This window comes from Brachycentrus maculatus, unplaced genomic scaffold, assembly GCF_059751285.1.
Source record: "Brachycentrus maculatus isolate JH-2025_06_01 unplaced genomic scaffold, ASM5975128v1 h1tg000381l, whole genome shotgun sequence".
Taxonomy (NCBI): domain Eukaryota; kingdom Metazoa; phylum Arthropoda; class Insecta; order Trichoptera; family Brachycentridae; genus Brachycentrus; species Brachycentrus maculatus.
This window is the reverse complement of record NW_028281130.1, coordinates 133,128-251,324: the sequence shown is the minus strand read 5'-3', so window position 1 is coordinate 251,324 and position 118,197 is coordinate 133,128. Positions and strand designations below refer to the sequence as shown.

Sequence of the window (118,197 nt, the reverse complement as noted above, 5' to 3'; positions counted from 1 at the left end):
TATAGCAAAATAATTCCCAGTCATTCTTCCCAAGCTGGCGAGTGTATACAGACTACACCACTTTTACACTGAATTTTACAGGGCCATGGCGTACCCTGGATGGTCGGGGTGCACTTAACACCAAGCACAAGTTTTCATTTCGAGTTCTCGGAAACTCGGACATACAAATGAAAAAATGGTATTATTGATGATCCCCACCTTCTTCTGCTTGTGCCCCGTCAGGTTTTCCCAACGTTGGCAATTACGCTGGCAAAGGCTTCACGGTCTGATACCCATTTTAAGATATTGAATCAGAAGAGGTATTAGTCAGTTCTATATGCCTCCATAATGCAGTTGGTCAGCCCGTTTTGCTGGAGGTCCCGGGTTTGATTTCCAGGGGTCAAAAGAATTGTGGTTTTTCACTCTATTTATTTAATACTGCCCTGGACTGATACTCGTAGCCCAAGGCTGTTTACCTATCCTTCAAATATTAACCAATCAAGATAAGACTGTTTCCATATGATGCAGTTCCGTATGCACCATTGGGTGGATATAAGGGTTAGAAAAAATTGTTGATTGGATCTCTGTAAATAAGATTTCCATACAATTTAGTTAAGCTGGGATTATCCCAGTTTAGAGGTGTATCCTACGGTTCCAACCGGTTTACATGAAATGCAAAAAAACTAAAAGTTCACATTATGAACCGGTTGGAAGCATTCGAGATGTGGTTGTACAGGAGAATGCTTCGCTTACCTTGGACAAATTTACCCAGCAACTAAGAGGTTTTAAGGAAAGCTAATTGCAGTAGACAACTGCTAAAAGATATAAAGATCTGAAAAATTTCAAATCTGGGTCACATTCTATGGGGACAGTTTGCTTCAAACAATACTGATAGGGATAATTGAGAGGACGCATGGTCCTGGCAGAGGGCAAACTTCTTGGCTACGCACAATGAGACATTTGGGGGAGCTGTTCCGGGTCGTGCAAGATAGAGAAGCCTTCACCAGAGTGATGAGAATGGGAGTGAGTGAGTCAAACGTAAACAGTATCAAGTATGAGTAGGATGTACAGAAATGTCCTCGAAATATATGTTGTACCCTTGAACGGGTGGGACTTGTTTTAAGTGCATGTATTGACATGAATTCGGTATTGTGCGGAGTGCACGTGTACTTGGTGGGCGATGATGTGTACGTACTCACACTTCTTACTTTCATATTACAGTGAAGACTCTATCGTTCCTCGAATAATCGTTTTCCCGGAGTGTCGTTTATTTCTTCTATCCTGACTTAATTTCATACTAAACTAAACCGCATCGATCGTTTCTCTATCACCATTTACCGCATTTATTGTTCGAATTAAGATGCATATTTGATATATTTTGTCTGTTTTTTTTTTACATTATTTCCAATTTTCTTACATTCAACGGCAACGTATGGGATAGAAACTATCGAAAGCTTGTGTAACCGATAGCAGGAGAGGTCGATATTGATGAAAAGGAGCCGCTGCCTGTACCTACTAATACTATTAGCAAAGCTGAAAATATACTATTGACTTACAAAAATAAAACAGTGAAAAAACAAAAGAATTTTTTGAAATTCTATTCAGGATTGTGTTTATTTTTAATAAATACATTTGCATCTGAAACACGTATTCTTCTTAGAATTTTAGCCTACGAATGGTTATGCAGATTGGGAGGACGGTATTTTTACTCGGTCGTATCTATTTGCGTATTGACCTCTTAATCCCGCATTCATAGTTTATTTTAATAGGTCCCTTTAAAAACGATAGATAGAGGTTTCACTGTATATTAAGTTTATTTTTATATAACATTTGAAATGATTTTATTTCAATTTTTTTTTTACTTAGTGTCAATCGAAATAGACGAAAGATATTTGGTGACATCACTGACAAAGTCAATATTCCAGCAGGTAAAAAAAGGAGGTGAATCCCGATTACTTTTGTTTACGTTTTTATATGTAAGCAAAGTAATTTTTCATTGTGAATTAATCAATCATTTAATTATTTTAATAAAATACGTTATGCGGGCGTGAATGGTTCTTTATGAAAAAGTGCACACTCGTTGTATGTTGCGTACTTAAAAAAAGGACTTTCCCGGTTAACAGTAGTCTTTTGCCTTGGCGCTGTACAGCTGCCGGCCGAAGCTGCTCCATAAGTTTAAATAGATTCCCCCGGATATTTGCATCTAAAGTCCCCATTTTTTTGCACATATAGAAATACAATGATTGGTGATAAATTGAATTTTGGTTGAACCACAAATTCTGCACTGTTTTTCGAAATTTTAATTTTAATCTTCTATACAAAATCACCTGGGTGGCTATATCAGCCACCTTCAATTTATTTATTGACTTGGCGTTTAATTTGTAGAACTCCATTTTAATTTATGTACTAATTTTAAATCAAACACAGATTTTTTGAGTCTACTAAGTTGTATTTTATTAACAAAAAACACATAAAAAATTATATTGTGACAATTGTTTCGCCTTGTTAGGGCATTATCAAACGAATGTGAAGATCAAATCGACTACGGTCCTTATGTAACTATACAATTCTATGTGACAGTTTTAACATGTGCAGTAATAATTTATGGGAGACAACAGTCGCTAATGGGAGACTTTGGGATCACACCCTCCTTGAGGCACTTTTGGTTGAACCACAAAATACAACTTAGTAAACTCAAAAAATCTGTGTTTGATTTAAAATTAATACATAAATTAAAATGGAGTTCTACAAATTAAACGCCAAGTCAATAAATAAATTGAAGGTGGCTGACATAGCCACCCAGGTGATTTTGTATAGAAGATTAAAATTAAAATTTCGAAAAACAGTGCAGAATTTGTGGTTCAACCAAAAGTGCCTCAAGGAGGGTGTGATCCCAAAGTCTCCCATTAGCGACTGTTGTCTCCCATAAATTGAATTAGTTAAAAGTGAAAAAAATTCTCAAGTTTGGCTGTTTTTGAGAAAAATGCATTAATAATTCAATACAGTAATCCAACTCAAGTTAGCTTGTTCCGTGATGCGAGCATTTCTCGGAAATGGACTGTTTTCGAGAGCAGTTATTCTCGAAAAAACATGTGGTAAATGTATTCCTATGACCTTGTCAATATAGTGTATACTCGTCCAATAGACAATAGCAATCCAAAAAAATGTGCTACTCCAACTTCTATTTGTGCAATTTATTTTTAATGCTTCATGAAAAAATATCCTTACAATAAAAAATAATAAAATTATTCAACTTTGTAGTATACCGGAGCAATTTCAAACACATAAAACACGCCAGCTCGCATCTACTACGCTGAGAAAGTTCGGGCTTGTGCGCTCATATACATTACCGCCGCCATGGAGTACCTGGCATGTTGGAGATGGCCAGCAATGCCACCAGTGACAAGGAGACCAGCATCATCCCCCAACATCTGCAGATGACTTTCCAGTGACGGGAGCTCAACAAGCTGCTTTCCGGGGCTACCATCGCTCAGGGAGGCGTCCTGCCCAACATCTTGGCCATGCTGCAGCCCAAGAAGAAGGCGCAATAATATGGCGGCTCCACTTTCCCCCCTTCAGACTCAGCCGATTGACAACATTTTTCTTTAATATTTTTTTTATGGTTCATTATCATTTTTATATAATAATCCATATCTGTATAAGCGCCCTTGAGGTAGTATTTTACAAAATTGGCGCTGTATAAATCATCCAAAAATGTTATTATTATTATTAAAAAGTTAGTATAAACATGACTAGATCGAGAAATACAGATGTTTTCATCAACAAGTGAAAATACAATCTGAGCTTGTATTTTCACCTGTTGAGAATGTGTGTAGTTCTCGATACTAGTCATGTTTACATTAATAAACTAAAAAGTGGTTTTAAACTAGTTTTATTTTTTTTAAAGAAAAGTCAGTTAACTATTCAGTAAATATAATAAAATACCTATATAGATTTTTCCACATTTATTTTATTTGACCGGTGACTGGGTTACGTCGTTACCGACATCATCACACTGGGATTATCAGAATATTGTAAATTTATTTTTTTATCTACATTAACAGTTTTATTATGATTTATGATCACTGCACATGCGAAGCATTTGTATTGGAAATTTGGTTGTCTAAATCTTGTTGCAATTGTTTGGTCAATTCATTTTGTTGTTGTAGTATGTAAAGATTCTCTATTTTTCGTCGTTGTTGTCTCTCTACATCTCTTATGACACCTTCATGTAATTTATCCCTGTTGAAATGGAATAAACCGTTATTAAATTCATATACAAAATCATGACTTCCAAATAATGAGATATATAAGTTTATGAGTAGTGCAGAACGTATTAAATTAATAGTTTCAAAAAATATATACATGTATATACCTGTCAGACTTTTGCTTATAATGTACATAACCTACGATACCCGACGAAACTATGCATGAGGCTGCTAACGTTAGTTTAGAAGTTAAAGACATCTTAGTAAGATATTTGACTCATATTCATTCTCAAAACAATAAGTGAGAGAATGTATAGTGCAAAAGATTTTTATTTACTAATTTTACATAATGACCGCAATAACCAAAGACACAAGTCGACACAAATCTGTCAGCTGTCATGCTGGTCACTCACGACGAGGAAAATAGTAGATTTTGTTACATTTTCTCTGGTTTTGTAACGTTCAAGTACGAAATTTGGAAAGACGAAAGATTTCACTGCCAACCTGGCGATATGACGCGAAATCATTAGTATATAATGTTTGTATATAAGCTTCGTTCGAGTCTGGCCGGGCGGCCGTTATGAATTCATTGCACAAACTAATTTATATAATTCATTGTAAACAATAAATGACAAGCCGGGTGATCTCGTGTTGAAAATAACTATTATATATTGGAAATGTGAGTACTTCATTATTGGTAAGGCGTTTCCTCTCATTCCGCCGTTTGCTAAACAGCTGTCAAACAAATTACGCAAGAAATTTGTCTCGACTGCTGCTCAAATAAGCGCTAATTAGAAGAAATATGTATTCTATAACCTCCGGAATGACCCCATCAACAGCATTGCAGGTAATCAACTGTTTTTGTTGTTGTTTTTCATGCCTGAAAAACTGTGCAATCTTCTTTGTGTGAAATGTCATTTTGACAGTCCGTTGACAGCGAGTCTGTTTTTATTATTGTTTTTATGTTATATTTTAGGTAAAGTACGGACAACCGGCATAGTTACAAGCACATTTATTGTCATATAATGTTATTTATTGCACTATATGCATATAAAATAAGATTCAACAAACACAAAAGATGTCATTCAAAAAATAGCTACAGCACGTGGCGTATAGATTTTGAAATGGTTTTCCAGTTTTACTTATACAGTTACAAATGTCAATTTACTAGTGGGTGCAATGCTTGCCCATGTTTTGCTCACAAAGAAATAGGTATGGATGATAATTAATAAATAATATTGGATATATGATGTAAGAAGACCAGCCCGACGAAGCTTGCAATCGCAAAACCGGACTGGACTCTTTTGCTGACAAATTTCCAGCCCCCATCTGTGCTCCACGAGTAGTTTTATGATGAGGTTGGAACTCTTCATATCAACCCCTCCGAGAAGCCTGCCACTGTATACCTTATAAGACCATCTTAGTGTATACCGGTGTCTGATATCCTCATCATCGGAGATCGCTCAGTGGGTCGTAATGCTAGCAATTATTTTTCAAACATAAAAACTAATTCTGTAACTTTGTTACCTTTTCAGACTCTTGCAACTATTGGCAAATGACTTGTCGCGGCAGAAGGGTTCCATTTCCCCCATTGTGTTGGCGCTTTGGACAGTTTCATTTCCTAGCGCTGGATCAGAATATATAAACTACAGAGGACGATTCGGCATTGTTTTATTTGGATGTGTAGCCAGTAATTACTGTTTTAGTGTTTGCAGATATGTATAGGCAGATAGATGATATAACCATGAAACGTGTGTTATTGCACAATTTTCTTGGGAGTTATTCATCGTGACTAATATATATGTATACTCTCCCCCCTGAAAATAAACATATTATGCTCTTAAATATGTTTTTATTTTGTTCATTAATGACCGAGATCCTTGAAAAGTATCATCCTATCCCGCTCTCTGTGATCTTACAACATTGACCTTAATTTTTTACAGAAATGCAATCTAAAGTAACTAACTGACCATCACGCCGCTTCCGCAGGGATAGGCAGAGAGAATAGAACACCACACCACGCTACTCTTGTCTTTGTACACATTCTTCTTTACGCATCCCCTCACACATCCTCCTCCCAACCCTTCTCCGCACCCCAAAGGTGCATAGGGCACTGCATTATATAGAAGCAGTGTTATCTTGATCGTTAAATACACGAAGGAAAGGTGATCAGCCTTTCGCTTCAGGTACCAGTCCAGGGTCATATTAAATATATATTTGACTGAAAAATCAATAATATTTATTGCGACCCTCTTGGGAATCAAACCCGGGACCTCCAGCATGGTAGCCTAGAGCGCTAACCGCTACACTATGGAGGCGGACCTCATACATACCCGCCGATTATTCGGATTCCTGAATTGACCACTTTCAATTATTTTAAATACTTGATCATGCCAAGTTTTGCCCGGTCATCCTCTGCTCATGTTCCCAACAAGATTCGCCTCATAAATTTCTTTTACAATCCTTTCTTCGCTCGTTCGTTTAGATCTTTTATAACTAACTAACTAACCATCACGCCGCTTCAGGCAGAGAGAATAGAACGCCACACCACTCTGTCTTTGCAAACATTCTTCGCCTCTTCCACGTTCATGCATCTCCTCATACATACCCGCCGATTACTACGACTCCTAACCTGACCACTTTCAAGTATTTGGCATACCTGATCGTGCCATGTTTTTCTTGGTCTTTCTCGGCATAAATTTGTTTTACCGTTCTTTCCTCACTCATTCGTTCCACATGTCCAAACCATCTCAACGCACCTTTCTTAATTTTATTGATAATGGTTATCTCCGCTTTGCATTCCTTCCTTATTTCACTATTCGAACATCTATCATACATCGTTTTGTCGCACATTCTTCTGAGAGATTGCATTTCGACTGCACTCAGTCTACTTTCATCCTTCTTTTGCCAACTCCATGTTTTACTTCCATACATTAGAGTTGGAACCAGGACTCCGTTGTGCACTGCCAGTTTAGCTTCCGCTGATAGGCTTTTATTTGCCATAACTGATATTATTAGAGGGTATTTCTTTTTCATCGAGAATTTTAATGACTTCCTTTAATCTGACTCTATCGAATGCTTTAGTAAGACCTACAAAGCAGAGGTAAGCTGTCTTATTGAACTCTATTGCTTTTTTAACTAATTTGTCTAACAACAAATGTGTTGAACTTATTTACGTCCGAGTTCACTCGGTTTCTCAGCGTCACATATTTAGCATATTCTTCTGGTGACGGTGAGCTTCTGTATTTCAGATGGCTTTTCTTCGGCGAGTTCCTTGACTTCATCAGTAAACCATTTTATCAATAATGATTATCTCAGCCTTGCATTCTTTCCTTCTTTCACCATTCGAACATCTATCATACATCTTTTTGCCTCACATACAAATAAAACTAACTAACCATCACGCCGCTTCGCCGCAGGGGTAGGCAGAGAGAATCGAACGCCACACCACTCTGTCTTTGCAAACATTCTTTGCCTCTTCTACATTCATGCATCTCCTCATACATACCCGACGATTATTACGACTCTTGACCCGGCCGCTTTCAAGTATTTGACATACCTGATTGTGCCAAGTTTTCCTCGGTCGTCCTCTGCTTCTTTTTCCAACTACATTCGCTCCATAAATTTGTTTAACCGTTCTTTCTTCACTCATACGCTCCACATGTCCAAACCATCTCAACACACCTTTCTTAATTAATAATGTAATAAATAATAAATAATATATATAAATAATAAATAATGTATGTAAAAATAAAAATAATAGATCAACCTGGCTGAACGGTGATAATATGCGTGAATAGCCTATAAATAAAAAAAAGACATTCATAATAACAGCAATGGGGGCGCGAGATAGAGACAGGCATGAATATAGAAAGAGGTAGAAAGACATTCGCCGGAGCTAGCGGTTGAGTTCGGCTTCGTCCACAGAACCAAAGATCAATTAACGAACATCTATTTACTTATATTTCTTCTTTTTTTATGGCTATTCACCCTTCTAGCCAGTGCGAGTTATTTTTTATTTATATATTATTATTTTACACTTTTTACAATTTAAAAAAGATAAATGTTTGAGTTTTTATTATTTACAAAAAAAAACTTCAATTTCATACTATTTCTGTGAGCCTGAGCGGCTCATTATTAGAAAGTGGTATGAAATTGTGGTAAAGTCACTGACTCACAAAGCCGGCGAATTGCCGGCTTTGTGAGTCAGTGACAAATTGACATTCTGATTCTGGAGAAGGGTGATTGATGCAGGGGACAGAAGACGATTGAAAGCACGCGTGGAGAAGAATCATTAAAGATATCATGAAATACATTTAAAAAATAAAAAATATAAATTATACATTTGTGGGTTACAATAGTACATGTAGGAAGGCTCAATATATAAATACATAGAAATAGTATGAAATTGAAGTTTTTTTTTGTAAATAATAAAAACTCAAACATTTATCTTTTTTAAATTGTAAAAAGTGTAAAATAATAATATATAAATAAAAAATAACTCGCACTGGCTAGAAGGGTGAATAGCCATAAAAAAAGAAGAAATATAAGTAAATAGATGTTCGTTAATTGATCTTTGGTTCTGTGGACGAAGCCGAACTCAACCGCTAGCTCCGGCGAATGTCTTTCTACCTCTTTCTATATTCATGCCTGTCTCTATCTCGCGCCCCCATTGCTGTTATTATGAATGTCTTTTTTTTATTTATAGGCTATTCACGCATATTATCACCGTTCAGCCAGGTTGATCTATTATTTTTATTTTTACATACATTATTTATTATTTATATATATTATTTATTATTTATTACATTATTAATTAAGAAAGGTGTGTTGAGATGGTTTGGACATGTGGAGCGTATGAGTGAAGAAAGAACGGTTAAACAAATTTATGGAGCGAATGTAGTTGGAAAAAGAAGCAGAGGACGACCGAGGAAAACTTGGCACAATCAGGTATGTCAAATACTTGAAAGCGGCCGGGTCAAGAGTCGTAATAATCGTCGGGTATGTATGAGGAGATGCATGAATGTAGAAGAGGCAAAGAATGTTTGCAAAGACAGAGTGGTGTGGCGTTCGATTCTCTCTGCCTACCCCTGCGGCGAAGCGGCGTGATGGTTAGTTAGTTTTATTTGTATGTGAGGCAAAAAGATGTATGATAGATGTTCGAATGGTGAAAGAAGGAAAGAATGCAAGGCTGAGATAATCATTATTGATAAAATGGTTTACTGATGAAGTCAAGGAACTCGCCGAAGAAAAGCCATCTGAAATACAGAAGCTCACCGTCACCAGAAGAATATGCTAAATATGTGACGCTGAGAAACCGAGTGAACTCGGACGTAAATAAGTTCAACACATTTGTTGTTAGACAAATTAGTTAAAAAAGCAATAGAGTTCAATAAGACAGCTTACCTCTGCTTTGTAGGTCTTACTAAAGCATTCGATAGAGTCAGATTAAAGGAAGTCATTAAAATTCTCGATGAAAAAGAAATACCCTCTAATAATATCAGTTATGGCAAATAAAAGCCTATCAGCGGAAGCTAAACTGGCAGTGCACAACGGAGTCCTGGTTCCAACTCTAATGTATGGAAGTAAAACATGGAGTTGGCAAAAGAAGGATGAAAGTAGACTGAGTGCAGTCGAAATGCAATCTCTCAGAAGAATGTGCGACAAAACGATGTATGATAGATGTTCGAATAGTGAAATAAGGAAGGAATGCAAAGCGGAGATAACCATTATCAATAAAATTAAGAAAGGTGCGTTGAGATGGTTTGGACATGTGGAACGAATGAGTGAGGAAAGAACGGTAAAACAAATTTATGCCGAGAAAGACCAAGAAAAACATGGCACGATCAGGTATGCCAAATACTTGAAAGTGGTCAGGTTAGGAGTCGTAGTAATCGGCGGGTATGTATGAGGAGATGCATGAACGTGGAAGAGGCGAAGAATGTTTGCAAAGACAGAGTGGTGTGGCGTTCTATTCTCTCTGCCTGAAGCGGCGTGATGGTTAGTTAGTTAGTTATAAAAGATCTAAACGAACGAGCGAAGAAAGGATTGTAAAAGAAATTTATGAGGCGAATCTTGTTGGGAACATGAGCAGAGGATGACCGGGCAAAACTTGGCATGATCAAGTATTTAAAATAATTGAAAGTGGTCAATTCAGGAATCCGAATAATCGGCGGGTATGTATGAGGTCCGCCTCCATAGTGTAGCGGTTAGCGCTCTAGGCTACCATGCTGGAGGTCCCGGGTTTGATTCCCAAGAGGGTCGCAATAAATATTATTGATTTTTCAGTCAAATATATATTTAATATGACCCTGGACTGGTACCTGAAGCGAAAGGCTGATCACCTTTCCTTCGTGTATTTAACGATCAAGATAACACTGCTTCTATATAATGCAGTGCCCTATGCACCTTTGGGGTGCGGAGAAGGGTTGGGAGGAGGATGTGTGAGGGGATGCGTAAAGAAGAATGTGTACAAAGACAAGAGTAGCGTGGTGTGGTGTTCTATTCTCTCTGCCTATCCCTGCGGAAGCGGCGTGATGGTCAGTTAGTTACTTTAGATTGCATTTCTGTAAAAAATTAAGGTCAATGTTGTAAGATCACAGAGAGCGGGATAGGATGATACTTTTCAAGGATCTCGGTCATTAATGAACAAAATAAAAACATATTTAAGAGCATAATATGTTTATTTTCAGGGGGGAGAGTATACATATATATTAGTCACGATGAATAACTCCCAAGAAAATTGTGCAATAACACACGTTTCATGGTTATATCATCTATCTGCCTATACATATCTGCAAACACTAAAACAGTAATTACTGGCTACACATCCAAATAAAACAATGCCGAATCGTCCTCTGTAGTTTATATATTCTGATCCAGCGCTAGGAAATGAAACTGTCCAAAGCGCCAACACAATGGGGGAAATGGAACCCTTCTGCCGCGACAAGTCATTTGCCAATAGTTGCAAGAGTCTGAAAAGGTAACAAAGTTACAGAATTAGTTTTTATGTTTGAAAAATAATTGCTAGCATTACGACCCACTGAGCGATCTCCGATGATGAGGATATCAGACACCGGTATACACTAAGATGGTCTTATAAGGTATACAGTGGCAGGCTTCTCGGAGGGGTTGATATGAAGAGTTCCAACCTCATCATAAAACTACTCGTGGAGCACAGATGGGGGCTGGAAATTTGTCAGCAAAAGAGTCCAGTCCGGTTTTGCGATTGCAAGCTTCGTCGGGCTGGTCTTCTTACATCATATATCCAATATTATTTATTAATTATCATCCATACCTATTTCTTTGTGAACAAAACATGGGCAAGCATTGCACCCACTAGTAAATTGACATTTGTAACTGTATAAGTAAAACTGGAAAACCATTTCAAAATCTATACGCCACGTGCTGTAGCTATTTTTTGAATGACATCTTTTGTGTTTGTTGAATCTTATTTTATATGCATATAGTGCAATAAATAACATTATATGACAATAAATGTGCTTGTAACTATGCCGGTTGTCCGTACTTTACCTAAAATATAACATAAAAACAATAATAAAAACAGACTCGCTGTCAACGGACTGTCAAAATGACATTTCACACAAAGAAGATTGCACAGTTTTTCAGGCATGAAAAACAACAACAAAAACAGTTGATTACCTGCAATGCTGTTGATGGGGTCATTCCGGAGGTTATAGAATACATATTTCTTCTAATTAGCGCTTATTTGAGCAGCAGTCGAGACAAATTTCTTGCGTAATTTGTTTGACAGCTGTTTAGCAAACGGCGGAATGAGAGGAAACGCCTTACCAATAATGAAGTACTCACATTTCCAATATATAATAGTTATTTTCAACACGAGATCACCCGGCTTGTCATTTATTGTTTACAATGAATTATATAAATTAGTTTGTGCAATGAATTCATAACGGCCGCCCGGCCAGACTCGAACGAAGCTTATATACAAACATTATATACTAATGATTTCGCGTCATATCGCCAGGTTGGCAGTGAAATCTTTTGTCTTTCCAAATTTCGTACTTGAACGTTAAAAAACCAGAGAAAATGTAACAAAATCTACTATTTTCCTCGTCGTGAGTGACCAGCATCAGGGATATCTCGAATCAGAATAAGTCATAGAAAGTTACCACAGACTAATTGTGAAGCTACGAAAAAATAGAAGAATAATTTGTCGATGGCAAGGGTTACATCAGTGCCTCCTTGATTCCAAATCGATTGTGAAAACATACTGTCAAATGGGGTAAAATATTTATTTACCTGATACTGGGTGTGTCTACAGCAGATGGCTCTGAACATTTTTGAAGCCTGGGAGTACTTTTGATCATAAAGAAAATTCTTAGTATACCAAAACCAAGGATCCAAAAACATACAAACATAACTTTTATTAAAAATAAAACAGATTTATATTACAGATAAGTTAAAAATTCCAGTATTAAAAAAAATATTGACGAAATAAAATAAAATAACGCATTAACTGATTGTATTTTAGCCTATCGTGATGTGGTTATCACTACTTGTAGGCTATAAAATAGAGTAATCATGTGCTATATGGGTATAGACAGTGGCGTGCACATAGTTTTTAATCAGGGTAGGCAGTAGGGTTGGGTAAGGATAAAGTATAGTAGGCACTGGTCGTATTTCTATATTGAAAGCGAGTAATCCAGGGTAGGCACTGCTTTTCTGCCTGTATAGAATGCACGCCCTAGAGGCGCTAGGTACAGGGTATAGGTATCATGTAAAGACTGAGGATTGATTTTATTTAATTGAAACAATTTTTCATATTTTATAAAATATATTTATTTTAAATAACTTGAGTAGTCCTAAACGTAAATCAACAACCGATAAAAAAATATACTTGGCATAAAAAATGGCTTAAAGTACACTTCTTAGGGGTAAGCCTTTAACAGAATATACGTATAAAAATATATATATATATATATATATATATATATATATAAATATATATATATATATATATATATATATATATATATATATATATATATATATATATATATATATATATATATATATATATATATATATATATATATATATATATATAAATATATATAAATATATATATATATATATATATATATATATATATATATATATATATATATATATATATATATATATATACATATGTATACAACTTAAATACAATAAAATTAGTTTAAAATTTCCCTACACAGTAGGAATAGAGATCACAGTGATACAAATCTCGGTAAAATTCTTTGAATAATTATAAAAAGACTTTCCCATCATAGTAAGTATTATAATATATGGAATTTAATTTTTAAAAAAAATTGATAAATGCAGAATGGATCCGAAGACTAGTACAGATATATAAAAAAAGGAAATACATTATAATTAATATCATTTTAAAGAGATAATGTGAAAAGTGACTATAAAACTATGTATCCAGCTGCAACATTGCAATAACGCTTAACATTATCCAGAAGGTAATTTGTAAAATTAGTTATTATCTCGTACTACAAGAATCATAAAAGTTGGCTGATCCTCTATTAGGGATTTCTGCAAATTCCCGTTTGGGGGAACAGAGTTTGTTCTTATAATCAATGTTGCGCTTTCTGAAAAAAGATAATACAAAAATATTTTTAATAACGATGCATACTGAGGCATTGCTTTCAAAGTCATATTAAGGTTTAATGCTTTGTAAGATATAAGTAGAGAAAAGGAAATATTGTTTACCCTCTACTTGGTAATTCCATCTCATCGACGCCAACCGATTTTACGTACAGATGATCATTGCACCAGAAAAGACATAGAGACCTAGGTTCCAAAACATTCATATCATACTCCCATGAAAGTTCCACCTAGAATAAAAAAACTCTATTTAAAATTCTAAAGTAATCATATATGCTCCGCTATATATATATATATATATATATATATATATATATATATATATATATATATATATATATATATATATATATATATATATATATATATATGTATATATATATATATATATATATATATATATATATATATATATATATATATATATATATATATATATATATATATATATATATATATATATATATATATATATATATATATATATATATATATATCGATTTTTAAAGAAGATTAAATCTTCTACCGATTTGATTTTTTTTAGAGATTTTTTAATATGAACTGTCGATCGGCATAACGAGTTTGGCAAGAGTAATGATTTTTCTATTCCATTTTATTCCTAACTTAACGAGTTTTGGAAGATTACATAAAACATGGACGTTGATATTTATATTCTTTTACCGAACTGGCGCCATTGCAATGCTTTGGCTTAAAAACTGATTTTTTAAACATAACGTGGTTTGATGGTGAACTACTCATATGTCAGAGTTAGCGATAAATAATTTTATAATCATAATTAAGCACCCCGGAAGTAGTATTTTGCGAAAACGGCGCTGTGAACATTATCCAAAATTCTTATTATTATTATACATTTTTAGGTCCTTCAGATTTGCATATTTAGTTTAACTGGTTTGTCTGTTTTTGATCACTTCAGCTGTCTGGTTAATATAGCCGAACGAAATAAGCAAGGTCAGAATGTTTTGTGAATAATTTTTTCCTGAAAAATATCCTGTATAAAACGATAAAATCATTTTAAAAAAAGTACAGATTTTCAGTACCTTTCTTATTTTCCCTCCCATATCCATCGGATGAGTGACTACAACAGAATGTGTTGTTCCATGCTCCAATCTGCAGAATGAAATTTATATAAATACGATTTAATTATAAATTCAGTCCAATGCATAAATGATTTATTTTACATACTTAACGTAATTATTAGGGGTGAGATCAAGTCCTCTGATAACGCCCTTATCAGAGTGAAGTGTTGCCTTCAGGAAACCCTATAAAAATATTATTTTTATTACATGTATCCACATGAATATTTTTTTGTTGTTTCTTGCAAGGAACTTATGTTGTTGTGTTTTAAATATTTTTTTGCTTATCAAAACTTTAAAAGATCACCTGAACCCACTCTTCAGCTCCTTTGGGATGTGCGAGGTGGATAGTTATTCTATAATGCCTTTCTGGAAAATAACAATAAATTGAACATTGAAATTATTTTACATCTTCGAAAACTGTACTTTATAATATATCGTTTTAAATATATGAAATTAGGTTTCAAATTCGTAAATATTTTTAAACTTTCGCATATGATCTTAAAATATCAAAATGTAAGCGATTTTTTTAAAAAGTAAAAATTTGAATGTTGTTTTGGAAACTGGCTACTGAGCCAACATATTTATCCTTCAAAATCAAAAAGATGTTACGTTACTTACGTCAAAACATAGTCAGTAACATAGTAATAAGCTACATTGTAGACTACGAATACGTTTTAAAACCTTCAACAAATAACTTTAAAAAAGGAACGAGTAAAAATAATTACATTCTCAATATTATTAATATTTAAAGCATTTACTTTGTGGTTAGTCATTTTTGCTTATTTATTTTTTTAACAAAAATGTTAATAAAATTAGTATATAACCACTCACCGAGATTTTTACGTCTACCGGTTTCGAGACGTACCCGTCTCTTCGTCAGGATGGTCACTAACACAGCATGCAAACAATACTACCCTTCACCACCATAGCACCATTTACACACTCAAAACTACGCAAAATGTCTAACACATGCTTTTTTTGGTCGACCCGAAGACCAACATGCACTATAGTTTTCAAAACAGACATGCGTTACGAGCCGAGGTATTATATTGCACGTTTAACCTCGGCTCGTAACGCATGTCTGTATTGAAAACTATAGTGCATGTTGGTCTTCGGGTCGACCAAAAATCGCATGTGTTAGACATTTTGTGTAGTTTTGAGTGTGTAAATGGTGCTATGGTGGTGAAGGGTAGTATTGTTTGCATGCTGTGTTAGTGATTGTCCTGACGAAGAGACGGGTACGTCTCGAAACCGGTAGACGTAAAAATCTCGGTGAGTGGTTATATACTGATTTTATTAACATTTTTGTAAAAAAAAAAGTAAAAATAATAACATTCAATACAGTAAAACATGAAAATGTCATCATCTTGGACTTGACTTGGCACCCTTACTCGTTGAACGACCTCGATCTTCCCAAAGATAGATAATCGTTTATTTTTCTCAACCGTATTGTTTCTTAACATTTTTAAGAAGTGCCTAAAATTCAGAATTTGAATGATAGATAAGTTAATTTCGGTCGAATTATAATATATATTGATATTTTTAATTAAGTACTCACGGCAGTAAGGATAATCTTTTCCTGTTGACATGAAATATTTGGCCCCAACTGTTTCTCTATTAACAGGAGGTGCTACTTCATTTTCTGATTGATTCGTTTTTTGGGCTATAATTCCTGGAGAACTGTCGGAATGAAATCTATAAGAAAAATATGACTTCTAAATCACAACGCTAAAAACAAAATACACATACCATAGTAAACATATTGTAATTTTTATTTTTTTATTTTTTTAAACCCTTATCCGCACCCCAATGGTGCATAGGGCACTGCTTCATATGAACACAGTGTTATCTTGATCGTTTACACACGAAGGAAAGGTGATCAGCCCTCCGCTTCAGGTACCAGTCCAGGGTAATATTGAATAAATATTACAGTGAAAAAATCACTTATATTTATTTGACCCCCCTGGGAATCGAACCCGGGACCTCCAGAACGGTAGCCGAGCGTGCTGACCATTACACTACAGAGGCGGACAAATTGTAATTACATATGTAAAATATTGTAATTACATATGTAAAATAATAAATTTCTTATATTTTTTTACTAATTATCTAATTGGGTTATTTGAATATTTTTTATTATTATATGAATGTAAAATAAGTAAATATTGTATTTTAATGAGCTTTAAAAGGCTCGACATTGTATCACCGTAGAATATTTATTTGCCAAAATAATAAGAACAATCATTTCATGGCAGCTGAAATAATGTATGGTAATTGTTGTATTTACAGATAAATAAATTTTCTTACCCCATAATCGCACAGCCGTTGGCACAATTAAAACATTTTCCGGCCAAAAAATGCTGATACGAAGGACATTGATGACCTTAAATAAAATATAATAAAATTAATCATTTGGTATATAGTAAATTAAAATACAAGCTATATATGTACGTCTGCGTTTTGTCTGAATATATTGTCTGTTGGATATTTTATGGACAACAAAGTGGAAGGTTGATAACATTAAAACAAAACTCTTCTCATGAAAAAAAGTTTATTTTATTTTTATTTTGATCACTCTGTTATGAAATCTGTACTTTACATGTCGTTGTATTTGATTCAGTATATAATTTTAATATTTGTATCTTTAGAATTTATTCATCGTAAATCTGTTACTTTCAAATGAGAAAAAGCAATAAGGTTGGGAACCCCTGAGTGAATAGTTACATTGTATGTTACTTGATTATGATTTTTATCAGTGCTGTATTAGAATATAATATTTTGATTTAAGCAGAAGGTATAGGTCATTTACACGAATATAGAAGAAGGTATACTTATGAATAATGTATTTGGCTGTAAAATGAATTGCCTCCGCCTCCATGGTGTAATTAATGGTTAGCGTGTTTACCTATCGTGCTCGGGTCCTGGGTTCGATTTCCAGGGGGGGGGGGGGGGTGAAAATAAATATGAGTGATTTTACACTCTAATATTTATTTAATATTACCCTGGAATGGTCCCTGAAGCGCAACAGTGATCACCTTGCCTTCATGTAAATAATGATCAGGATAACACTGCGTCAATACGATGTAGTGCCCTATGCACAATTGGGGCGGGTAAAGGTAAGAAGAAAATGAAATGCGTGGAATTTGGATCTCGAGTAAGTGGGGAATAGTTACCAATATAGGGGCACTTCCCGTTGATGGAGTCCACGAAGAGCTTGATGGCGCGCACGTGGTTGCAGGCCACGAGCACGCGCGAGGCCTCCTCCAGCCCCTCGCGCACCAGCGTGAGCGGCACGAGCGGGCCGGCCGCCAGGTCGCAGCCGGGCTGCTCCTTGCCGTCGTTGGGGTAGAAGTCCAGGTGGCCCACCGGCTGAGACATCCCATAGCCTGACAGAGGAACAAAGTCTGTGCCTATGTCTATCAATATTATATATTCAGCTGCGCACTTTTGAGATTTGAGGAATGCGCTAATAACTGTTATAAGGACAGAGAAACAAAGTCTGTGCCTATGTCTATCAATATTATATATTCAGCTGCGCACTTTTGAGATTTGAGGAATGCGCTAATAACTGTTATAAGGACAGAGAAACAAAGTCTGTGCCTATGTCTATCAATATTATATATTCAGCTGCCCACTTTTGAGATTCGAGGAATGCGCTAATAACTATTACAAGGAGAGAGGTGATAATCGCTTTCAAAAGCCATACAATTAGAGCTCAAGATAACGGTTTTCATGAGGTTTTAAAAAATAACAGCCGAATATAACATGAATGTGTAACTGATACATCAAAAGTGAGCGAATTAATCGTTTTTTACTCGAAAACAAGTGTTGAACACCACTTAGTAAAAGAGATTTATTTGAGATTGGTAAAAATGTACAACAATAACGAATTAGTTTATATTTATATAAAATTCTTCTGGGATCAATCCTCATCCGGGTAGATATTTGATTATATTAAGGTCAATCTTGAGATCTTTTATATATATATATATATATATATATATATATATATATATATATATATATATATATATATATATATATATGTAATATGAATAACGATATTTGATTGTACCTCGGTATTTTTAGGATTTTATCATAAATTGAATAGAAAAGTGAATAGTAATTTACCCAACAAGAAGATGCTTTTCCCGTCCGTGTGAATAATGTCCACGAAGTTGGCGTCACTCGGGTCAAGTCTCACGAGGGGTCCCATGCCTTGGAAGTAAGGCTCTGCGGGATCCAATCCTGTTATTCTACCTAGACCCTGGGTACAATCAAATCAATAAAAATATGTATTTAATAAGGAATATTCGCGTATGCAAGAAAACAAATCTCAAATGGTCAATGCCAAAACCACAATAATGCAAATTAATTGTCCTAAGTAAAAATGACTAATAAGTAGGGGTACCAGATTTCTGAAATGTTCAACCAGGACACCGGAATGCCCCCTGCGTACAGTACAGTTAAATTAATGACAAAGTATTTAACATAAATAATCCTTCACAGTAAATAATTTTAAGATTTGTTATATCATCTATAATTAAAGTGATTTGTTAATGGGACGTGAAGTAAACCAGCTGGGACACCTCGATTTCGTCTGAAAATCGAGACTGTCTCGGTCAAACCGGGACGTCCGTGCAAGCCTACTTATAAGTATTGTATTATCATTTACTTGCACAAAGTTAATTGTACGTTTTTTTAACCTAACTGAGTAGAAATAACAGGTCAATATTGGATGTAGTACAATTATTTATTATGTGCATTTAACTTAAAGCCACCGTCAACTGTGACGCGTGTTCGTAGACTAAATTAATGTTTTATAATAATATGATTATTTACTTCAATTTTTTCGCCAGCATATCCAGCCGTGTGAGCTCCGAGTGAATGTCCTATTATATGAACATCGCCAGGGTTCAAATCATGATGTTTCTGAAATTTTTGTGTTGTTGATTAGTGTCATTTCATATTTTACTTTAACATATACACATACATTTGTAAACAGTTAAAAACCGTGTTTCAGGGGATGACCGCGAAAATTCAAAGAGAGTATTTTTCCAAAATAATCATACCATAGATGGATACTCCACAAGGCCGCTAGTAAACATTCTCCGCCAAAGCTGCTTACCTTTCTTTAGTGAGATGTGGTTCAAAAGTAAAGTTACATCTACGCGAAACATGCTTTTATTTAAGGAAAATCTACAAGAAATAGGATTTAAAGAAGATAATGAAAAGAGGAAATTCATTTCTCAATTCAAGTTTTGCAGTCTTCCCCTTAAATATTTATTTTAAAGAAAAAGGGAAACATTTGAGTAATTAAAAAAAAAAATATATATATTTTAATATCATACTATTTTATGAGCTTACGTGACCATATTTAAAAATAGGTATAAAATTGTGGTAGGGTGGGTTCGTAGAAACTTAGACTTCGCGCCTTAGTCCGTGACACTAACCACGGGACCCACAACACGTTTTTTTTTAATTAATTTATTTTTCGTGATTGCAATTATAATTAACTGAATTCTAATTTCTCAAAAGAGCAAATCTAAATTTTAATTACATACAATATTTATTAACAATCGCTCCTAAAGTATTGTACACATTCCCAGAAAACGGCATACAGTGAATTTACATACATATCATGAACGAGTGTAATATCGTTAACTTGCATATTGTATGTATGATTTCAGCACAATAATTCAAAAGGCTTTCAAACCACATGCATAAATATTGACGGTGGAATAAATGTACAAATATTTATTTAAATTATGACACCTTTTGCATCAAATTCTCCAGTTTTTTTTTGTAATTATTGCACATATAATGATTTTAGCGATATAAAACATACAAAATTTGGATGTTTTCGCACTTGTCATATTTTGTAAAAACCAACCATTCATTATCTATTTTCATAAACAAAACATAAATGTTTAATAAATCTTACACAATCTTGTTTTGATTTTGTAATTAACCTGTAGTCAATCGTTCATTTCTAAAATGCTTAAAATGGCATCCGAGGTTAAATGGCTTTCAGATCGCGTCGCCTGCCGGTTAGATTGTGATCGTGAAAATACAAGAAGCCATGAAGAGAACTTACTATTAGCTGCTTGAGAAAGTAGGCCAACTCGAGTCCCACTAGGCGAGTGTTGGCCGTTGCCTGCGTGTATAGGGGAAGACTTCCTCCTGCCCAATCCACTATAATTACATTATGGTCTCCATTCTTCACCAGTTCGTCTTTCATCTCACTTACCTAAAAAAATTAGAACATTAATTTAACTTCTTAAATTTTCCATCTTTAAAACCAATTAACTGAAAAGTTGAAAACTTTTTTATAAACGTACCAGCATGTTCTTTACATTGATTAAACTTATCTGTCAAAAAATATTTTTTAAATGCAAAAAGAGAGTATCCATGTAAATAATGGAGCTAAACCAGAGATTCCCTAACTTTTTTGTCTCGTAGACCTCTTGCCATGGTTTTCGATTTTGGGTACAACCCTGCTTTACCTGATATTGATTTTTAGCAAATCCATTAACTTCAAGTTTATTTTTGACAGCTGGTGTATAAAGTGCTGTTTACTTTGGAAAGTTTAAATTTATGACGGTAGTGAAGTGAAGTGAAAATTAAAAATCAATAGTATGAAGATGAAGCCAAAATTCACTACGATATCAATACTCAGTCCAGAGAATTTAAGGTCTGAATGTTAAGGACCGACAAGAGAATGAAAATAATATACAAACAATTATGGAAGAATGTGATCCCAATGGAGAACACATACCTCAAGTGCGTAGGGCTGTCCATAATAGTACTTCATGTTATAGAACTCTCTATGAAGAAATAAAAAAATAATAATAATACAAGTAACTCTTGACAAGTTTATTAAGAAAATATAATTTATATTCAGACGTACTGTGTAATTTTTGGCAAAAGTTTTAATTAAAGTACAATTTTTAGTGTTTTCATAATATTTTTTTACATCCCTCTATTTTCGAACATTTAACTTTCGCATACATTTTCAGGAACCAATCATGTGCGAAAGTTGAGGTGTAGAACACTTTGGGAATCACTGAGCTAATACACGCACGATATAATAATGAACAAGGAGAGGAGTTGAAGGTAATCATTCTACATGAGAAGTAATTGGACAGGTGAATAGTCCGGTTAATGCTTTAGATAGTTGTTATAGTATTAAAGGGAAAATCACCAACTTCGTGTCACAATTATTAATTAATTTCTTGTTTAAAATACATTTGCCATATAATAATACTCAATGCTGAGTTCAATGCTTAGATACAGAAAAATGCAATCTTATTATGCTATTGCACAATAATTATTAACATTCGAACATAATTTCTTTTAAAAGATAAGGTGAAATGATTGCACATAATTAAATTATATTCTAAATCAGGCATGGTCAACTGTTGAATAACTAATTGACGGATTACGTTAGTTTAGAATGACGTTAAAGGGATAGTCTTTATTTAAGATCATAACGTTTGAAAGTTTTGAAAAAGTCACCACGAAAAGGCTCCTATTTATAAGCAGAGGTAAACATTGTACAATACCTAGGCTTTTAGACACATGTCAATCGGCCTGGCAGGACGGACAAAAATCTCACGGGACCAAAGGTTGCCCTTGCCTGATTTATATCCATGTAATCGAACTTTCACATATAGGAATGTATGTATCTACATAATGCTGGTACATAATATAATATATACGTTGGTTAAAGTATTTCAACTTACCCAATTTGATAACGGCGTATCTATAAAACCATGAATGATTATTTTCGTCAACCTTTTAGCATTAAAATTCGATTTCACTATTGTTTTGTTGCTATTTGGATTCATTATTTGACCTTCCAATGGATTCTTTTGAGTATAAAGAATAAATCTGTAATGAAAAAAATTCAATCAATATTTTTTCTCTCAATGTTTGTACAAAAATACATGTACATATTGTTATAAGGTTATAAAAAACATACTTAAAATTATCTACAAACTTAAAAAATGAGTCAAGAACTATATTAAATAATATTTCTTTAAACCATCTATAAAAAACGGAGTTAAAATTTCTATAACTTTTGTAACAACTTTTTTTCACAATACAGTTGAGAGTTTTTCGTTAATATCCGGAAAACTACTACTAACTACCAACATGGGAATTATAAATAATGTGCTTGTATTAATTGATAATGAAAAGATATTATTATTATAAATGTATTTAAGACTTAAACATTATGTAAAATCATTATTTATTATTTATATTTTAAGCACAACAAAAGCAATAAAAAACACCAATACTTTAAAAGGTTACTCACGAGAAATAAATTATACGGGATATAATAATAAATGGTAAAATTCTACCTACCTCATCTAAAATAAAAGGTTATTTAATTTACCTGGTATTGATAACGGATCGTGGAAGTGGGAAGATATTGATAGGCCTGTTGATCAAGTGATACCAACTTCGAGTAATATTAAGACAGCCAATTTCATCGTAGCATCGTGATTCATTTTCAACTGAAAACATGTATTAAAAAAAAACAATGTTTACACAAAATACATGTATTTAAATTCATTTTTTTACTACACACATCAGATGTACATCAGCTCATTACACTTCAGAATCTCTGACCCCTATTCGCAGCCAATGGTAAATAAGATACCGTATCGGATCTATGTGGTGTTAACTTGATCATTGCTTTTGTGAAAGCAAGGTGATCAGACTTGTGCTCTGAAATTTTCGATCTAGCGGTGGAATAAATCATCAATAAGTGTATTATTACTTCAAACTAAGTGAGCTAAGCGGGCTTCAGCAAAATTGAACTTCTGATTTGCTCATGTCTCCGAAGCTTAAAATACACGGTTTTATCCATATTTGATGATTGTTTGATAAAAAAAGTTTTGTTTTTGAACTAGTATTTATATTAAATATATTTTTTTATCTAACTTACGACATCAGTTTGTCTATTAAACCCATAAAATATTATTGATATTTATGGCTTTTTTTTACATATGTACATACATATGTGATCGGGATATTGGTTTATCAGCAAGTCTGGTAAGTTTGTGTTGAAAGTACTTACAGGGAAGCCAGGGCAGATTGACGTCCAAGCGGTCAGCTCTTGCCCAGGTGAATGGATCCAAAATACCAGCAGAGGATAGTCTGCCAAGTAAAGCTGTCCAAGCCAAGAGAGTTCTCACGACACCCAACCTGAATTTGTAGCTCATTATTATGCCTGAAAACGAAAAATATGACTGTGAAACTTAGAAGAACGCGTTAGTATTTTATAATTAAATAAAAGTGGTAAATTTAAAAGAAAGATTTTTTTACATAAACATGGCATAACTACACAGATAATTAAATTATGAGGACTTCAGATCCTTCTTTTATTGAAAAAATGCAGTTTTAAGAAGTTGTATAAAATAAACTCGACTGATCACTAATCACAGAGAAATTTTTGTAACTTCAATTTTTAAAACGGTTAATTCGGCTTATTTTAATAAGTCGCCTTATACTCTGATTTACAGCATTAAACATTGAAAAAGATACACAAATTAAAGGGACCTGTAGTCTATTATTTTTCAGTATTTCAGCAGAGTTATCGAATCATAAATATCGAAATGAAAAAGTACCTATAATTACATCGAAGCATGACAAATACAAATGCCAAAACGAATTGTGGGAAAGTGTCACTGGTGCTTCAATCCGACTGTGTATATTGGAGATGTATATAAATACATATTCATTGTTCATCATTTTTACTTTCTATCTTACAATAAAATATTTTTTTAAGAATTTCATTTATTTGTTAAAAAAATACATTCGTTCACATGCATCCTTTAAATAAATATTATTTTTAACTTTAGATTTTATTTTATATTAATTTTATTTTAAACTCAATATTAGTATACAACACCGTTTATTTATATTTTATAGATTATGGTTGTAATACTTTTCAAACAAATTATGCGATGCACAATGATTTAAAAAAGAAATAATACAAAAAAATCTTTCACAATAACAAATATTTTATTTTGCACAATCAGTTGCAGAAAAAGGTCAAATAATTATTACTCGTGTGTTTTATGTTTATACAAACATAAAACACACGAGGAACACCGGAGATCGATTACCATACGCATTGGACAGCCCTCTCTTTAATTGAAATATATTGTATTAAACGGATTTATTTGTTAATATTTTGATGTATTCATAATAAGAATGACGTTCATATGAATGGCATTTAATTTAATATATCCATCGTGGTTAGTTGTTATTAAAATCATCTCCATCAAATCCCTGTCTGTTCATAAATAAATGCATTTTACCTAAAATTGAGAGAAAAAAAATGCATTTATGCTTTGAATAACAAGTATGTTATGAAAATCAATTCTATTTTATTGTACATTCCTTTTTAAATCTAAAATTTAACAATACAAACAAATAATCTTTTTAATAGTTTTAATTTATGTTTATTTTAATTGTGATCCTTAAGCGAAAAACATAATCAGTAAATCTGTTTTTCTATATATATTTTATATTAAACCATATCCTACTCCTTAGGTGGAGCATATGGAATCCACAAACTGTCTCCAGACTTTTCTGTCGGCTGCCAGCTCCCTTGCATCCTCCCAAGTCAGATCCGCGTCCCGAAGTTCTGACGAGAACTGCCGACGAATTGTCAGCAGTTCTCCAGTCCTGGGCGGCGCGAACCTGATGCCATGTAAAAGAGGCAAGCTTGATTAAGGCTCTCAGGAGGCATGCGGAAGAGGCGAGCTTGATTAAGGTTCTCAGGAGGCATGCGGTTTTTGTGTAAGTCAGATAATTTTATTTATGCTGGTAAAGAGTATAAATGATGGCATATTGATACGTAGGAACTACTTGCAGTAAGTACCTACTTTACAGGTGCAATATAAATTATATTAAAGATAATTTTATATACCCGTTACTCTTGTAGTGAGCAATACAGCTTTGTTTTTTTCTTATGCAGGAAACATTGCAGAGAGAATACTTGAAATTTCCCTTGAAAGTATTATAGCCGTAAGTATAACAACTGGTTTTATTTGGTTCCGATGTATTATGTAATCATTTCTTTAGCATTAAAAAGTACAGGGTGTTCGTAGTGTAAACTCATTTCGGTGAGAATTAAATACTTCATGTTTTTAAGAGAAAATATTTTCACTAATGAAAAATATCGATTTTAGTTAAACGCAATCTCCGTTTAAAAGGATTGTAAAAAACGGGAAATAAGTAATTGAAAGTGTTAGTTGTTAACTTAAAATCATCCATTTTAATCGAAAAATAATTGTCAATACCAAAATTAAGATGTATACCACTAATCGTTTACATAGAAGTTTAGAAAATAACCATCACGGGAAGGGTCTGTCATTATTCATAAAAAAACAAATAACCCACAAAACTTCCACATCTTTTGCATAGTTTGGTCCAATTTCATTTTAAACAAAAATTATTTTCATCGTCTTATTTTGTTTATTCATTGATTTATTAAAAGTGTTTAATTTAATCATGCGAATAGCAATAAAAAAATACCAGTGTCGTGTTAATTGAATTCTTAGAACAACATAATAGTAAGTCAAGTGATATTTAAAATACCTTATGTATATTTATTATTTTAATACAGATTTTATGAAATAGAGATCACGTCATTAACACGACATTCAGAATAATAAGGTCATTAAAAATAACAGACCCGATTCAAAACGTAGTCAAAATGTCAACAATATTTAATATTTAATATTGTTGATATTTTGTATTATTGGTTTAATATTAATACAGCATGTACTTTTTGAACTTGCGTATGATGACGTCCGCCTCCGTAGTGTAATGGTCAGCACGCTCGGTTGCCGTACTGGAGGTTCCGGGTTCGATTTCCAGGGGCGTTCAAATAAATATGAATGATTTTTTCACTGTAATATTTATTCAATATTAGCCTGGACTGGTACCTTAAGCGGAGGGCTGATCACCTTTCCTTCGTGTGTTAACGTTCAAGATAACACTGCGTTTATATGATGATGTGCCCTATGCACCATTGGGGTGAGGATAAGGGTTCGAAGGCATATAGTTTTTCAAGAATATCTCAGTAATTCCTTCACTGGATTATTGTCATAATGCTCCCAGCACGTATTATAGTTAAAATCCTGCGATTTACACATGTTTAGTATGGACGTAACGCGGCATGATCAAGTATTTCCCAAGTGGTCACAATTATCAGTGGTGCATTAATGTGGAAGAGGCGAACATTGTTTGAAAAGACATATTGGGGAGGCGTTCTGTTCTATCTGCCTACCCCTCCGGTGAAGCGGCGTGATGGTTAGTTAGTTTTTGGACGTACAGCATTGAATTACAGCGAGTCCCAACATTCAGTAATAAAGCCAAAAAAATGTAAATGATAAAAGCGACGATTACGAACGTTTTTTCTTTAAAAAAGATAATTATTTAAATATAATTTATATTTGAAGTACTAACTTTGTGATTTTCCATTTTATATTTAAAATATAACTTTGTTTTAAAATCACTATAAATTGATTTTAAAACATAGTTAAATTTTAATTATAACTATTTGTGTTTTTATTGTTTAAAAAAAGCTAAAATTTCGTACTATTTACGTGAGCGTAAGCGGCTCATTATTAAAAATATGAATTAAATTGTGGTAGAGTGGTTTCGAACCCACAAACTCTTACTCGAGAGTCCACGACACCAACCACGGGACCACAACCCGACACGTTGTGACGCCATGTGAGAGGAGCGCAACAGGAAGTTTACGGTGAGCTGGTAGGTGGTACGATCGGCAAGCGCGGTACAGCGGCCGCGCGCCGCGACCTAGCGCCGAGCGGCAAGGACGCGGCGCGGTGTCCCGAGGTGGCGGGAGGTGGCGGGAGGTGGCGCTACGCCGCAGATAATGGTCGGAATGTACATAATATGGTACTCATTGTGTAACGAATTACGAGAGCGCCAAAAGCGTTACATTAGAAAGAATGCGTTTTCGTTTCGACAATATGTGGCACAAGCCAAATTAATGTTTACTTAAAGCATTTTTTGCTGTCTCACACCCAAAATTATTTCATTATACTAATAATGTTATGCAGACTGAATTTCAGACCGAAATTAACATATATTTTTTTTGTATTTAATAAGAACACTAATATTACTCTTCATAACAAAAATTTTCAAAAGATTTGCAACATAGGTTAGAGCACTCGAAGATGCATGCCCCATGCCGGAATTAGTTCAAGATTGTGTGATTTTGTGATTTGGGGATAGTACTGAGTCCTTTGAGGACATATCGTGTATAACAAAAAAATATTTTATTTTAAATAGTATATATTTTAGGTGGTTAAAGTTGTCATTCTGATTAAGATATTGTATAAACACGTTGGTTTGATCATTCCATAACTGAATTGTTTGTATTATAAAAGGCGTATCAATATTATATTATATTTTATTATTATACATATTGTCCATACAAACTAATAAAGAAAAAAATAATCAATTCAAGTATCTAAGAACTGAGCACCATCACGTGATTGATGGGAAAATAAGAGAAAATTAAAGAGATTAACTACCAAATATCCAACTACCAAAGTCTGAGTCAAGAGATTGAAACCACACATGTATTCATATATAATTTATATATGTCTGGTCTTATTTTATCACAATTTAATGCGCTTTAATACATACTTTATTGTAATTTTATTAATTAAACGATTTGAGAGAAATAAACATGTTTTTTACAAAATGTTTTGAATATTTTTAAAACACATTATGTTTTATGTACCTGCTGTTTAAAACTAACGAATAAAGGTAATAAATATATATTTTTTTTTAATACAATTATTGTTAAGTTAATTTTCTATTTTTACTCGAAGTATTCAAAAATATAATAAATACAATTACTGCAGACTGTATACAAAATATTTGTTTAAACAATAAAATAAACTTGATATACTTATGTACGTACGAATTCTTTGATCAGGACGATAAAAAAACTGTAGGTTACCGATTGAATTTGGATATAGTATGAAATTGAATATTTTATGAAGCGAGTGGGATAATTTCGGGGAAATTACGTAATTATGTCGTACTCGTAGGAAATAATTCATGATTACGCACAACAAAAACATAACATCAAACTAGTTGATACCCACATTTTAGCAGCAGAGCTGGTAGATAGCCCGCCAATGTACTTATTTATTTTCTGTACGTGAAGTTTAAATAAATTTAATAAATAAATTGTGAAATAAGCGGTCCATTTCCAATTCACAAAAAGGCTTAGGCGTTCCTCGTGTTGAGACAATTTCTACGAAAGAGAGAGAAATGTCTCCCGGCATTTTAGTAAACGAGAAAGTATAATACATCGCTAACGAAATGTTACAGATTTAGTAGAAAGGAAATAAAAAAAATAATGTAGGTGCTCACGATTACTTATAAAGCGTTAGTGTGCGAAACTTCTGCATTATAAACACTATTTTAATACTTCTACACATGTTGTTACATATACAATACTATGATTTTGAGTTGTTGAGTCCCTACCCACCCAGTACTCAATTCCGTGAAAATAACACGAGCTTCAAAAATTTTAATGAAGTATTTTTAAACGTCATCACATTGAGCAGAGAAAAGGAGAATGAATTCTGTTTTAGAGTTTAAAATTTACTATTTTTTTCGTAACGCTTAAAGAACGAATATATAAAAATTGATCGCTTGAAAAAACTACTCATAGTAATGAGTCCGGCAATGAATTTAAATGTATACTATTTAATAAGCTTAAATAAATAAAAAAATATTGATGTCATGAAATAATAAAGAGTTGGTAGTTGCATGATTTAGAGGAGAAAGTTTGTAAGTATGTGTGTGTTGGAGGGGCTTGTATCTGTCCCCCATCCTCCCATTCTGTTTCCATCTGACATCCTGCACACCTCTCTCATTTATGAGAATTCATATGTTCACAAATAAAGACAAACATATTATTATATTATGTACGTAAACTATGTTCATGTAGAAACTTCCTTCATTGTAACAACGCCATTGTTTGTAAGACTGTATTTTCAGCGGAGTTTGCATGTAAATCGCAAAGTACTACGTGTTTTCTGAACAAAGATACATAGTTTACAACATAAGCAGATGGTTAGTTTGATTTAAACAAACCACAAAGATATCGCTCACTCCTTTCGAGAACGTCGTAAATCAAAAAACTCGATTTTTCAGGAGAACGTTTTTAAAGTTTAAAAATATAATACAATGGATAAAAAAATATCAAGCCACTTATTGAACTTTTCACTGTGCAACATATCTTTTTAGGTAAAACCTGAAGGTATTTTCTCCATTTGAAAAATATTTGGTTTATTAAAAAAAAATTAAACAATACCTTTTCTTCAAAATGCAAAAACAACATTTTCTACCCTGTAGCGGACAAATATTAAATTAAAAATATGCTGCTTTTGCTGGGATATAGTAAGTTTTTGGGCATTCCGAAAACATACATGTACAACTGAAAATTGTCGATTTTTGATCTATGACGTTCTTGAAAGGAGTGAGCGATATATCAGAATATAGCTGAGTAGTTGGGTGTTTGTTAATATTGTTATCATTAAATGAATTACGTTTATTATTTATATATATATATATATATATATATATATATATATATATATATATATATATATATATATATATATATATATATATATATATATATATATATATATATATATATATATATATATATATATATATATATATATATATATATATATATATATATATATATATATATATATATATATATATATATATATATATATATATATATATATATATATATTTATTTATATATATATTTTTTTATATAATAATCACATAAATATAGGAAAAAGGTTGGTAATATAGAAAAAAATTATATACAAAAAATCCACGGAATTGGGTGTCAACTTAATTTTTTTTTAAATATTAAACTACATACCTATAAAAGCATATCGATTCAGTAATTATAATATGAATAGTAGCAGATTATCTTACATAATTTTTTTTAACCATAATAAAAATAATCAAAGTAATTTGTTTTAAAAATGACTGATAGACATATAATATATAAATATAGTGTCATAAAATATCAATTAATTTGAAATAGTATAGGCACAATGAGCCTAAATTGTGACAAAGAAAATTGAAATAATTTTTAATCAGCAGTGGATTAAAAAAAAAACTTTAATTAGCAATGTTCATGGCACTTACTTAAAACTGAGTGGTCAAGTTTGTGATACGGCTGACGCTGTGCGCTCGGCGAATTTATACCACTGTCTGAGTTCATCCATGCATATTGTTAACATAAAAAACGTATATCCTTTATCCGTTGATTATCATCACCATTGAGTAATTATATGTATGAAGAGATGATACTGAATATAAAAATATGTGTTCAATTCGCGGCAGATGGAATAGGTGGATAGGAGTGGGTCTGTGTACATAATGTTAGAGTCAACGCTAGTAATAATTTGTGTGTTGGACAGTTAAATAATATAATTGGAGTCAAAGAGTACCAAATAACAAACATTTGCGATAGTCTAGTAATGTCATATAATAAAGCAACGGCTTTTATTAAATTTTTTGTTGTATCTCTGCTTAATCGAATATGTGTTTTTAATAAAATCGAAAATATTACTTTCATTATATTTTTGAAGCGTTTTGGAAATTTTGTTAAAAATTGATAAATAATGAAATTAATGTTCTCATTTATTTTCCTATCGTTTCAAAATTATTGCCTCTTAAAGTAACAAAAATAATTGTTAACCAAATTAATTTAACGACGACGTTTTAATTACAAATAATATTTTTAAATGTAATAAACGACATAAACGAGCTGTAAACATTTTTTCTAAATTTGTATTCGTCGGCATTGTCGGTTGTACTTTTAGTATGTACATGATCGTAAAGACGTTATCACTAAGACTAGACTAAAGAATCTAAGAAAAGACATTATTATTTTGATTCTGGTATAACGTTATTCTTGATACGTTACGTAATTTATCCGTCGAATACCGTTGAAGAACTTGTTATTCTTATATGCGTGTGTATGTATTTTGTGGATGTATGTATTTTATGGCTCAGCTGTGAATATTTGATAATAAAGGTCATGGTTTTTAATGTACGCGTTGATCAAGACCTACATAATATGTGTGCACAGTAATAGTACGCACCTATTGCCACGATCCAAAATATCATGTATCAATAGGGTTTTTTCACTTAGAGGGTGTAAGGGATTTACTTACTTTATATTGTTAAATAACAACTAACTTATATAGTTTTTTCCCCATTTATTTTATTTGAACAGTGAAAAAAATATGATATAATTACAAAGAGAACCAATCTGATGATGTCGGTAACGACAAAACTCGGTCACTAATAAAAAAAGGGTAAAATCAAAAATCTTATTTTGTAATATAAAATGCAGTTCCACCAAGAAACGTCAGTACAAAACTTACGTAAAATGATCTTCATATTTCAAATTCTATTTCTGTTTAATTTTATTTTTATTTCCTGAAAACTAATAATTTCAGTTGTCATTTTTATTTTCCGAATTCACTTATCGAAATACGGCATTGTGGTATTTTGGCGCATGATTTATAAATACTGCACGTTTACATATTTTTGGTAAGTTGTTACCAACACTGTTGTCTGAGTCGACCCTGGTGATTATGTATGCTCGATACCGAAGATTACTTGCGTATCATCAACCTGTGGTCATAAATGAGTATTTCCTTAATCATTTTATTTATTAAAATTTCAGCCGTTCAATTTTGAAGATTTAGGATTAGTCATATTATATTTTTGACATCTGAACATAGATGAAGAAGAATATGGAAGTCTGGGCTTACGGGGCTTACGACCGTCAAAGGCTAAGCCTATTTAGATTCGTAAGCAGGGCTGTGGAGTTGGAGTCGGAGTTGGAGTCGGAGTCGCGGTGTTTGGGCTCGAGTCGGAGTCGGAGTGGGAGTCGTAAAAAATGAGCGACTAGGACTTTTAAAAACGTTAAAATTTTAATACTTGAATTGTTATAATGAATGTATATCGTGCACGAATATTAAACTAGTAGGCGCAAGTCGCGCCAATATGGTGAGTCACCAAGATCTATTTAATGCATTAAGTCAACTAAGGTAGGAAACAACCTGATAAAATTTAGCATTTTTCAGTCGGAGTCACGGAGTCGGAGTCGTGTTGTTGGTAAATATAGGAATCGGAGTCGTGTTATTTTTCTGACTCCACAGCCCTCATCTTAAGCTCTGTAAATACCCAGACTTCCATATTCTTCTTCATCTATGTTGAGATATCAAAAAATAACATGAAAAGCAACTCCCAATAATTGGAGATAATCCAGATTTGTGATTTATTTGGACACACTAAAAATGTTTTATGCATTAGGTTAAATTGAAGTAAATTTCTTAGCCAGCGATTCGATAATCGATAATTGGATGAGAAGAGAGAGTGAAATTTTAATATCGGTTCACATTTTAGGCAGATTTCGTTACACGAGGTGAAAAGTAACTTGTCAACTCAGGGCGCACTTTTGAAAGCTTACTGGGAATGATTGTAGCGCCATCTGCACACGGCGAACGCAATTACCAATATTGATAACGTATCAGAACAGCACGTTAGCAGTTTTACTAACACAAATTTTGATACCAAATAATAAAAAAAACGCTCATACAACTTGTCGTTGGCTGCTTTAAGTGATCATTTTGTAAACTGTGTAACATGTATCATTTAAGCCGTTCTCACTTGAAAGTTTTTTTACTTTGTTTTTTTGTAAACATGTGTGCAAGGTATTTGACAAAACTCATATTTAAAAAAAAAACAAATTCATACGATCCTCTTTTCTCTTGGTCCTTTTTGATCCGGCTTTACGATTGTATTATTTTTATAAGTAAACACTATCGCCATAATGTTATCTTTTATACGTTATAAGGACGTAATGAGCATCATAGATATTTAAAAAAATATGTTCACACCTAGAAAAGCGTACAAGGGGGGCGAAGCCACTCAGGTTGGGAATCACTGCTCCATAGCTTTTACGTTAAAATGGAACTGATTCTAGTTATTTTTTCCCTTCACCTGATTTGCGTATGTGGTGCTTGTCACTCCGCTCGTCTCGTGAATCAGTAATATTAATTAATGTATTTATACATTGATTGGCAATTACTTTCACCAAAAGCATTCCCTCGCAATCTCTACATTCTTAGAGATTTAATTTATTATCAAGTAGAAGCAGGTACTTTATTTGGAGAAAAAATAAACCAGCCGTAGAAAATGTACATTAAAAAACTCGTAAAACATAACGGGATCCTCAAACTTTTTACTTATTCGTGAAAAATTTACTTAATTATCAAAAGCGAATATACATACATATTAATATAAGAGTTTCTGCTTAGTAAAAAGCTTCTTTACATCTCACCAATAGATGTCTCTAGTGAAGTTCTAGTGATTGAAGAACAAGGTTTCTAAATTGGTTCATGTATAAAGAACTTCCAAGAATTTGAGTAGTGTGGTTGTCAATAATGGGTAGAATTGGTGAATGTTACACGTGTGTAAAATGATCACTTAAACCAGCCGATGACGGTCGTCAGCCCCGTAAATGCCCAGACTTCCATATTCTTCTTCATCTTTGATGAGATGTCAAAAAATAATACATACATAATTTTAATTTCAATAATGCAGTTCTAATTTCATATATTTTTAACACTCTTCTTATTATTCATCGTTGGCTTTGTGTAATACCGCTCTTTGGTATTACACAAAGTGAACGATGAATGATAAGGAGAGTGTTATATTACAATACCACAAAGTTATCAATGCTTGTAGCTTACAAAAAATCATATATTTTTAGCTACCTCAAAATTTAGATAGAAATAATTTTAAAAACTACAAAAAATACACACATACTTATACAAAAAATGGTTTTATTTTTTATGCAGGTTGTGTTTTAAACATAAATAATCGTGCACCTACCATTAAGGCTTTCTATTGCTTGCACTCCACAAACATGTTAAGTTGACCTAACGAAATATGTGTACAAAAAAGGGATTAAGAAAATGCTTACAGGTCCGCATCCTACTCTTATCCATTTACAATTATCATTTCCTCTTGTAAAGTACTATCGCTCAATATCCATGTCCTAAAAAACAGAATCTAACATATTTTTAAGTTGGCGATTGATTTTATGAAAAGAAAATACTCAAAAATTAAGATAAAGAAATATGTTAATATACCACATAAAAACATATTTTACGTCATTACAAATTGTATTTTTGATAAACGTATAGGCATATATTTGTTTCTTCATATTCATTCATCATTCAAATTTCTGACCAATATTAGAAAGGAAAAATATTGCTTATAAAAATTGACAGGTGACAGTAGAAGGTGGGTTGTTTACAGATTAGTACGAGTATTTCGTTGTGTTATAAATTAATCGTTGTGTTTTTAAATAATTAGTATTTAAAACAATCACCATTCTACAGTTTTTAATTCTTGACTTCATTATTCATTGATCTACTTGAGCCTTTTACTTTTCAACTTCAATTTAGGTTTTGTGACTAGCAATTGTTTGGTTTGTCGAAAAGTCACTAGACACAGAAATAGGTTCACTCACGGTAAGCTTACGAGGTAATGAGATTGCATCGTCTATTTCCGTACACAAATACTACTTCCGGATCCACCAAGCCACGCACTGAATGCTTTGAAATGTCGTGACATATAAAAAAGGTTTATTTAAGAAATTAGATATTACGTTATGCTCTGGAATGTTTAAGTGAATGCTCGTGATGTAAATAGCTCGAAAGGAATGAAAAAAGAACGATGTAACCTACAATGAAATAAACACCATTATTTATGTCATGAAAGTATGTTTTTGCATAAGATGTTATCTTTTGAGGTACCTAATAAAATATTAAAGAAATCCACTTTCGTTACGTGTTGAAAGAGTACATAAAAAGTAATTTATATATTTATTACTAAAAGTTAATGAGGTGAATTTTGAAAGAACAACGCATCAACACAGGAAATTTTTTCGTTGTAAAATAATAATTGTTTCAAAAAACTTGAAGGAAAATATTAAAAAATCGTTTTGCTTGAAAATATTTCGTGTATTTGTTTTTATATATTTTTTTCAGAAAGAATGTAGATTTTTAACGGTCACAATTGATTATTATCGATACACTATCAGTATATAACAAATGTAAAAAAGGTACTTTGGACCTCAGTCTCCTCTACTTAATTTTCATACGGTTGATTGAAGTAGATAATGAGCGAGTTTCCCAATTACCTCTTCATTCGCCTTTTGGTACGTCCAAGATAAACGTAACATCCTTCGATACAAACGCATTCCCATGACCTCTTTTTTCACCTTCCTAGAGGGCTTAGGTTTCACATCTAAAGGAAACTATTAGCCAAGTACATACAATATTCTAGGACTTTCAATTCTAGCATATAATTCTCGATTGCAGAGAATTGATTTTATTTTATGAACACTAAGGTAAGTAATATCCATATACGTACATAAAATAAATGAGAATTGAGCTTCTAAAATAAATATCAAAAACTAAAATTATTTGGAAAATAAAAGATGACTAATGTATTTTTTAAACCCTTATCCGCACCTAATGGTGCACAGGGCACTGCATCGTACCGACGCAGTGTTATCTAGATCGTTAATTGCATGAAGGCAAGGTGATATTAAATAAATATAAGAGTAAAATAACCAATATTTATTTTCCCCCCTGAGAAAACTCGGGACCTCCAGCATGGTAGCTAAAAGCACTGACCACTACACTACGGGGGCAGAATGTATTATATTATACATTGTCTGCTTTTCCGGGGCGATTTCAAACTGACTGGATGATCTGCACATATCTATCCCTGAAAATGAAAATGGTTTACATATTGGAGAAAAGTACCAAAATTGAAGTGGTTAAAAACAATATTTTAGTTATAGTCAACAAAGTTTTTCAAAATTATTCTAATGATAATTTATTGTGACCGACGACATTATTTCTTCACGAGTTGAATAAAAAGGCGGAAGATATAATAAGCTAACGGAAGAATCAGTATTGCTGTAAACACTGATCATATTTGCATTAACTTCAATATTTTACAATATTTACCAAGTATACACATTGATGAATTAAAATATATCATCGACTTAATCCGTAAACCTTTTAACTCCATTTGGAAAAAATTTGCAGGAGAGAATATATACATTCTAATTTAACCACCAAGTGAAATTGTTGATTTAAAAAATCCATTTTTTCGTGTTCTATAAATATGAAGAAATACTAGAAAGCGTATTTTTAGAATTGATAAATTCCATTTGATGTTTAAAACAAAACGTTTTATACTTGCATCTCCAAAGTAAACTGAATGGAGTTAGACACTTCACGGATTGAGCCGACGATACGTCAATATATGACAACGTTGTAATAATTTATTCTCGTTCGCTTCAAGTAAAGGTCTAGAACAAGAAGACATGTAATGTAAATAGTCTTAAGAACACTTATTCGTTAGTTGTTTTTATGATCATTATTTAAAGATTAAAGTTGTATATGAGGTTGCAAAATATTTCGATAGTCTTGAAGTATAAATAAATATCTAAAATATCCTGTTTATCAGGAAAGTGATATTATTATAAGTGATATATTAAAAGTTGTTTAAAATTATAAGTTTTCTGGTAAATATGACACTTGTATATATTTTTTTGTTGCATTTAAAAATGTATTTAAGCCTGTCTGGATTTCATTAATCATAGTTTTAGTTTTACTGAAGTACAAATAAATAATGTAGTATTATTAAGTGTTTTTGTGTATTTGAAGTTCTGTAATTATTTGATTACTGACAGGATGCATCAATAGGTAAAGTATGTCTTTGGAACTTAATTATTATATTATGAAAATCTTTAAAAAAAATCAACATCAATAGTACTTATGTAAAAATCAACATAATAGTACTTATAGTAGCTTTTATTTTTTTTTACAAATATTGAAAATTTATTTGTGCGTAAATACTTTGTAATGTTAATTATATTATTATGAGTTTATTATTGCATGAAATTGTGTTTATTTAAAATGATATTTTGAATTCAGCCAGCCAAAGAATCAATGTAAATTCCAGATAACCTTGTGTATTAAATATTTAATTAAAGATGTCAAAATATAAAGTTTTATTATTAAATTGAGTATTTTTACGTGACGTTAATAGAAAATTTAATATGCGAGCTTACTATTGTATGTATTATACGTACTAATGTAGGTAAATATTATAATAAAGGCCTTGAACTAAATTTTAAGTTAAGTTAAAAAACAGTTAAAAATATACATTTAAAACCATTTAAATACTTGATGTGAATGTTTGTTTAAAGTTCAATAATTTCAAAGTATCAAAGCTCATATTATTCTCACCGATTATTTTTTGTATGTATGATCACAAGTACATTGAATTTATTAATGTTTTGTAATTTTTCCCTAAATGTTTACAATTTAATATCATCCGGATAATTAATCCGGGTATAATAAAAATTATGATTATTAATAAATCTCACCATCACATCTGATAATCATACATCGATTTAATAATATAAATTCAAATCAATCATTCAGCTCTTGATGAATTTATGATTTTTTAAAGATGTTGGTTAAGTAGGCGTATTTCAATTCGTATCAAATTCAATTCAGGATTACAGATATCATGATAACTTTAACGCAGAAAAAATCAAGTTTTACCGTTCGCGTTCAAATACGCGACATGCATTTAGTAATGACTGGTCTTTAGTAGTTTAAAGAATATTCATCTGTTAATAATAACTTAACTTTTTATTTTTGTTATTTTTTTATTATCACCTTTTTAATAAATTATCGGTACAAAAATAAAAGGGGCTTGTCGTAATGGAGTTTAAGAGATTTATTTTTATTAACGATTATGTAGGGAGACGATGGATTTTACATTATTTTATAGATATCCCAAATTTGATGGAGTTATTAAAATGGGAATATGAACATGAATATGTGCATAATATTTTTTCTGAAAAAAAAAATTGTAATGTAAAACTGAGAAATGTTCGAGTTCAGTGGTATTTTGACTGAAATTTCACAAGGCTTATCCACAGATAGTTTTAGTATTTTGGCTCAGTGCAAATGATATGGTTTGGAATATTTGTTGTAAGGTTAATGTAAATAATGATTGTGTTTCTTGAATATATGCATGGCGTGACTGCAGCAAGAAGTGAAGCGAAGACTTTTCTCTGAAACGAATATCATAACAATTTTGTCTTGCTCACATAACATAGATAATCTGCATATATTACGTAACCTTTTCTTGATATTTATGAGAGTCAAACTACTGCAATGAATCATAGAATCTTTGATTCCACAATACACATAGGTACGTTTATTTATATTTAGATACCTACAATAATTCTTGTTTAGTTAAGTCCATAAATTTTCGTTGTTTTGCTGGGTTTTCTATTAAGAAATACTGTTTTGAAAGGTTATTTGTCAGAAACTTCAAACCATATATATATATATATATATATATATATATATATATATATATATATATATATATACACATATATATATATATATATATATATATATATATATATATATATATATATATATATATATATTTATTTTTATATATATTTATTTGACAGCTGACAGTTGATTTGTAGTCAATACGTTTTGCCATTTTACTTTGAATAGACTGAATGACCATTATACGCGTCGTAGGTTCTGTGCACGGGGGAAAACAATATTCAGCTTGATCCTCTTTTTCAACGCAAAAATTTGTTTACCGATGAGACACATTTTTGGTGAAATAGCTGTCACTAAGTAGAATTGCCGAATTTGGAGTGGATAAAACCCAGAAGCCTTTATTATTATTAAAAGTCATTATTTGGTGTGCTTTATCGGCAGGTGGAATCATTGACCCATATTTTTAAAGACGATGCCGGCCTGAATGTTACGGTCAATGCAGAGGCTACAGGACCATGGTTATTGACTTCTTCGTACCTCAGTTGAATGGCATTGATGTGACAGAGCTGTGATTTCAACAATATAACACAACATGCCACACGGCGGGTGCCACCATCAATTTAATGCGGGAAATTTGAATTTGCATACCTCTAAAAAAACACCATAAACATATGCGCTAGTACATGCTTTACTCTTCGTATAATTTTTTAACTTTTCACGACTTTTTAAAAAAATTTTAAACTCAACTATTGTTCAAATTGACTATCTAATCGTTACGCCACTTCTTTGCAGGGGTAGACAAATGGGATAGAGAATGCCACACCATGCTATCTTTTGCAAACATCTTTGCTTCTATAACGTTCATGTATCTCCTCATATATACTCGCTGATTCACCGATAAGCCATCCAATTTAATCTTTTAATTTTAAGTTTCATACTTATTTTTAAGTTGTTTTGTTTTTTTTTTAAACAAAATTTAGCATATAAATAGTACTGTTAAAATCATTAGGGCCGTCAGTAAAATTACTTACGGTAAATTAATGCCCATAGGGCGTTTGTCCACTACACGGAATTACACGGAATTTTATCGTCCCGCACGTCAGTTAGCGTTTTAAAACGATGATTGGCTTGGATTGGCCTGTCCTTTTGTCCATCTTTCTTCGGATCGGTGCCCTTGATCAGTGCGTGAACACATTACACGTAAATTCGATCACGCTAAACTGTCGTAGTCGGTTTTATTTTTTAAGACTGGACTTCCGGACGGTGAAATTCCGTGCCGTGCACAAGCTCACATAGTATGAGTCAGCGATTCCCAAATTGAGTGATATTGTCTTCCTTGAAATAATAAAAAGGCGTAAATGCCCTGATGGCCAGAAAGGGGGTTTTGGAAAATTTATGTTGGGTAAGAAAAAAAAACTCAGAGTAAAAGATTTTAATTTTCTTCCCCCCCATTGCGTTCGATGAGAAATTTTCAACGATGTGAATTACAAATCTCATCAACAGTTTAGGATCCCCTGCTAGGTACCGGTACCAAGAGCGACATTTTCATTAATATCTGTGAATGTTAACAAAAATAAAATAGATTTTGCCGAAAGAAGAAAAACGCTGATGGTTCTATGTATAACAAATTGAACGAATTTCAGTTCATTGAAAGATAATTGATAATTTATTATTTCAGTCGGAACCAATGTGGAATGTTGTTTTCTCGATGAGCTTGAAAAAGTTAAACTAGAAAGCCCTTTCGAAATAAGCAGAAGGTACGAGTACGCCAAGTACCGCAGCAGTGTTTCCTTACTACTCCGTACTTACTGCAGCAACACGTACACGTACTTATGTTGCTATAGTAATGTGCTCTCAACCGGTAGTCTTGATTTCTTCCGACTTATTACATCAGATTCCCAATGCACAAGCGGAATAAAGGTATTATTTAACATCTCGGGCCGATGATTAATTCAGAAAAGTAGAGTAAATACTAGTTACCTATGTTATCTAAGGAAAATAAATATTTCGTACTAAGAAAATACGTATTCGTATTTTTATCAGTGTCGTACATTTTTATCAGATCAATTTTGGATTATATTTTATATATCACACGCAGTTTGGACTTTAAAAAAATCGTCGCCTGTTAAAATTTTATTTATGTTGTAAATTAGAAACTAGAGAATTATTATTATATATATACTTATATATATATATATATATATATATATATATATATATATATATAAATATATATATATATATATATATATATATATATATATATATATATATATATATATATATATATATAATATATATATATATATATATATATATATATATATATATATATATATATATATATATATATATATATATATATATATATATATATATATATATATATATATATATATATATATATATATATATATATATATATATATATATATATATATATATATATATATATATATATATATATATAGATATATATATATATATATATATATATATATATATATATATATATATATATATATATATATATATATATATATATATATATATATATATATATATATATATATATATAGTAAGTTTTGCAACAGTCACAGTTATATTCTTTTAAATTATTTTTTTATTCGTTCCATAATTTTCTAAAAAGAGAACAGAAAATGTCCAAAAATTTCAAAAGCATTTTAATAGCACACAATATTTTAACTTTATAAGACGATATTAAAAAGAAAGCTAGAAAGTTAGAAAGTAAAATACGATATTTTTACGATATCCGCACCGTATTATTTTCAATCAATAAACTTTAAGAATTAACAATGATAAAAAGCAATGCTAAATATTTTTACTTTTTTATTGAAAAACGTCTACTTTTATCTACTAATCTATGATTTAAAAAATAAATGAAAAAAAGCATTTAAGATATTGCAAATTACTCAAATGTCGCCTGTCGGTTTGAGAATTGTTGGCAAAGGTTTTTTTCAGTGGAATAAATTTCTGTAAATATTTTTCGAAACAAAAAATAACATAGTCTAACAATATATATATTTTTAAAATACAAAAGCAGCTTAATTAAGTATAAATATGCTTGAATATATTTTATAGTACGTAAGCACATTCTCTCCATATGGGCATAAGATAACAGCTTTACTGTGATAAATGTTTATGACTAGGTGTGTATAATTTGGGGCAAGTGTAATTATGTAATTTTGCTTACAGTGGTAAGCGTAAACAAAATGTTTTTTTTGTAATTAATGAAAGCTCGCTACGGATCAAGAATAAGTATGTTGATATTTTTTTGAAACCTCGGAATGCTGTTTTGCAAAATAACCGGAAGCGATTATCACGAAGAAGGGGTCATGGCGCCGGTTGGCTGGCCTATACGTAATATAAACACAACGATAAATATTTTTGTTTAAAAGTATAACGTCATGATACTTAATCAAAAAAATGTTGTTTCAAAATATTGAATTAGGTAAGATTTTTTTCTTAAAATGCCAATTATTATGAGATTCCGTTAGGTTAGAGTGTGAACGAGGAAGAACCGTACGAAGAACTGTTCCACATAACTCGCGTAGCGCGTACACTTTTATGTAAATGTTTTCTTTTTCTTCTTCTACAGACAATTATCCGCACTGAATGGTGTATATAGCAGAGGGTAACTTGATTGCTGATTACATAAAAGGAAGGTGGTCGATTCTGATTGATACGTCAGTCCACAGGAGATTATGCAGACAAGTGTTTAAGGTAATCTATAATTTTTAACACATTTCATATCTTTGTAATTTATTTCAATAATCCTAGGTACGAGTATCGAACCAGAGACGCTATGTTTAGTGTGAAAGCAATCTCAAGTAAAGTGTTACTTGAAATATTTCAGAAAGAAAATGAATTTTTCTTATATCGATAACAAAAACCCCACAACGAGAAAAAAGATGAATGTTTTCGTGAAAAAAGTTAAACCCTTTAAGTAATCTTTTATTACAATTATCTTTGACGTATTCGCGTAGGGGGTTGTTCGTTTTGATAGTACATATATTTATATATACCTATAAATATATATATATATATATATATATATATATATATATATATATATATATATATATATATATATATATATATATATATATATATACATATATATATATACATATACATATATATCTATATATATATATATATATAGATATAGATAAAATAAAATATACCTACACGACTTTCCCCGATTATGGTTGACCGAACAATGTAGGTTGGTACCTATTATGTAGGTAGCCGTTACTCATTACTAGTTGCATTCTACTGTACCGATAAACTGGTTAGCTATGTAACATTTACAACTCTACGTCATTAAAATTTCCGTTATTTTTTAATACCGCATCAACTATGTACATAAGATTTACATTAACTTAATTTAGATTTCAAACATGATTTTGGTAGAATCAGAATTCTAAAATACATGTTTATTACCAACAGTGAGAACAAGTGATGTTTTTAATAAATATTATTTTGAATTTGATAAAAAAATCAAGAATATTAAAAAATATACATTGATCGAAGTCTCTAAAAAAAATGACTGAATGTATTATTCTTTATATAAAAACATTGCAATAAACCACACAAAAACTGCTAATATTACGGAAAAAGAGTAACACTAATTAGTTATAATAGTTATAATAATACAAACATATAAAAATTTAAGGTAGCCCATAGCAAAATATTACTTTAAAAAAATACAGTTTTTGTTCGACAAGCTCCAGCACGTTGGATAAACAAGAGTGACGGACCAGCCGAAGGGCGGACAAAAGGGGTTCTAGTCTACGTTATTAATCTCGGCGCTTTCTGGTCCGTTAAAAATACTAACGTAAATATAGTTAACGTATTCACAAATCACATTGAAATTCAATATCATTACGAAAAGTCCATATTACAAAAAAATAACGGTCAGGCCGTCCTCACCCACTCACCTAATTGAAATCTGTATTCGCTATTGATTTTTGACACATATGTAGGTCTAGAGCGACGGTAATTTGATAAAGAAAATTATGATATTAAGTAGGATGTAAGAAGTGATTATGTGTGATATTTTCGCTGTAAGGTTAAATTTTAAAGGTAAATATGAATACGTGCTAAGCAGTAGTTAAAGGTCGGTAACTAATTGATTTAAATAGAGGTAAGTAGTCTGTACCTATTTATTGTAACTAAATTATTTACGGCAATGAACAAAGAAAACTGATGTGGAAGGCTCGAGTTTTTTTCAAAAACATTTATTCAAGGTTTTACCGTTACGTTATTTCGATAAAGAAAAATGACAAAAGTTACTCATTCTTCTAATTGCAGCAATGAAATCGGTTTGATTTAGAACATTACAGAATACACTGGAAAATATAAATATTCATACACACTCGGATTGTGCAGATTAATCCACTAATTAGCATCTGAATTTCACTATTTTTTATTGTTTATTTTTCTCACTAAACCGTATAATTTTAGTGATTTTTGACGCACCACAGGCTGATTACAAATTTAAGCAGGTCACATATTACCATTTCTGTTCCAAGGTTCTTTTCCGCACAAATAGCTCACTGTAAAAATCTTCAACGACAAATCTATTCATGTAACTTTATTTGATGTCCTATTGTTTTATTGTGGATGATTTAATAATAATGCATACTTAAACACTAATAGTTATGAGGTGTGATATTTTTCAGTAAAATATTACACCATGCCGATTTTAGAAAACTTGCTTATATTTTCTAATACATACATAAATATATACATATATATATATAGATATATATATAAATATATATATATATATATATATATATATATATATATATATATATATATATATATATATATATATATATATATATTTATATATATATATATATATATATATATATATATATATATATATATATATATATATATATATATATATATATATATATATATATATATATGTATATATATATATATATATATATATATATATATATATATATATATATATATATATACATATATATTTATATATATATATAATATATATATATATATATATATATATATATATATAAACATATATTTATTTATTTATATGTTATATTAACGTACATACATATATAATGTGTTGTAGATGGCATTCTGTATAATATTTTGAGCCTTTGATATTTAAATGGCAATTTAGTGATTCATTGTCTTTGAACAAATATTCGAATAGCAGGTGTAATGATCATATAATATATATATGTTCTACTTTCAGTTTGGTAATGAATTATTGCGAGAGGTAGTTTGGTTTCTAGTTTCTATTATTTTTTGTAACACAACAGGAATTTTGCTTTTGATTTAAGATAGATAATTAGTACATGTCACATCAATAATATCATTAATGTCATACAATAAAATCGCAGTTATAAATTCACAAACAATAAGATATTGTCAAAACCTTAAAATTTCTTATTCGGATATAAGCTTGTATTCGTATAGTGAAAATACTTAAAACGATACAGAATTATACTAAAATATCATATGAAATACAAATTATGTCAATAATATAGATTGTCAGTAACATCTGTTTGATTATGTGCGATTTTCTCCCGTGAATCACAATTATTTCATATGAAAAAGTACAATGGATAACTTGAACAGCCAGAAAATCGTTGTTGAAAGCTTTTACGTAATAAATAAAAAAAATGCACATTACATATCTTTAGGGAATAGTTAATGTCATTGCATTATAGTTATTGTCATGTCAATCTTTTCAAATTTTATAAATTGTAGATCAAATGATAACGTAAAATTTGTTGCTATCTGTTATAAACTATACATAAACTTTAGAATAACTAGGTATCTAGTAGAAACATGTTTAATACGTGTGTTGGAGTACATACTCCAGTTGCATAAGGATTCTAGAACCATTCTAGAATAGCTTTGTGTTTTTTAAATTTTTAAAATTTTTCTAAAATTACTTGTGTAATATTATGCTTGTGTGGTATTAAAATAAGATTTTTTCCATTGTTCTTCATATTAAATGCTTTAAATTAGAGCAAACAATAGTATTAAATGTTAGTAATAAGTTAAATATGATACCTTAAAAATTTTCAGGAGTAAAGGAAAATTCTTCTAGCGTTGATCAGCAAAATGAGAAAAGGCATAACCCAAGTCTCGGAAGTAATCCAAACCGCGGTAAGGCAAATCTAGAAAAAAACACCAATGGACAAAAGTTGTAATATATTAATATAACTACTTAGAACAACATATGATACATGGGTATAGATATTCCTGCAATTAAAAACGTCAAGCCTCATGTTATAATTCTTGGGACCTTGTTTTCGCAAAAATAAAAATTATGTCAATCCAACAATTAAAATGATTATTTTCTCTATTTCGTTAAAATCTTATTTAAGCTCTTCATTATTAAAAATGTAATTGAAGTTGTTGAAATATTTTGAGATTTTACAAATGTATATCATTTTATCCCCTGTCTTATTAAAATGGAGTAAAATATAAAGAAATATTAGACGTTTTTTTACTGAGCTATGAAATGATTTTTCCAATACAGTTTCTAACATGTAATTAATATTAAATTTTAGGTACACCGACTAACATATTCCATGTTTTTAATTGATACACGAGACTGGGACAGTGTGTATTTATGTACATGCGATCAAATTTGATTACGTAACAATAATGTAATAAATTGAAGGAATGTTGATTTTGTTGTTACAATTAGTACATTGTATATACTTGACTGCGCCAAAGCTGTATGTATCACCTGATTAAGAAAATGTTCGTAAAAAATAACCTTCTAGCTTCGCCACGTATAATTATTTAACAGAAATGTATTATATATGCAATTATAAATACGCCTATTTGTACTTTGGAATTTGACTTTTAAAGGCTTTTCACCGACGAAGATTACTATAAATTAGTACATTCTTTTGATTTCGCTCAATGTACTCGTATATAAGTAAGTAAAAACAATTTCGTATGTTTTAAAATAAACCAAACATCGGATAATAAAGTAGTTTTTTAAAAACAACGTAACTGTATCTACAAAATCATTTTTCATAACTCATTAGAATTCCCTATTTCCCTACAATATACGAATATAAATTGTAAAAAAAGTGTTATATAAAAAACGAAAATTATAATATAATTAAAATGTCACTTAATTTTAAAATCACTATAAATTTATAGTGATTTTAAAACAAAGTTACATTTAATTATAAAATGGTAAATCACGAAGTAAGTAATTATAAAAACAAAAAATATTAAGTCCACTTTGTAAGGGCATTCTATCGTTGACATGTAGATTACACTATATGATATTACTGCTGTCAACGTTTCTCAATATCCAATTTAATAAAAATATTTAATAATACGTTTTTTTAAAGAGGTAAAAATATTATTTCTTATTCCGAATTTTCTATAATTTGTATCTTTCTTCGCTATTAAATAATGTATTTGTGAAATTGTACCTCGATAGAAATTTTAAACATGGAGGGAACAGAAACTTTTAACTTTTTAGTATCGAGGCATTTATTGGCAACTTAGTCGACGTTTTCCTTTTATTAGGTGCTAGAGCGATGCACGGTGGTGTGAGCAGAATTTCAATAAGAATTTTTATACGGGTACTTCGATGTAATGCTGTACGATGTATTCAGCGTGTCAACTGGACAACTCGGAGCCTTGTACCATATTATCCTAAAACGATAATAATATATTGGGAAATAAATCATGAAACTTTAAGCAATAAAATTCTGAAAATGGGAAATAATTCGTGTCATATTTATTCACAACACATATCGGCAAGACATTATAGAAGAAACATGATCTTACATAATACGAACTGGGTTCTCTTCACAACACATCATTAGAATAAATAAATACGATTAAAATCCTATTGAGTTCAATATCCACACGTCTGAATCACAAATATGCAATTAACCTGGTAAAAATTATAAAAAATAAATAATATTAATCTTTGGATATGAGATTAATTTTTTGTCCGATTTATCGAAGAAATATAATTTAATTATGACCACTGAGCTCAATAAGATACGATATATATATATATATATATATATATATATATATATATATATATATATATATATATATATATATATATATATATATATATATATATATATATATATATATATATATATATATATATATATATATATATATATATATATATATATATATATATATATATATATATATATATATATAAATATATATATCCTTATAATGATAGATCATTTAATACCCTTTAAAAATCAGCTGTGAACTTGGATTTAAAAAAAAACTGTAATCGCCGAAATCAGTACGATACTTTCATAGTACATGAATTTCGATGGAAACGGATTTAAGATTTCAACAATATCCAGTCATTATAACACGATTATACGAGTCGGATATGCGGAATATACTAAAATGAATTATTTATAATACATCATACGAAATATTAAATAAAATTTATTTCTGACGAAAACTTACTGAACTGGTTACAAATATAATTTTTTTCAAATGTCAAAAGACCTGCCTTTCAAAAAAAGCAAATCAGCTCATTTGAAACGGTTTTACACATTTGTTCAAAGGAAATAAAGTATATAAATGTTGGCTAAAATTTATAGATAACGCTGATGATATGAAACTAACTTCAACCGTGTGAGCAGAAGTGTTTGTAGGTTGTAAATTATTTTCGCGCGAAAATTCGTAGTAAGATGCATAATGATTCACTTGATGCATTTTCCTTTATAACGTATTTTTGTTGTTGTTGTTTTAAAATAAGAAAAATGAAAAATATATCTTCATAATTACATAAATTAATATCTTTTCTACGTGACGTTTTTTTTCTTTTATTACAATATTTTGAATGCGATTTCTCTTAATTTCTGTAGTATTTGATTGTTAACAATAAAATATTTCTTGTTAGTAAATTACTTTTGCAAATTGTGAAGATTTTTAATTGAAAATTTACATCATTTTAATGAATTTTGCACATGTAATGTAGAAAAATAAAATGCATGCCTTTCTGACTGCATTCATTATATATTTACTATACAAAACCCCCTATAATATATTAATACTAAATTGCATTTTAAAATAAATAAAGATTACTAATATAAAACCAGATAACTGGTGATTGATACAAAAAAACAAAACCGTTTTTTGGGAAAGGTTTTATTGTTAATTTTTATAAACATAACAACAGAATCTCACATGCTTCTAATTAAATCCTGTGGTTTTGTATAGTGCATAATATGTAAAACATAAAAGTGAAATGTTTTATTTTAATACAAACAAGTTACTAATCCGACTACGTATGAGAAAGTTGGATTTGTGGCTGCAAACTGTATACAAGTTCATGTTTATAATGTCGGGAGTCGGGGACAATTTGTATTACCGATTGGATTATTGATATGTAAGCAGGCAATCCTACGATCATTTAAGCTTCAAGGCTAACAATACTAATGGCAACATTATTCACCGATTTGCCAAAATATTTGAAATTTGGTAAGGTGAATCACAGTCAATTGTTTCTCTTTACTCACCTATCGAGTTCAGTAAACTCATCAATGTCCAAATATGAGTTCGAGGTGACGATCGTTTAGTGGATTATATGTAATCCATTTTTATGTTGACTAATATATCAATAAATAAGCAGAAAGGAGTTTTTTCTTCTTCTGCGAATCTAGCGAGAAATGATTTTCTGTAGAGATGAACTTATTTTAGTACCGATGGATTTTTTGTAGTCTTGTGATTGTAGCAGTACCTCATTACCCGTGTATCTCGCTTACTTATGTCGGGGTAGTGTAGACTGACAACTCAAAGGTTCATAGCAGACAGATTAATCATAACCGATTTGAGTGAGGTTGCTTTAATTAAGTCGACAGTTTGTTGATGAGTAGCTTACTGTTGTCTTGACACAAGCCAGACATTAAATGACGAGTCAAACAGTGAACAAATACTCAGATTGAATGGTGTGTAATTCTTCTTGTTTTGGTCCTTATCCGAACCACTGGTGCATAGGATACTGTTTCAGATCGACGCAATTCTAACTTGATCTTTAATTATATACAGGCAAGATGATCGGTACTGCAATTCGTGTCAGTCAGGGGTACAATTAAATAAATACTTAAGTAAAAAATCTCTATAAAAACTCATCGTCCGTATGTCCACCCAAAACAAGTGATTACGAAACCATAATCAAATACATTCATAACGATTTTGAATATAGCAGGACGGAGTTGGGTTTGTTTGGTGAGGCCAGGGCTCACAACGAGCTGTTGCGCCATTGATGATGATGATCAGTAGAGTCTAACAAAAACGTTGATGTAATACTAAAAGACGTGGGTTGTTTAATAAATATGATATAAAGCATGTTAAATGACGTTCTTTGGATTTTTTCCACAACGTGATTAAAATTAAGAGCTCTACACTCGATTCACTGATATTCGTATTTTTATTTGAGACAAAAAAAAGTTATTATTAAAAGTACGCATTGACTACGGCGATTGTATTCTCATTCAATGATAATTTCTTTTCGGAAAACGATTTTTTTTATTTTAAAAGTAGGAAAAAGTCACACATAAAGGTGTTATGTAGTTTAGGGAGTAGGGTAGATCGAAAAAAAAATTAATAAGACTAATTTCTACATTTTTGCCATTGCATCCATTGATTTGTGAAACGGCGCCTTGTCTTGGTGATGGTGAAAAACTGCTACATTATATTGTTCAAATTTTAAAAAACCAGAATGATGGATCGCGTCAGCAAGCAATATTTACTGTCTGATTTATAGAATAAAGTTTTACACCTGTGACTACAAAATGAATAGTGGCAACATTTCGTAGACTTATTGAACGACCCTTATATATTTAGTAAGTATTTCTTAGAGTGATCGAATTTAATTTATAAATATTAAGCGATATTTAATTTCAAAATCAGAATTTTTATCTTTTACCTATGTTCATTTTTACAATTTTGTCTGTCTGTAAAAGTCGAATGTGACAGTAATTTCCTTTCCGGTGATTCTATTATAAAATAAAATGGTAAATTCTAATGTTCATATAATATTATGGATAAGAGCTTTTACAGGGGTAAAACACTATGATTATGTATGTATATAATATATTTGTCTTACTATAGACTCTAAGGTAAACGAATGTATATTTTTCGGGAACTACGTACAAAAGAGGTGCTTTCTTTAACTCGTAGAGGAAAAAACCGTACTTCGGATATGTTATTTGGGCCATTACACGGCATCTTATTCGAGTTGTATCGGTTGAAGTCTTTCTGACGAGGTGAATACTAATATAATATTTTAAACCATCGTTATGTATAAAATGTTTGTAAGATTTGTGCGGTTAAATAATATAATGACTGCTTTATTATAATTCCAGCTGCATTATGTTACTACACCTAAGAAGTGGTAACGCAATGAATCTTGGCAGCGGATCGAGAGGGAAGTTGAATAATCTTACAAACCCAAGCATGGATCTGATAATTACTGGTTTTATCACCACCGCGTGGTTAGATATATGGCAAAAGGTACCTACACAGGATAATATGCACACAACTCGAGTTGCCAACGAATGACCATGATGCAATATTTGTTTATGTAGGTGAATTGGCAACCTGACATGTCATGCATATTACACATTCTATTCGTTGAATGTATACTTTAATTATATTTTTAGCACGCATGAGGTCTTTACATGTTGACCTGGACCGGAATCTGAAGTGTCAAATTAAAAAACTTTACGATCAAAATAAACGTTGTTTTTTTTCTAATCAAGTGCCCTATCCGTCACAGGGTTCGCATAGAAAAAAACTTCAACATAAGGTACTTATTTACAAAATCCATCATAATCCTTTCATTACAATATACAATCAAGTACATCGGTAGATAATTTATATTATAAAAATACATATAAAATATTATTTCTTAAGTAAAATTATTATCTATATACAGATTGTTATATTGTGATTAAAACACAGAGAAATAAGTCTAATCCTATTTAGAAAATACAGTTGTTACCAAATTATTTAAGTCTTAAACATATTTTAAAAATAAAATATTATTGTTTCAATCAAAGATTAACAGTAAGTCATGGTTATGTTTTACGAGGAACATTTAAAAAATATTTTTCTTACCCTTATCCACACCAAGTGGTGCATAGGGCATTGCATCGAATAGGCGCAAATAAAATTGGTAATTCTCAAAATTATAGGTGCTTCATTACAGTATTCGAAATATTAGATTTTGCTGTTTCCATCTGTACAATTTGAAAGAATGTTTTTTTGTTTCTTAATATTTTTTTGCATTTTCTCTTTACTTTTATATCCTAACCGACATTATTATTTTTTGTTAATTGATATTTTTGCTGTTATTGTAACTGCAAAAAGTTTTATTTACCACAGAATAATCCATTTACTACTTAAATGATAAGAATGAATTAAATGAGAGTAACACTTAAGTGATTTACTGGTTAACATCAGCATAAAAAATCTGACTGAAATTTTGCATTCGTAAACTGGTTTTTATTTACTGTTTTTGAAATAAAAAGTTTTGTTTCTTTTTCTTAGATTTGTCTCTATATTTTCATTTATCTTAAGAAAATCATAATTTATACATACGCAAGTACAAATTTTCACAAGAATAAAATTAAAGATTCACCAATATTGCAAATACTTTATGCTTGCGTTTGGACGTATGGAATATTGGTTTAAAACTTTCAAGAGGTGAGTCACATTTACCTAACACCATGTCAGGTGGTCAAAAGTAACCACAGAACAGTAATTTATTGGGTGCGAGTTGACCTTTGAATATGGGTATGTAAATACGGTACAGTATTGACATGTGACGCTGGTTATAATTTGTTTTAAACCACTTAGTGAAATGAGCAGATAGGGTCATCGAAGTATCAGTAGAAAAATATTACAAAACTATCAAAATAATAATGTAGGCAATAAAAGATAAGCATTCAATATGCATTTGTTAATATTTTAAAATAAGAAGATTTATATGTGCTTATAATACAGATCATAATTTCATACTAAATCCCAATTTGTGATTAAAGTCATTCAACAATTGAAAGAACAAAAAGAAAAGTAAAAGAAGATTTTTTTAAACCTTAATAAATTAAACTGATAACAATTATAGTTCAAAAGTTTCAACTTTAAATAAAAAAAAGTATTTTTTATAATTATAGTTATTTACTGCGGATAGGATAATAAATTTTAAAATGATATTTAGGTACGAAATTATTTTCTATGATTTAATGTTTTTAGTTAAAGGATAAATTGTATATAGCAGATAAGCGGAAAGAAAGCAAATACATTTATCAAGTATAAAATATCATTATTAATTTTAAATGGAATATGTTTATTTTACCCTAATAAATAAATAAATAAAACTGCGAGATTTTTCTTTTATAAATATCATGTAACTGTGTTATGAATTATAAAAAATATATACAAATATGTTTATGTACACATGTGTTTATGTCTAAAATTTCTACAATTACTTACCAGTATTCGAATTGTTCACAAAAAATAAGCTTCGAGAAAGCTTAACAATTTCTTTTGATAACACTATGTAATATTATATCGCGGTTTCTTTTCTGACAAATATTCGCGTTTTTAGATTTCAGAACACTTGGAAATCAGTCTCCGATGTTCATAACAACGTAAACAAACACGTACTACATGGAAACGATTTCGTTTTCTTTTGGCGTTCGTTGTGTAACGTCGGTTGGTAATGCTAAAGTGATTTGAGTCGGTAGCTGCCCGCGGCACGGAAGGCGGCGGAAGCGCGCTTCTCGTTCGAAAGTCAACACGAGAATGGAGTTTAGTAAGAGCTGTAATCTACAAAGTGTACTCTCTTGGAAAGACCTTCTCGATCGTCCTTCCATGTTACGCGAAGATGGGCGAAGAAAGTTGGTTGGAAATGTGCAGAGTGCAAGATTTGCAGCTGAACGTTGGCGCAAGCCGGTGTAGAATGGTCGACCGACCGATCGGCGCTGACGTGCGAAGCGGCGCGCGGCGCGCGGCGCCTTCTCGACTTCGAGTGCGTTTATTTACAATTTTCACCCATTGCTATAAGAAAATTCAGCCTTTGCTTTAAATAAACATTTTATATTTTATTGCATTTTAAATTGAACCAAGAAAGAGCAAGAACAAAGTTTTTTTTTTAAATTGAGACACATACATCCAAAAGGAAATTCTATCCTGCAACGTGGATTGCACGTGAGTTCTCCTAACTAACTTCTTATATATGGCAGTTTTCATAAATATCGCTGGAGAGCGCTTATTTGTGTATACCGTTATTATCATTCATGTAACCATTCATTCATTTTTATCTATCGATATAGAGTAAAAAAGTAAAGTTTAACTTCATATAATGAGTATGAGATTAAATGACTTTCATGATTTTTAATATTTTGTAATTTACTTGGTTTTAAATATACTACACAGTATGAACTAACTTTACCCTAATAAATAATACTTTAATATTAATAAATAATACTTTAATATTAATAAAAAATACTTTAATATAATAACTTACATAAAATATTGATATTTATTATAAAATAATATTTTTTAAATTTTTTTCAAGAACAATTTGACAAAATATGGTATTTTATAAATGAAAACTACAAATGTGTTCAAATTTTTATTTTTATTTTTAATTTTTAAAGGAATAACCCGCAAAGCGTCTATTTTAGATGCTCGTATGCAGGTAGGATATTGAGGATGTAAAGTACATTGATATAAAAATTACATGCGATTATCCTTGGAAATAAAAACATGGACAACATGCTTCAGAGGAACACAAATGAGATTTTACGTCATAATACTGATAAAGGTATAAAACTTAAAAAAATTATTAGGTACAACCTTCGAGTAGTGTTGAAGAAATTGGTATAAAGTTCAATGTCTCCATCTTGAAAATCTCCAATGACATAGCTTTATAACACACTATATATTACTCTTTTGTTAGTGTGATCTGTTAGCAAAAGAACATCGTGCGTGAAAATAAGTTCTTTAGAATTCAACACGATAATGTAGTCTAGCTACTGATTATACCTACCATACATTAATTTTTGTATTCTGGACCAACGTATTATTTTTACATAAATATATTTATTGTTTTGCATTCAGCATTAGTCTCAGCTCCATATTTTTGAAAATCAGATCAATATGAAGAAGAGAACATTACTGTTGTATTGGAATAAAATTTGGAGAGGAACTGTAGGTTCTTTACTAATAAAAACGAAAATTACATAAAAATCATAATAAGTAAACTTCATAATAAGGTGAGCGAAATTGTATGGTATACGTACGAAATAAAATATTTTCCGCCTTTTTTATCAACTAATTCTGTATAAAATCCATAACAATATACATATGAGGCTATTCAATTGCTTACCTGCTAAATTGTTTGTCATATTTCATGATTATCTTTAAATCACCTCATTTTTTTAATATTCTAATTTTAAAAGTACATCATCATGTTTTATTTACAGGTTACATACGATGTTTAGCGAAATAAAGTTAATGTTTGAGTAGTCGATATAATGTGAGTAAAATGGTATAAACATTCCTGAAAAGCGCCGGACATTTCGAGGTGAAGAGAAAAAAAATACATAGATTAATTAATTGATTTTAAGAGAAATATTTGTGTTTTTATTTTATTATATATATAAATATTTCAATTTTATACTATTTCTGTGAGCCTGAGCGGTTCATTATTAGAAATAGGTATCGAATTGTGGCAGAGCGGGTTCGAACCGAGAAACTCTGACTTAATAGTCTGCGACACTAACCACGGGACCACAACCCGACACAATTTCATTTCGAATAGATAGCAGTTTTCCCTTAAAATTTAAGTTTTCGTATTTGATGCTTACTTGTTTGTTTGTTCAGGTTTTTTGGTATCTTATAAAGCTATTTAAACGATATTTAAAACATGTGGAAGCCGTAAAACTGAATAGAAACGTGAGAAGATAATTCAGATATATAAACAAATAAAAATATTTTACTGTACCTAAACCATAACTAGACAAAAATGTAAGTTTTAAAAAGATAAGTGAAAGCTGCAAAACGAGCTAACAAAATATTTATATTTTTTCGTCACTGCATATTTTTATTTTATTTTAGTATTTAATAAAATTTCTAGTAAATTGTACATTGAAAGAATAAATAATTTGCTATTCTATTTGTAGGAAATATTAATTCAAGTTTACTTTAAATTATATAATACCGAAACTGGCATGATAATTTGGCCAACGACATTTTAGTACTGTTTCAATACAGAGTGAAATAGAATAAAATAAACGCAGTTGACAAAATATAATAAAAAGGAAATGGAAATGTAGCCAAGTAATGTTTTTACTAAAATTGAATGGGTAGAATCATCTTTATTTTTGAATCGTAAAAAGATAAAGGATGGAAGACGAAGAAGTTCATTGTTACATATAAATTTATCACGTGTGACCAATGTTTTCCAATATTTACCAAATCTAGTCGGTAGATTACCTCATAAAGGTAGGGTTTATGAAGACATAATTCTTATATAACGCACTTATAAGTTATACGGCCAGTAGTTGTGGTCAATTAAAATTAAGAGTTAAAATGTAAAACATAGATTTGTTTTTAAAATACAACGGCGAAACTAAATGTCCACTCAAGTCATCAACAAAAACAGCGAGTACAAAAGAAAACTTAAGTCTATAACTTTGAAAGTTTTCAGCGTTTTTGCTTTTGATTCGCTTCGATGATTTTTGGCGAATTCACAAGAAAGTCGTATGTACATATTATAAAAATTACTTTAGCGATTTGTGTTTTTCTCAGTGGATGTAAAAAAAATACCTCGTCAAAAATTGATAGTGAACAAACAATTGTAGGATTAATAAAATTGTAAATATACAATTCTCAAACGAAATCATAATGATAATAAGGACGAAATCATAATAAAAATACAATACAATATTTTCGTATGCTCTTACTATTTATATGGACGGTGTAATAAATACTAATGAAAGAAAAACAAAAGGTTTGTATATACATATATACTTAGCATATGTAACAGAAATTATATTAAAATACCGTTTTTTTATTATTTTAATCGTATACATAATCCTATTTTTTTACCTTGAATATTCATGTGTTTTTGTAAATAATAATTTCAGGTATAAAAGAAAAACTCTCTTATTTGATTTTAAGTTCTTTTCATTTCTTATATTGTACATACATACATATAATACGTATGCCCTTCGTATATAATACGCCCATTTGTAGGCAATATGTATAACATGGAACTAATAAAAATTTCCCATTTTGGTCTATCTACTGAAATTATTGTGCAGAAGAAGTGAAATTATTGTATGTGTCGCCTATTTTCAATATCCACCAGATCCATGTAAGTCGATTTTACAAAAAATATAAATTCTCCGGGTAACGTTTATGTTACAAAGATTTATCTATCTTTAAATAATATATTATGAAATAGAGAAATTTCCCATTTTTTTCAGTATTTACATATAAAAAAAACACGAGGCACAAACCAATAATGACGTCATCTTAATTTTTGACCTATCCCCGCTCTCTGATTGGCCGATACAGGTCAGAAGGCAAGTTCCATGAATATACGGCATTTGAAATACAACGCTGTTTTTAAGTATTTTTTAGCAGGGTTTTGAAGTATATAAATATTTTAAACAGTAAAACCCACAATTTGGACTCCGATAGAGTATTTATTTTAAAATCTTATAAAATTGGATCTGGCGGATTTTGAATGTAAGCGACACGTATATTTGTATCATTTCTCAAGTATTTTATTATATCCTCATTTGTTTTCTTTTCCACAAACATTTAAAACACTACCAATCTAACTCGAGTAATAAATTGATTAACTTTTTTACATAACTTCAAATTTAAATTGAATTTATATGCCTTTAAGTAATTTTTATTGCCTTTAAGAATTCGTAACAGAATTTTAACCAGTTCATTCCTTAAATTATTAAAATATAATTCTGTTAACACATTGTTTGCGGGAAATGGCAAATGTCGTTTATTGCGAACTGTGGGTTAAAGGCGGGACCCGGCAAATGCCGTTGTTTGCGGGATACGACATATTACGGGTTTGTTTGTTGGCGTGTAATAATAACCCCGCAACTAATAATCATAAGTTCTCATTCGTTGACAGATAAAGGTGGAAGTTTGTGTTGATAAACAAAAAATCATCTCATAGACCAATAAAATCAACCCCCGTCATTCGATCCAGATAGATATTAAATGATAATTATTTATCATATATTTTTATTATTATTTATGTTACAAGCAATCATTTAATTATATGGAATGGATAACCATGATATCATTTATTGGGAATATTTCAAATTGAAAATATGTGTAGTGCCATTTACTAAATTGATAACAGGTGTATACATTCAGCTTAGAAGTATGATAAAATTATAACATTATGAGATTGTTTGTTATTTTATCTATGATGACCAAACATTACGCAAAACTTCTTTGAATATTCTAATCAAAAATGTTTGGATTAGAAATTGTGCTAGTTTTAGTAAGTTATATATTTTGCGCTAATTGCAAAAAAACGCCCGCATCCGGCTTAAGTCTATTGTTTTTGGACCCCCCCCTATTACGATGTGTTAATATCTGATCTACTAGCTAATAAAGCAAAGAAGTATATAACATCAAGCTGTAGATGCCAGTACTATATGTTTTATTTTTTGGTATAACTAGGTAACAGTACCCCAAAGGTGACTTATGGTTGAAATGTCGGACACTGTTTTATCCAAAAAATGACATGCCAGGCTAAAATACTCCATGAAAGTCTATATAAAAATCATGCCGGTACATAAAATGTGTTAAGCATGATGCTGAGTAGGGAATGCAATTCAGCGTACATATAACCAGTACTGACGTTAGTTCCTAGGTGGAGGTAACACCATGAAGCCACATTTTAGGCATAACCGATATTTCAAAATGAATTCATATGTAAATATTGTGAAATCAAACATGCAATATTTTGGGTGCATTCAAGTCATGAACACAAATACTAGCTTTAACCACAGAGGGATTGTTTGTAACCAAAGCAGCATTAATAACAATGAAGATTGTAGTAGTTAATCACCCAATAGTGCTACTGAAACACATACATATCATAAAGAGTTAGCTTATGATCGCAGACTTTGCATTAACTTGATTCCTATTTTTAAATACAATCCACTTTAGTCGGCAGATTATGAAAATGAAATAATAGCACATATAACAAGATGGCAAATAATTATTTATGAATAAAAAGAAAAAAGATACATTTTGTAGAAATGTAAATTGTAAAGATAGTATTCCACGTAATAATAACTTCAAGAATGTGTGCAAAGAAACCCACAATGATTATCAAAGATTTTTTAAAGTGCGGATATAACACGGTCATCCATCCTTTGAGATAAATTTTAATTTTAAAATAAAGTGTGTCCACACTCTTGGATAGGTTAGGCCAACAATACACATATTGTCGGCTTGATTCATAAAGTGTCTTACTCCACCTGGATTACGTTGCAGAAGATAAAAATTGTAATAAACCATTGTTTTAAAAAAAAATTTATACAAAAAAAACACTTTGTTGTGTTCAACATGTATGAAGACGTAAATTCTTATTTTCTGTCTTACTCCTCATTACAGAGGGTTGTGACCCTTATGGAAGCAATGTCTCCAGTTATCCCTTGACTGCGCTGCACGTAGCACTCCAACCACCGAGGTGCCTGCTGCTGCCTTAACTTGAACGGCCCATCGTGTGGGGATCTTCCTCTCCCTTTCTTTCCCTTCAGGCTACCGATCACAAACAGTCGTTCCAGGCTATTCTCATTGCCAAGGCATAAATAAAAATGTTTTATTTATTTAATATTTTTTTATATTTTAGAATTCCATTTGGTGAATAAATAATACTCATTATTAAATAAAAGTTTTTGCTCTATTTTGTAAAGTGAGCCGGATGAAGTTAGAAACAACATTTTAAACCGGCTATATTTATTATGTAAATAATTCACAGATTTTTATGTACATTAGTATTTTATTCATATTCAAATGAAGTAATCAAAGAACGTAAACATAAATATTATGGTACATGTAAGTAATTATTTTATGAAAATTATTATCCCAGGGTAATCATACTCTCACTCGACTCAGAATAAATTTGTTGCAGTGCCTGAGTTTTAGGTTGAACTTCACACTGAGCTCCCACAATACAAAGCTTAAGGAGACAGTCTTGTTCGATAGTCGCCCCAGAATATATGACACAATCTTGCAATTGGCATCTGAAATACAAAATGTTAAAAATGTATATTACTTGTGACAACTTTAGGACATAAACCATACCATATTCGTCTTATTTTAATGATACGTCACAAATTAGTTTTTTCACAGGATTCAAAATTTAGCATAGCATATTGTACACACTTAATCTGAGGGACATATTTTTTTATTTTTACATCCATAGTTATTCATAGACGAGGAAACTAAAAATGAAAAATCAAACTTTATTTCAATGGTAACATATAACTATAGATTTTTTTAATGAGTTAGAAGGTTTAATAATGTATCTCTTTAGGCTAGCAACGTTTCAGTAATATTAAGTAGTAGTAGTCCGGGTAATAACTCCAAAGATTTCTATATATTTTACGAGCCAGTACACATTATTTTAATGCAGTAGCCAATTTTTTTGACAAGATATTTTAATTTTAAATGTTACATATAGAAGAAACTGTGCATAGTATTAAAGTTTTCAAATGTGAATTTTATTTGTTGGAATTGAAAAAGAGCATTTTAGTAAAAATGTGAGAAGTATATGATGTATAACTATATAACAGAAAAAAATATAAACGGAATATAATAAATTAATCAATGTCGAGGGAAGCTTAGTCGTAATCGATCTCTGAAAGTTGACTCACATCATGTTCAGAAAAAAATAATCTAGACATTAATGGCAATTCAGGCGATGAAAACGTTCATGATGAATAGATCCCAATTAATCAACGAAGTACATACATTTATTCCTAAAAAAATGGGATTTCGTTTAAGCATTCATTATTTAAATTACCACTTTATATTTTGATTGATTAATATCAAAACATTAGGTTAAATAGTAAAATGATTAGAAACATAATAACCAAAAAATATTTTTACATATGAGAAATACATTATTCAATTCGAAATTAATATTGATTTAATTTCAAAGCAACAACTTTTTTTCTTAAAAGTTGGAAGGCACATCTAAAAAAATTATCTGTACAGGTGGCCCAGAAGAACTAATAATCCAATTTCGTCTTATTTTAATGCTATCTTTTGAGTTATGTATCATTGTAATTTGAATATACATAAAAAAAGTGTATATTCAAGTTCAGTGATTGAAATTATGCTTAGTTATTTCTTTGTGTTCTGTCTTGACTTACGTCAAAATTGGTTTGTTACATATGTATTTCTACTGTAAGAAACTTACCCTTCTTTTACAGTAACATTATTCATGAGAATACAGTTTGCCAGTCGTACTTTGTTTTCGATTTTGCAATGACTTCCTATGATTGAGCACTTTACAGAAGTTTTATCACAAATTGACGTTTGTTCACCAACTACCGATTCATCGTCTATTTGTTTAGATTTAACATCACTGTTTGGGTGAATTCTGGTCAATGTATTTGTTTTAGATATGGTTTCCCATTTTTTCATAATCTGCAATGAAACATGAAAAGTATTGAAATGATAGAATTAGAAGATTATTCAGGATTTAAAATTGGATAAGCCTCATGGCGTGTCTTATACACTGAATTTAATGTTCAAAGTCTGATACCCAGTCTGTAATAATCTAATTTTTTTATTGGGAAATGGGATTGATAGCATGGTGGAAAAACCAAATAGGTCAATGCTAAATTTGCTGCAAACTGAGATATATGTATATACTTCACTTATACAATAGTTGAGAGTTGTATTTCAAAAACCTCTCCAATTCCACCATTCACAATTTTATAGGAGAGCGAAGCATACACAATCTTTAAGAATGTGATTGTTATACGCAGTGCACTCGTAATGTTTTTGAAATACATGAAATAAAATTTTGTTCAACACAATGAATTTTAATTTGTTTTACACATATTATATAACTCTAGTATTTGTTTAATAATTGTTTTTTTATTAAGAAAAAGTTGAAATCTGCATTTCCGTCAAGCATTGAAATCGCTGAAACCAAAACCAAAAACAGCAGCCAATAAAAAACGAAGAGTGATAAATATAAAGCAATTTCACTTTTTAACAACCAATATAACAAGGTTTAATTTATATGTATTTTTTTTTTATATCAGGCGACCAATATTAAAGACCTTATATGGATTCTTCTAACCCTTATACACACCCAATGGTATATAGGACACTGTATCGTATCGAAGCAGTGTTATCTTGATAGTTAAAAACATGAAGAAAAGGTAAGTACTGCACTTCAGATACAATTCCTAAACAAATATTACACTGAAAATCACTAATATTTATTATGATCAGTGTTTTCAAAATGTTTTCAAAATAAAGAGAATACTCGGTAAAATTATTATTGTGAAACTTACTTTACTGTTTATGAGACAGTATGCTGACAATGTGTTAACTCTGATAGCGAAACTATCTTTCGGTGGTATATAAGCGTAGCATCTTATAATGTCATCATGATAGCATCCCTTCATTCCATAAACATGATCATTGTATGTTGATACTTTTTTAATGATTTCATCAAATCCTTCCTGAGTAGCAAAAGTAAAAATATCTCTATGCGTAGTTGCATGAGCAACAGAAGCATTTTTATCATCTACAAAAGGTAGTACCGGTCTGGAAAGCTGTTTCTTTACAATATAAGGTAAAAGTTCCCCCTTTACAGTGGTGAAATGTTGTTCTTCTTGTAAAAACTTAAGCAACCACTTTTTTAACACATACACATGAGAGTCTAGTAGTCTGCTGTGTAAACTAAGGGTTGGATGTTTCTTCAGGAGAACATTCGGAAGATCAACCGTTTCATCAAAATCACTTGCACTGGCTAAAAATACAAGTCGACTCGTTTCTTTATCCAGACCGATTAGATCCCTTTCTGGTTTTTCTTTACTTTTGGGTCCTGGAACTTGAATATATTCCTGCGGTCCGTTATCGAAGAGCAAGGACACAGCAGCGGCATTATGTTTCCTAAACAAGTCCAGAACATTATCCAAGTTAACATCCGTAATGAAATCACACGACAATACAACTATATCCGTTACTATTCGGTCATGGATATGACGAAGAGAGTCGGCAGTTCCCCAGTCCTTTTCCGAAGGAATCAATAGATATTCAATTTTGATCTTTAATCCTGTTTTAGATAATGCAATTTCAATTTCAGTTTTTTCAGTATCTAGAACGATTAACATAACATCTGAAATAAAAACAAAACAAGATTAAAAACAAATATTAATGAGTTAGAACCTTCAAGGTTATATATAAATGATGATAAAAATTAAATAAAAAAAATAATTTTATATAATTTATACAGTGCCATTTTCATGAACTACTAACTACCTCAAGGGCACTTTTATAGATGTGGATTATGATATTTAAATGATAATGATCGATCAAAAAATATTTTAAAGTAGGTCGTCAACGTGTCAAAAACGTGTCTGTGGTTGGAGGGGGGGGGGAAGTGGAGCCACCGCATTATTGTTGTGCCTTCTTCTCGGTCTTTTTGGGCTAAAGCATAGCCAAGATGTTGGGCAGGATGCCTCCCTGAGTGAGAGCAACTTGTTGAACTCTTTGTCATTGTGGATTGCCAACTGTGGATGGTGGGATGGTGATCCTGGCCTTCTTCTTGTCTCTGGCGACACTGCTGGTCAACTCTAACACCACGGTAACTAGGAACTCCATGACGGGGCCCCCTCTCGAACATCCTTTGGTTTTATTCTCACTTTGGTTCCCTTTCCGCGACCGACATGGTGTCTCGGAAATTCTCTACATTTTTTAGCGTTAGGACAGACAGATGCGAGCTGGTATGTTTTAGGTGTTTGAAATTGCCGCCCGGTTCTTGTACGCCATAGTCTATTGTATGCTCTCATTATATTTTTATTTCCATAATTCGTTGCCGAGCAGGCTAAGGAATGCGAGTGTATATACATTACACCACTATGACATCATAATGTACATCGATTCCAGTCATCAGTTCCGATTCAAGTTCTTAGAAATGCACCATGCTAGCTCGGAGGTGCATTGTCGTATGAATCACAGAATGATAACATTGATGCATTTTTCTCAAATAATAGGTAACCTTTAGAACTATTGATCATTTCAAGGTAACACTAATCACATTATTTCTAAAATGTAAAAAATTACGGACTTAAGATGCAAATGTCGTGCAGAAACTAAATAAATGATGGAACATGCTCATTAGCAGCCACTGCTGGCGCTTAATGAACCACTATGATAAGCCTACCGATAATATCTATTTTTTTAATTGGATATTTTATACAATTCTATAAGCTTTTATAGTAAAGTAATATTAATGACACAAAAGAAGATTCCATGGGGTCGATGACGTGTTATGTCAAAAAGTAATAATGATTAACCTTAAGTGACTCCAAAAATAAATATGAACTTGGGTTATTTACAATCAACAAAAAATGAATCAAATCAATGTGGAATTAAGCAAGAGTTTTGAGATGATATAAATAAAATATGCACAAACCATGAAACCCTTGACGTTCGAGCAAATTCAAAGGGTACCAAACAAGTGGATATGGTCCAACAGGCAGGAGACATTTCGGAAGAGCACCTGGAATATCGGGTAAACGAGAACCACGACCACCAGCCATTACAACAGCTTGAAACTCTAACATTTTTGAAGCAGGTTCTAGTTTCATTGATTTAACCTAAAAACCGTGAAGTTATCGTAAATTACACTCGATATAGTAAGTATAAAATTAATATTATATTGCATAACGGTACATTTAGTAGAGGAATTTGAATTATAAAGTATCATTAAAATATAATTACATAAAAGTGAATGCAAAGCCCCAATCTGGCAAACAGCCTGTATGACAGAACTAGAATTCGTAATATTTGACATGACAGTAAATTTTCACAGACAAATAGCGTTAAAAAAGATAACTAAATATTTTTGTCTATGGTTACATACGCATATAAAGTGTGACGTACAAAGTTTTTTTTCGTTTCGAATAAAAATTAATTACATAGGCAAATTCAATACAAAGTATAAATGAACATCATGAACAAATGACTTTGTGGGGTTGCGATGTCAAAGAAATAGTTTTTTTTTCTCTCCTGTAACCAGGATTTTATTTTATTTTAATAATATAATAGTTAGAATAAAAACATTAGCTACAGTCACATAAATGTTAGTTTATTCAATAAAATACCTATTTTTTTTTTTATTATAAAGAAGTATGCGTTCGTCCTATATTGTTTATTATTATTCGCGAGCATCACAAAACAATACCAATAAACAATTTTACCATGCATACTTAGTTATTTTTCAGTAAATAAATAAATAAAATGAGTATAACTAATTTCTATTGATTTAAAAAAAGGTTTTCATTTTTACATTTTTCTTCATTGTTAATTTTTGGAAATAAGAAAAATAAACATGTAAATATATGAAAAGCCAGCGCTGAATTGAGCAAATGTATATAGTTAAACGAAAAATAAATGGTGTAATCAATCTGGAAATGCTCAATTTTAAAAAACAATCAGTGAACACAACATGTATTTTTTATTAAAAATCTTTCAACGATAAATCATAAATAAAACATCTTTGTATACTTATTTATATGAAGAGCAAGAGGATTTCGTCGTAACCGACATCGTCATACTGATCGCCGTTATTAAAATAAATATAAGTGATCAAGTAGATGGCCAGTACTTGTGAATACGAAAACGAAATTCTTCAAGGAATGTTAGTAGACGGACAGTAAAATTATGTAGAACCAGGGTTGGGATTTTTCCGGTTTACACCGGTTCGCTAGAACCGGTACCTAATTTTTTTAAGAGTTCGCCGAACCGGTCCTTGTTGTCACACAATATTCCGATTGAGATTATGTATCGGAGCACGATTGGTTTACTTGGATCGCCACGTAAAAATATTTGAACCTCACGAAAAAAAAAATATTGGTAAAAAAACATTTAGTAAAAAGAATACCGTGAAAGATATACGCATATATAGCATTTAGAGCATTCTCAGTTGTTATGTGAATGTTTTGTTTATGTGCAGAATAAAAATAAAACAAATAAATGAATAAATGTAAAAACTTTTTTTTATAGAGGGTGGGGGGGTAGGGGTAGTACCTAAAGGGCGAACTGGTTTTTGAAAAAACGAACTGGTTTAAATCTCATCACTGTGTATTAATTTATGTTGGTTATTTTTTTTTATAAAAATCTATCTTGTAACAAAATATTGTAAATTAAAAAAAAATACATATTTAATTTAAAATTACACACTCTAATTACACAGCTATATAACAGATAGTACGTAACTAAGAGTTATGTCTTTATCATAAAATCGAAAGGATAAAACACAAACAAACAAAAAACTGTATAATTTAGAAAAAAAATACCGTTCCAATAAATAAATTTACAATCTACCACAAAAATATAAATAAACCAACCATAAATATAAATTTAAAAATTTAATCACGCGCGTAATGTCATTTCATTATTTTTTTTGTGGGAATTGAAATATCGAAATAGGTAGTTATACATAATTTTACATCAAGCCTGTCCGTCTACTCACATTCCCTGGGGAATTTTATTTTATTATATACATAACTACTGGCCATCTAACTTGATCACATATTTATTTTGATAACGACGATCAGTCTGACGATGTCGGTTAAGACGAAACGCTGTTGCTCGTCATATAAATAAGTGCGCAAAGCCAAAGATCTATTTTGTTTATTTTTTGTTGTTGAAATATTTTTTGATTAGAATACATGTTGTGTTTACTAATTTTGTATGAAATTGATCCTTACCACACTAGTTTAATCAAATTGTTTTTTTTTTGCGATTAATGATATTCATTTATTCAAGTCAGCACCGGCATTAACTATTATAAAATGTTTATTTTTCTCGGGAATTTTCAATCGTAAAAAAGCATAATCTATTGTTAAGTCATTAGATATTAGGTTTACTTATTTTATCTTTTTATACAAAAAGGAAATGGTGTATAGTACAATTTTTTGTTGCTGTTATTTAGCTAGGCTCAAGAAAATTTACTAAAAAAATATAGAACGATATATTAAACAAAAAAATATCAATCAACACATATATTTAATATGAACACAACAAACTCAAATACACAAATAAATGCATAAATAAAATATATTACATATAAACATACTATAAATAAATAAGAGAAAAATATTTAAAGAAATAAAAATAAAATAAATAAATACATGTATACACAGATATATTTATATTATTAGGTTCCTATATGGTTATAAATTTCCCAGATATTATTATATTTTGTTTACAAATTAAATAATGTATATAACTGAATAAAAATGAACGAATGGTTTTAATGGGTAAAATTATTTTGACAGATAAAAGGGATCTTGATGAAATTACATTTTCCAATCTATAAAACATTGAATAACTTCCTTTTGAAGTATGGTAGTCCGGTCCTAAAAGTGTCGAGCTGACTAAAATATTCATTGTTTTTTGAACAACTGCGGTGTAGTAAAAGGAGTTTTTTGTTTATTTATTTAAAAAAAAAAGTGTTTTGAAATCGATGCGCTAACCTAACACATGTTACGTAAATATTTCGTAACAAATATAGAATGCTATTCCTCTTTACGTGTAACGACCTGAAATGCTACATAGGTATATATGAAAACATACTTCAACTTTTATAAAATAAACGATAAAAGATCACCCATCTGTAAATACCCAATGATAGTTTTTTCAATTTTTCTAATTGGAGGATACTTCTTCCAAATTTTTTTTTAATAAGGGCAATTTATTGACCCTATTTAAACTTTTTACCAAAGCTACACACATCTACCTGTGCTATGAATAATATATTGTTTCGGTATAGAAACGCCGTTGGAGCTAATTAAAGAGCATGCAATGGTTGTTGAAGACATAATGAAAATTGTACGAATGGATAAATAGTTTATGAGGGGTTAGAGTTAGGGCAGAGTAAGGCCCGGTGTACACTGTGAAATTTGGCATGCGATAGAGACAGTCATTATACATAATTGTATTCGACTATTGGACCTTCAAGCGGCTCCATCATAATTAACTTATTAGAATGGACAGTAAATCGATCAATCTGTTTACATAGAGATCCAGTAGCTGGAGTAAAGTAACTATTTTTACTCACGTGACACACACACACACACACACTCACTCACTCACACACACACACACACACACACACACACACACACACACACACACACACACACATGTATTTAGCGGGTTATAAATATTAAAAAAATATGTGGTGGTCACAATTTATTTGATTAAAGCACAAGTCTAACCATATCTTTACTTTATTCCACATTCTAATACAAAAGTAATGCTGTAGCGATAGCGGACAATTCCTTGGCTCAAAGACAAAACAGTCATACTGGTTAAGACAGCCATGCTAATCATTCTAAGGAAGTTGTTGGCATTGTTTCTTCGTGGAACTTTTTGAGCGAACGTTGAAGAATTGATGACTGTTGACGGTTGGCTCAAAGTACTATTGATGGTTGTCAAATATGTAATAACATTGAAAGAATTTTTCCGCCTCCGTGGTGTAATGGTCAGCGTGTTTAGCTACCGTGGAGGTCCCGTGTTCGATTCCCAGGGGGGTGAAAATAAATATTAGTGATTTTGCACTGTAATATTTATCTAATATTTTCCTGGACTGGTTCCTGAAGCGCAAGAGTGATCACATTGCCTTCATGTAAGTAATGATCAAGATAACACTGCGCCAATTCGATGCAGTGCCCAATGCACCATTGGGTGTGGATAAGGGTTATAAGTAATAAGTAAGTAAGAATGCGAGATGGTGATATCACAAATACAATGTTAGCAGAGATGGTTGTTTCCTTCCTTGTTTTAAAGGAAGCTCAACACCTAAACTCGATCAGAAACTTACATTCAATAGTAGATGAATACGGTGAATAGGCTAGTATGAAGAAACAAAGAATCTTGACTAAGAAGGTAAAATAATTTGACCAACTAAAGGACTTGCACATCACTGAACTGACGATGTTGGATAGTGGCCGGTATGCATATATTAAAAAAGGACCAAAAATTATAAGCTTATATAGAACGTGTGGTTAGGAAACCGTTCGTTTTTAGTAGTTGGCGAAAAGGTATTGATGTAGTCCTTGCTAAAGATAAACAGCGTGATAAACCAGTGTTTATTAATGTACATATCTAGGTACTATTTACAAAAGTATTTCAGTTAGCTGCCAGTATTTCAGAATTCCAGCTGCCTCTTATTACTCGATGGAATTATTTATCGTCGAAACCACTGACGCATAGATATAAATTTTTCAGTGTTTTACTGAAACAGGCCGAAAGTTTTAGGGGTGGAATCATGAACACTATCGATGTCGAGAAAATTCGTGTTGGTAAGCTCAACTTAATAGTATTTCTAACAACTTGTGTATTTCGAAACCGGCTGCCACGCGTCGCGGCTTCACCATCTTGAGACCCAATTACGAACACCATTGACATTCGATTTAATATCGTGACTTTAAGTTTTACTATTTCTTTTCGTACAGAAGTTTACGCATTATAGTAGTCATTTTAAGTTCGCGCTGTACTCGTACTAGCGGGTTTTCTGCAACACATCATTAGACCACACACTATTTTTTACTTTTACCACTTCTATTAGGGGAAAAAAGAAATGGTTATTTCATTTGAATGTCAAATTTCACTTCTAGAAAATACGTGTCGACGCGTCGATCAACTCTCTTAAATTACGAACGTGCTAGTAATACTTTTTAATATTTCTTTAAAATCGGCCTAAGGGAGCATCTTCACAGCAATTTTTTAAATGTATTTAGAAGTTTATTTAATGCTGAAAACATTTTAATGATTTTTTTGCTGACTATACTGAAAAAAAAAACATTTGCATGAACGATACCACATAACGCATTTAGAGATTATGTTTGATAAAAGCATTTATCGCTTTATGTGCCTATTTTTTTATTATTAGTTTACAACATTTTAAGTGTGTCCAAATACTTGTTCACAAATCTGGATTTTCTCCAATTATAAAGGCTATTTTTCATATTATTTTTTGACATTGGAGATAATTCGGATTTGTGAACATTGAAAAATTAAATTCTGACGCCAGCTGGTTGCCCTCTTCAGGGTAGAATCTATTATTTAAAATGATGTAACTTTTACAATAGTTTGTGTGAATTAAAACCTTTGTTAACAAACATGGGTTTTTCCACTAAGGAGTTATCACATACATACTGATGCTTTCATACTTCTTTTGCCAACACCATACTTCGCTTCCACACATATCAGTTGGAACCAGGACTCCGTTGTGAAATGTTATTTAATTAAAAAATGTTGTAAATAAAAAGAACAAAATAAGTTCAAGATTTTTAAAATTTCAGCATTCAACTATCAAAGTTCATGTAAATTGGATTCTGGTCACCCTAGAACAAAACGAAAAGAAAATCTACCTACATAAATCCTATCCATTCAACTGCATAATTCATCGGCTCAGATCTGAATGACTCTTTACTGTAGAGAAAAGTAAAAGAAATTCAGTCTCAGTGGATACTAAAAATAAACAAAACTTCAAACATCCCTTTGGTTCTGGGCCTGTACGGGTATTTTTCATTAATATAAAGAGTTTTTTTTATACTATTGTAGACGGTTTTGAATATTATAATAAAATAAAAGTATTTGAAAAAAATACCAGTTTATTATTATTTTAATAAACTGGAATTTTTATTTTTATTAAGAATCATCTTCTTCTGACATAGGTCACCACTTTGAGTCGATGTAGTGTAAACTAAATTATTACTTCATGCCTTGGGTTTAGGTAATAAACCAGGAAAGCATTCAATAAGTATTAGATAAAAATAAATAAATATAAAATCAATTTACTATCGTCCCCCGTGTCATCAAAATTAAGACCTTCATATTTTTAATAATAACCACATTATATATTTTTATGGTAATTTATTTATCATATTTGTTGATCGGTAACAAAGTTCATCGTATAAGCATTTTGTTAATGGGGAAAGATAATAAAATAGTATAAAATGTCCAGGAGTTACATATTGGAATATTGGTTTATTCGATGTTTAGTTCATTACAAATAACCAAATTTATCCTGTTGATTTTTAGAGGGTTGTAAGAAAAGAAATGGGATCCTTTCCACAAAATTTAATTTGAATTTGAATAAGTTGAATGAAAGCATAACATCCTTTAGATAAATTATTATCTTTATATAATATCCTGGTAGGTACTTAACGATAAAGCAAATTTACAATAAAAAATATTTTCATCGTTTCTCCAACCTCTGTGATTTCAGTAATACGCGTATTAAAAAAAACCTTTTTAAAATAAAAGACTAAATTATTGAATTTCTTTAGAAATATTTCAATCACAAATATTTTTGTTTTTCCAGTAAATACTGTTTTTTTTCAGTAAATACAGTAAATACAAATGCTTTTTTCAAACTCGAAACTTGTTATACCCGCTTCGTGTTGCTATAGATCAGTCGGGTTGAATAGAAATGAAGGAAAAAAGAAAGCACACATTTCTAATGAACGCTAAAAATAAGTTAAAAACTTTGAAAGATTTTTTAAGGATATTTTTATTTATTTAGGTATGTGCGTTAAAAATTCATTAAATGAATGTATTTAATCGATACACATACATATTTTGGTGTTCGGTTAGACAGTGCCCATTTGTATTTTCCTTCATATTTTACTCCAGTATTTTGATATTGTAAAGATATTCAGTTTTAAAGTGCTCACTTGACTCGGTAAAAGCACGATTTTCGAACTTAGGGTTGGGACATGGCATGTCGACGTGTTCATAGTTTACATATATACGAGTAAACTCGTATATGCAGTACGTGTGAATTGTAAGAAATAGCTATTACATGAGTGTTAAACACTAACCCGTGTCAACGCAGCGTGACTTAAAGAGTTCTAAAGTTAAAAGTACTGTTAGACTGTTGGTTTTAAATCGAGGGTTAAGTTACATAAACGTATAATATGTAGGTACGTATACTCACTTATATGAATTTTCTCGTTGATTTAAAAAATACATTATAAACAAAAGTCTAAATAAATTATATTTATAATGAGTAATATGAATTTCTAATATGAGGATGATTTGATTTATGAGCATGTACATATGTATACAAATACCAGTTCAATAAACGAGTATGTACGAATGTATACAAATACCAACTTAAAATTCAAGTGTGCACTTAAGTTTAGAAATACCAGTTTTGAATTCTTAGTTATACTCAATTTTTCAAAAAATTAGTTTTAAGACAAGTTTAAAAACGAATTAAATCAGACGCCTTGCTGCTATGCCGCCACACTGTGGCGCAATTGGTAGACGCACAACTGCGAAGTTCTTGCCAACGACAATTTGAATTCAATTAAGATTTGATTGGACTAGATACCAATGATATATTTTGGAAATCTTTCTTCCCTAAATTATTTTTCCTACATGCAGACAAACCTCTAAAATTGCTTAACTCGTTTATCTATAAAAAAAATATTTTTAAATAAATTAAAATGTTGTAAAAATAAAAATAAAAACTGTAACGGTTAAAAAAATACACTTATATTTTTGAAGTGGAAGATCAAATTCAATCTTAATTTAATCATGCAATGTCAGAAATAAAATGATCGACACGGCAGAGAAATTACATAATGAAGGTTTAATTGTGTAGTTTATTTTTCCTTGAATTCTAACCCTTAAAAAACATTTGCGAAAATTTACAAACTGCAGTGAACCCTCGTCAAATGAATATATTACGGGTTATAGAGGGGTTCAGAAAATGAACTAGACACAACGAAGTGTGACTAAGTCATCACTTCACTCTCCACCCACGCCTTACAAACCCCTCCTTTTGTCGGTTTTATATATTTATATATATATATATATATATATATATATATATATATATATATATATATATATATATATATATATATATATATATATATATATATATATATATATATATTATATATATATATATATATATATATATATATATATATATATATATATATATATATATATATATATATATATATAAACATATATATATATACATATATATATATAAATATATATATATATATATATATATATATATATATATATATATATATATATATATATATATATATATATATATATATATATATATATATATATATATATATATATATATATATATAACATATATATATATATACGTTATATATACATATATATGTATATATATAAATATATATATATATATATATATATATATATATATATATATATATATATATATATATATATATATATATATTTATAGGTGCCTTTTTTTAAATTACCTAACGCCCAAGTGAAATCTAGCTACGGCTTATGCAACACCAATTATCATGACCCTACTCAGGCTTCTACTTTTTAACCTTCATAGCCTATGCCTACTCGTGAGTGGATTTACTCTTTATGTTAAAAGTTACTTTAATTTCATGTAATTTATGAGTTAAAATTCTAGTAAAAAACAATAGCATATCTAGGTACCCACCTTGCGATACCTATTTGTAGCCGTTTAGGCTCACGAAAACAGCATGAAATTGAAATGTTTACAAATAATATTAATAAAATTCAAAAAATTATGTCAATAAAAATCAAACTTTTTAGAGGTTTACATAAAACACTAAATTATCTAATAAAAAATAATTAAATTTTAATAAATTTCACACTTGTATATTTGATATTGTACATCCACACTCTCATTAAATAATAAGGGAAATTAAGTAAAAACATTATTTATTGATAAATTAAGTACCCGACTCAATAAAACAGGTAATATTGGTAGTAAAAAATAAAACAGGTAGCCATAATTACCTAGTCCAATTATTTTTAGTAAATAAATATAATTTACAGAACAATATTTCATACTAAATTTATGTTCTTTTAAAAACTCAATTTTAAGGGTGAAAATTGGTATGTAGTAAATATATTACAATAAAGGGAAAAATTTTATGTACCTTGGTTCTGCGCTTTACGGTGTAGTGGAATATAATGTACACACTGAACACAATGCTACGAGCTACGAACTCCGTGTGCTACGATCAGTGTTTGTTCGGTTGCCCGCTAGAGAGCACGTGACGCGCAAAAGCTCTTTGATGCGAAAAGCTTTCGACGATAATTAACACAAAAACAACAAGCCAGTCGAACTTGGTGCATATTGATTTTTTAATCTAATTTTATATTTATCTTTTTGTTTAGATACCTTAAAAATATGTGAAAAATAGCTAAATATAGTGTTTGAAACAAAGTCGCCGGAATGTGTCATGAATCCCGGTGTTTATTTATTTTGATTTTATGTTAGCTTCAAATGCAATTTATCAGTTTACTTTAAAATACGTCAATTAAAACACATCATAAAGATAAAAGAACCCTCCTCGGTTTTGAAATAAGGTATGAATTTTACAATATTTTCATTTTAGTGTTATGATATTACATTGATAATTTTATTTTTAATAAAAATGTAAAGAGTATATCATTATTGGTATTAAAATAACAGAAACTCCACAAAATTGTTCTTCAAATTAATGTTCTTGGTGTAGGTACATTAATAATTTGTTTCGCGGGATTGTGACGCTCTCAATTCAAGTATCTAACTTTCGTCGCACCTGAGAAAAGTACTCAAGTTAATCAAGAAACAAAGTATTTCTCACCATGTAATATCGTAGCATCGCCAAAAGATGAGTTTAATTTTTGTTGTTATATTATTTAACACTTTAGTAAACATTGTTGATCCAATTTGTAAATACAAATGTATATGTTGATTTACCGTTTAAATAAGAACGTTAAACAAATCGCTTTGTATACGCGTTTCGTTGCATGTTAGTGATAAATAACCCAAGTGTTTATTTCCTGTAGAAGCTTGCAAATCGTCGGCTTAATCCTTAAGGTGTCTAGCTTCATCTGGTATTACTGCACAGGAGGGAGTAAAAAAAATGCTAATTAACCATCACATATCGGTTTCAAAAGTACTCTACGTATGTGGGAATACAATGAAGTGTATTTTTTCTTATCCTCCTCCATACCAAAATGGTGTATAAGGCACCCAATCGGATAGTCGGGGTATCAAGATTATCTATTAACTTATTTAAATAATATATTTGAAGGAATACAGATGATACGCGAAGAAACTCAAGTTTTTGTATTTGAGTCCAATCTACCACAACTATGTTCCTTTATATGGTAACGGCCGCTTAGAGCTTAAAAATAGTATAAAATCAAATATTTGTTACACAATAAGAACAAAGATATTACTTTCACATAAAACTACTATATGTTATGAAATGGTAAAGGAATAGTAGGTAGGAAATGGAGAATAGTAGAAATGTCTAGGACAAGAAGGGTTACTCACCTTCACTAGTACTTGTCTCACTTGAAGACAGCTACGTGTTCAAACATCTCGAGGACGAAATGAAATTCAGTTTAATGGTTAATTTGTAACGTTTTTAATCTCTCCTGTACGATGTAAATAAAATGCATGATGGAGTTAGACAGTTTACGGATTAAGCCGACAATTTGTAAAATATTTTTGCTGAATTATGTTACCCACATACATTTTATAACGTGGCCAGACAATTTTTTTTGTATTTCCTCAAACACATATATGAGAATATTTCTAGTTATATAGAAACAAAGTACTTTGTAGGCATTTTTATTTATATGAAATGAGATAATGATTATTTTGGAAAACTTGACATCAAAATTTTTGACCATCTCAGTCATATGATGTTATAATCATTTACAAAATGTTTATATATTATAAATGTGCAAATGTTATCTTGTTAATATCTTAACAAACAAACACATAGAAATTTAATAGACCAGAGGAACAGCAGGTGAACAAGCCAGAGAAATGGATACAATTACGTTACGAGAAACGTCTTGTTACTGAGTAAGACGACTCCCTTCTCCCATGTATTGGTCCTGCGAGCCTCGCACGTGATGATTACCCCATAGTTATGACGCTATTGACGTAGGCGCCAAATAAGCATTGCAAGATAATTGCTTAAGTACAATATTGTTTCAAAATCAGTGATATGGACATCAAAGTGTATAAATATTTATAATATTTATACCCAATATAAGTTCTTTGTTATATCGACAAGTTATTGTTAAAACGATGTATGTATAGCTTAAACATGATAAATAGTTTTGATATTGGAGCATCGAAAAAAAATATTGACATACATATTACGGTCATATATTTATAAAATTTCATCCTAAATACATATGTAGAAAACATACATAACCTAGTATCCAATTTTATTAATATATGTACTATTTTTAAAAACCCATCACATTTCTTAAAAACTTATTGATATTTACAGTATAAAATACTTTGAATGTGAAAATGTTGGCCTTTCTATAGGAGTGTGTACGTTGATGAAAATCGACGGAACATGATATTTTTTAAAATATTTATAATGAATTGATTTTAAATTATTTTTTATTATTATTTGTAAGAAAATAGTTGAAAATCAACAACAACAAAGAAAAACATCCAAAAATACGACATTTAGACTTGCTTAGTTAGTTGATATGTACGGGTATGGATGTGTACCACATACGTATAGCTGTGTCTCGACTTTCGCTGGGATTGCGTTCTGGGAAAGTGCGACTTGCGTCCAGACTACGCACACGCAAGAGTTTGTACCTATTGGATTCCTTACAAATTTCCGAAGTTGTCGTGAATAATCTAGAATGCTAATGAAGCTTTTTATAACTGTATAAAAATATTCTAGAACGTAACATAATGTTACCTTTATCTTTTATCTATACTACTAGTATAATCCTGCAAAAGTCTGTGTAAATATTTGGATTAGTGCAGCCTTTGCACGATTTGCGAAGTGCACGGGACCGATTATTTTTTACTAAAAAAACTCGCGTTTTTATCATTCATTTAAGCATAATGTTAAAAAAAACATTAGTTTAAATTAAATAAAAAAATGGCCTGAAAACAATTAACTACAACAATTTTTCAGTCTAATATTGATTTAAAATGACCCTGGACTGGTACCTGAAGCGGAAGGCTGATCACCTTCCTTGCGTGTATTTAACGATCAAGAAAAAACTGCTTCTATATGATGCAGTGCCCTATGCACCATTGGGTGCGGATAAGGGTTAGAAGAAGAGAAGATTTATTGCATATTTGTACTTTTAGACCATCATCCGAAATATGTACTTTCGTCTTAGGCTTAAAAAAATTATTTTCCATTTATCTGCGTAATATTTTTATTTAATTATTGTAGGAGTGGAATGTTGTATACATTCGATATGTAAAACTATCTCATATCAAATTAGATTTGACAAACCAGTATTTTCTTATATCCATCCTGTATAGTAGAATATCAGTTCCATTTCAATTGAGACCCTAGTGTTCATATTTGTAAAAACGTACATTATATATGTACACATATGTGTATGTGCAATTAATTCATACTTAATTAATATAAATTGAAGGGAATTTTTGGAATGGTGTATTTATAAATCTGTCTACGTGAACGGAATGAGAATTTAATGTGCTCATATTATTGTCAGAACGAGGAATGAAATTCTAGTATCTCTACAATCAGTAAAGTAATATACCTATAGATAATCCCGAACTGATGAAAGTAATTATATTGCATACTTATCTATTTATACAAAATGTTCAATATCGGTAAACAAAAACATTTATGATTAATTTATAACCAAGGAATAAAACTTAGTGAAATAATTCACGTAAATAATTACATATACTTAATAAAATAACAAAACAATTTGGTCTTTGAGGGAAGATATTTATTTCGCTATTTTTGAATATTTTGATAATTTTTCAGAAATCTTGAAAGGATTTTGGTATAATTTATCTGCGGTTTTCAGAAAAATTTCAGGACTTTTCTTACTCTACTCTTCTAACCCCTATCCGCACCATATACCATATGGCACTTATCGTATTGACGTAGTGTTATTTTGATCGTTACATGAAGGCCAGGTGATCACTCTTGCGCTTCAGGGACCATTAAATAAATATTAGAGTGTTTAATTGCTATTTAATGTTTATTTTCAACCCCACCTGGGAATTGGACCTGGGACCTCCAGCACGGTAGCTTAACATGCCCACCATTATACCACAGAGGAAGATTTTCAGGACTCCTAAAATTCTCATCAAAAAGGCAATGAGAAGGGGTGAAAAGGGCCATAAATACGCGGTGAGAAGAGCTGTAATATAATGTTTTACGAGTTCGTGACCTTTTTATTATTTTTTTAAACTTATGTATGTACGTAATCTACAAATAAAATTGTTGAGGCAACACAGTACCTATTTCAACCCTTTTTTGGTTTTCTACTAGAGGTATACGATGTTAGTGTCTATTTGTGTTCACTAGAGGTATGACTAATAGGTAAATGTTGCTTTTTCGGTTACCCGATTCGAATGGATATCGGTTACTTTTTCTCGGTTTATATTTCCTTTCAGTTTAATTTTTAATGTCGAATAGTCAAACGGAATTAGAAATACGCAACACGCAATCAACTTTGCGCACTGATTGATGTGATTAAATTGAAATGATATGTTATTATAGCTACAACATTTTGAGTATGTCCGAATGTGAACAAGCACAAATCTGAGTTTTATCCGTTTTAGGAGTAATTTTTACATTTTATTTTTTATTTTATGTATTTTTTTGTAATTTAACATTCAAAAATGAAAAAAAACTCCTAAAATTAAGAAAATCCAGATTAGTGAGCAAGTATTTGGACACACTAAAAGTGTTGTTGGTCAAATTGTAAGCTGTATAAAAAATAAAAATAAAATGTTTTCAGGCGTTTCTTAAAATGTAAAAAAAAGGGATTTGGATCATGCATACATCCAAATAAAAAGGTCGCTGCTAAGTAAAAGCTCACTCTATCTAACATAGATGGCTGTAGTGAACTCATATGTACTGTGTGTCATAAGATTAATAATATATTTAGGAGTTCCAAATTTTTGAGTAGTGTGGTTGTCAATCATGGGATGATGGTAAATGTTGCACGTGTATAAAGTGATCACTTAACCAGTCCATGAGAGGTCATAAGCTCTGTTAATACCCAGACCTCCATATTCTTATTCATCTATATTGAGATCCATACATCCACACATGAATAACATTAATTATGACGTATTTTAACATAAGTGTATTCTTTGTCGCTTAAAAGAGCATGTTGCATATTTTCAATATCTGCATTTCAAATTGTTTTACACCATTTAATGAAGGTCTTAAATTGTAATAAGTCTTTTGATAATTTTTTTAATAAATCATATTATAGTTATACGATATTTTTTATTAGTCACGATGCATACTTTTTACTTTGTAAAGTCGATTTTTTATCATTTTTATTAACACTTTTGTGAGTATGTCCAACTATAAAATAAAAATAAAATACAATAATAAAATATAGATTGTTGATAAGAAAGGGTATCCTGCCACCTGTTTAACATTTCGTATTAACTGTACCGTAAATATTTCTGTATCACAAAAAAGAACGCCTGGATTAATTTGTTTTAACGCTCGCAGTTTGTTTACTGAATCCTTCAAAATAAATGGTTATATAAATATAGAAGGTAATGAAATGTTTGAATTATGTGCAGTAAGAGGCGTTGGGAATTCGCTTTAATTTACTAATCTAAACATTGAGTGAGCTGTTAGTATTTAAAGAAGAATTTTCATGAAATGGTCATTTTACCTCAGCAGCACAAAATATACAACAGCGTCAATTTACTCAAACAAAGGTCAGTGAAATTATATTTTAATATGCGAAAGCAGAGATTCAAATTTCTTTTCTGTTTATCATAAGTACATATTAATTATATTGACTACTAGATTTACGCACATTAGGTAAGCACATAATGTGTACATGCATATAACAATAAAATAAATAGGTAAATAAGAAATATTCCTTGTAATTTATTATTAGATTAAAACCAATATTTTTAGCTTTTCCACTTTTTTTATTTGACCAGCGACCGGGTTTCGTCGTTACTGACATCATCAGACTGGTGCCAGTCTGATGATGTCGGTAACGACGAAACCCGGTCGCTGGTCAAATAAAAAAGTGGAAAAGCTAAAAATATTGGTTTTGATCTAATAATAAATTAAAAATGCAATTCCATCACGAAGTGTCAGTGGATAATATAAATTCCTTGTAATGACCTAAATGTGAATAAAAAATGGGGTATTTTGAAAAGGAGAGTAAAAAAAGTTTCTTGTAAATCATAATTTTTTATTTTTAATTAAAAATTATACCACTTACCCCGTTGACGTATGTTGTTTAAAAAAAACACGTTATACTTTTATTTAAGTATTTAGTTTAAATCTCCATTACTTCAAATTTCATCCTAAATACTCTTTTTAATGTCCAAATATTTTCATCACTTACAAATATGGTATACCATATATTGATTGACGATGAATTATGATACGTTACTTACTTAATTCAGCCTTCTTATTTAATCTAGAATTAAACAAAGGCCTCCCTTTTGGACTTTTCACAGTTCTCTGTTGGAAGCAACTCTCTTCCAGTGCAGGCTTTTCATGCTTTAATTTTCCTATTGCCGCAAAAATTTATCTCATGCTTATTTGCAAATCTGGTACCTCCATTAATTTTTTCATAGATAGGTTTGTTTTTTTTCTACTTTACTTAGTAAAATAGATCTTGCGATATGCCAATTAGCCCAACAGTACGTTATGCTTTGTAGAACTTTTTAAGAAAGTATATAAAATACTATCTTTTGACATGAAACTATTATTTCTTTCAAACAAAAGTCAAAAGTTATTCAATATAAAACACATGTAACTTTTTATATTATTTATTGGATTTTTATACGAAATGTTCGCTGTAACTAACGTAATATTTGTTGTATACTTGTACGCGTGAAAATATTCAAAATGTATCGAGAACTTTACTATTAACCTCCAAAAAGTTCCGACTCACCTGGTACATTACACTAAATGTGAAGCTCGGAAGTAAGATGGTGATAAGTAAGTACCTACTTAGTATATTTTAATAGATTTGTATTACTAAGTACTTTTTATCTAGAGAGGCATTGTCCCTTTCATACCGCTTTCTGTATCGATCAGAGTGAAATCATTATTCTGTCAGCTAATTCTCATTGTTTGATAACTCGCTTTTTATCACGATGCTAGTAGACCGTAATATTAAGGTCCCGATTAAAAATTCGGGTTTGAAAAGTGAAGCGAATATGATTTGATAATTGAATTTATGCAAACATAGTGCCATCTAAGCATGCGAGCAACTTGAAAGGCGTATTCTCTCATGGGTTTTGTGAATAGATCTGTGAAAAGTAACAGTACCCATTTAGTAAATTTCCTCATGAACTCTTATTCTCTTCCATATGGCAGTATTGATAAGTGTTCTATTTAAAATTTTGGCCTTGTAATAAAAATTCCATACGAAAAAGGGATTAACCAGATATTGACCCCTGTAAACATCAGTCGTTAAACGCCATTGAAGCGTACTTAAAGTAAATGCCTAAGTAAAAAATTCTATCCGCCACCATGGTGTAATGGTTGGCGTGTTTAGCTATCTTCTGGAGTTCTTGGGCTCTAATTCCAGGGTTGGAGGTGAAAATACGTATTGGTGATTTTGCACTTTAATATTTATTTAATATTACGCTGGACTGGTCACTGAGGCGCATGAGTGATCACCTTTCCTTCATGTAAGTAATGATCAAGATAATACTGTATCAATACGATGCAGTGCCCTATGCACCATTGGGTTCGGATAGGGTAAAAAGAATTTATGTGTTAACATTTAAGTTTTTTAACATTAAATATATTTTTATTTTCCGATGATGGTGAAAATCGGTTTTTCATTTGATGGTGAATTACTTATAAAATTTAATTTATCAATCTTATATCATAATTCAATCAAAATACTAAAAGATCTCCCACGAGTGAACTATTTACATTTTCTACTTCAGCAACATATATTTCTTCGTTACACTACAAAACTGATATGATGTATCGATATATCGTTGTCTAGTAAGAAATCGTGGCTTTACAAATATTGATTTCGGGAACACTTGAGCACTTGAGGTCGATATAGAATTGAGGTAACCAAAAACTTTATTATTAATACGTGAAACTCCACGAGCTTCCCTGGGACATGCAATCTTCTGTCTGTGTGACGAATGCGTCAGTACTAACGATAACTCTTAACCTCATTTTAGAAAAAAATGCAGGAATGGATGTAATGAATTTGTAAATAATAGTACGATATATTAACATGTTTGTATATGGGTCCTTGGATGCATAATGAAAATATGAATTTACAGCAGCGTGGAAACTTGTTGACTATTTAAAAGGAGGTATTGTTAGATTCTATCCGTGTTATTTTAATAACTGTGTATACGTGTAATTTTTTAACCGTATTCATGTAATATTTTATAGTTCACGTATTACGTTTTTTAGCAACATTTCCACCAAATAAAATATCAAGAAACGGTAAATTTCAATTTCCTTTTATGACATGATTTAATGCGTTGAGAGTAAACACGTATGGCACCTTTTATCACGGAATACTTATTCAACCCTCGTTAGAGAGTCAATGATATCGTACTTCCCTCATATTATATCATTAAACGATCATTGTTTTAGAAAAATAATCATTATATTAATTGAATAATCTGATGTTTTTTACATCCATACCTCAACAGGATGAAGAAGATATTAAGAATGAATGTGAGTGTCTGTCTATTTATAGATTTTACGGCTTATCATCGAATAGTTTATTGATCAATTTATACACGTGTAATACTCACTTTTCTACTTGATACGAATATTTCACATGCAAATTTCAGTGATTGTGATACTCAAAATCTTTTCCGTACCGTTGAAATATCAATAATAATCAGGATTAAATTTTCTTATGGCGTTAAATTCAATATGCGTATGAAAAGATTTAAACACACTTAAAATTTAATAAATTTATTGTGTATTTATATTATGTAAAATATATTTGAAATGCCAAACAACATTTTATTTTCCTAGTAATCGATTATTCGGTATTTGTCCGAGTACGATGAATAATATTATTATTATATACAGTACCTACACAGACAAATACCGAATTGTAAACAATAATATTTGAAAGGCTTAAACGTTTACTGTTGAATGGATAAAAGTTCTACTACTGTCTCTCCATCAGGTTATAATTCGTTCAATTACCTATTTTCGAATCAAATTACCATTTTATGGTATCGCAATGCTGTATTCGGCTAGCGATAGGTAGGTTACCGAGGAGGTAATTACCCTCAACCAAGTTATATTGATTTTTCACAATGGTTCTGCCGCCTTGCAACATGAGGGTCGAGGCCAATATGAGGCATAAGCTTTTATTTTACAGATATAACTTAAAGTACATTGAACCTTTAATAGCAAGAATATTACAATTCACGCCCAACAAGTTTTCTTTGCGTGATTCACTATTAATTTCTCATAATTATTATTGAAAAAATATCCTTTTGAAAACGGAAACTAATTTATTTTCAAAGAAATAATTTAAATATGTTTATTCGTAAGAAAACAACAAACTTATTATATTAATGTTATTGTAATAAGTTGATTGATGATTCTTTATGGTCCGTCGGTAAAATCATAAAGTTTTTCCGCTTTTGTAAGGTAGATTCTCGATATTCGGATTGGATTTGATGAAATCCTGCATAAATAGATTAGAAAATAATTAAGGCAATATCTTAGACAACTTCCAGGAGATCACCAACGAGGGGAATGTGAATATTGCTCTTTCACATTTTAAAATGCAGGAAAGTTAAAAGACAGGAATAATTTAACTTGAAACACGTATTCATTGTAATGTTTTCATTTTTCGTAAATTACTTTATAACATGTTTCTGCATACTTTTGTGGTTTCTATAAATAATGCTTATTTTATTTAAAAATCAATATGTATTTTAAAATCTTACTAATTTTAAATGAAAATTCGATATACTTACGATAAAAAACGTTAAAAATAATACATATCTAGATTTTCTAAATTTTCTTTCATTCGGACTACCCTCGTCCATAATCAGTACGGACAATCGTAATTCCTCTGCATTTTATTTTATCTGTAACCTATTTATATAGCTGGTAGGTATATTATCTACCTTCAGTACCTACATTTGATACTTATAGATAGTCTATGAACCCCCGATCTTTCAGCATTTCATCAGACAAATTGTCAAGCTCGTATTTTTACCATTAATAAAATTAAACTTTGTTTCACTTCCTCAATACTCACTCTGCGACAAAATTAAGATATAAAACAGATCTTTAATTTTTAATTAAGTGAATTAAAAAAATACTGATTTTAAATTTTAGAAAATGAATTAAATTCGTTTATTTTGTCGTTTATTTTCAATACCTCTTATTTGATGATTCAAATGTATATTTTTCTTAATTAACTTCTATTATGTCATTAAATGTTCTTTTCAAGGTGAAAATGTAATGAAAATGTAATTGATGAAATTATTTTCTTTTAAAAAATTGTGGTTAATGTTAAATAAACTGTTGCATTTTTTTTTATTAGTTTTATTTAAAAACTTTATTTAAATGTATTTTTTAATATTTTTTGATTTTTGTTAATTATGGAGTTTTTACAATCGTATAAATTAATATCTGATATGGAAATGAAAAATATAATAGGTATTAATAATAACATAAATTAATATAATAATAATACATATATATGGTTAATTGACCCATTGACGATCTTGTTTTCTGTTGCAAATGGTGTCCTACAACTGCTATAGACCTCTGCAAAGATCACGTTCAGCCGAATGGCATACCGGCAGTGGCTTTTATTGCACATTTATGATCGTTATTTGTACTTGCAGATATTTAAGGTTCCAGGTAACAGGTTCATAGCCTATTAGTCGAGTTAATGTTCCATTTCGTACGTTACTTTGATTAGCTTTCTACAAGTACTTATGTTACTTCATCTTACGTAGATCGATATCAGTGCTCTGTTTTCGAGACTTTTTATCGTTTTGTCACTGTTGTTGATCATAAAATATAATTTTTATAGGGTGTAAAAAACGTTTTCTCTTTTATTTCCAATCTCATTTATCCTTAGGGAATAATTCGCGAAACAAACCTTACTTCTACACAATATCTAAACTGTGAGAATAATAAAATACTTTTAAATTGTCTTTTTCAGTTTGTACATACTTTAAAAATGAATCCTTAACAAATCTTTATATAACTGTTTTTACATTCATACTAGACAATATTAAAATCATTATCTAATAACGGTGTTCAGTATTCCTGATGAAAGTTTGTCGCACAAAAATACTGATTTTACGCAACACTGCAAATATTATTTTGCAGTATTTCATTTATAATTTAAGTCTGATTTAGCAAATAAAACTTTTTTTAATTCAATGAATCTTGAAAACTTTTTATATCTACCCGGTTTCTATTATCGGATTTATTAATAGCAGTTCACAACAAAGAGTTTTAATATTATAAGACCAACACATTTAATGATGGACGTTTAAAATAATTTCGTTATTTATGAAATTGAGGTCATTGTATGTATGAAATCATTGCAAGCTAAATACAGCATAAGATTTTCATCCCATTAAATTTTCTCAAAATTAGAGCTTTCCAACCTTTTGGGATATTTTTCTAAAAAGTTGCGATATCGCCCACTTTGAGAATCACTTATTTAAATCAATATTGATTTTAGTTTCAACATCTTATTTTAAATTTAATGGTTTACAAATTATTTCTTTTGAAAGCGAGACGGAAACTTGATTAATTATTCACGGAGATATAAGATGATATTGGTATATGTATAATTACTTCCATTCAGTGATGTAAGGGATATGCTTTCAAGCGGAGAGTGTTTGAACAAGTTACGTCATATTAAAGCATTAAGGAAAGATGATTCTGTTTGACTTACATAAAAATAGATATTGAGATGAACGGATTTAATATACCGTTCGAAAAGTTTTACGTGGATTTAAGAAATTTGCATCATTAAAATTTCTCATTTACTTCGAGTTTCGATAATATACATACATATATATTGTATATATATATTATTAATAAGGGGACGTTTTCAAGTAGGCGGCTATTTATAATTGGAAAAAGATCCTTATTCTAGATTGCTATACATGCTCATTTCCTCAGTACAGAAAAAAATTGTCATGCGTATTGGAAAAAAATTAATTTTCTTGAATAATAATCAATGATATTGAAAAAAAAGTGGTATTAAAAAAACATCTTAAAAATTTGTAGCTGAAAAAGTGATAAAGAAATGCTAAAGTCATAATGTTTTCTAATTAGAATAATATTCCAAATATCAATAATAATTATGGTTTTTTCCATAATAGCCAGCAATATAACAATGACAGTTAACTTTGAATATCGGATAGTATAGCATTTGACGTGCAAATTTTTACAAAAAAAAATTTTTACTACTCAATCAATTTTAGAGCTTTCAATTTTTAGGCTCCTCATATTTTTGTCTTTGTTGTAGATGTCTAAAAATAGACGTATTTTTAAATGATAACAATGGAGCACAACGCATAGGATGGACGAGTTGCCATCCTTGCGTTGCTCTATGCACCGTTATATGGTGCGAATGGATGTCATTAAAACACAGATGGAATATGTTGTCGTTAAATACAGCTAGCTTTTTTATAAAATACTTCACATGTTATACTTACCGTAATCAGAAATATAGAATACCCCTTCTGCGTGAATTTCAATAAGGAAGAGGTGTTTATCTTCTTGATCGGCGGGAGTAACCCACTTTTGTCTAATAATGTAAAAGATACTGAGACACGAGCCACATGATGACGATTTATTTCATATCTAAAATGTCCTTACAAATATAGGTCATATTTAAGGAATTTTAATGCGTTCAACGCGGTAAATATTTTTATTAAGGAGTGGGCTTTATAAATACGTTTGTCGATCTAAAAATCAGCTTCTGATCGATTTAACAAAATTCCATATACATGTGGTATTCCATCTATAGAAGTGTTATAATGTATGTTATGAAAAATTACCTGTTATTCAATTTAAAAAAAAACCGGTGGGGCATATGACTTTTGAAAAGACTACGGTGGGGCATTGCATAAAGAAGGTTGGGAAACACTGGTTTTGGACATGAATGCAAACCTACATTCAGGATACATATAAAACAAATAAAATACTTTTATTTTATGACGTCATTTATGTAAGAGACGACTACAGTTCGTAGTACCCCTCCGATGTGCTGTGGCACTTGTGAAAATACCGTGACTAGACGAAAATCTTATTAGGTCTTTACCTCTTACCCGTATTATTATATTTTCTAGAATAGCAGAATAATTAAATTTCCTTTTGAGTTTACATCGCAGACTAGATTTCAGGCAGCGCTATGAAATATGTTAGAATTTAATTGACACCAGACATTATTTTGCAACATTAAAAGCCGTACAACACGTTTATCGGTATAAATGTCTAATCTAAAACATAGACATGTTTTCTTTACATTAATTAACATAAACTCTAATGAACAATTATTTTAATGTTAATATATTTATTGAAATATTGAATTAACTTTTTTTTATTTCTTATAATAAGATCAGAATTAAAAAAAAAAAAAACTTATCACTTAAGAGTACACACCGAAAGAGCAATAAGAAAGCTGATAATGAATGTTGATGAAGAAAAAAAATATGAGTTACATTTCATGATAGAGAAAACAAATAATATAGTTATATGTGATTCTTTATAAATTAAAAAAATAAAATTTTTTGGTAACTGGATTCTTTGTTTTTTGTTGTTGTGGTTTTTAAACTTGACAATAAATAACATATTTCAATTTAACGTGATAACAAAAAGTATGGTTATATTTACTTTGGCAGTAATTCCATAAATCTATCTAGAAAAATTAAATGAAATAAAAATGTGGAAAACATGTTATGTACTAAAGATTAGAGAGTGCATCACCAGTAGGAAGAGGTAAATCACTTTAATCTCTCGCAGCTTGAAAAATGCCTAATTCGTTTAGTGAGGAACGGATTATAGTAAAGAGTTCTCTCACGGATACAAATATTAAAACACGAATTTTAATATTCTGGGAAATTTTCATATTATATTTAAAACTTATCAAAGTTATGACAATGATATTGCACATCAGAATCTTAAGAGACAAACTTCAGGATTTTTACAAGAAAACTCTTTAAAAACGTGGTTATGATATAAAAAAAGTTTACGTTTGTCAGGTTCTATACCAATAACCCCATATTATCTGCATTTACTTATCTTTAAAAACAATTTTTAAGGTATCCTTCGAAACCAACTGAAATTCTTTTCAATCATTCAACATAAATAAAAAAACAATACAAAAGATTCACATACACCATAGAGAAATGGATACGAACGGATAAATAGCGTACCGGATACATTTACCCTCGTTTGCGTACGACTATGACCTCAATTCATTATAACATTTTGAATAAGCCTAAATTATTATTGTTGTTTGGTGTAGAGATGAAAATTAACTGTCCTTCCGAAATAAAGGGCTGGTTATAAATTTATTAGAGTTTAAATTTAAAATATTTTATTAACACTTATGGTCCCCTTCTACCTTTTCCTAATTGGTTAACTCGGAGATGTGTAAATGATAAAATGAATAATGGTAGGTACTTAATGTCACGCTTCTTGAAAAGCCGGAAATATGATCATAAATCAAAAAGGGATAACTAAATACTACACAAAACGACATCTCATCGAAAAGTTGGTTGCTAAGGGGGATTTTTTCGTAATCAAATACTAATACGATTAAATGACTCCCTCGAAAGTAGAAGTTGGTTTTTCTAAGGATTCCAAGAGATAGTGTACCGCAAAAAAGATACTTCAATATATATACATATACGTTTATATTTATTACCTTTAAGAAATATCGCTGTTTAATACTATGGATTATTTGAATAAACAAAAATTGAGTGACTCTGTCTAGTATTAGTTGTTCAAATCATTTAATTATTTTGAAATTTGTACAAAGAAAAACGGTATTATAAACAGCGACCATTATTTGTCCGTAAAAAAAAAATATATATATATATATATATATATATATATATATATATATATATATATATATATATATATAATTGGTGAATTGTGAACAAGACGCTAATTTTGAAAAACCTCATGAACAGCGTTTAAATTATGATTGTATTAACTCGTTCACTCATTTATACATTCGCATGAAAATTCCTTCCGAAAGCGTTACAATTAGCACTTTGTGTTAAATGTACGCCGAATAATAATATTGTTCCACAGTGACGTTGAACTTCATCCACGCGAGTATAAGTTGGGAAACCTCCCTTATAAATTGACACGCGCTACCAGATAGGAATAAGTAGAAAATTAAAATATTTCTTCTGCTAGAATTTATAAATGTTATGTTTGTTTTCAATTAAGAACTTAATTTGGATCTGATATGGATATTAGGAAAAATTATTATTGCTATTTCACCTGAAGTAACTTGAACAAATTAGTAGTGTATAAGCTAGTAGGTACTCGTATCAGTATACGGTAAACCCCTAGTGGCTATTACTGCCGTTTTCCTTTCGCTATCTACTATTCCAACTAAATTTTTCTTTCACGAAGCAGTAAAGCTATTTCAACCTGAATTCTTTCACATTCTATATCTGTATTCAATAAAATATATTTCTATCCTTAATACAAGAATCTCAGTCGCAGAACTGATCATTACATTAAAAAAAACATTTAAAGCATTGAAATGACTTTGTTTAATTATTATTCTTTTACATCGGTTCCTTATGTCTAGGGATAATGATCACGCCTGGCCCCAGTCACGGTTGCAGTCCCAGTCTGCGGACAACCTTCCTTCCTTCTTCCTTCAGGTAAGGTCCCGGTCTTCAGCCGCAAGTGCCTTGTCTTTGTCAGCTCCGTGATCGAATCGTTACTTTTGTTGTTGAAGTCCATACAACCTTCTAATATGAATCAACATAGTTTTTTTATAGTATTTTTCATTGATTACCTTTTCACACTCATAATAACTAGTGTTGCGATATAGGCAAAAATCTTAAAGAATACAAGAAGTAGAAAAATATTTTACAAGATGAAAAAAGAAAAAGATCAGAAACGAACAAGACGACTAAGAATAAATTATGCAATATTCTGACAACACCATTACTTTTACTCTTATATTTATTCAATTCATTTAAACCCTTATCCGCACCCTATGCTGCATAGGGCACTGCGTCATTAAAACCCAGTGTTATCTTGATCATTAACACACGAAGGAAAGGTGATCAGCCCTCCGCTTTCGGTACCAGTCCAGGGTTGTATTGAATAAATATAAGAGTACAAAAACACTAATATTTACTTGACCCCCTCTGGGAATCGAACCCGGGACCTTCAGTATGGTAGCCGAGCATGCAGACCATTGCACTACAGAGGAGGACAAAATATACATATTTCCTCTCATATACATGCTATTATTTTTATTATTTTTTTAAAACACTTTTATACTATAATAATCATTTTGAATTCAAAATAGGTTCCATAAGGTTTAAATGCGTTTCAAAATACGTTTTAAAAAACTTTTTTTTCTAGACTTATTTTAAATAAAACAATGGTAAATCTTCAAAATACTTAAATATCCTATGATTATAAATAAAATCAAAGTCCTTCAATGAATGTACCCATTTATAAGTAATACTTGCACGCTTGATTTGTAAAGCTTGTGTTTGAAATTATTATATTTCTGCGACGGAAGCTGTCGTCCCTGCCTACGCTGTTTCCAGTGTGTAACTGCTTGAGAGATTATTTATAATTAAATTGACCTAGAGGGGTCGTTGGGTTTCCGAGTAGAAAAATTTCGAAAATCTTATTCGTAAATTATTTCCAAAGCAAATTACAATTCGCGCTTCATGTCCTTCATTTAAATAACCACTCATTAGTTAAACGAGTAAATATTTTACCACGTTTAATACCTTTGATTAACGCGATATAAAAGAGTTACTTTTGAAATGTTACTCGACTTAAAACAGTTTAAAACTCAATTGAAGTTGGTATCTTGTATCCTGAAAGTCATTTAAAACTTCTCAGGTAATAAAGTTGGCTTAAAAAGTCATCTAGTTCATATTCACCAGATTGATGTGAAAAGGCACTAAAGCGTATAATTAATAAACATTTAATAATTCGAAGTGCTGTTGGATTCTGGAAAATCCCTAGGCGCAAATGGAGCGCATCATTAATTTGTTTTCCTTGATATGAAACCGAAAAATATTTTATCTAGGGAACACCATGGTAACGGATGTTGTATATTAACCTAAAAAGCTAACCACACTGTTTCCTGCTGGTAATTCAGGTAATTTTGTCAGAGTTAAAAGCAGGTAATGAATTTCAGGGTACATTATACATATAACAATACTTATATAACATTTTGTGTTATTTTATGATTTTATTTATAATGCTGATCACCTTTCCTTCATGTGATAACAATGAAAATAATCTTGCGTTTATATAACGCAGTGACCTATGTACCATTATGTGCGGAAAAGGGCTTGATGAAGAAGTTATATATATTTAAAAGAGAAATATTTGTGATTTTATCATTCACACAAATATTTCAATTTCATGTTTTTTCTGTGAACCTAAGCGGCTCATTATTAGAAATAGGTATCAAATTGTGGTAGAGTGTGTTCGAACCGAGAAACTCTGACTTGAGATTCCGCGACACTAACCAAGTGTCGACACTACTGTATTTCATTTGAGTGAAATTGTGATTTAATGTTACATGAATCGACGCAGTGTTATCTTGGGCGTTTATTGTAAGATAGTAAGGTGTCAAGTGTAATATTGGAGTGCAAATTATATTTTTCCTTTTTAAGAATCTAACCCCTGACATCTACTTCATAACGGAAGTGATTTTTTTAAATCATATAATCATCATCATTACAAATATGTACAATAAAAATATTGCTGGTTTATAAACATGACCCTGGTTCTGATCAAAGCGAGTCATTGTTTTTTCTATTTTAATATTTTGTAAAATAGGATTCATCTTTGAATAATCAGAAGGCCAAATTAATAAATTTAGCGTGATGTTTCCGCACCAGAGATATCAGATCACTCTCGTGAAATGATTCCTTTAGGTGGATAAAATAGGTGTAAGTATATCGATCAAAATCCCATCGAATGAGTATCATTCTAACTATTTTCAAAATGGTTTGGATAAAAAATTAAAAAAATTATATTTCTTTTCTGAATTTTGGGCAAAGTAATTTCTTAATTTAAATGACCATGTATGTATGACATTTTTCAACTTAGAGATTAATTCAAAATTGAAATATGTTTACTATAAGAACATTTTTATGCCAAATAAAAGAAAAGAAAATGAGACACGACGCTTTCAAAGTTATTTCTTTCCCTTATTTGGGCAGTACTAAAGCGATTCGAAAATATCATTTCGATTACGTCTGTTTACATTACAAATAACTTTAAAATTAATAATAAGGTTCTTTTATTTTTTACCATCTTAATTTATTTTACTTCGCTTTATTTAAGCACATTATGTAAAAAAAAAGTTTTCGAAATATATTTTTTGATTGTGCAAAACATTTTTAATAGTAAATGAAGATTGTATTATTGTATACCGCAATGCAATCTGATTATAAATATGATTTTCGCACATCGTACCCGTATGTAACAAACGAGTACAAAGCGATATGGCTAGTATCCGATATAGGAGATATGATTGTAATTCTATTTCATTGTTCTTTGTTTTTGTTAGAATCACATTTCTATTCTTGGTTTAGTTTTTTTGCAATTGAAAATGTTTAAAATGAAAACCACTTAAAATCACAATTCATATTGACACAATAATTTCCGGAGTTATATATATATATATATATATATATATATATATATATATATATATATATATATATATATATATATATATATATATATATTTATATATATATATATATATATATATATTTATATATATATACATATATATATATATATATATATATATATATATATATATATATATATATATATATATATATATCTATATATATATATAAATATATATATATATATATATATATATATATATATATGTATATATATATATACATATATATATATATGTATATATATATATATATATATATATATATATATATATATATATATATATATATATATATATATATATATATATATATATATATATATATATATATATATATATATATATATATATATATATATATATATATATATATATATATATATATATATATATATATATATATATATATATATATATATATAGTGGGTGGCCAAATTATTAGGGACACTTCGAATTTCCTGTAATTTTCATGATCAAATGAATTTAATTAGCAAATAATTAGGTTTTTTAATTATTTTTTTTATTGATTGGGGTGCTTTAGAATTTAGAAACAATGTAATCAAACATTTAATAAAAGTAATTTATTTTTATCATAAAAAGCGATTATTCAAAAATTTCAGAAGAACCTTGATATTTAGTAATAATACCCTATGCTGCGATTACAACTTCCAAACGTCGGGGCATGCTTTCTATGCAGATTTTTGTATTGTGCCGAAGATTAGGGTTACCATGCCATACTCTGATAAGAGTTTCTTTCAGTAACCGCTTGGTGGTGATGACTTTTTTTAGCAATTTCCTGTTTCGTTAGACCCCAAATGTTTTCAATGGGGTTCATATCCAGCAAATTGCCCGGGCAAGGCAAAACACATACTCAACAGACGTTTTTTTCAGCCAGGAATGCGGTAACACTCCTGGCTTTATGACACGGTACTTATTCATGCATAAACACATACTCTTCATCACCAGGGAACCATTCCTTAGCTTCGGCTGGAGCCGACTTTTCAGTACTCGCTGGTACTGGTCTTGCCTCATGGTCCCTTCCATGATATGGAGGCGTCCCATACCCTTAAATGAGATCATGGACCACAACATTATGCTAACAGGGTGTTTTTAGCCCTCTTCACCAGGCAGTCCGGGTGGAATTTTTCTCCTGGGCCCCGTCGGACGAATTAAGTTTTTCCCAGCAAAATTTAAAATGTTGACTCGTCTTAGAAGCAGACCTATAAAGTATTACCATGATTGCAAAAATGTGTATTTTTTATTATCTTCTTATTTTATTATACAAATATAAGTCATAAATACTCGATTCCAGTCCGAAACAGTCATATTCCGGAGTGTTCTGGCCCATAAGAGTCGTTTTTTCTTCATGGCCTCAGTCAGGCGTAATTTTTTTGTTTGACATCGACCAATTAGATTTACTTCAACTAACCGTCTCCAAACTGTCATTTTGGAGGCGTTGATTCCTACATCGTTTATCAACGTAGTGGACAATTAACACACGTTTTACGATTTTGGAAATAGATGTCCCTGATTTTACGGTGACCACGCGGAGTGGTTATCGTTTTTCTGCCTCTTTTTCAGACGCGGGCTGCTTCTAGAGGTGGGTTTTTATGAATTTTTCTTTTTATCCGGTTGACTCCAGACTTCGAAATACCTGTGAGTGCTGCTATCTCTCTTTAGGAATATGTGGAATGAAGTATTTAGGTTGGTACTTCCCTACATTTTCTTGGAGATATGTCTAAAGACTTGCCCATACTTAAATTTAGAATATTAAGGTTCAATTCAAACTAAATTGAATTTTAATTAGAAATTAATTGAAATTTACTTATTAAATCAACAAAACTAATAAATTATTAAACAATACTTAATTTTTTATAGTCTTGGACTCAAAAAACATACAGAAAAATCGTTTAAAAAAATATTAACTGAGCTCACACCAACACCATTTTTCACTAATTAACACTAAAATGACAAAAAAACTTACTTCTTTGATATTTTGCAGCATTGCCACGTCTCAAAAACAATAATTATGATACAAGCAACAAAAATAAATAATATTTTTTAATTCTTACAAATTTATTTGATCATAAAATTCATTTGAACTTGAAAATTACAAAAAAAGAGAAGTGTCCCTAATAATTTGGCCACCCACTGTATATATATATATATATATATATATATATATATATATATATATATATATATATATATATATATATATATATATATATATATATATATATTTATATATATATATGTATACATATATATATATATATATATATATATATATATATATATATATATATATATATATATATATACAATGGCACTACCTATATGTAATCGAACGGATCAAATTTATTTTTTTATCTTTTCTATTTAACCAAACAGCAACGCGCAGTGGATAAAGTTTTTATATATACCTGAAATAACTAAAAAATACACATAAGAATATAAGTGGTAATGTTTGACACCACGAATGTACAATTCGTTGTTTCAAAATAAAGTGTTTGAATAAAATTTATATACTCGTGAATATACGTTCATTCTTAATGTGTATATATATGTAGGTACATTTTGAAGTCACCGGATGTTGACCAAATGGCCTTATAATTGAAAATACGTGTTTAATAATGTATCTACGTTTATTTTATAAAGGAGATATGTAATGAGTATTACTTTTACATACAGGTATTACTTACATCGTAATATCTCGAAGTTACGTGAAAGGCGTGACTAGTGGAAATGACGTAAGTCGGGGTTTAAATTTCCATACAAATCAATACCTTCTACCAACGTTAAAATAATAAGTCATGTATGTACATGACTTATTACCTGCAAATGTACATATGTATGGACATTTGCAGGTAAATAAAATATTGGTAGATTTAATTTATCTTCGTTATCATTTTTTTAAAGAGATTTACTTCAAAAATACTAATTGAGAATCGGGAAAAAGAACTTAGGTTAAATATCAACAGAGTTGGGTACGCAGTACAAATAACTTTAACTTTACTTCTGGACTTTTATTTCTAAAAACATAATATAAGAATGTTGATATTACTGTTTTTTTGTTTTTAACATATTATAAGTTATATTATTAAGTATAATATAGTCAAAGCAATCTCTACTTAAGAATTAACATCCAAAAGTCAATATAATTTTTATCGATACTTCATTAATCTACATACATAGATAAAGAACCGTAAAAAAGGAACTGTAGTAATTGTTTACATAATGGCGATTTTCATGATTTAATTAATTATTTAAAATTATTTTATTTGACAGTTACCCAGTGAGATTTGTTATTCGGATGTTTCTGGCTGTGTCAAGTCTCGATGAAAATGATAACTGAAAGGTACTCATTGTTAGTAAAACCGACCATATAAATTTTTACTGAATGTTATAATAGCTTACACATTAATTGGAATTTCCATTCTCTTGTAGATTAATTTTGCTTGAATTTTAAGAGAGATAAATAAAAGGTTTATGTATTCAATTATCAGTATTATATCACCAAGCAACACTTTTGGCTAATGGTTGCCGCTTGAAATCCAGGATAGGTTAGGCAATGGGTTCTCTGTCTCTTTTTTTTCTTCTTAAATGGTTGCCTCATCCACACTAAATATGGGTGATATATATATTAAAAAAGGAAAGGAAATAAGTAATTCGCGAATTGAATTTAAAAACTATGAGGTGTCGTAATTTGTGATATAAATAAACTTAATTTCATAAAAGTTGTATTTTATAAAAGCAGTCAACCGATAGCCATATAGGCGAAAGGACCTTTAATTTTTAACTAATAATTTTCTTGTATTTCAACAGGTAGAATTATAAAATTACCCTTATTTCAAATCGTCTTTATTGGATCTGGTAGTATTTATGGATATAAACATATATGTTTTACCTGTTACCGCAACCCTCTACTTTGCTGAACCGCTCTTGTAAAAAATCCTTTTTCTATAATTGTTTCTTATGTACGTCGTATGGTATTGGTTATCTTTTTACACACTTTAAAGTTTTAAATATATCACCGTTCTTGTTTTACTCACGTTAACGTAACCATCACATAAAAATCATAGAAAGATATAAGCAAATTAGTGCCGCGATCAAATGGAATATTATCACACTGTGGAAGGAAAACATTTCAAAACAAAATTTTTTGTCGAGTTGGGTGCTCGGAATATACTGTGAGGAGTTTAGTAAAAATGTTTAAAAAAAATAGATCTGTAGACCGGAAAAAAGAAAGCGGTGAAAGATGCGTGACTTCTTCTTGAGAGTACCGTATGAAAAAAAAAACGGTTTTGGAAAATCAATTTTTAACGGCACAACTAAGTGCAATCAGCTAGCGCTTCAACATTTTCTGTGAAAACCGTATCGAGAAGTCTGTTATAATTTTGTTTTAACGAGTGGAGTGTAGAAAAAATGTAAAAGGGTTACTGTATAATATGTTTGGTAGTATACAAAATGTTTGGTACTTTTAAAATATATTTCGTTAAATAAAACACTTTAATTCATATTAATGTATTAAAGTATTTTGTATACAAGTATCCACGAAAGGAAATCTATTTTATTAAAATGAAATTTGTTAAAGTTTACTTATGGATACCTACCACCTCCCATTTTTCAACAAACGCACATTTACATTAAGACTTCATCGACCTGGATCAATATTTTTCAAATTACAAGGAGCATTCTGTTTGTGCGGTGCTTTCGAGAGTTTATAATTTAAACGGAGTGAGTAAGGCTTTCGTGTGATCCAAGCATTTTGTACGTAAATGCGTGGTTCAACAATGTTTTTGTAATTTACTAGATTGAAGCTTTCAATTTCGCCAGTTTATTTTTTAAAGTAATTTTTTTACCATGGTAGAAGTTTATTTTGTGATAAAACTTATATTACATTGGAAAAATTTGGAAAAAAATCTGAAACAAACATGGTTAAAATTGTTTTAAGGCTACATGTTTTGTTGAACCGTAGGTATATAAGATTAGCTTTAGACTTTATAATATATTTTCCTTTATTAAAGGTTAAATGTATGTTGCTGATATCTTTATGGCAGTTGATTACCTTTTATGTAGGTACAGATAAAGTTGGTAGGTATCTACATTATATGTAGTGACATATCTTCGTTACACTGTGACGTAACGCCGATTGAATTTATGAAAGTTTAACTCTTTATTTGTCGTTTTCTTTTATAATCCCAAGAAACACAAAGAAGTGATTTTATATTATATATATATATATATATATATATATATATATATATATATATATATATATATATATATATATATATATATATATATATATATATATATATATATATATATATATATATATATATATATATATATATATATATATATATATATATATATATATATATATATATATATATATATATATATATATATATATATATATATATATATATATATATATATATATATATATATATATATATATATATATATATATATATATATATATATATATATATATATATATATATATATATATATATATATTTATTCTTAATTTTATTATTAAGAGACTTACTCCAATACAAAATATTCCTCTATGCGTTATTACTTGCACTTAATACTATGCCGTTATTCGCTTCGAAGAACATTAACAAGACTGGTAGACTTAAATCTCGGTAAGTTTTATCTTGTTGTCCGAGAGAACTCTTAATTTTCTTCATCTCACATCAAATTTTAAAGTAGAAAATATTTTATCAGTAGCATTATGCGCTTGCAATAGCTACCTAGGATTTTATTGAAGGAAAGACCCCAATGATCATTTAAATAACAGTGGGAGTCTTCGGAACGAAAGAATTGGAAAACAAGTATTTAAAATAACAGATAAATCACCTTGTACGATCTAATTAAATATATATACCGTAAAGTGGGTATACTTTGCACCATGGGTGATACTTTGCACCACCTTCTGTAAAGATATTGTAGAGCTGGTCATCTCTGATACATGTCATTTTTCATTCTACTTTCTATTGTTTCTGATAGATGGCACTTCAATCTACTTTTTAGTTTACAGAAGTAACAGTCGGTCGCTATTGCTTCAATGCGTTTTTCCTGTCCGAACGTAAAGAAAGTTTTCTGTCTGAAAATTGTGTCCGAAAAAATCCAGTGGAATCAGTATACTGAAACTAGTTACAACAAGTGAGTGGTCTCTAAATCGTAGGTAGATAGGCCCTGTTTTTCTCAAATGCTGTATTTTTTAGTTACATTGTCAAGTTTATGTAAAAATAATATTTTTTTAAGAACGGACTTGTATTGACCACATTTGGGGTAACATTGCACCAAGTGCAAAGTATCCACAAAAGGCCATAGTTAATTAATTTGATGAAAAGTCTTAAAACGGCTAATACAGCTTGACATGTTTGCTAAATATCTATAGGTTTTGTGTACTTTCTTAATTCCTGATGGTATATTTTATTCAAAAATGTCAAGAACACACAAACAGCGGCCTTATGCCAGACGATACTGCGATTTTACACCGAAGAGAGTGGAGCAGTGTTTGGAGGACATTCGAAATGGTACAATCAGTCAAAGAAAGGCTGAAGAAATTTTCAAAATCCCTAGAAGGACGATTAACTATAAGCTCAAAGGTCAGCACACAAAACCTGTGGGAAAACCTCCGATATGTGACAAGGGCGAAGAGCAATCCTTCGTAAACTGCATAGTAGACATGAGTGAGTACGGTTTTCCAGTGAGTGTTTTTAACATTCGCTACATTCTAATAGCCTATTAGGATAGATTTGGCAGAAGAGTACGAATATTAAAGAACAACGTACCAGGCTCTGAATGGATAAGATCATTTTTGCAAAGACATAAAACCTTGACTGTTGCTAAAACTAGTCAGTTGCTTAATCGGTTGCCATTAAAAGCATATGACGATGACAAGCGCCAGAGTTTTCAACAGTTTTTGGAAGAAAACAGATTCAACCCAAAGAATTCAGTCTTAAAACGCAGGAAAACGATACCGATAGAACCAGGTAAGAGCATTGCTCACGATCCAAATGTCGAAATGAACGTTGACGAGACACAAATGCTACCTGAACCAACTGCATCAATGATCCCACCTTCCGCATCGAAACTTCCAGCATGTCTAGCATTAACTGATTATAGTTCACACGGAAGCTTTGAGGAAGAGGGAGAAGAACAAAAACGATGACTGAAACCAGTTATCGTATTTGTTCTTCCGTTTCATTAAGACCAGTAAAAAAGAAGGTGGGAGAATATGTCGTATTTCATTATGAAGGAGAAAAATTTCCGGGACAGATTTTGGAAATAAAGAAAGACAGAGCTGTTAAATCCATGCAGGAGAGTCTCAAATCGTGGAAGTGGCCGATGAAGGATGACTTTCTTCAATATTCTTGGAAGGATGTAGCGGGTTCCATAAAAGAACCGAAAATGCAATCCAAAAGAGGTTTCTTTACCGTCCCGGAACTTGACCATATTTTGACCTAATTTAATTTTAATTCCTATTACCTATGTAGTACGATATGTTTTAATATCCACCTTTTATTTTATATAATTTTAAACCTTCAGTATTGAAAAAAAAAACATTTTTGTTAGATTTTTCAATATTTAAAAAAAAAAAATTCTATCAAGTGTCTTATTTTTCCATAATTATACAATATTACAATCTGCATTTAGTGAACTGTGAGCCAAAACCCTTCATAAGGTCCAACAAAACTTGTAGGATAGCCTTTACTTTGCATCAATTTGGATTCTAGTACGAAAAGTGTAGAGAAAATATCATGGTGCAAAGTTGTACTTTACCCCGGGATACTTTGCACCAAAATATAAATATAAAAAAAAAATACAGGCAAAATAGATAAAAATTTAAAAACGTATCAGACATATTACAGGTATATGTGTTATTACATTGCAATAGTTGAAACCTCAGAAACAGTAAAAAACCTGATCTGAATAGACAATTTTTTGAAAAATTGCAGCATTTTGGTGCAATGTATACCCACTTTACGGTATATATATATATCAATTATTTTTTACATCTCGTGGGAAAATAGTTCTTCCTACCCCGTATTTGACACTACTTATATGGAATATTGTTTCTTGATTGATTATCCTGAGTTAAAAGCTTAACATTTTTTGGTTAAAATAAAATTAAGCAAATTCAACACATCGCTTTTAACAATTTTTGCATATTCTCATTTTTTCAAATAAATGATTATTTTTTGGATTTACTCAATATTTTCAACGCTTCAATAAATATCCGGATTGGGACTATTCATTTTCCTGCCTGAAGCATTTAATCCATAAGACAGCCTTAAACCATATTTACATTAGTATTTTCAAAACTTCAAATAGAGCTAGCTGTATTTGGCAAATTTTTTAACAGACATTTACAGCAGTATATACAGGTTTAAAAGTCGATGAAATAAAATTATTTGAAGACAATCGTAAGCAATCGGATTAAAAAAAAAAACACTAAAGTACATTACATTAAATGTGTTTTAAAAAAGTGTTCTTCATCGTGTTTGTTTTAAGAGCTTAATGATAATAATAGGGAGAGTCCATGCGAAACACAGATTACCTTTTTATTTTGTCTATTTTATGTAAATATTGTTTACTCTTTGTTGGTGGCATCTATTTTAAGATAAGGAATTTATTTATTTGTACATTTTTATCAATTTTTACGTGTATTTAAGTGTATTTTAAAAAAATCATAAGGCCATTCTTCGAGAACAAATATGCAAATTGGAACAAATATGCATATTTATTAATCGATTTTTTTTAACCTGAAAATATGAAATGACACCCTCAAAAGAACAATATGAAATTTCTGTTCAAGCATATAAAAGACGTTTCGTTTAAAAGTCAAACCACAATGTGGTACAACGCAAAATAAAATAATATTTTAGCAATCAAGAGTTCATTATAATGAATTGATTGTTAAAATTACATGTGTGGATTTGCGCTACCTTGCCTACTTCAATTTCAATTTGCAATTCCTTAAAAAAAACGTTTATTTTGAATAATTAAATAAAAATTACATAAAAATGTAATTGAAAATGGATAGCTGAATAAGGACTTCAAAAAATGTGTCACGTCACGATGCCGCCTTGTTAAGACGTCTCTGGAGTGTACCAATAATTATTAGTCATATATGACAACGTAATAGACAAAACTGCGCATTTGAATTTAATTTTAAATTTAAGGCTTTCATTAATTGATTCGGCAGTCACTTTGTAGTAAAACCTATCAATTTTTTATTAATATTTTACTTAGTAAACACCACTATTTCTAAAAAATCTACTGTGACAAATATTTCGATGCATTCCGCATTATTTTCAGCATACGGTGTTTAAAAATGATGCAGAATGCATCGAAATACGTGTCACAGTAGATTTTAAGAAAAAGTGGTTTTTACTAAGTAAAATTTCAATTAAAAAATTAAAAAGACTTATTTGGATTACTTAAAATATAACTGATATTATTTGCCTCCAACTGCAGAGCAGTTGTAATTTAACCAAAAATTTTAAACATACAGAAAATAACTGATAATATTGTTGTATTGAAAATTTTTGAAATGCGGAAACATTATTTATATATTGAGATATATATTTGATCAAAATTATGTTGGTTTTGAATGTGTTCGTATTTTTTGTCTAGATGGAGAGAGTACCATTTATTATTATTTAGCCTCTTATTGACTATTACTGAATGATTGAGTTTCAGTTTATACGATATGTTAACAATTATTTGTCAATCTATAGAATCAAAGTACAATAAATAAGTTCGTCATTATTATAATTTAAAAAAAATTAACTTAACAGGAAAAATTTAAGATTTTTTATTTATCTATCAATTCAATGTTAAAGGTGTTAAAAAAACACATCACGTCATAATTTTGGATATGTAAAATATATGAAATATTTTATTTATTTTATTATTACAATGTCTGGTCATATTTTTTACGACTTTGCCTGATTAAACAGTGTGAGTCCCCGTTCTATGTTAGGTAACAATTCTTAAACACAAGTGGTACATTATGATATGTTTCAGACTTGTCTTATGTATATATGATACATAAATCTGTGTAGATGCATATTCTTATTACCTTAGTACATGGATACTTACTGACAGATGACAACGGATGAAGGTAAGGCAGTGAGGAGTAACCTCTTATCATCACCATGAGTTGATGACGTACATAAGTGCTTACCAACATATGGCCCGCGGGCCGGATCCGGCCAAGAAATTTTTTTATCCAGCCTTCCAAAAATACCTGATTCGTGCGTATAAATATTTCATAAAGAATGCATTACTTTTAAAGAAATTTGGTTTTTGGCTGTGAATTCAAGACAGCTTTATTTTAATTCATCAATCGAAATTAAATAAGTTATTAGGAAGTGAAAGGAAGGAAAAGGAGGAGAAATAGAAGTAAGAAAAAAAAACACCAATGGCTAGTGGAGTAAGGGTAGCACACTCGTACTCGTACTTGTGAGAATTAATCTGTAGCGGGATTAATATACATAAAATGTTAAGATGCTTACAGCCTAGTCGCGATTACTTATCACGCAGGATTATCCACGAACAAAGCGAATATTGTCTGGAGTTTACTTATGAAAATGTCGCTACAAATTTCTAAATAATCAATACTTTAGATTATATTGAAAATTTATGAATTTATTAGTAAAACGCGAATAACGCACTAGTTTCTTTCAGTCTAGTTTTGATAAGATTAATGAGAATAACATTGTGCAAGTATTTAAAATTTAATTATTCACTCTTAGATTTTCTCAATATGTAAACATATATTAATATATATGCTCCTTTCATTTATTTGTTTCTATTTATAAAAAAATCCTATTATGGCTGGAGTGGTCTTCATCGTTCACTCGGTCGTAGTTTTAAGAAAGCCGAGAGATCATTACTGCGGTCCAAATTGATAGATATAGACGAGATACATATTTATTAGGATGCAGATGATATTAGTGAAAAAGCTGAGAGTGTCGGAAGTGAATGATGTATCTATAGAAAATAAAGAAGAAATTCGAAGTGCAATAGGAGAGAAAAGGAGAAGGGCGGCAATGGTTAGGGCACTCAAAATTGAGTAAATCAGAAATTGTACTGGCTTCAGTAAGTTTTACCTAGCTACAATAATATTGAGTCCTTTGGGGGTAATTGTTTTTTTAATGTTTTTATCAACTTCAACATATTGTCATTTACTTTCTTACGGGTATTGCATACTAACCTACATAAGAAATCGCGATAAGCTTTCGATTGTGACTTGTAAAAAAATTACCAAAATTCGAATAGGTTATAAATATATATATTTATACATATATATATATATATATATATATATATATATATATATATATATATATATATATATATATATATATATATATATATATATATATATATAAATATATTTATATATATATATATATATATATATATATATATATATATATATATATATATATATATATATATATATATATATATATATATATATATATATATATATATATATATATATATATATATATATATATATATATATATATATATATATATATATATATATATATATATATATATATATATACATATATATTTAAATATATAAAATAATTTCAGTTGCCAAAATACCTCGTTGAAGACTTAACTTATCTTTCTGATTACGGTTCACTATTTCGCTCAACTTTGGACGATTCCATTGAACGATTCTGAAGATTCCTCGACGATCCATTTGGACGATTCCATGAACGATTTCCATTCCTCGACTTCAACCATTATTCTTGATTGTTTTTTTTCTGACCAAACCTCTCTTAGCCGAAATTTCCCTTCAAAAACCTGTAAAAGTAAGCTTGCTATTCTTGCAACCATATCTATTTTTCATATCAATTCTTCTCTTATCCCCTGCCTCTCGCCCTTCAATTCCTTATATGATCCTACTCCCCATGTCTTTCCTGCTTACAGTTCAGTCTCAGCAATTTATTATAAATTTGGCTTTATTGAAGTGTTAGTATTAAAATTTTGCTTTATTTCTATGCTGGTCTCAATAATTCAATGAATATCTCCACGAAATCATAAATAATCGTTAATATTTGATCTTGTCAGGAAAAAAAGGATAAAAAAGAAGCGAGCAAGATTCTCATCCCCTATATCCTACTCTATCCAGTTAGGATTATCATTTATAGAATAATTTTCCTAGCCTGTATCTCATGTGCATAAAAATCAATGTCAACGCATTCCCTGTTTCATTTTGCTTAAAGTATATTTCCAAAGATAATTATGACAATTTTCGAAAATCTCTATGATGTCATTCATTCCAAAATACAACTTTTAGTTGGTTTATCTAAATTAATTTTTTGTATTTTTATATCTATTTTTTATGTTCTTGTTAAATATTAAATGCTTTTACTCGCTAAAAATGTCAAACAAACTAAGACATTCACTACTCTAAAAGTTGCGAGAGTGAAAAGTGCGAATAAAGACGAAGGCGTGTGACATCAGGGTTGCGTTTAATTTTTTTTAAAGTATTTAGTACTTTACTTCTACTATTAAATTCGTTAAAATATTCATTGGACACCTTGAGTTGTAATTTACTAAAAATATGTTTAAAAAAATCATATATAATTTTACATACTCGTATTAACATAATTATGTTAGTTTCCAATCGAATAACTTCTTCCTCAAGACTTATTAATACTAAAAACCACTGACTAATAAGAAACTAAAATACTTGGCTGTAATCGTTAATCAAAAGTAGGTGATTATGTTTTTTTAATATGATAAATTTTATGGAAAAAAATGTATGATTTGAATTTGATTGACATAATAATTAAGTTAAAATAAAATATGTAAAGATTTTAAACCGAGTTACTTTCAAAAATATTTATATTTGAATACAGATTAGAAAGTACAATGCAAAGTTCAGTAGGTCAAAGTACAGTCGATTTTATACAGAAAAAATGATAACAATACTTTTGAAATGCTATTAAAAAAACGATGCGAAGATTGAATTTGTTGTAGATATTATTTTAAGTATAAACATACACTGAGAAAATATTATAATGTTATTATTACTGAATACATAGAAGGTATAAATGCTAATTCCAATACAACAATTAGTAATTGTAAAAATTAGATAACAAGAAAAACGCAACACACGTTCTTAACAAAATAAAATATTTCCTCTACCACATCCGATTCAATAAGAATTTTAATGAAGAATTTTGAAACTCAAATTTTTAGTGAGGAAACGTTACTAAAAACATTGACCTAATTGTTAATACTATAAACACAGAAACAAGGTAAAAGTGCCTTAAAACTACTTTTCTATCACTCCACTTTCTGCTTGCCTGTCATTCGGCGTACGAAGAGGCGGACCAAGAAGTTAAAGGCTGAGAAGACGACATATATAGAAACAAGTGCTGCTGCTATAATGTCCAACATGAAGAACTCGTAGAAGACTACATCCGCAGAAGGAGAGCGCATGTGGCGCGCTCCCTTGTGACGCAGCACGTAGTCTATCCACCACATTGCGCGATCCAAGGAACTTTCTGGTTGGTCGTACATCTTTTCCCGGAGACTACGTACATTATCGCGGTAACTGGAAAATGTTCAAAAAAATCTTTGCAATACGTATTTATTTGACGCAAGATTCAGATCGATTTCATGAGGAACAAACTAAATTGTAAAAGAAGAACACTTGTATTTTACCATTTGAGATTATATTAAAACGACTAGTTTAGGAAGCTATGTTTTCATCTTCAGGTCTAAATATAAACTAAATATAAACAGTTTATATTTAGACTTCAAGATAGAAACATAGCTTCCAAAACTAGTCATTTTAATAAAATAAACTCAAACGGTAAAAACCTATTGTTTTTCTTTTCGATTTCATCATATCTTACCACAAAGTGATTGCCGAAACAATTAATAAAACAACCTTAATTTTGGAAAATGATATCAGTTCGGGCCAAAGTCTACTAATTTAGAAGCAGAATGACGGACGCGCCCAGTTCCGATTGATTTACCTACATTTCCAAATGAATTTGAATAATTGGTTTTTTAATAACACTTAATTATATCGCAGAATGGGCCAACATCGAACAGTCAATTCTCCTTGAAAGCAGATAGTCGCAGTCATCGATGGTTCTCGGTGTAGTTTCATTTCTTTGGTTTTTATTGTTGTTGTCATTCCTTTTTTACGTTATCGAACATTAACCGCTTTCTAATGAATTATACCATAATATGATGAACTTTGCTTAAATATTTTTCAGACGTGGTTTAAATTTTTTTTATAAGAATTGCTGCACTTATCGTATCTATAATAATAATAATTATTAAAAAAATTAAAATATTAGCAACAAACATTCTTCTCATTTGATTGAAGTAAATGAAATGATGGGAGCAATGCAATATTTTTTAAAAAAAAATAATAAATAGGTATAGTAAAAATAAATAAATAGAAAAAAAAGATGGAGACATGTAAAATAGCTCTCTGATACACATAATCTTGGCATTGAGGTCAAATTCTGACAGATGTCCAGTACAACTCTGTGATTCTTAACCATCAACTGGTTCTTTGTCACATTCAAGTCAATCTCTAATTATTTATTTATACTATTAATTTCGTTGTGAAGACAGTTCTCAACTTGAATAAATAGCTATTCAAACAGGAATCTATAAATTCAATAGAAATTTTACTAAAAGATAGAGAAAAATCAGTCGAAAGTTGAATTGCCTCCCCTGTGAAATTTCATTATTTGAAATTATTATAGTTATGCGTTCAGGTGATAAGTTTTACGATGAAATTTGCATTTTTCATCAGTCACTCCTTTCGGCCTGCAATTTTTTGTATGGTAGACCATTCCACCAGTGTAGTGGGGTTACTCAAATAAACCACTTGATCTATAGCGCAATCCTTGTTATACTATACCGTCATGTCTCTTGCACTACACTGTGTAAATTTATGCCATGGCTCTCTATGATAGATACTCACGTTAAGTCGCTCTATCCATGTGTTTAAAAGGGAATTAGTGATTAAAAGGGAAAAATAATCGTTGAATCTACACGAGTCGTAAATTTACAAACCATTTTTATATTTTCAAACTGTTGATTTATTAGTGTTAACCTATATATGGATTGATCACTAAGAAAATACACGTGACCAACTTCCAAGGTCTTTGGCAATGTAAAACAATACATACACAAAAATATATATTTAAAAAAAATTATTTACCTGGAATTGTGAACTACCTCTTTTATACAATCCTTTATAACATTAGAAGTTAGAGTTCGTAGATTGAGTGATTTTCCTATCCCAAATTTTACGATCGTTTGAACATTCCTATGTTGATCACTAAAAAATGGAATACCAATCATTGGAACACCAAAATGGATTGCTTCTTCCATCGATTGTTGACCTCCTTGAGTTATAAACGCTTTTATGTTGGTATGATCTGAAAGAATAATAGTATTATTGAAATATAAGTCATACAAATGTATTATATTTATTTAAAGTAAGGTTTTACGTCCTAATTAAATATAGTGAGTTTAAATCCACTCAAAAAATAATTTGCCAAACATAAGGTACAAACTAACAGATCATTCATAATAAACGGAGCTCAACATTTAAAAAAATCAAGTTCGATGAAGTAATAAAAATAAATTAAAAAATGAATGAATACAACATTATTGTTTTAAGATGTCTTGATTTTTTTATATAAATTAATAACAAGGTCAATTCGCCTGCATGTGTTTTAAAAAAATATTCAATCTATCGACATTGCTTTGTTGTTAAGGAAAAGACGATTATAAAATTTATTGTAGGTGTATTTAAATATTCTCCATACTTAGGATATCCATTTGTGGGAACCATTTGGAAATGATAACGTTAGAGGGCAGATCATCTATTTTGTCGATTTCGTATTTCCATAGAATCGTGTACGGTACATTTCTAAAGGCATCGATAAATATTTTCTTGTATTCTTCAGGAAGATGTTTAGATTTAACGTTGCCTCCCAGGCTAAAGTATATAACACCCCGCGGACTTTCATCCAAAATTTTCTGTAATTCCTAAAATAATAAAATGTAAAAATTAATTGAAAAATATTTTTACCGAATTAAATATGAAGTTTAAATTTGCGTATTTTAAACTATTAGATGAAATGATTCACATTTCAACACAAATAGCTGAATATATTGAAATAAATGACTAAGTTAAATTTGAACACATTATTAGGAGAATAGGGAAGAAGGTAACGAGATAAAGCTGAAACAAGACGAGTTTCCTATTTTGCCAAGTGTGGGAATATTACGCTCGTATGGTTCGAAATTGCATTTCTGTAGCACATTGATTATCTCTTTGTTTTCCTTCGTTACTTTTGTATTTCTCATTATGTAAATAAAGAAGTGATTTGATTAGATTTGATTTATGAAAATCGACGTTTTCTAATAAATACATATTGAATTTTCATTGTTACTTCAATTACAAAGGCCATTTTAGACTGATGGTGACTTCACGAGGTCGACAGGGAGACGGAAGACAGGAGATCAGAGTTCACATAGAATGGAAATTCATGCGAAATACAATATTCGGTGGCAAATTTTCTTGATTAAATTTAATAAAGCTATAAATATTGATAATAAAAGAACAAATATATAGTTTTTCCATTTTTATATTATTTGACCAGAGACCGGGCTTCGTCATTCAGACTATTCTGATGATGTTAGTAATGATGAAAATATTGTCACTGGTCAAATAATATTAAGGCGGAAAAACAGCATATTTCTTGCTTTATTATATAAAATGCGGTCCCATACAAAAATGTCATTATAAAAGTGAAATGTAATATAAATATTGTATTTGAAGTGCATGTCATTTGCTAAAATATAATTGGTTTCAAGTAGGTAATATAACTTACAGCAGGTAAAGGTTTCGGAGGCTTGATGTGAATGCTTCCCAGGGTGATAATAGTAGGAACTAACGGATTGATGCCGTGTAAAATCGGATTATAGTTCATAAATACAATGTCTACATTATTTTCTATTTCTCCTAGTGGCCTTATATGAGGACCGAAGTATTTTTTTACGAGGCTTTCATATTTTGGTAGAAAAAAACAGTTATGAAGTATTTTATAACCTACGTAATGTAATGTTAATTGAATTTTTTTAAGGATACTCATATTCTGATCTCCCGTGATGTAAGGAGCTATCAAAGAAGGATTTATCAAAGGGTGTGTCGGTGATCCGACGTATTCATAATTCGGTATTAAACCCACAGTCGTTGTCATCGTGATCAAAGCTGAGCAGTTGAAGTGGTCTTTATAAGCTAACATGCTTGTTGAAATCGGTTGGATTATACATAAATCAAATTTTTCGTTCGGATTTTTAATAAATGTTTGTATTTCCGGTGAAGAGAGTTGCGCTTCCAATAATTTCATTGATCTGGCAAAAATATCGAGAGTAATTTTTAAAATATTATGGTTTAATTCGTATTCGATTATGTTGAAATCCATGAAGTATTCTTCCGAGTAAGAGACGTTGTGGACGCTTATTTGAGTAAGATTCTCATAAGCAGGATCTGCATAGTCGACGGGGTCTGTCGTTACTACCACCACATGATGACCCCGTCTCACTAATTCCTCCGTAAGCGTCCTGTAGACTATTTGGTGGCTCATAAAAGGAGATGGAAATACTCCCAGGATTCTTGCTCCATGGCACTCGCTCAAACACTGACTCAACAGCACTCCTATTAAAAATCTCACTTTGTTCATTTTTATCATTCTTCACTAGTATATATCTGCCAAGTCTTATCTAACTTTTACATTATATTCAATAATTTGTCCTTAAGAAAAAGCAAACACGTAATGTTTTTGTTCCTACCGAACACAACCTGAGTTGTTCAAATTCAATTGCGCACTGTGCAAAGTATAATTTATTGGAATAATAAATATAAATGTACATATACAAACGTTTACCACGTATATGTATAGATAAATGTACCAACTAAGTATATATTCGAACCAACGTACGTATTTGAATATATAATGGGTGGATATTACTAGATGAAGAAATTAGTAGTTTTTCATCAGTAACAACAATATTTGTACATCCACAAAATGTTCGTTCTGCAGAATGTTAGGTCAAAATTTTGACACTAAGCAGACAATTAAAAGGAGTATCTCAGCGTAAAGTTTCGAATAAAGAAAATAATTTTTTGGTGTTTTTTTTTTTTAAATATCAGAATTGTAAACTATTATTAAATGCATTGGGACCTACTTACGTCTCTCTCATAAATAGAATATTATTACCCTAACCTTGAAATGTTTATCAGTCTTGATAAACCATCATCCCATCCCAATGATGAAACTGGATACTGATTGCCGAAACAAAGCGGATTTGGATTACAAGCTGTGATTTTAGTTAGTATAATTTACACATTAAGGTATATTTTATTGTATAAGCTTCTTGTTACTATTGTTTATAGTTTAAGCGATATTGTAAGGCTTTAGAAAGGGTTTTAACCAAGGCGGGATTGTTACGGGATATCAAACGAAGGTAGAAGGCAGCCCTAGTCAAGTCATACAACAACGGTAAAGTTTAATTGATGGATTATTATCATTTGTATTAGTATAAAGGTTTAAAAACATGAAATCTTCATTTTCAACACATGTTTGGAAAAAAAGTGTTGACGAATGTGAGAATATTATTTTAAACTATAATTTATGACGGATAATGGCACATATTATAAAAAAAAAATGCAAGTAAACCATTTTTTTTTCATTAGTAGGTACAGTAAGTTTTGGTAAACATACCTTCTAACACAATCCCAGATGAGGTGAGTAGGAGAAAAACGAAGTGGTTGAATTAGGTTAAAACTGTTTCCCATTTATTGAGTCGGCATTAACCATGTGGTGTGACATATTGATTGTTAAAAAAAATTAACGCGTGTATAATACCACCTTTTAAGTTAATTTCGAAAACTACAGTTGTTTTCATCCACAGGTGAATAGTAAAACTGTTTTGCTATTCATTAGTGTTATTTTGGTGGTTTTATATATATATTTTTTAAAAATAGGTAGTTTAAAACTTTGTGGCCTTCTGACTTAGTAAAATTTTAAATCACACAAATATTTCAATTTTACTTTGTGATTGGAGGTTAATGCAATCCTGTTATTAAAATATATATCAACTTGTCGTAGAGTGGGATCGACCCCAGAAACTGACTCTGACTCTAACCATAGGACACTAACCACGGGACACAACTCGTTCCCATCAGTGTATACACACACATTTAAATCCTTACCTACTCTATCCTATCTCGCCCTCCAATTTTCAACCCCTCTCCAAAAAATATGTGTGTATTGAAATATTAACATTAAAATATTATACTGTTTTACGTAAAAGTTATATAAGTTTTGTACTTCTTTAGCTTTTGTGAGAGTAATATTGAAAATAGTGTATATAAAAGATATAAAATAATAAATTTAAAAAATGTATATCATCGAGTTGTTTTTTATGAGCTAAGTAAAATAAATGATTAAAAATCATGTAATATCTTCAATACATGAATTTATATAGATTTTTACAGTATTTGATTTTATCTTGAGAAGTTCTTTTATGAAATAATTAATTCTTTAAGATCTTAATTCTATATTGAAAGACAATATTAAAAGAATGAATATAAAATGTACCTACCCTACTCACTTTAATAATCGTAAATCACTTAGAAATACTACAAGAAGTGATATATTTTTAGATACACTGAGACACTTTTAAATATGAAATAAGTCTGTTTCCAAGTCATATTACTCATGTCACTCGTAGAAAGTACGAGTACCTATCATAACATGTTATGCTTAATAGGCTGGAAAGGGATGAAGCCAAAATACAAAACAATGTACCACACACTACATTAAACCACATTGAGTTATAACAATAGGCATGCTTTTTATAAACTAACTAACTAACCATCACACGACTTCTCCGCAGAGGTAGGCAAAGATAATAGAACGCTACAACAATCTCTCTTTGCAAACAATTTTCACCTCTTCCACATTCATACATCTCCTCATAATAACTTCTGACTCAGAATCTAGTATTTTAAATACCTTATCATGTTTTGCTCAGTTTTCTTATGCTTCTATTACCAACCATATTCGATAAATAAATTTGTTTTAGGTACTGTTCATTCTTTACTTATTCTTTTCACATGGCTTAACCATCTCAATGAACATTTCTTATTTTTTTCGATTTAATTGATTTTTATCGATTCATTAATTTTGTCTCAGGCTTCTAATTATTCCTTTAATCATGCTCTACACATACTTCGGATGTCGGTGTTTCTTACTCGGTATCGAATGTGTTTTTCGGTTATGGACCGGAGAGTCTTCATTTCGGAGGTTCGAAGTCGTTATTTTGTTGTAGAAGTATCTGCTCTTACCTCAATCCCATAAGTGGCTATTTGTCGATATATAGATATATATCACAATATGTTGTCAAAAATACTGTATCGTAGGTAATGAATGTTAAAATAATAAATAAAATAAAAAAGATGCAAGGGTATCGATGAAATACCACTTATACATAAATTGAGTTGTTAAAAAAAACGCTTGTAACCACTTAATGAGTTTTATTTTTACCATATACGACTAGTTTCGAAAACTTATTTTTTTTTCGTTAGTTTTTATTTTCAACTGTAGTTGAAAACATCTGTAAGTTTTCGAAACTAGTCATGTATAATAAAAATAAAACTCATTAAGTGGTTTATTACAGGTGTTTAATTTTGAAAAATAATCAACATGTCATTCTACAAAGTTAATGCCGAATCAATAAAAAAATTAAATTGTATTTAATTCAAACTAGAATCAGATTATAAGACACATATTATTGCATGAAATTAATGCTCATGATAATAATTATTGACAATCAATAAAAGTAAAGTCATTTTTAATTTAAGTTTTACTTAGTAAATACTATTTAGTGGTATTTGCTAAGTAAAACCAAAATTAAAAATGGATAGATTTTACCACAATGTAACTGCTGAATCAATCAATAAAAAAAGTAAAGTAACCTGAAAAAAGAATTCGACATTTACACCTATGCAATAATTTGCCTTAGATTTCATTACAATTAACAACAACAATAAACATTTTTTGTTGTCCATATGGCTTACTTTAAAAAATAAAGAGAACTTGTAAGTAAGCATCAGTATCAGCATCAGTACCTATATAATGCGGTTAATAACTTCCTGGTTTACACAAAATTCCCTTCACTAGCAATTACAAGACGATATAGGCAAAGACGTGCATTCCATGTTGGCAGAAAAGTAGTGTCTTCCCTACTAGCGTGCCATGCAGGAATACAACTCAGTTTTCTTTACTGTGTTCCATGTAGGAACATAACTCTATTATTCTAATTGCATGCCTATGAATTTAATACAGTTAAAAACTTTTAATTCTTCATTAAAGTGTTATTTAATTTAAGAATAAAAGATTCCTGTTTTGCTAAACACATAAAAAGATAATAAAAATAAATATTGCCATCTTATAATAATAAAACACTTTTCACTTACTGAGTTCAATGAAAGGAACGTGTATAAATGTGTGAAAAAAAAACTAAGACTGAAAACACCGTTTGGAATAAAGAGGAAGTGTTTTAACCCTAACACTATTTTAACAATGACAAGACTTTATTTAAAAACAGATCTAATGTATAAAGGGGGTTCTGTGTTTAAAATGCCTAATTCGTTTGACTCATATTTAGTTGTTTGCAAATTCTGGACTGTCCCAAAAAAGAAAAGGGGAAAAATTGAAAGTATATGAGATGGAGTTCTGTTGGAGAAGCTAGAATGATTTGGGTGGACAGAAGAAAATTGAATAATGAAGAAATTCTAAGAATGACGAATGAAGCACGAGATTTGTCATTATTGGAGATTATGGAAAACAGAATAAGGAATATTGTACGATAAATTTTGCCGCACGACTTCCCTACAACTAGCACAGTAGAGAAAGAAAAGAAAAATGAGAAAAAGAGTGGAAATTCAAGAAAAAAGATACATCACAAATCTATTGCTGGTCAGAAAAAGGTTTAAGTCACTGCTCCGACAAGAGCTCACATGTAAGATTGACGACGACGTTGTTGATGCTCGTCGTCGCCGATTCTAGTTGCGGAACACTTCACAGTGCAAATACAGGGTATTGCTACGCGTTCCACAAACACTTGTGTCGGAAGAATGTGGTCGCGTAGGGGTAGTTCATATATTGACACGGCATTACACTTTACCCTGTCGCATCGGTTCCAGGTAATTTTGCCGGGTTATTACTTCTGTAATAGGTTCAGTACACACTGTGAGTTTATTGGTTACATTAGGTGACAAGACTGAGATGACCGAGTTTACCTCAGTAAACAAGAGTTTCGTACGTTTGTTGGGGTACTTACCTGATATTCTCTGAGATAAATAGGCTATAATAAATAAGCTATTCTTTATCACTTCGAAAATAACAATAAATCGATTTTCAAAATAATTATTTATTGTTTAATTTCGCTTTCAAACTGAAATATCAATTAACGGCCACAAACAGGGGGGGTCGACTCGTAAACGTCAGATTGTTCAAAAAACGACCAGAAATGACGAGACACGCTAATACACTAACAAAAACACCGAAACGGGAACGAAAAATACGAGATACCAACAAGTTGTTTAAGAAACCAATACGAGATACCAACAAGTTGTTTTTAGAGAATTGTACAATTGTATCTGTAATATACTTGTTTGTAAATTGTTATATATTTTTTGTTTAAAAGGGCAGAAGGAACATAAATTGTGTGTTTTTCTGGAATTTTTGTCTGAAATATAGTCATTTGAAAATTCCCTTTTTTGTTTTTATTTAAAAGCATTGTATCGATTGCGATGTATCACACATTGCGAGTGTTTTTGCCTAGAATTTTCACTCATGAATTACATGAAATTATAGTAACTTTAAACATAAAGAGTAAATCCACTCACAAGTAGGCATAGGCTATGAAACTTTTAAGTTGAAGCCTGAGTAGGGACATGATAAACGGTGTTGCATAAGCCGTAGCTAGATTTCAGAGTCACTTGGACGTTAGGTAATTCAAAAAAACGATGTATCACACAAGTTTGAGTGTGTAATATTTAGTGAATATATAAAAAAATATGTATAAATGTATATATGTTTATATAAAATATATATATATATATATATATATATATATATATATATATATATATATATATATATATATATATATATATATATATATATATATATATATATATATATATATATATATATATATATATATATATATATATATATATATATATATATATATATATATATATATATATATATATATATATATATATAAATATATATTATTTTACATTCAAAAAAGTTAATAAGTCTGATTATTTGAACAGAAGCCTCAATAAGAAAGACCGTAGAATAAAAAAAAAGAAAAATATTTTAGCAATTCGGCGAGTGACGAATAAGTAAAAAGGGTTCGAATGTAATTTATCATTCAGCGGCTGAGTTTAGAAACTACTAATTGCCTGAACTCTTTTCATAAATGTCGCGTTTTAGCCGTGACCTCTATATTTTTGTTTACAATGAAATAAATAAATGTTGGTTATAAAATTCCTTTTTTTAATATTGATATTATAATTATGTTCATATGTAATAAAACAAATTTTAATATAAATATCATTTGGCCTGAAAAATTAATGGTAAAAATTTCGCCGGGTGGATCCGGCCGCGCCCAGCCGGGAGCTAAGTACCTTCAGCCGGGAGCATCGATTACGGTTTTATTATGTTGCTTGCAATATTTTTTTATATTTTTACTGTTGCCATGATATTGTTAGGAAATCGATTTCGCTTTGAGATTTGCTCTATTCCTCTACATACATCTGCTTTGATTAATTTTTATTTTCTATTTTTATATGTTTTATACGTCTATTTTTATTTTCAATGCCTTAAACATCTTTATTAATCTTTTTCGGTCTGCCGGAATTCATTAGGATTTTTTAAAGATAAAATTATTGATCCGTGTCTGCATATGCTTTTATAAATTTTTAACACTACACTACACTTTTCTCTATGTATGTATTTACGTACCCACTACCTACTTACCTGTAAGTATTTATGCGATGGATTTCCTTCTACAAATAAAAATTATTGCGAAATACACAATAAAACACCTTTTTTAATTTTAAATAAAACATGTATTTAAATATTTTTTTTCTTACTTAAAAAAATTAAAGAGATCCTTGAGCGTCATGAGATTGCGCCAATTTCGTTTTATTTGGTTAAAGTTTATCTCCTCTTCGGGTTATTTGTAATCAATTTCGCGTTTTTTTTTTAAATATATGCATTACTGCACTAAAACCCTTCT

At 30.3% G+C, this 118,197-nt stretch overlaps 4 protein-coding genes and 3 long non-coding RNA genes across 9 annotated transcripts; 2 read left to right on the top strand and 5 right to left on the bottom strand.

Annotated features, from left to right (window-relative positions):
- Positions 1-3,929: 3,929 nt before the first annotated feature.
- LOC148303186 (protein PET117 homolog, mitochondrial) lies at positions 3,930-4,600 on the bottom strand. The gene is made up of 2 exons (XM_088270387.1): positions 4,355-4,600; positions 3,930-4,221 (listed from the first exon to the last, which is right to left on the bottom strand). The coding sequence occupies exons 1-2, from the start codon at positions 4,444-4,446 to the stop codon at positions 4,062-4,064; spliced, it is 252 nt and encodes an 83-aa protein (XP_088126513.1). The 5' UTR covers positions 4,447-4,600; the 3' UTR covers positions 3,930-4,061.
- Positions 4,601-4,896: 296 nt separating this feature from the next.
- LOC148303185 (uncharacterized) lies at positions 4,897-6,032 on the top strand. Its single transcript, XR_015838511.1, has 2 exons — positions 4,897-5,034; positions 5,164-6,032. It is a non-coding gene; the product is annotated as an uncharacterized LOC148303185 (long non-coding RNA).
- A 4,819-nt stretch (positions 6,033-10,851) lies between these two features.
- On the bottom strand, positions 10,852-12,154 carry LOC148303184 (uncharacterized). The gene is made up of 2 exons (XR_015838510.1): positions 11,850-12,154; positions 10,852-11,720 (listed from the first exon to the last, which is right to left on the bottom strand). It is a non-coding gene; the product is annotated as an uncharacterized LOC148303184 (long non-coding RNA).
- A 1,248-nt stretch (positions 12,155-13,402) lies between these two features.
- Positions 13,403-54,323, bottom strand: LOC148303182 (pancreatic triacylglycerol lipase-like). Of its 3 annotated transcripts, none has more exons than XM_088270383.1 (16): positions 54,013-54,323; positions 46,558-46,664; positions 24,009-24,161; positions 23,322-23,442; positions 22,666-22,813; positions 21,018-21,170; positions 19,763-19,852; positions 19,052-19,187; positions 18,094-18,324; positions 17,228-17,303; positions 16,479-16,615; positions 15,225-15,286; positions 15,027-15,103; positions 14,882-14,951; positions 13,929-14,053; positions 13,403-13,807 (listed from the first exon to the last, which is right to left on the bottom strand). In XM_088270383.1, the coding sequence occupies exons 3-16, from the start codon at positions 24,151-24,153 to the stop codon at positions 13,699-13,701; spliced, it is 1,680 nt and encodes a 559-aa protein (XP_088126509.1). In that variant the 5' UTR covers positions 24,154-24,161; positions 46,558-46,664; positions 54,013-54,323; the 3' UTR covers positions 13,403-13,698. The 3 variants fall into 3 exon arrangements, with proteins under 3 accessions (XP_088126509.1, XP_088126511.1, XP_088126510.1); XM_088270385.1 differs by having other exon boundaries at positions 18,094-18,306; positions 54,013-54,316; XM_088270384.1 differs by lacking the exons at positions 46,558-46,664; positions 54,013-54,323 and adding an exon at positions 31,178-31,240.
- Positions 37,467-53,808, top strand: LOC148303183 (uncharacterized). The gene is made up of 3 exons (XR_015838509.1): positions 37,467-37,661; positions 43,082-43,206; positions 51,882-53,808. It is a non-coding gene; the product is annotated as an uncharacterized LOC148303183 (long non-coding RNA).
- A 6,161-nt stretch (positions 54,324-60,484) lies between the features above and the next one.
- LOC148303181 (translation initiation factor eIF2B subunit gamma-like) lies at positions 60,485-65,632 on the bottom strand. The gene is made up of 5 exons (XM_088270392.1): positions 65,554-65,632; positions 65,246-65,429; positions 63,117-63,946; positions 62,006-62,235; positions 60,485-60,824 (listed from the first exon to the last, which is right to left on the bottom strand). Exons 2-5 carry the CDS (start codon positions 65,418-65,420, stop codon positions 60,662-60,664), a joined length of 1,398 nt encoding a protein of 465 aa, XP_088126518.1. The 5' UTR covers positions 65,421-65,429; positions 65,554-65,632; the 3' UTR covers positions 60,485-60,661.
- Positions 65,633-106,650: 41,018 nt separating this feature from the next.
- LOC148303180 (UDP-glucosyltransferase 2-like) lies at positions 106,651-111,941 on the bottom strand. Its single transcript, XM_088270390.1, has 4 exons — positions 110,703-111,941; positions 109,632-109,854; positions 109,019-109,238; positions 106,651-107,383 (listed from the first exon to the last, which is right to left on the bottom strand). Exons 1-4 carry the CDS (start codon positions 111,561-111,563, stop codon positions 107,113-107,115), a joined length of 1,575 nt encoding a protein of 524 aa, XP_088126516.1. The 5' UTR covers positions 111,564-111,941; the 3' UTR covers positions 106,651-107,112.
- Between the last annotated feature and the right edge of the window lie 6,256 nt (positions 111,942-118,197).

Bases quoted from the DNA above. Each gene is read 5' to 3' on its own strand.
- LOC148303181 (XM_088270392.1), bottom strand. From the start codon at position 65,420: ATGAAACTAGAACCTGCTTCAAAAATGTTAGAGTTTCAAGCTGTTGTA. The intron at 63,947-65,245 runs GTTTGTGCATAT...TTTTTATTTCAG, and splicing joins CGAACGTCAAGGGTTTCATG to ATGTTATGTTAATCGTTCTA. The intron at 60,825-62,005 runs GTAAGTTTCTTA...TTTGTATTTCAG, and splicing joins AATGTTACTGTAAAAGAAGG to ATGCCAATTGCAAGATTGTG.
- LOC148303182 (XM_088270383.1), bottom strand. From the start codon at position 24,153: ATGAGCTACAAATTCAGGTTGGGTGTCGTGAGAACTCTCTTGGCTTGG. The intron at 23,443-24,008 runs GTAAGTACTTTC...ACATGTTTTCAG, and splicing joins CAATCTGCCCTGGCTTCCCT to TTGAAAATGAATCACGATGC. The intron at 17,304-18,093 runs GTAACTATTCCC...ATTTTATTTAAG, and splicing joins CGGGAAGTGCCCCTATATTG to GTCATCAATGTCCTTCGTAT.
- LOC148303180 (XM_088270390.1), bottom strand. From the start codon at position 111,563: ATGATAAAAATGAACAAAGTGAGATTTTTAATAGGAGTGCTGTTGAGT. The intron at 109,855-110,702 runs GTAAGTTATATT...TTATTATTTTAG, and splicing joins CTCCGAAACCTTTACCTGCT to GAATTACAGAAAATTTTGGA. The intron at 109,239-109,631 runs GTATGGAGAATA...TTATTCTTTCAG, and splicing joins CCCACAAATGGATATCCTAA to ATCATACCAACATAAAAGCG.
- LOC148303186 (XM_088270387.1), bottom strand. From the start codon at position 4,446: ATGTCTTTAACTTCTAAACTAACGTTAGCAGCCTCATGCATAGTTTCG. The intron at 4,222-4,354 runs GTATATACATGT...CCATTTCAACAG, and splicing joins TATAAGCAAAAGTCTGACAG to GGATAAATTACATGAAGGTG.